Source organism: Peromyscus eremicus, chromosome 15 (assembly GCF_949786415.1).
Source record: "Peromyscus eremicus chromosome 15, PerEre_H2_v1, whole genome shotgun sequence".
Taxonomy (NCBI): domain Eukaryota; kingdom Metazoa; phylum Chordata; class Mammalia; order Rodentia; family Cricetidae; genus Peromyscus; species Peromyscus eremicus.
In genome coordinates this window covers 78818327-78962505 of record NC_081431.1, presented here as the reverse complement: position 1 = coordinate 78962505, position 144179 = coordinate 78818327, and positions in this window count along the sequence as shown.

Sequence of the window (144179 nt, the reverse complement as noted above, 5' to 3'; positions counted from 1 at the left end):
CGGCTTAGGGAACATTGTAGAGGAAGGTACAGAAAAATAGTGAGAGCTGGAGAACTCAGAGCAGCTATGGTTGCCTCCAGAAGATCAGGCCAGCTAACACTCAGCATGGATGGAGGGTAGACTCATGAGTCCCCATCCTTAACTAAGGAGTTATTGACAGTGAAGGCTTCTGGGGGAGGGAGAGTCCACTTCTTTCAGTGATGTGGCCCATGATACAATGTTCATTCTCCAGTGAATGACACTATACCTGTGCACACATAGGCAACACTAACAATTCAGTGGGGTTTTTTTTATTATTAAATACATCCCGTGATAATTTTATATCTCTAGATAGAACACATTCTAGTTACTCTCACTCCTTTGCCATCTCAGTGTGTTTTCTTAGAAAGGGGTATGGATGTTGGAAAGGAGTTCTGAGAGTAGTTGGAAGAATAAGGAGTTGATATGATCTAAACATACATTGTATAGATGTATGAAATTATCAAGGAACAAATACAAAGTAAATAATAAAGTGTGTGGTAATAGTGTACTAAATTATAATATGCCTCAGTTTTTCCATTAATCAAAATAAGGATAATAGCACCTACTTTTTAGGCTGTGAGAATTTAAATAAAATGCAAAGTCTATAACCCATCACACATGCTTGATAAATAATGGCAGATTTTGTAAGTTCAACTACAGGTCGGTGCATGTATAGCTGCTGTTCTCATTGCTGTGACCAAATACCTGACAAGAATCAGTTAAAGGAGGAAGAATTTATGCTGATTACAGTTCAAGTGGACCATTCCATGATGCTGGGGAAGGCAAGGAGCAGGAGCAGGAGGGAGCCAGTCATTCTGCATCTTCATTCAAGAAGAGAAGAGTTAATAGGAATGGGATCAGACTACAAACCCTCAAGGCCCACCACCATAATCCACTACTAAGCAAGGCACCATCTCTTGAAGTTCCCACAATATTCCCAAACAGCACATCAAGTATACAAATATATGAGCCTACTGGGGACATTTCACATTCAAACCTCAACAGAGTACATATGAGAATCAACGCTCAGGTAGAGATAGATTTCTACAACTCAGAAGCTATTCTGTAGCAAAGAGAATCAAGGCAAGGCACTCCCCACCACTCTGCCTTCACCAGCTCTCCATTTATCCAGATCACAATGCCTACAGCAAGGGTCTTCACATCACATAGTGTGATCTTCTCATGCTATGGGAGCCCTGTACACAGGAGGCAGAATCACAAAGCTGTTTGTTACTCAGAGCCATCCCCATTGGAAACCATCTGGTGCTGTCTAGGTGAGCAGAACCCTCTTGGCATACAGCCACCGCCCTTACCTGGGTAAAGAGCTCTCAACCTGTTAATAATGTGGGAAGAGCATTCAGAACATTTAAAGAGTAAAAAAGAAAAGATTATCAGGAGAGCTAGAGAGACAGCCCAGTCAGTGAGTGCTTGCTTATCATCTCAACAGTGAGGAGACAGAAACAGGCAAATCCCTACTGCTGCCTGGTCAGTAAGTGTGGTCTACCCAGAAGGTCCAGGCTACTGAAAGACTGTCTCAAAAAACAAGGTGAGTAGAATCTGAGGAATGACACTCAAGGTTGTCTTCTGGCCTGCACATGTACATGGACACATGTGCATGCATACCCACAGACACATACATAGGAACATGCATACACATGTACATAAACATATACACAAAAAAGAAAGAATTGTTCCCAAGAAATATCCAGCCGTGAAAGCTCCACAGTGAGCATTACTGTCTTGGGGTAAAAGCCCAGATTAAAAGGAACATCTGACTTTTGTCTCAGAAAGGACAAGTGATGAATGTCCTACTCACAGAAGAAAAGGTTGCCAAGGGAGGGATGGTGTTTCTCGGCATTTCAGGACACCCAGGAGTATAAAGTGGTTCATCTGAAATATAAGAGCCAGCCACTTGGAATGTCAAAAATTTGGCTTATAAATGAATGAGGAAAAGAAAGGTGTCCCCAGGAGGGAAGAAACATTCAAACAGAACTATAGACTTTCAAAGCAGGAAGGGACATTGGCAATCAATCATGCTCCAATAACTGAGCAGCAGAGCAAGGCCAGGGATGTAAAGTAACTTAACCAGAGAAATCCAACACAGAAGACAATGCCATAGGTTGTGTTTCCCAGAAAACAGGCATAAGTGTAGTGCAAATGTGGGGTAGAGTGAGGAGGGAGGGAGACAGAGAGAGAGAGAAGAGAGTGTGTGTTTTCAGTATGCAGGTGAATTATGTAGCCAGTGGTGACAAGAGGCAAGATCTGATGCATATGGTATTTGGGAAAACCTGAATCTGTGTTTGAGGGCCATGGTCACTCGTATTTGTCTCCAGAGTAAACTATCTCTTATTCTCTTTGAGGTGAGAGGCGTATTTTTGTCTAGACACTTCTGTGCACACTGGCTGAGCATATTTCGGAGACTCTACTACTGAAAGATCCTCAGGTCCCAAAAGTCAAGTTGGAAATGTACAGTTGAACATGGATGCTGTCCACAGAGAGGAATCCAAAGCCTGCAGATATTGTCTGCTAAACCCTGGCTGAACCTGGTGCTAACATCAAAATTAGGGCATTGAAGTGTGTTTCACAGATGAAAGACATTCAGTTGAATCCTCTACACTAAAGTATATTTTGAGGGGCACAGGGTAAAACAATGCCCCAGTTTCTGAAAGATTTATCTAACCACAGGCTTAAGACACTGACCAGCATCTCATTTACTTATTTATTGTCTTGAAGGCCAAAAATGTAGGGCTTCAACTCTACCCCAGGTTGCAAGGGATCTTTGAAGGGAGAGGTGTATATGTGTGTGTGTGGGGGGGTGTGGGTGTGTGTATGTGTGTACTGGGATTTTTGGAGGGGTGTATTTTCTTATTTTATTCATTCTTTGACAGTTTCATGTATGTGTATCATGAATTTTAGTTATTTTTACCCCATTATTCTCTCTCATCCCCCTGCCCTCTTCCACTGAAACCCTTTTTCTTCCTGAAAAGTTCCTTCCTACTCCAATTTTTATAGTTATTACACGTGTGACCCACTGAGTTTGCTTGACTTTGTGTGCTTGAGTAAGAAGTTATTTCCTGGGGTCTGGTTAACTTACCAGCAGTTACACCGCAGAAGAAAATGACTCTCCCTCACCCAGCAGTCATTAACTGTCCACAGTCCCTCAGGGAAGGGATGGAATGGGGCCTCACAAGTTCCTCCCCAATCCATGATGAAATGTTGATGGGCCTAGTCAGGAGCTGACCAGGCACAGCTGTATCAAGTTCTTGAGTGCAATATCACATCATGTCCAGGAGACCTTTTTTGACACAAAACTCCTCACCATCTTCCAGCTCTAAAGTTCTTCATGCCCTGTCCTCTGCAACATTCCCTGAGCCTTGATGGGGATAATACAGATATTCCATTTAGGGCCAAGAAGTCCACCATCGATTACTCCTGTCATTTTGACAAGTTCTGAGTCTCTGTACTAACCACTGCACACAGCAATAAGAAGCGTCTCTGATCAAGGCTAAGAGCAATACTAATCTATGGTACAAACATGAGTGTGTAGAAAGCAATTTGATAACATGTCCACTTAGCAAAACAGCAGTATTTTGAACCTCTCTGAGGTCTAAGACCTATGTAGCCATGGGATCTTGACCAAATTTATACTATCAGGCCCAGGCTCCCGCCTATGAAGCAGGCCCCAAATCAAATCAGAAAGATCATAATAATCTCACCACTACTGCATCAGAGAACACATCTTGTCTAGCAAGTCAGTGTTGTAGCTACTGGTATGACAGGGCAAGACAATGCAGCCATGACTCCATCTTGTAGTCTTCCTGAGGCCATTTCAGGTTTAACTAGAATTTGATCACCTTGATGGAGATCCCATGGAAAATTATCCAACTCTAGACTAGGAACCCAAGGTCAAGATGCCCCAGCTGACTTATCCTAATTCCTAATAAACTGCCTGCTTATGCACAACCCCCTCCATCTAACAGCTTATCTCAGCTTCTGTTAAACGGCTTGCTCCTGTGAAGCCTCCCAGTAGCCACTGAGCGAGACACCAGGACATGGTTTTGCCTTCAAAATCCCTGTGCTTTGGACAAATTGGGCCTACGCTTAGGTCCAAATGCCTGAGTGTGGTCCCAGCCAGCCGGAATAAAGCCTTTTAACTGGCTATAAACTATGTCTGAGCGGTCTCCCTGTGAGAGTGGTGGGTTCCTGTGACAGTGGGACAAGGCTTCATGGCTTTTCCCTACTAAAGACTGAAGAACACATTCCAGATCCATGAAAGGTCACCAGCAGGGAGGAAGCTTCCAGCTCAGTTCTAGCTTGATTCCTCTGTATTCTGTACCCAAAGGGCATGATGGTATCTGCAGAAACAGTGTCTTCCCATCAATGTCAGATGGGAAGCCAAGAGCAAAGTCAATAGCCTGCATTATTTGCGGGACTCTAAGGGCTCCCTGATGAAAAACTTTTAGCACTGGAGGTATCAGTTAATAGCCTATGATTTCTGAGAGGAGCAGTGTCACCTGTGCAGGATACCTCCATTCAAACTCTTATATTAATTATGCTTTAATGAGCTTATAAAGCAGATGGTTTCCAATGTTTCTTCCATACATCCTTAGTTTGAGTTATCCCCATCCCCATCCTATGCCCTGCCCTCCACCTTGCTTTTTTGAGACACGGTCTCTCACTGGTCTGGAACTTGCCAAGTAGACTAGGCTGCCAAGTAGACTAGTCCCAGGGATTCTTCTGTCCCAGCTTCCCCAGTACTGGGGTTACAAGCACATGTACACCCAGCTTTTCTGCTTGTGTTCTGGGGGCTTTTAACTCAGGTCCTCATGCTCAAAAGGCAAGCATGTGACTGATTGAGCTATCTTCCTAGAGCCCAGAGGGGAATTTTAAGTGCTGATGCTAACAGGAAGCTGAGCTCCTTAACATAGCAGACAATACCATGTCTTAGCAATATGTTGAGATGGAAATCCTTTACAGCTAAAGCACCCTTAAGCTGCCTTTAATGTCAATATGTAATAAAGGTCTGAAAGAAAACGAGTCAACTTTAAAGGAACATTTAAGTAGCAGACCTCAAGAGTCCAGAATCAATGCTGTCACCTTCCTGCCAAGCTGTTTCCACATTCCTACAGGAGGCTCCATTGGCAAATTAGGCACAAGACCGCTGAACTGTCTGGGAATGTCAAAAAAGTGGCAGGTGATAGCCAAAATGTGTCATTGTCTTTTGCAACCAGGTATATTAATAACCCAGGGGACCCTGGAGATCAATTTCATTGTTCTAGGCAGGCTGCCTGTGCAATGTCATGCTTCTCAGATGGAGACGGGCAGCCTCCTAAGGCATGCAGCTGGGTACCAGACATACTGAAAAATCACTCCATAAATACGCATCTATTCCAGGAGCATCCATTCTGCAGTAAGGTATCAGGGGGATCTATGTGAAAAGAGGTAGAACAGAATGCCAAGTTGATATTAATTTTTTAAGATAAAAGCTATAACTTTGAGGGCTTTCCATATTGGGATGGACAATTCAGGTAGTAGCCACTGGACCTCCCAGGGCTATGAATCCATTCACTCTCTTATACCCCGAGGGTCATTTTGAGGGAAAAGGTTTATATGTGTCAGTGAAAGAAGAGTTCTTTGCAGTCAGATGGACCTGGTCTCAGACCAGTCTCCCCAGTAGAGTTGCTGCGAATGGGTTCTATTTCTGAGGCTCAGTTTCCTAGTTAGTTGGTTTGAAGGCAGATGCGTGATCTCACACATGTTGTCATTCACTGGAACAGATACATGAGAAAACAAACAGAAGGCAGATTTCTTTTGGCTCCATGGTCATGTGACTCATTGTGTTGGGCCTGAATCAAGGCAGCACATCTTGGAAGTGGGAGTGTTTGACAGACTGCTCTCCTCCTAAAGCAGGAAGCAGGCAGCGTCATGAGAACCTGCCCCAGAGAAATACTTTCAGTGATGTACTTCTTGAACCCAGGCCCCAGCTCTTAGTAACCCACTCAGTAAGACCTCCTCAGGAGATTAACCCATCAAGGAGGTCAGCACCTCTGCTTGTGTTAACTTGACCCAAGCTAGAGTCATTTGGGAAGAGGGAAAAACAAATGTGAAAATGTCCCCATCACAGTGTCCTATGAGCAAGCCCGAGTGTGTTTTCTTGATTGGTGATTGATGTGGGAGGGACTAGCTCATGGTGAGCAGTGCCATCCCTGGCCAGTAGTACTGGGTACTGTAGGAGAGCAAGCTGAGTAAGCCAGGAGGGGCAAGCCAATGAGCAGTGTTCCTCCATGGCTTCTGCTTCTGTTCTTGCCTTGAACTCCCACCCTGACTTCCCTCAGAAATGGACTGTGACCTGAGAGTTGTAAGGTGAAATAAACCCTTTCCTGTCATGGTAGTTTATCACAGCTATCACAGTTAGAAACCCTAACTAAGACAGCACCCAGATGGAGACCATAACTGTAACATATGAGTCACTGGGAGACATTCAAGCCATGACAGTATTTAACTATGCCTATTTCATAGTTGGATTATTGGGAGAGTTAACTGGGCTAGTATCACAGAATGTGTAGTACGGAATTGATACATAAGGAGCAGTTGCCTCCATCCCCATTCATATAAGATAGTTACAAATGGGGACAGAACCATGAGAGATATGAACTATTGACAAAGACGGTAGCTAGGAGTCAGAGCGATAGCTTAATCAGTAAAGTGCTTGGTATGCAAGCATGAGGACCTAAGTTTGATGCCCACAACCCATGCAAGCAAAGCCAGTTGTGGCAGCCCAGGCTCACAATCCCAGTGCTGGGGAGGTAGAGACAGGCAGATCCATGTTCACTGGCTAGGGAGCCTAACTGAACTAGTGAGCTCCAGGTTCAGTGACACTGTCTCAAAAAGTAAGATGGACAATGCCTTAGGACTGACACCCAAGGTTGATATCTGATCTACACATACAGATAGGCATATATGCACATATGTGCACACACACACACACACAAACACACACACGAATACGTTAAATAACCAAGTGTGGTAATTATGAATGGCCCGGGTCATTCCCCTACCCACTTCCCACATATCCATCCATGCTGTATGATGTCAGTGCTCACCTCCTCGGATTCCACAAACGACCACATGATTAGCTCTAACATAAAGGATGAAGGTAAAGATGGTGTGAAAGGGTCTATGGACTGCACCTGGCCTGTTTAAGCTCCGCCATCACCTTGAAAAGGATGTAGTCGGGCTAATCTTCGGGAGACACACACAGGCTCAGGGACATGTCTTCCCAATTGTTCTAACCAGGGCCAGGCCACAAGAGTCTATACTCAGCCAGTACCTACCATGTAGGGGACCCAAACCCTGAGCCCTGATACCAGAACAAGCACCAGGTGAAGGAAAGGTTATTTGGTTGTTGTTGAATGTCATTTAGACATTCTTGACTATTTGTTACACACCAATATTGGGGAATGGGAGGTGACCTATTGCCATGGCCTGCCCTGTGCCCTCCAAACTTACTGTAGATACCCTAATCCCCAGAAATTTATGATAACGGGAGACAGGGCCCTCACAGAGGTGATTACATTCAAATGAGGCCATTAGGGTGGGCCCAGATCCAACCTGACTAAGGCAGGCAGTTTTCATGGATAACTTAGATACTGGGATTTCCTCCAACTCCCGACCTACTTCATACTATGCACACAACCTCTCTTCAAACACAGCAACTGGTTGCTACAACATTTATCTCATTAGCAACCTTCACAACACTCGCAGGTATGAGAAAGCACACCTGCACATACATGTGCACACATTCATTACCACACACACAAATAAATAACTAAAATAGGAATAGGCAAGTAGTAATTTCTCCAGGTGGGTTGCAATAAGCATTTGAAAACCATGTGGGTGAATTTTTGCACTCTGTTAAAATGAAAACTCACTAGTCTTCCTTCTACTTTAATTGATCTTTTGCCCTTGCATAATTTTCTTGTGTGTGATATTTAGAAAATATTGACTCATTATACTGTAGAGCTCTTCCAAGTATACATACATTCCATGCTAGTGTGTGTGTGTGTGTGTGTGTGTGTGTGTGTGTGTGTGTGTTTGTGTGTGCATGTGTATGTGGGTAGATGTGTGTGTATGTGTGTGAGGGGGGTTATGTGTACATGGGGAGTACATACACACGTACCTATGAGCACCTGTGCTGAGGCCAAGGGAAGACATGGTATGTCCTACTCTACCGCTCTCTGCCCTATTCCCTTGAGGCAAAGACTCCTTGAACCTTAAACTTGGCTGAAGCCAGCAAGCCGGGCAGCCTCCTGCCCCTGCCCCTGGCCCTCGCAGCACTGTGGTTTCCTTATGCCCAGCCAGCCAGGGCTTCAGACTCCCCGTGCTCAGACAGCAAGACATCTTGACCATTGAGCCATCCTACTACCTCTCTACTTGATCTTTAAATTATTGGCATCGCCATTTTGTCAGTAAAACAGTTTATCTTCTTTTGCACGTAATCTGTGGCGTCAACTGCTTTGGTGTCTTGCCTCAATTTGTGCTGAAATATAAGCAGTTTTACTTATAATTTTGCTTCCATGTGAAAATGTCAACAGCATAAAAATGAAAGCAACATCTTCCTGTTATTATGAAAGTGGGTTTATGCTCACAGTCCTCCCAAAAGGGTTTTAGGATTCCCTAATGTCTCCAACCTTTCCTTTGAAAACCATTGTGCCAGACAATGCTGAAAATATCCATAGTTATATCCTCACTTGTTTGCAGATTTTCAATCATTTTCCTTAGTATTTCTTTCACACAAATACACAGGATCATTCAAACCACATTGGGAGCAGGGGAGAAAGAAGAAAGGGAGGACAGCTAGACAGGGCCTTTGTGGCTGTCACTCCTTAGCGCATCATGCATGCGTCACACCACACCCAGGAAGGAGGGTGTCCCCCCAACTCCGCTCTCCAGAACAGAATGTATAATCAAAACTGACTATAAGTGAGGAAGCCTCCCTGAAAGGAGGCTGCTGCTTCTCTGAGTAGCTTACAGTCTTCGCGTCATCACCAAATGCCTTCTTACCATTCATCAACTAAGTTAATTAGCAGATAATCACTACCCCTTGAGCTGTATACTACTTCAAACTCTCAGCAGATGAGTTCATTTTTTAAAGCCAGCTCTTTAGAATGTGTGTGAACATGGGCTTTTGTCTCACAGGAGCAAGATTTCAAGGCACAAACCTTTGAGCAACACCTGCAAACCATATATACACCTCAACAGAGGCAAATAAGACCTTGAACGATTCAGCAAACCTTAGACAGTCAGTCCTGTGCGTGGATGTTCCTGGATGTGGGAAACTAAGAAAACTAGGATTTACGGAGCCCATGAGAGCTCATGTTTAAAAGGTCAAATACAGCCACCCTGGACGGCATGCTTCTGGGTGCTGTTGACTTACTCAGTTTAACATGACCACAGCAGTTTTCTATCAAGTGTAGTTGGGTTTTTCTTTGGGCCACCTAAGCATATTCAAACATACTGTATCAGTTTAGAGGTTTTCTCTGTCTGGATCTGGCTTTTTGCACAGCTGGACTGCTGCCACAGTGCTCTGGCAACTGGCCCCACCCCTCTAGGTTCCCTGAGAGTGGGAGCCATGTTTACCACCCAGCTGTGAGAAGTTGCTGAGCCCACTTTCGGGAGCTCCCACAAGTGGAGAGGCCCAGATGGCAACTGCGGTGGCACCAGCTGGCATGACTTCTCTGTTGGTATGGTCCGAGTCCCATGTTGGGTGCCATACGTAGTCAGACTTTTCTTTGGACTGCCAGCTTACAAATAACAACATGGAGACTTATTATTAATTACGAAAGCTTGGCCATTAGCTTAGGGTTGTCCCACTAGCTCTTGTAACTTAAATTAACCCATATTTTTATTAATCTATATTCTACCACATGACTTTATCTCTCTCTCATTCTGTGTGTCCAACTCATTCCACATCTTGATGGTATCTCTCCTCTTCCTCTCTCTGCCAGGAGGTCCCACCTATCTCTCCTGCCTAGCTATTGGCCATTAAGGTTTTTACTATACCAATCCCAGCAACACATCTTCACACAGTGTACAAATATTCTGCAATAATCAAGTTCTAAAAGAAAAGCTGTTAGGGCTCAAAGAAGAAGAGAAGCACAGGCCAAGCAACATCAAATATGAAGGTGTCAGGGAGTCCAAGAAGTGAAATAAAGGTTCCTGTGAGCCAAGATGTCACAGAGAACACAAGGCAGCCCAAGACAAAATGAATATGATTCATGTCAGTGAGAGGGAAAGAAAGCCCACAAGGGCTCCAATGGGGAGGGGATGGAAATGAGAAGAGTTCAACTACACAGGTGTCTAAGTTTCATTTCTATTGCTATGATGAAACACACTAAATAAATTTGATGAAACAAATTATCTATAAAAGGTTTGTTTTAGCCAGGCGGTGGTGGTGCATATCTTTAATCCCAACAACTGGGAGGCAGAGGAAGGCAGATCTCTGTGAGTTCAAGGCCAGCCTGGGCTACAGTGTGAGTTCCAGAAAAGGCACAAAGCTACCCTTGTCTCGAAAAAACTAAAAAAAAAAAAAAAAAAAAAAGTTTATTTTAGCTTAGAGTTTCAGATTGTAGTCCCTCACAATAGGAAAGTCACAAGTCACGTTGTAGCCAGAGTCAAGACACAGAAGGCAATGAATTCATTCATTCATTCATTCATTCATTTATGCCTGTGATCAGCATGCCTTGTTCATTCTCATACAGCTCAAGATTTCCTATATAGGGAATGGTGCCACCCACAGTGGATGAGTCTTCCTGTTTTAAATAATACAATCCAGATAATCTTCCACTGACATGCTCAAAAGTCCTTCTCCCAGGTGAGTCTAGGTTTTGTCAAGTTAACGATTAGCACTTACCATCACCATCAGAAAAACATAAATCAATACTACACTGAAGTTCCATCTCACCACAAAGTGACAGGCAATAAGAAACCATGTAACAACAAATGCTGGAGAGAATATGGACAGAACTCTAACCCTTACACGCTGACAGTGGGGATGTGACCTAATCCAGTCACTACAGACGTTAATGTGGAGATTTCTCAAAAAATAAAAGTAGATCTTCACTATGACACAGCTGCCCCTCTTCTGGGACTCCAAGTCAACACATCACAGAGATGCTTGCCCATCAGTGTTTCTTGCAGCACTGTTCATAGTCAAAAGATTGGATAAGTTAAATGTGGTGCACACAAAATGGAATGTCTTCAGCCATAAAGAACAAAGATATTTCATTTTAAAAAATGAATACAACTGGAGATAATCACATTAAGCAAATTAATCCAGTCTCAGAAAGATAAATATTGCATGTTTTCTCATTTGTGGTCTCTAGATTATATAGATACATAAAATTATATATGGGCGTATAACATACAATTAGATATAAACTGTCCAGGGAAATAGAGGAGACTATGGGAAGAGAGAAAGGATAAGAAAGGGGGGGTGTTATAAAGCAATGAGGAGAATGTGTTCAATGTACAGCATATCCATGGATAAGGCACAAAGAATAAATAATAAGCAGGACAAAAAAATCCAAAAGAAGAAATATAAATACACTAATACATAAGGAATTAAGTTGACATTACTAATCACCTAAGAAAGGCAAAATAAAACAGTAACATGGGATGTTTTAACTCAAAAGTAAAATCAGACATTGGTTTTGCCATGATGACATCCTGTGTACCAAAGACACAGGGAAATGGGTGCTCAGATATGCTGTTGAGCAACCATGCAACAGTACCCATGGAGCATACCTCTGCAATGTGTATTGAGGGAGGTAACTCTGGACACCACAAATGGTCCACAGTACTCATGGGAGATTGGGTCTAAGACCCACCTCTTTGGCTGTTCAAGTCCTTAGCATAATAGGGAAAGATTTGCATATAATCTACATATATCTTCCTTATACTTTAAATCCCTTCTAGATTACTTACAATACTCGATACAGTGTGAATGTGTATTATAATACATTGCTTAGAGAATAATCATGAGGAAACATACCTATACATGTTCAGTTCAGGTACAATTTTTCCAGGTGTTTTCCATCCACAGTTGGTTTAAGATGAAGATTCAGAAGCCCTGGATGCAGAAGGCACTTGTAATTCTTCTAGAAATGTGTCCTACGGAGATAATTAGTGATGCAGCATTTAGCCTCATGAATGGTTGCTACAGTACTGTGTTGTTGTTGTTGTGGGTTTATATTAAAAGTTGGAAATAACCTAAATCTCCGAAAGTGGTTAATAAATTATGTATACAATATGCATTTATGCAAGCACTAAATGCACTGTAAAATACATTTATTAACATAGGAAGATATGTTACAATATGTTAAGTACAAAAAAAAATGATTATAGGGGCCGGGGAGATGATCAACAAGAAGATCACTTACTGCTCTTGCAGAAGACCTGAGTTCTGTCCCCAGGACCCACATCACAGTCACATCCATCTGAACCTGCAGTTCCAGGGGATATGATCCCCTCCTCTGGCCCCCAAGGGCACATGGTGCTCATACATAATGCATGTCAGCAAACATTCATACACATAAAAGTAAAAGAAATAAGTCCTTTAAAAAAAAACTAGACTGTGTGGGGGCTGGATAAAGAGCTCTGTCAGTAAAGTGTCTGCCACACAAACATGAGTTCAAGGACCCACACAGAGCTAGGATGGTGGTGCACACCTGTAATTCCAGAGCTGGGAAGGCAAAGACTCCCAAGGCTCACAGGCCAGCCCGGACTGCCTGCTGAGCTCCCGGCCAGTGAGAGAATCCGTCTCAGAAAACAAGGTTGACAGTTTCTGGGGAATGATAGCTAATGTTCTCTGGTCTCCTCATGCACATGTACACACATGCGCACGAACCTGTGCATGTGCACATACACCTCTGCACGCGCACACACACACACACACACACACAAATATATACATATTATGGTCTGATTTTATAAGTGTAGGAGATGTCTTGTGTGTGTTTGTGTGGGGTGTGTGTGTGTGTGTGTGTGTGTGTGTGTGTATGTGTGTGTGTATCAGTGTGTCTGTGTAACATGATCTGGAAAGCAGTGTGTCATTGCATGGATAGAACTGTCTCTAGGTAAGTGTGGTATGAATAGTTTAAAGTTCTTTGCACCTGCCTGCATTTTCTGACTTCTCTGCAATAAGCCTTTGAAAGGCTCTGAAAGCATACTCTTGCCAGTGAGTGAGGCAGAGTATTCCAGGTGGGAAACAGATGAGCAAAGTCACAGAAGCTCAGAAGCGAAGGTTGAGTAACGGAGACAGAGTGAAAACCAGTTCGGTACAGAAGAGGGGCCTCGCAAGTCGGGCTTAGAAAGAGCACCAAAACCGCATGAAGGTGGAAGAACACCCTCAGCTGCAGAGGGCATTCTCAGTTCACACCTCTCGAGGGCAGAGGCTAGACCTACTTACAGCACAAAGCACCTTCAGCCCACTCCCCTGCTCTGTGCAGTGCTAGACTCTGGGTACCCAAGGCTAAATTGGGTGGTCAAGCAGCAGACGGTCACATGATTCTGTTGTGTGCTAGAGTCCTACAAAGGTGATATGATGGCTCAGCCCCCAGCAAAGTACTATGTGATGTGATCAATTCCTTTTGGGTTCAGGTTTGTGCGTGAGTGCGTGCGTGCGTGCGTGCGTGCGTGCGTGTGTGTGTGTGTGTGTGTATGTTAAACCTTGGGATCTCTCTCAGATTCAGTATGCCTTGTTTTTTGAGACAGGAACTGGATCTCACCTATTAGACTAGGCTACTTGGCTAGCAAGACCCAGGGGTCTGTCTGTCTCCACCTCTTTGAGCACTGGGATTCCAAGCAGGTATCATCATGGCAAGCTTGGAGGGGAGAGTGGGAATATGTGTGCATGTAAGGCCAGAGGTCATTGTAAGACTGTCAGGTATCTTCCAATTTTTCTCAATCTTATGTATTGAACTGTGGTCTCCTCACTCACCCCTATCTTGGTGTGGCCATGATGACATGAGGCATTGCTGAGGAAATGACTTTCTCAGGAGTAATGAAGGCACACAAACATGTATTCAGAAGAGTATTTATTGTAGTCATGGGTCCTTGCATCAGTTACACCCTCTCCTCAAGTCTCTGGCCTTCAGCAAGTCCAAAATGTCCCCAAGTAATGCCTCCACTAGCTTAGAAACCACATCTAAGAATCCCTGCCCCAGTGCTGACACTTCCAACAAAAGTAGAACGGGATGTGTGGTGGTCAGCAAACTACAGTATCCCTGGGAAGCTGTGTCCAGACAGCCCTGGAAATAAGAACAAGCTTTAAACAGTAGAGACAGGGAAGTGGGGAAGCATTTCTTGGCACTTAAAATGTGTCTGAGGAGCCAGGTGGTGGTGGTGCATGCTTTAATTCCAGCACTCAGGAAGAAGAGCCAGGTGGATCTCTGTGAATTCGAGGCCAGCCTGGTCTACAGAGTGAGTTCCAGGACAGCCACCAAAACTACAAAGAGAAACCCTATCTCAGAAAAAAAAAAAAGTGTCTGAGGGTCGGAGCAGTGACTGTCAGTACAGCACTGGCCCTACAAGAAGACCTGAGTTTGATCCTCAGAGTCCAAACAGAAATGGAGGAATAGTAGCACATGCTTGCAATCCCAGAGACAATTAATAAAGGGGAAAATTTTTCTTTTTAAATTGGCTATAATCTCCCCCTTACTGTTTATATTCAAATGAAGGCAATTATAGGGCAGAAGCCTGCGGAGAAATCTGACAATTTATATAAAATTAACATAACAAGCGCTCAGAACAAATGTATTTATAAAAGCAGCCAGCCATATAATGAAGTGAAGGAAGAGGCAGGAGGATTCCCGGAGCTGGCCAGTCTGGTCTACTTGATGAACTCCAGGCCAGTGAGAGATTCTGTCTCAAAATATAAGGCAGATAGTGTCTGAAGGATGATACCTGGAATGAGGAGAGTTGTCCTCTAGTCTGTGCACACACACACACACACACACACACACACGCACACACGTACACATATACACAGACACACAGAAACATATGCACACACATACATACACACACACACACATGCACACATATGCACACAGACACACAGGCACACAGAGACACATGAACACATATACATGCACACACATACACACAGACACATACGTGCACACACATACACACATATACACACACATATATACACATACAGACACACAGACATGTGCATTCACACACATACACACACACTCACACATACACACATGGTATACAAAATCCACATTTTAGCATCCATAGTTAAAGGTTTACTGATTCAGATCTTGCTCTTTGGCTGAAACTTAGCCTGTCACTTCCTTGGGGCCACTGTGGTAAGAATACACATGTTCAGAAGCCATACAGCCCACAAATACTTGTCATGTGGGTCTTCCCAGAAAAAGCTTTTTCTAAGGTAAGAGCTTCATGGGACCCTGAAGAGGAAAGGAAAACAGTCACCCAGAGTCTGGTTTCTACACCCTTAGACCTGTGCTCTGGGTCCATCTTCAGATGGGTGTTTTGCACGGAATGACAGTCTCAATGTTTAGTTATTAACAAAGGGAAAAGAGGAGATAGAGAGATGACTCAGAAGTTAAAAGCACTAACTGTTTTTTGCAGAGGACCCAGGTTTGGTTCCCAGAACCCACAGCAGGCAACTTACTGTCTGTCACTCCAGTCCCAGTGGTCCAATGCCCTCTGGCCTCCACAGGCATCTATACATATACAGTATACATAACCCAACTCTGGCACACACACATAAACATAAGGAAAAATAAATAAATCTTCACAAAATAAAAAAATTAAACAAAGGGAAAAGATACAGTTTATAAAATTGGTTGTAATCTCTCCCTTTCTGTCTGTATTCAAATGTAGGCAATTATAGGGCAGAAGCCCGCTACGAAGCATGACAATTTATACAAAATTAATGTAACAAGAGCTCTGAGAAAATGTATTTATGAAAGCAGCTACACAGACAGACAGTCACAAATAGGAAGCCATGGGTGGGGGGAGGCACCAAACCTGCAATTCTTAGTTGGTATTTCATTTTCATTTGCATTTAAATGATTATGCATCTTGGGGCAAATTACTTCATGCTTTTTCATACCAGGAAAAGGGGAGAAGAAAAATGCACACTTTGGAGGAAAATCTCTGTAAGAGCCACAAAGTGATAAACCCCCGAGCCTCTTTACAAATGCAGGGGACGAGACAGAATTTTAATGAACTGTGCCACATAATCTAGTGGTTAATGAGCTGGAAGAACCTTTGTCAATGGCAGTGATTGCAAACTAACTCTTTCAACTCCAAGATCAATATGAGCATCCACAGCCCCGAGTTACCCCAAAGGGCACTCTGGGGAGAGAAACAGTTGTCAGAGGTTGTATGCTCTGTAGATCACAGCTTCAAGGCCACTGCCTGCTCTGTGTTCCTGTTCTTATGTTTAAGTCCCAACTTCAAACAGAGGGAGCCCACCATAGTCTGGAGATCAAACCACTCAGCTCCCATGAAATGCTGGTACAAAAAGATTGAGTGGCTCTAAAGATCTCCCCCATTTTTTAGAAGCTATGTGGGTTTGCTTGCTGGTGTGAACCACTGGGGAGGTGCCTACATCCCAGACAGTCCTAATTCTTATTTCACAAAGATAATGGCCGTGGACTGTTAACTGTGGGGAATTTTACAGAGACTTGAGCACCCTATTAATTTTGCCTTCCATAATAACTCTTAAAACTCTCTCTCTCCCCCTCTCTCTCCCCCCTTGTGTGTGTGTGTGTGTGTGTGTGTGTGTGTGTGTGTGTGTGTGTGTGTATGTTTGTATGAGAGCACGAGCACACCCACTAAGGACAGACAACAGCATCAGATGTCAGTCTTCACATGCCACCTCATTTTGACACAATCTCTCTCTTGTTTTTTATACTTCATGTACCAGGTCAGCTGTCCCCCAGCCTTCCGGGTCTTCTCTGTCTCCACCTCCCACCTCCTTGCAGGAACACTGGAATTAACAGACCTGCTTTTTGTGTCCAGCTTTTCACGTGGGCTTCGGGGAGTTGAATTCAAATCCCCACTCTGTGCAGCAAGCACTTCTGCCAACTAAGCCCTTTCACCAGCCCCATAATAACTCTTTGCCTGCTCCTTTTAGTGTTCAGGCTCAAGACAGACACACTCTTCCTCTGAGGCCTGGGTTTTACAATTGCATTCTCTATCTCTATTACCCAGAGTGATCACTGAAGTTGTCACTGGTTGTCACTATGGTCCTAACACCATCAGACATAAGAGATCCCAAGTAGACAAGACCTGTCACTCAACAGCATTTGTTGAGCTCCTAATACATGGAGGGGAATCTTAGGAAAGGGGGAGATGAGCAAGACTTCAACCCATCCTTAGTGCTCCCAAACTCCTCCAAGACACAGAGCATTCATTGGATAACTAGTAGATGATTGGGTTGTAAACTGGCAGAGACTTTTAGAGGTGTTTATTTCAGGCTGGAGAGGTGGCTCAGTGGGCAAAGGGCTTGCCAAGCAAGTGTTAGGCCCTGACTTTCAGATCCCCAAGACCCATGTAAAGCCAGATGTGGAAGCATGTCTGTAATCCCAGCATTCCTGTGGAAAGATGGGGGACCCAGACAAGAGACTCCCCCAAAAGTTTCCTGGGCAGCTAGCCTGGCATACAGAGATACTGTCCCAAACAATGGGAAGGTGAAGATTAACAGCCGAGGCTGCCTCTGACCACCACATATACCCCACAGCACAGGTAAACCTACACAAACACACACACACACACACACACACACACACACACACACACACACACACCCCACATACACATATATTCATCACACACATACATCACACACATATACATCACAAAGAGAGGCAGAGGCAGAGAGAGAGATCTGAGATTTTTTTAAGGCTTTATTTCATATTAAGTGCCCAACAAATGTATTTCAGGTGAAGAGCAATAAGCTTGCATGCCACTTATCACTGATCCTTAAGTAGATGAAGAGATTTCCCCACACCATCCTCCCATACCCCGTCTTGGACTTTACCTGAAGCTATTTCTGCTGTACCTATATTTCACCAATTAAGTTTCTCTCTGATGTCAAGGTATGAGACTTTTGGCAAAAGCCACAATAAACCAGTTTTGGAGGAGAAAAATATCATAAAGCATGCAAAGTTTAAATCTGTCCTGAACATTGTGTTGAGGAAATCACTGTGGCCAATCCCATTCCATTGACAGAAAGTTCCAACTGACTGTCACCAAGACACGGGTAAAATATCGCCATGTGGCCCTGCAAAGAAAAGAGAGAGTGGGGTGGTCTTGGGAAACTGGGCTTCCTGAGGCTACCCAGCAATCCTTTTCATGTCTATTCACTTTTCTTGGATTATAAATACATCAATAAGTTCCCTCTTCTTAAAGAGTTCACAGTCTACCAAAGAGCCAGGCTTGTATGTACGTATTCAGGTTTAAAAACAAATCGGAGGAGCAGCAGGAAGGTAGGTAGCTTTAGGAAAGGAGCTGACAAAATTACCCTTCAGAAATGAACCTCATTGGGAGCGGGACCATGGAAGCCATGATTGGGGCCTTGAGGTAGAAGAACATTACAATACATTATACTATACATGCAAGAACGGAGCCTTAAAGGGAAATGGGGATTCTCCGCAAAGCCTGGGAATGAAAAGGATCCTTATTAAGAAAGACAGTTGAGAGAGAGAGAGAGAGAGAGAGAGAGAGAGAGAGAGAGAGAGAGAGAAAGAGAGAGAGCGAGCTGCTGTGGACAGGATGATAGGGGGCCAGAGGAGCCTTCAGAGAAATCCTCTGAACAGGAAAGGAAAGCAGCTGCTGTGGGTTCCACAGCTCAAGTTTAGTCTCGGGGTAGTTTATGTGACAAGATGCATGGAGGATCCAGGGCCTGGGTTAAAACATATGTTAGGGGCTGCAAAGCCACAGCATAGCATGGCTTCTGAACTCTCTATCCTACAAGGAGTAGGGATAGCCTGATTTATTCAAGCTTTGGGATCTGGCCCTTAGAGTGACCAGTGTCTTAAAGGGGCAGGCCACACCTTAACAGGAGGAAGGAATGGATTTCTACAAGCGGTGGTTGTGGTTCTGAGGCAGTCTGTCCCCAACACGTTCATGCGCTAGAGGCATATGGCTCAAATGAGGTGGTGTTAAGATGTGATGGACCTTTAAAAAGGGGGACAGTTTTTTTTTTCATTACATGACGCTGTCTTGCACTTTGCCCCAAAAGACATGGCAACTGGAGCACACTACTACAATAGTAGCCAAGTCTGTGGTGACAGTACTGGAGCTAATGACACTCCCTGATAGGTTGAGAGCTCCAGGGTCAGGAGGTGCTCACCTGAGAGTCCAGCTCTTCCTCTTCCCCCGGCTCAGCTGCAGGTGATCTTGGGAAATACTAGATATATAGAAAGAGGAAGATTAATGGAATGATGGCCTCTATGGTGCAGCTTCCAAGAGGATGTCATCCATGGGGAGCTGGGATTTTGTGGTGATGCAGCTGTTGGGGTCTCCCATGATGTAAAAAAGAGTTAATACACTCATTGGTCTCACTAAGTTGAACTCTAATGAAATTATACTTTGGACTGTCGTTGGTGCCTCTGTGGAGTGAATGAATGCTTACTGAATCTCTTCAGGAGAAGTCAATGCACTAAACTCAGGGGGTGATGGTTAAATCACTGTGGCAATGCCTTCTGAAGGAACTAATGCTGGTCTTTAGATGAATCCATTTTCATCAAACAGAGTTTGTATGAAGAGTGCTGTGTGGTTTGAATGAGAAATGTCTCCGGTCAAGTCATGCATTTGAACACTTGGTGCCCAGCTGGTAGTGCCATTTGAGGAGGTTATGGGACCTTTAGGAGGTGGAGCCTTGCTAGAGGAAATATGTCACTGGGGACAGGCTTTGAGGACTTACAGACTCTCCCCACTTCTGATTTGCTCTGTCTACTTCCTGTGTGCAGTGACAATGTGAGCTCTCAGTTTCCTGGCTCTGCCATCATGACACCTTGTTGCCATGCTGGCCTGCCATTATAAACTCTAACCCTCCGGAACCATAAGCCAAAATAAGCTTTCTCCATTAGGTTGCTTTTGGTCATGGTATTTTATCACAGCAACAGAAAAGTCACTAATACACAGAGTGAGCCTTGGGCTGAGGAGATGGCTCAGTGGATAAGAGCACTTGTTTGCTGCACAAGCCTGAGAACCTGAGCCTGGGGTTATGTGCATCTGTAACTCAGCACTGAGGAGGGCGGGAGCCACATACAAAAGGACCACTGGCTGGCAGCTTAGCCAAAAGGAGTGAGCCATGATTTCGAAAAGATACCCTGTATCCAGGGAAGAAAGGAAGGGAGTCATAGAAGAGGACTCCCAATGCCTATTGTCTCTGCATTTGGGTGCAATGGGTACATGTGCCCTCACACATGAATGTGTGTATACAGAGAGAGAGATAAACAGTGACCCTGGTCTCCTCACTCCCTTCTCCTCACCTCATCATGTCTTCCTGCTCTTTGCATATACTCCCCCATGATGCCCTCTGCCATGATGTGAGCTGGCCAAAGCAGCCTCATTAGAAGATCACCTCCTAATGGACTTTCCCTTTTTAAAACTGTAAACGAAATAAAGTACCCAACCTCAGATGTTGTATCATAGTAACACAAAGGACAGATTCAACAGTGTACAGGTGAATAACTCCCCAAAAAACGTTGAAGCACACCTCTACCTTTTGAAGATGTCACACACACCAGCAGCCCACCTGAATGAGAGAAAACCAAGAACCCAAAGAGTTCTGTGAAAAGAGGCTATGATGGATAGTTTTTTGTCAACTTGATACCAACCAGAGTCACCTGGAAAGAGAGACCCTCAATTGAGGAATTGCCTCCACCAGACTGGCCCGAAGGCAAGTCTGTGGGTTATTCTTTTTGACTGATAACTGCTGTGAGATGGTCCAGCCCACTGTGGACAGTACCATCTGTGGGCAGGTGGGCCTGGGCTACATAAAAGGCAGCTAGAGAGAGTAAGCCAGTAAGTGGTGTTCTCCATGGTCCCTGCTTTAGTTCCTGCCTCCAGGTTCCTACCTTGAGGAGTCTTCCCTCAACAATAGGCTGTGACCTGTAAGCCAATAAACTCTTCCCTTTCTAGGTTAATTTCAGCCACAGTGTTTACTACAGTAAACTACATGTAACAACATGGACATGGACTCTTCTTACATAGAGAACCTTGAAGCCATGGGCAGATCTGTATCTATGGTTACAACTCTCCATGGATTTAGGGGTAAGGGAAAGAAAGATTGCAAGTCCTGAAGCAAAGCTAGAAGAGTCAAAGGTTTAAGTTCAAAGGTTAAAAGAAAAATCAAATGAATAATCCAGACTACAAAGCATAATTACCTCAATTTCCTCTCCCTGAAGAGACACCTTCTCTGGACCTACGTGAGATCTTCATGCCGGGCACTCTGTTGGCATCACCATGGAGAAGTCCATGCAAGATGTTGCTCCCCTTCAGATCTGGATCCAAGATGAGATGCTTTGTGGAGAGCAGCTTTCTGCTAATTGATCCAGTCTGAGCTCTCCATGGAGCACTTCCTAGGGTCCCCAGGAAGATCTGCCGGCTCATAGAGCCAGAAGCTGCAGCTCCATCAAATAGCTCCATCACACTGCACACAACACAGCAGCCCATATAAAGACAGACAAAGCTGGAGGTGAGCAACAGAAGGCAAAGGCCATCTTCACTGTCAAGGTCTGAGCTAAAACCATATCAACAGAACTAACCCAAACTGAAGAGAAGATAGTGCTGCTCTCTGGGCCTCTCCCCCAACCCCCGTGTGTGTATGCACACACACGCATGCATGCACGCATGTGTGTGGGATGTGTGTTCTGTGCATGTGTATCTGTGTGTCTGTCTGTGTGTGTGTGTATTGGTACACTTGCATATGCAAGTGCACATGCATGTGTGTGCATGTGAGATCCAAAGACAACTTCAGGCATCATCCATCCTGAGGTATTTTTTTTTTTTAACTGGGGACTCAGAACTAACAGAAGAGCCCTGGGAATCTGTCTATCTCTGCCTTCCCAGTACTGGGATCATAGGTGTGCACCACCACACCTGGAAGTTTTTAATGTGGGTTCTGGGGATTGAACTCAGGTCCTCATGTTTGCAAAGCTCTACTGACTAAGACATCTCCAGCCCTATTTCAACATCTTTAAATGTGAGAAATGAAGGTATCTTACTCTCTACTTTAGATCCAGTTTAGAGCTCTCTCTGGCTTTTTAAGTCTCTAATTCCTTACCCTCCCCTGTCTACATCACTGCATAGCCAGCCTCTCACCAGGCCATTCCCAGAAACAACTGTCTCTTGATACCTGGGTGTGAAGTCCTCCACAGACAGGAAATGCAGTACATGGAAATGACCACTGTCTTCCGAGAACTCACCAGTGAGAGAACTGTGCGGGAAAGCAGAGGTTAGGCACACATGAGAAGCACAAAACACAAGCTGTGTACCCCAGACTGTGGACAAACGGCCTGAACTGTCAAAACTGTTCATGCCCGTCCACAGTTATTCCCTGCACATTGAAGCTATCTCTCCTGGAGGGAAGCAGGAAACTCACAAGACTCAGGAAGTAAACTAAACACATAAGGCCCCAGAAGTAAACACAACTTACAAGTCTCCCAAGCTCCTAAAATTTACTCTTTCAAAGGATCTCTCTCCAAGGTCACGAACATGGGAAGCAATCACTGCAGTGAGAGACTGTCTCTATAGAGCTGCCTACAGGTTGAGCAGAGGGCTGTAGGGATGAAGATCTGCCAATCACTGTCAGGGACAAGGATAGAATCTCTAGTTAGTGGAAAAATACAGACCCCCATAAGACAGGGAACTAGATCATCTTACAGTCAGGTTGCCTAGCAACAGGACATTGAGGCAGAGCCCTTGACCCTTTCACCCTGTAAACATCCTATGCAAATATCCTGTTAGCTTGCCCCACCTTATGCAGATGACAGCTTCTTGCTCCCCCCATCCTGCAGAAACTATATAAACCCTCTTGGAGAAAAATAAAGTTGCACCTTGATCAGAATCCAGACTTGGTGTGTTTCCTTGTATCTCCTGTCCCTATCATTCCGTCCTTAGGGTGGTCGAGAACCTGTTGAAGCCCTGCAGGCGGGGCAAATCATCACTCTCACACCCGCCTTTGAGACATCCACACTCCTTTTAGTTAACCCATAGCCTGTACCCCAGTAAACTCACTGGTTTGCTGAGCTAGAACTCAGCGGAATTGCTTCTTTGGTGTGGATAACTGGATGCTTGTTCATTAATACCTAGGTAAAGTCACACCACATCACAACACACTCGAAGAGCCACGTATACAATATAGAGGGAACAACAGTTCTGAGAACGGGCTAGAATGAGGTGAAGTGGCTGTTGAAGCAGGAGCCAGCCCGTGATGCATCTGCTGAGCCAAAAAAAGTCCGTCTTCCATAATGAAGTTGATCAAATCCCAGAAATGTATGTATATGAAACAATAATTAAAGAAACAGAGGCCATGAATTTGAAAGACAGTGTGTGGTGGGGATTGTTACATGGGAGAGTTTGGATGGAGGAAAGGAAATGGGGAAATAATGTAATTATAATCATGAAAATAAAAGTATTATTAAAAACAATAACGTAGTAAAGATTAATTAAGGTGAACATCTGACATCAGCCTGTGGCCCAGCAGTGTACGTGTACACACACACACACACACACACACACACACACACACACACACAGAGTTCTGGCTCCTTTGACTCAGTGGAGGAAGTCAAGCAGTTGCCCTGCTTACTATTAATTAAAAGTAAAGCCATTACTTAGCCAGCTCCATTCTAGCAAGCTGGCCTTTAAAGAACTGCAATTAAGCACCTAGATTTTAAAAGCAGATCCTGTTTAACTTGGAACAGGACAAGATACCGGCAACCAGCTCATTAGCTTAAAATGCCATGCTACCTTTGCACAAAAAGGAGTTTTTAAAAACCCAAGTGTCTTAAGAAAATTCAAACAACATCCAGGCAGCTTCCTATGTGCATACTAAACACCACCGAAATGTTACCACCACATATGCCCACACTTTCTGTAAAAATGCAGTTACCTTTCCAGGCTCCAAGCAGATGGGGATGGAGCAAATGGCAGCAGCTAGGAGCAAAGGCCCCTGGATCTGCTACTAATCTGTTATTGCCCCCCTCCAGTCCTGGCCAACCCATCTCACTGGCCTAAAGTCTCAGGGGCCACTGTCAAACTAGCTTCAGAAGAAATGCCTAGAAATATCTGCCTGTGATTATTGCTTTTAAATCCCTAATGTCCATCTAGTATTGTCTTTCTTGGGTCAAAATCATAAGAGGTACCTGCTGGACACTTCATTAAGGCTGATTTGAAGCCATTAGATACCTGCTAAATTGGAAGCAAAGCTATGTGTGTAAAAAGGACAGTAACCTGGTGCCAGCCATGAAGGGTCAGGGTGCTCCATGTGGCTGTTGTTGGACTCACCATCTAGGGGCTGAGGTTATGGTTCAAAGTTGAGTACTGTGGTGTGAGTTTTCTTTGTCAATCTGACAATCTAGAACCACCTGGGAAGGGATTCTCAGTGAGGAATTGTCTAGATGAGGTTGACCTGTTCACATGCCTATGAGAGATTTTCTTACCTGGGTGAATTGAGGTGACAATACCTACCCTAGGTGCTAGTAGCACCATGTGGTGGTTTGAATGTAATTGGGCCCCATAATCTCATTGGGAGTGGCACGATTAGGAAGTGTGGATTTCGTGGAGTAGCTGTGGTCTTGTTGGAGGATTTGTGTCACTGTGGAGGTGGGCATTGAGGTCTCATATGTGCTCAAGATACTGCCCACTGTCTCAGTCCACATCCTGTTGCCTTCTGATCAAGATGTAGCCAGCACCATGACTGCCTGAATGCCATGTTCCCTTCCATGATGATAATGGACTAAATCTCTGAAACTGTAAGCTGCCACCTCAATGGAATGTTTTCCTTTATAGGAGTTGCTGTGGTCATGGTGTGTCTTCACAGCAATAGAAACTTTAAGACACATCATTTCATGGGCTGAATGTAAGAAGAGAGGACAAGCTGCCAACATTAACATACTGCCACTTGCTCTCAACTGTGGATGTGATGTGACCAGTTCCTTCAAGGTCCCGGTGCCTTGACTTCCCCACAATGATGGACTGTGAGCTGGAATTAGAAACCAAATAAAGCTTTTCTGTCCTGATTGCTTTTGTCAGAGTATTTTATCACAACAGGAAATAAAACTAAGACAAATAGTGAATACCTCATCTTTATTTTTATCCCAAGAACCAATTCCCCTGGTAGATCTGTTCTTGATGATCTTTCATTAAATGAAGATGAAAATGACACTGGATGGAGCTGAAGGGTGACTTTTTAATGAGGTACTGGCTTATATCTACCATGGCACTAGCAGGAAATGCAGTACCAACTCTGATCTCACAAGTTCCGACCCACACTCTGCAAAGGAGTGCTCAAAAAAACTCTCTCCTACGGCTGTGATGAGTGTCCTTAAGGTCACCAGACTGTGGCACTATTGAGAGAAGGTGGAACTGTGAGGAGTTAGCAGAGAACAGGCATTCAGGGAAGAGGCAGGCGGGAAAGAGATAACACCCTACAAAGCAGCTGGACTGTAAAGAACCAACATTCCCACTTTTCAGCAGGTTTTCACTTCATGAGCTTGGTTCTCCCCCTGGGGCAACACCATGCCAACTAAAGAGAAGAAGTAATGGGATAGGGAAGTGAGGAGGGGGACTGAGGAAAAAAAAGAGTATCAAAAGCGTTGAGAGTCCCGAGGACCAAGAAAGACCATCCCAGAGTCCACTAGACAGTTGGCCAGCACTGGAGACCCCAGGCTTCCCAGCAGGCTCCTTTCTCCCTCACTAGATGCCTGTTTCCACTTCCTGAGTCTTCACTTCTCTGTCATTGCACATCCACTGTTCATCTCTGGGAGAACCAGACACCTGGCAGCTGGCCACTGAGCCAACACTGAGGTTACAGAAGCAGATGGCCAGGGCTTATGAAGGATACGAGGTCACTACAGAGGTACCTTTGAAAGGGATACCCCCAGCCTCATCCTCTCTCTCTTTCTTTGCTTCCTGGTCACTATAAAGTGAATTTGCCTGCTCTTCCACAGACTCCTGCCACAGTAATACCATAAGCCCAAAGGCATAGACCATGTGAACATGGACTAAAATGAAATCATGAAACAAAATAACCCTTTCCCCCTTTAAATTACTATCTCAAATATTGCATTACAGACGCGAAGAACTAACACAGAGACTGCTTGCTTAGTTTCCCTATTTTATGTATTTATTTATAAATTTCTTACATTATTTAAACATATTTTTATTAATTCTTGAGAATTTTATACATACTTTCTAAGTCTTCATCCCACTCCTCCTCTAAGCCCTCTCAGATCCACTCTCCCGACTCTCCACCTCCTCCCAACTTTGTGTCCTCTTTTTTCCATTTTTTAATTAAATTTTTTTCCACTTATTTTCCATCCTGACCTCAGTTTCCCTTCCCTGCTATCTGCCCATTCCTTCCTCCCACCTCCTATCCCTCTCCCCCAATCCATTCTTCCTCCATTTCTCTTCTGAAAGTCTCATGCCTCCCACGGGTGACAACAAAGCATGGCTTGTCAAGTTGAGGTAGAACTAAGCTCCTCCCCTTGGATTAAGACTGGATTAAGGCAACCCAGCATGAGGAATACGTTCCCAAATGCCAGCCCAAGCATTAGGGACAGGTCCTGCTCCCACTGCTAGTCCCTCAAGTAGACCCAGCTACACAACTGTCACACATATGTAGAGGGCCTGGGTCAGTCCCATGCAGATTCCCTGGCTGTCAGTCCAGTATCTTTGAGCTCCTATGATCCCTGGCTGGTTGTTTCTGTGGGTTTTCTTGTGATATCCTTGACCTCACTGGTTTCTTCAATCTTTCCTCCCTCTTCTGCAGGATTCCCAAAGCTCCACCTAACGTTTGGCTGTAGTTCTCTCCATCTGTTTCCATCAGTTACTGGACAAAGGCTCTCTGATGGCAATTGGGGTAGTCAGCAATCTATGAGTGTAGTAGAGTATTGTTAGGCTTCATTACATTGACTTTTTTTTCCAATCGTGTTTGATTCTTTAGGTCATTCAGTCTCTGGGTCCTTGCACTCCAGGCAGTATCAGGGGTAGGCTCACTCTTGTGGTGTGGATCTAAGGCTGAACCAGTCATTGGTTGGCCACTCCCACAATCTCCATGCCACTCTTACCCCCCCCCCCCCCACACACACACACACACACGTGCGCACGCGCACATGCTTTTCATAAGCAGTACAGACTGTAGCTCAAAGGTTGTTTGGCTGGCTGGAGTCCCAATTCCTCCAATGGAAATCCTGCCCAGTCACAGGAAATGGACAGTTCAGGCTATGCCTCCACCATTGTTAAGAGTCTTCACTGGGGTCATCCCTGTAGATTCCTGGGAGTTTCCCTTGCACCAGGTTCCTACATGACCTCAAAATACCCCCCCCCATTTCCAGTCATCTCTTTAAGTACTCTCTCCCTCCATCCACCCCCAAACCTGATCCCTCATATTCCCATCTCCATCCTCCCCCAGTCTATCCAAAGATAGATCTCTTCCATCTTTGCTGATTCTATTTTGTGCTACCCACATGCTAGCACTCAGGGGTGTGGGGACATCCCACTGGAGCACAGTTAGCCTAAGAGCCTCACCCCTAACAGGAAACGTTTTCTCCCTTAGAAGCTGCTAACTGCCAATAGAGCCTTATAAGGGTTGGGGTTCGTGTCCCCTCCATGATAGAGTGTAGACTGGCTTCCCAGCTGCTAGGAGCTCACAAGCATCGATCACCAGAACACATTGTCTCCCTCTGCCCCCTACCATTTAGTTTTGCCATCTTTCTGCCCCCTTTCATGCTGGTCCCTTGGCCTTGGATGAGGGGTGTGATGCAGATGTCCCACTTGTAGCTGCGCATCCACTGGCACAACATCCACTGACTCTTCCTTGCTCTTGGACCATTTGTAGGTCCTCCTTTTAATCTACTCTGATTGAAGAACTAAGCTGGAGAATTCATGAGAAACTAAATTTAACCAAGTTTTGCTTCTCTTTACAGCCTCTCTCTCTCTCTCTCTCTCTCTCTCTCTCTCTCTCTCTCTCTCTCTCTCTCTCTCATGCATTTGTGTGTTAACTACCTCATTTATTCCTGAAGCGCCTCATAAATGAAAAGCCATCAAAAGTAAAAATATTTCCATTGTTTTATCGGAATATTTTTCAATATTTACAAGTGGGAAAATTATCTCCGTTGAACCCTAGAAATAAGTTTAAGTGATAAAGAACTTGAAAATAAATCAATAAATACAGATGGACCGTGGTTACAGCAGTGACTAGAGGAAGTGAGGTCATGCATGGTATGAGCAGTGGGGAGGCTGTGGGTCACCAGCCTTCGAAGACAGCAGAGTCAGGTGAGCAACTTCTAGGAAGATATTCAAGATAAAGAGGAGGAAAGCAGGGTTAGCACGATGCTTGCCAACAAGACTGATAATCTGAGTTCAGTCCCAGAACCACATGGCAAAAGGAGAAAAACAGCTCACGTAGTTGTTCTCTGACCCCCACATGCTCTGTGACATGCATGTTTCCCTGACACACAAAAAAGGTTTTGGAAGTCTAGGGCTTTCCAAAGTGATAACTTTGTGATAGCTTAGCTGTATAACCAGGTGATAGCTTAGTTGTTAAAGTGTTTTGCCTTGCAAGCAAAGGAGCTGAGTTCAATCCCCCAGAATTCCTCTTTAAAAAAAAAAAAAAAAAAAAAGAATGCTGGGCATGGTGGCACGTACTGGTATTCCTAGCTCTGGGGAGACAGAGACAAGTGGATCACTCAGGCTCTCTGGACAGCTAGCCTAATCTACTTAGTGATTTTGTGACCAATAAGAGAGTCTATCTCATAAAATAAGGTAGATGGCTCCTGAGGAACAACACTCAAGGTTGCCTTCTGGCCTTTTCACTACACACACACACATACACACACACCTTCACATATATGAATGCACATATAAACATATATGCATACATATACAAAAATATCATACAATCCTTTCTTTTCCTTGAGTTTCAGAAACTAGAAGCTCCTGATGTGGAAGGTGTGTCTATAAGAAGAATCTCAGGTTGAATGGAGGAGGGAGCTTTAAAACATAAGGAAGTAAAACATGGACTCCACAGAGATGTAGAAAATCTACCTCTTTGTCATCTCACATAGCATCAACATGCACACACAGCAGTAGGTTCATTCATAACAGCACAAATTTAAATGTCTCCACATGGTATTCTCTGTGTCAACTGCTGCATTTCTGCCTGCAACTGGGATGCCAAAATACCACTTTGTGTTATTTATGTCATGTGTTTGGGGTGAAAAATCCATGCACTGGGGAAAGAGCTGTTAAGTGAAAAACAGTGTAATTTCCCAGAGCGAGCCACGTGGGAACACCATTAGCACCAGAGTTATAACATGAGGTAAGTGGTCCTGTGCAGAGATGCTGCCTGGCCCCAGCCCAGGGAACTGGCCATGGGCTGCCACATGACTCATTTAGGAACATAGCTGCTATTTTTCTGCCTCATCTCCTTGTATCTTTTTCTACTCCAAAGTGCTCGGAACTTTGCTAGTTCCTACAAAGTGCTTAAGTAATAGGATGTTGGGCTATAGAGGTGGTTCAATCCATTAAACACCCTCCTTACAAGCATGAAGACCTGACTTCAATTCTCAGATTACCATTAAAGTATTACCATTCTTTACCATTAAAGAAAAAAAAGCTCTGCTGGTTTAGGGTATTGCTCAGTGGGTAAAACACTTACCAAACAAGCATGAGAGTGTGAGTTTGGGTTGCTACAACTCATTTAAAAGCTGTACACAATAGCAAGAGTCTATAATCCCAGCAATCCAGCTATGAGATGGGAGGTGGACACAGGAGAATCCCCAGAAACTCATAAGTCAGGTAGCATGATATATGTAATGATATATGCAGCAAGAGAAACCCTGTCTCAAAGTAGAAGGTTATCTGAGGTTATCCCCTGGCCCTACAAGTGCAACATGACATGCACATGTCTTCACACACACACACACACACACACACACACACACACACACACACACAGAACTGGGCATTGTGAAGAATGCTTATAATCCTAGTTCTGGGGATTAAGAGACAAGTCTCCCTGGGGTTTACTGGCCAATCAGCCTAGATTCCTGGGTGAGTTCCAGGCCAGTGAGAGACCCTGTTACAAAAAAGATAGATGACATCTGAGTAATGATACCTAAGGCTGTCCTCTGGTCTGCATACATACACACACACACACACACACACACACACACCCTACATGCACAATCACATGTTGTTCTCTACTAAATATTTACATGTCTCTCAGTATAGAATTTACACACAGATTAAAACTCCCAAGGCAATGGATCCTAAAGTGTGGCTCTGGGCTGGAAACATGAAGCTCTGAGACCATGTTAGAAACTCAGGCATTGGGGAGTCTCTCAAGTCCTGGTGAAGCAGAAGTCCATGTTCTATCAGGTCTTCCAGGGAAAGGTCACTCATCATCTGTGACCCTCAACTCTAAGGACTCAGCAGACAACACTACATCCAAGTCCCCTTAGGGATCATAAGAGTTCAAGTTCACTTGAAGCTCACGGCAAATGACACTAGGTTACCTGCTGTGGATATCGCTCTATATAAATAAAGCACTGATTGGCCAGTGACCAGGCAGGAAGTATAGGTGGGACAAGGAGGGAGGAGAATTGAGGAAGGAGGAAGGAAAGAGGGACCGGCTGGAGCCACTGCCAAGACAAGGAAGTTGTAAAGTACCGGTAAGCCATAAGCCACGTGGCAAAGTAAAGATTAATAGAAATGGGCTGAATATAAGAGTGAGAGCTAGACAATGATAGGCCTGAGCTAATGGCCAAGCAGTTTAAATAATGTAAGAGTCTGTGTGTATATTTTATAAGTGGGCTCCGGGACTGGCAGGACTTGGCGGTGGGAGCTGGAGAAAAATTCTCCAGCTACAGTTACCAGCCCCAAATATCTTACTTACTTACTGGATTAAATAGTATCTCAAAGCTGTGGATTGTCCAGTACTTTCAGCTTAATGCCAAGGGCTAGTTAATGTGACAAGCAATATCCTCACTCTGTAATAAATTCTAATAATATCTAGAGAGCAGGGAAAGTGAGGCAACTTTATTTAACAATCCCCCAGAACTGGGAAAATGAATTAATGTGCTTATTTGGAAAAAGTGGTTTTTATATTTCTGGTTAAAATTCTCCATCTCCTTTACTCCCCATTGGCCAAGTACTTCAATCTCCCCAGAATCTAGTATAACCCCTCCCCCAAATTCCTGATCCTATTGGTTCAGGATGCAGAGCCTTATGTAATGTATACCCTGGGGTTTGAGATTCCCCTCCCCTACTGATGTGGGCTCACATCAGAGGGTAACCTTTAACCCCAAGATAAGCTGAAGTGCCTGGGCAAGCATTACCAGCTGCCCACTGAGGAAGACAGGGCCTCATTCTTCCTGCCTGGCTGTGATTCTTTGATGAGCTCTAAGTCTAACTAATGTGCCTCACAATGAAGACAGACCATAATGATTTATTTCTTGTGGTTAATAATTCCTCCCCAAGTTTTCTCAGGTCAGAGAAAACATAAAAGACTGAAAAATACCATTGAATTAAGGCAAACTCAACCAGTCTGCCTCCTGCCCTCACTGAATCCAAATTTCACTCAATAAGGGCATAAACCAGGCCATTTTCATCTCTGGATTTTAAAAGCACAGCAGAAAACCTGACCCAGTCATAAGGATTAGAGTTAGGTTAAGATCCCCAGAATCCAGGTAAATGCTGGATGGCTATAGCAGCTTACCTCTAATCTTAGCCACACTGGAGGTAGAGGAGACAGAATCCCACAAGCAAGTTGGCTAGAGAATTTAGTGATATTGTCATGCTCTGAGTTCAGTATACAAGGGAGAAGGGGGTTGGAAAGACCCTGACATCAACCTCTGTCCTGCACACATGCACATGCTGATGTGACCATATGCATGCACATATGCACACCACACTCATACACGTGTCAAAAAAAATAAGTTTCGAAACAATGAGACTAAGAGTTTAAAGCTGTGCTCACTAGTGACCTATCTCTGAACTTGTCCTGACATAGACCACTGACCATTGATTCCAGATCACTCTACAGTGAAATCTCAGTGGCACTAAGTGAAACATATGGCTCCTCTGTAATAATGTGACATTGTGTAGACATAACCTAAATTCAAAAGCCTCTTAAAATAGAAGCCTTGGTTCCATCTGTCTCTTAAGAAGGAAAAACTCATAATTGCTTGTAATCATGTTCATTTACCATTTTCTCAACTGCTTAACAGCTGGTAGGGGGTGGAGGACAGAAGGGCAGGAGGAGACACGAATAATTAATAAAAGTCACTCTCCTGCCTTGATTTCAAATGTTATCAGTGCTTAAAATGACAAAACTATGTCCCACGATCCTCTAGTGTCTAGCCTGTAACATGTCTAACTGAATCCAGCCCTCCCACACACCCTACACCCCATGTTCACCCCTGAAGGATTCCCAAGAATGAGCAAAGGAATCCTGACTACCTTCCTTTTGAATGCCAAAGGCTTGACAAGGGGAGAATCGTTGGCAGGGAGCATTCAACTGTTGGAGAACAATAGAAGACAAATATTTACATCTTAACATTCAGCTTTTCAAGCCTAGGCATCAAACCAGCCAGAAACTACCCATAACACATCTGTCTCTGGAGATGCGTGGCAGCCACTGAAGACGTGTATACCATAGAGCTGGAACACCTTTAAGGGAGAAGACGCTCAGTGGGTACATCTGCAGATGCCCACAGGGCACAAACCAACTTTGTTCAGGTGTATCTGACCCTGGCTACCAGTGTTTCTCGGACAAGGGTGTAAGAATGCACGATCGGAACACATGTGACATCATACCCAGGTGGTGCTGGGACAGCACCTCAGCCATTGCTTAGCTGGTTCTGACACAAGGCAGGGCTGTTTCCCTAGCTGCCCACCTCCGTCTTGAACCCAACAGTGAGGCAGATTCTCCTCTCCAGCCAGCTCTCTCCAGCCATAGTTAGAGGGAGTGTTAGACCACAAGTTTACAAGAGCAACACAGATTTGCTGGAGGCAGGCTCGGTAGTTAAAACACTTGCTGTACAAACAGGAGGACGTGAGTTGCCTTCCCCAGGACCCATGTTTCAAAAATCCAGGCACAATTGCACAAACTTGTAATGCTAGAATGTGGGAGGCAGAGACAGGAAGGTCTCTGGGGCTTTCTGGCCATCCACCCTAGCCAAGCCAGTGAGCTCCATACACAGACAGGGACCCTATCTCAAAAATCAAGTGAAGACTGACTGAGGAAGACAACTGACATCAACCTCTGGCCTCCATTACACATATAAGCATGTGTATATACACATCTGTACACACACTCACACACAATTTGTCAGAAATGACTGAACATACCATCTAGGATGAGGAATAGGCTGAAGGTTAATTCTATGTATGCTAGAGGGTAAATTCACCATGGTGGTAAAGGATGCTGAATGACTATCTCTGAGGTCCCTGGACAGCCTAGGGTTCTTCCTCTGCAGAGAACACTGAACATCTGCAGTCCAGGTAGCTAACTAAATCCTAATGTTCTAGCTTGGATGCTTCTGCTGCATCTGGAGTTCTGACACCTGACCTCCTGTGCCAGGATGCTCCACTGCAGCCTCTACCACTGCCTATCATGGAGGTTGACAGCTTCTTCATCTGCTCAGATCTTACCTCAGCCAACGGCACTGGAAAGTGACCTTCCCCTCTCCCCTCTGGTGCTCTGTAAATAATATACCCCAAGGGGGAGCATGCTTGCCCATGTGTTCTCAGGCCCATTCACCAGCCATCAGTCTGGAAGCTCCAAGATCCCCAGGCGGCAACCATTGGTACTGCATATGTGATATGTGATTTGGTCTTCTATCCTCCTGAATAAAGGCTTCTCTCTCTCTCTCTCTCTCTCTCTCTCTCTCTCTCTCTCTCTCTCTCTCTCTCTCTCTCTCTCTCTCTCTCTCGCTGCATTTGTCTGTGTGTGTGTGTGTGTGTGTGTGTGTGTATGTGTGTGTGTGTCTGCGTATGCAGATGTCTATGCATGTATGTGGAGGCCAGAGAATACTCAGGTGTCTTTCCACAGGTAGCAACTACATTCTTTTTTTATTTTCTTTGAGGAAAACAATTTTTTTCATATAATATATTCTGAGCATGGTTTCCTTTCCCTCATCTCCTCTCAGATTCTCCCATCTCCCTTCCCTTCCAACTCCATGCTTTCTCTCTCTCTCTTAATAAAACAAACAGGCAAATAAAAAAAAGAATAAAACAAAATGAACAAACCAACAAACAAAAAAGGAAACGAAATAAGTACAGAGCACACAAGAAAAAAGCATAAAAACACAAAACCAGAATCCATAATATACATGCAAAAGACCAGTAAGGTTTAAAAAAATTCCCAAACAATGTAATATGAGACAAAAAAATCTCCAAAAATTCCTTTGTGTTCATTTTGTGTTGTCCATCTGACGCTGGGCATGGGACCTGCCCTTCAGCATGGTTTGTACACCCAGTGAGATTCCTTCAGAGAAACCAAATTTTGTTTTGTTTGTAGTTATCAATTGGAGAAAGCTTCTTGGTGAAGAATGGGAATTCGTGTCTAATTCCCCAACTTGATGTGAGAACCTTGTCTGGTTTGGACCTGTGCAGGTCTTCTGCAGGCTGCCACAGTCTCTGTGAGTTCGTGTGCCTCAGTCACTTTATATCCAGAAGACACAGTTCCCATCCTCTCCGACTTGTACAATCTTTCTACTTCCTCTTCCACATTGTTCCCTGAGCTATAAAGGGAAGGGTTTGATGAAGACATTCACTTAGGACATTCCGTTTAGTCTCTCACTCTCAACCCATTGCCCAGTTGTGGATCTCTGTATTAGCTCTCATCTACTGTAGGAGGGAACTTCTCTGATGATAGATGAGTAAGACATTGATCTACAGATATAGCAGAAAGTCTTTAGGAGTAATTGTATTGCTGTGGTCCTTTAGCAGAAGAACAATGTTTGGTTTTCCCCTAGGTCTACGGTGTATCTAGTCTCAGGTTCTTGGAGACCTGAGAAGTGTCAGGCATGGGTTTCATCTCATGGAGTGGACCTTAAATCCAATTGGTTGTTTCCAAAACATTTGTGCCATTACTGTACCAGCATATCATTCAGCCAGGTCATCATGCTAGATCAAAGGTTTGTATCTAGCCATAAAGAGGCATCAGATCCCCGGTAACTGGAGTCACAGGCAGTTGTGAACCAACCAATATGGGAGCTAGGAACCAAACCCATGTCCTCTGAAGGAGCAGTAAGCATTCTTTACCCCTGAACAATCTCTACATTCCTGAGAGTTCTATGTTGTTGTTTAATTCAGGCAAATTGGTACATTCACCAATTTGGATGTCAAACGGCTAAATAGGTACAGCACTGTTGGAGAGCGAATTTTATCTAAACCTAAGGCAGATGACATTTTTACCCAGCAACTACCCTTCTAAATGTCTTCCTTTTGAACATCTTGCATATGTGGACAAAGGTCATATTTACAGTCCTCCATTCCAGCACCGTGTACAACAGCAAGGAGGTGGCAGCCACCAAACCTACTTGCAAAGTAATCATATAACTCATCCATGCTATGCTGAAGGTGAAGAAAATGGTGTCAGTCCAGACACTGATAGAAAGATCATAGAGGAAATTAAGTTGAAATAAGAGTCAGGAAACATTTATTATAAAATGGCCAGACACAGCCTGGTACATCAGCAAATGCCTGTAGTACCAACTATGGGGGAGGCTTCGGCAAGAAGAGGGCTGGAATCCAGAAAGTCAAGGCCAGCCTAGATAATAGACTAAGAACCCTTCTCTTTAAAAATAATGAGTGAATAAATGCTACAGGCAACATGTTCATAGAAAAGCATGGTTGTGTTTCAGTAAAGCTTGATTTAAACACCCACAGGCTTTGAGGTGAAAATATTCAAGAGTTTTCTTCTTTTTATTAAAGAACATGACCCTATTGTAATAACTATAAATATTCATAACATATATGTACATGCATTTCAAAGATCTTGAAAGACTAAAATGGAATCATTTGACCACCTTCAAACAGCTCGAAAACTTTTGACAGCTCTCTTTTTTCAGCCATCAGTTAGATAGCAACTCTAACACATTAGTCTTCTAAGAAAAGCATTAAGTAAGAATGTTTCACCCCTTCACAAAAGAACAATTGGCAGGCAACCAAATCTCCCAGCATCGCAAAGGCTGAGCCAGCCGAAACAGAGACCAAATGCAGCAAGAGCCCTGCCAAACCAGCGGCTTGGTAACTGGTTTGCTCCAAGACCACAAACAAGAAGATTTTTAAAGTATAAATTTTTTAAGTATTAGTTAAAATACAAGTTTCTTCAGGACGGCTTGTCTTTAAAGCATTTGTCCTATAGTTTCTGTAAATACAGAGTGTGTGGCAGGCTTCTGTTCAAGGAATCTGCATCCGTGAACATAGATGACTTCAGAAGAACCGAGGGCTGGGTACCAAAGCAGGCAGGGCAGCTTCAAAGAGGACATGGGGAGAAGTGGTTGGGAAACACAGCAAGCCTGCAGCTGGCTGCCTTGAGAGTGCGTGCTGGCTCTCTGGGGGAAGGTGCGGAATACAGCCTTTTTTTTTTTTTTTTTTTGGTTTTTCGAGACAGGGTTTCTCTGTGTAGCTTTGCGCCTCTCCTGGAACTCACTTGGTAGCCCAGGCTGGCCTCGAACTCACAGAGATCTGTCTGGCTCTGCATCCCGAGTGCTGGGATTAAAGGCATGCGCCACCACCGCCCGGCGGAATACAGCCTTTTGCAATCAGTGCATTTTCTGACCCTCCCTTCTTGGCTAGGGAAGGAGGGTCACTGGAGACACAGAAAGTTCAAAAATGGATGTTTCTCAGTATTGTTGGACCAAGCCTGAACAGAGGTGCTCTTGCTTCTCAAAGTCCCTCTTGGGCTGAGGAGACAGCTCATTCAGTAAAGGACCTATTCACAAAGTAAAGTTCACTCCCAGAATGCACATGTTAAAAAGCCAGGTACACAGCTGTGATGACAGAAACAGACAGAACCCCAGTGTTCACTGGCCAATCAGTCTAGCCTTCTCCATGAGTCCCAAGCTAGTGAAAGACCTTACTTAAAAAAAAAAAAATCACCTGAGTAACATCATCATCTATGAATGTCCTCTGCCTCCACATGCATGTGCACACATATGTACACATGCCCTACAAACAAAGTGCCTCTTGGCCAGTCCTTCCTGCAAGGGGTTCCAGTCTGCTTCCTTGGGAAACCTAGCTTCCCTGGCTCTTCCTCCAATTCCTAACTCCTCTATTCTGTGTTGTTCAAAGGAAGAATCCCCTTCCCAAGTCCTTCCTCACATTTGCCAGTTGTGGTCACTCAAGCAGAACCCACACTGTGGATGACAGTCTGTTTTACTACCTGGGCCTACGCCCCAAATGACCCATCAAACCTCCTTGTTAAACACAGTGTCACCCGACTAGGACAACATCAGATGAAAGAAGACACCCACCCCTCCGTCTTCCCTTTGTAACCTCCAGGTGAATGGTGAGGAGAAATAAACAAGACTAAACAGCCCTCTTTCCTGACGCTTGCTTCCAGGAGAATGTGGTAGGCCGAGTCAACTGTGCAAGCTTGTCTCCAACAAGGAGCTATATCCATCACTCATGTCTTCCTGGAGAAGGTTCCTGGGGCTTTAGGGAGGCAAGCTGCTCTTTTTGGTTTCTGAATGTCACCTGCTGTTTTCATAATGTCATTTCTTTGAGAAAGCCCATCAGTGCCACTCTGTCAACTAAGCCTCTTCGTGCTTAAAACTTTCTACAGAGGACCGTTTCAGTCCACTTGAACTGGTTTGATCAAAATGAGGCAGATGGGGGCGGGAGATGCGGCTCAGTTTATAGAGTGCTAGCCTACCATGCAAGAAGCCCCAGGTTGAAGCCCCAGACTATAAAAAACAAGGTTCAAGGATATGCACCTATGATTCCAGTACTTTTAGAGATGGAGGCAGAAGGATAAGTAGTTCAAGGTTATCCTCAGCGATGTAGCAAGTTTAGGGCCAGCCTGGGCTGCATGAGATCCTGTCTCAAAAAAAAAAAAATCAGTAATGAGAAAGAGACTGAGACTCCACACAGATGCAAGTCAGAAGGTGGCACCCTCAGCTCACATGGATAAGGTCCCATGACCTCTGAGATTCAGTGTCCTCCCATGTCAACGACTTTTGCTGATTCAATGAGGACTTTTTATGGACAGTACCTCCAAAGCCCCCACCCAGTGCAGTGCAGGGAACAGTGGACACTGTGAAAAGGATGCGCTGGTGGGAGCTGGCCTTCCATCCCCACTCACGCAGGTACATGCAGGTTTCTGGGCTTCAAAGCACTCCGCTGAGCAGTCTCCATCTCTCTTAAATAAAAGTTTATGGGCTGAGTCCTCCTCATTCCTGCCAGCTGCTCTTTCACTAAAGGTTTCTGTGCTGCAGCTGCTCAGCCTGGTTGGCTGTGAGGCACAGCCAAGGGCCATACCAAGCCACACGGAGCCACGCGCACTTGCCGGTGTGCCAAGACCTGGGATTAAGCACATGGCTGACCCTGGCAGCTGGTCAAGCTCTGAGGCTTATCTTTCACAAGAAAATCCAGCATATTCCCAACCCTCTGTACTACTGCAGTGCTTATAATTAAAATGTCTTTGATGGAGAAGGATTGTCACATGTTCTGAAGTTAGTTTGAGCCTGCATGTCCTCTACTAATGTTGAGATCTTCGTGTAATTCTTTAGGGTCTCTCTCTGCCAGCAGCACCTGGCCTCCTGCCCACACCTGGGGACCTAGATAGGTCACCTCTAAGGCTGGCATGTGCTCTGACAGGAAGCACCAGGGGCACTTTTGGCTTGTGTATGTATAGGGAAGTACATGTCTGAGCATGTAGCAGCCAGGGGTTAACATCTTCCTCTGTCACTCTCCACCTTATGTTTGGAGTCAGAGTCCCCTCCTGAACCTGACACCCATCAACTAACTCAGCTGGCCAGAGAGCCCTGGGTCACTGTCTCCACCTCCCAAATGCTGGGATGACAGATGTGAGCACCTTGCTGGCTTTTTTACATGGGTGTTGCAGATGAAACTCGGGTCTTCATGTCTGTGCAACAAGCGCTTTAATGACCAAGACCTGGTGTCACTTTCTGAACCTAGATCTGAGCTATACAATCGTTCTCTTTATTATTTCTCAGGCACGGGAGCTGGGTCCTACACAGCCCTTAAAGCATGAAATCTCAAACTCAATCTCTTCATCTGTGACATGGGGACAATACCACCCTGAGAACAGAGCTCAGTCACACAGCACGTTGAGCTGTGCTCCAACAACAATCTTACAAAGAAAGCTCTTTTCCTTTTATTTATTTCATTTTTTATTATTTCTTTGAGAATTTCATACAATGCATTTTTATTATATTCACTCTTTTCCCATCCCACCCCACCCACAATTTGGTGTCCTCTTCTTTTCAGCCAATCTAGTTCATTTGTGCTGTCCATGTCCTCCTGGGTGTGTGGCCTTCCCTGGAGCCACTCTTACCCTCCATGTTGGCAGTGAGAAAGTGGAGGCTGGGTGGGATCCTGTGTCCTGCTGGGACTCACATAGCTGCATGCACGTGAGCTGCATGCATGTGAGCTGCATGCACGTGAGCTGCATGCATGTGAGCTGCATGCACGTGAGCTGCAGTGGGCCTTCATCCCTTCCCTCCTTACCGTTATCACTGCAGGAACATCATCACAGCATCTCAGCATACATGCAGATGTGGGACAGAAACTGCACACTGGGACCAGAGGGCTTGGTGCCACCTTCTGCACACTGGGGGCCCAGTGTCGAGCTCACCCTTGGCTGCCACGTCGTGTCTCCAAAGCTCAGTGATATCAGAGCTCCCAGAAGGTGTGGACAGTCTCCAGTCTCACACTAGTCACTTCCTGTCACCATGACCTGTCACCTGTCACACTCCTGAGAAAACAATTTACAGGGAGGGAAGGTTTATTTGGGATCTGATTTCAAAAGTTCACTGTCTCCTGGCTCCTTGCTGTGACCCTGTGGCCAGGCAAATCATCCTGGCAGGGAATGTGACAGTGGAAAGCTGTTCACCTCATGAAGCAGGGGGAGAAAGACAGACAGACAGACAGACAGACAGACAGGCAGACAGACAGACAGACAGACAGAGACACAGAGAAAAAGGCAGGTTGCACCCTTCCAGGGCACAACTCCAGTGACTGTGTTTTCCAGCCAGGGCACATCAGCTGTTTCCAACACAACACAAACGCTGTAAGAATTATAAAGCCATAAATGGATTGACCCATTGATGACATCAGAGATCTCATGATCCAGTCATTTCCCAAACCCAGCCTCTAAATATCACTGGAGACCAAGCCTTCAACACACAAGCCTTTGGGGGGACATTTAAAATCCAAACCACAGCATATCAAAGGTCACTTGCACCCTGCAGAACAGCCCTAAACTCCTAAAGACCACACAGCTGGATAACCCACCTGACCTTGCTCACTTTCTTTTTCTTAAAGACAGGGTCTCAAATGTCCCCGGCTGGCCTTGGACTTTGTGTAGCTGAGGATCCTCCCACCTCCACCTCCTGAGCTCTAAGATTACAGGACCATGCCTGGTTTAGTGGTGCTGGGATGGAATCCAGGGCTTTGTGCTCTCTGCCCGAGAACTCTACAAACCGAGCCACATGCCCCAGCCTCCCTCTGTGTCTTCCATTACACTGAGCCTTCTCTGTTTGAAAGACTCATAACCTCTCCTTGTCCCATTTCACTCCCTGTCTATCCCCAGTTCCTCCCAGCATAGTAAGAAAGGCCAGGAGCCCCATCCTCTCCTCAGCACCCACAGCTTCCCAGTCTTTCAGGGACTGGGCTCCCCCTGTCCAGCACCAGCCTTACTGAGCCCACCATGATGCCTCCCATGGTCACCTGATCTCAACCTCACATGACAAGTCTCAACATCAGTGCTACTGTGACCTTGGCTCCTCCTTCGTCATAATCAAGACCCTGAGTCCAGCCTCAGACAAAACAGTCCTTGGCCCTCAGTGAGAGCATGTCCTGAGACTCCCATCTTGTGCATCACCCACTCTCAGGAAGCTCATGGTAACGCTGGAGGAACAATAGCAAACGTGTCACTGTCCCTGGAAAATGAAAGTGACCAGTCCCCGGGATAACCAATCTGTGTTACCCCAAAGCAGCTTCTTAGCTCCTCACCACCTGACATCTGCCTGAGATCGGGAGAGTAAAAGTTAGAGACTATGGGATGGGAAGAAGGCTCAGTACATAAAGTGCTTGTCATACAAACGTGAGGGCCTGAGTTCAAATCCCCAGCACCCATGAGAAGAAGGGAGAGGGGAGGAGGTTGAGGAGAAAGAGGCAGTATACACTAAAGTCTCAGCATTCAGGAGACAGAGGCAGGCCAATCCCTAGGACTCACTGGCCAGTCTAGCCAAACTGATGAGCTCCAGTTCAATGAGAGATCCTTTAGCAAAAAACAATATTGTTGAGAAGCAATTAAGGAAGATAATCATGTCATCTTCTGTCCTACACACACATGTTCACATGCACATACATGGATACACATAATCAGAGTCTGTCATTCCAGTCACTTCAGAGGCTGAAAACCACATTCTGAAACACTGAAAACACTCATCTTCCCTTTTCACAGCTCAGTCATTACAAAATTTCCATGAAATTGACTTTAGAGTCTCGTTTCTTTGGTGCTTATCTGATTTGAATTTCCATACAGAACAGAAGAAAACACGCAGAGAAAATGCAAATTTTTATTTGCAAAAAAGAACCTGATGACCTGTTGAGGGGGTATCACTGGCTTCCATATTTTCGTTCTCCATTTTGAGGTAACTCCCCGAGCCTGCACCTGAGGTCCCACCTCTGCTGATGCATTTTCTGGGTAAATCACCAGTCACTTGTCTGCAACATGAGTGTGACTTGGTTATCTGTCTTCTCAGTCTTCTCTAGCATCAGGCAGGGGACAGGGGACAGGAGGCACAATGCACAATGGAGAAAGGGGGAACACGGACAGACCCACAGCACATGGGGAACAGGTGCTGCAGGACACACACTGCCTCAGCCTCACCCCAAGCCTCCCAAGTCTCATGGCTTCCTCCACAGGACCTCCCACTACAACAGCTGGTCCATCAACTTGTCTTTAGTACCCGCCCATCCTCCGGCTCTACCTCCCACTGCACCCACCCTGTCACCTCTTGCTGGGTATCCTGATTATCTACCATTCATCTAGTTCTTTCTAGCTAAATGCATTCATAGTCCTTGCCTTAGCCACCCCTAAAATGTCCCATCATCCTTAGAATCAAAGTTTCTCTGTCTGTCTCTGCCTCTCTCTCTCTCTCTCTCTCTCTCTCTCTCTCTCTCTCTCTCTCTCTCTCTTTCTCCTCAGGAACCATCCACCTTGTTTTTTGAGGCAGGCTCTCTCACCTTCTTGGAACTCAGCAAGTAGGCAAGGTTTGCTGACCAGTAAGCCTCAGGAACCTTGTCTCTGCCTCTTCATTACTGGGATTATACATGTGCATCACATGTGAAATTTTACTTCTATAATGTGGTTCAGAGAATCAAACTTAGGTCTTTTTCCTTACAAGGCAAGCACTCTACAAACTGACCTATCTCTCCAACTTCCATACTGGATTAAAAAAGTTACACGTGGAGGCCAGAGGACAATGGGAAACTGCCCAGCGTTGGTTTTTGTCCTATCATATGAGTGTCAGGGGTCAAACTGAGGCTATCAGGCTTGGCAGCAAGTGCCTTTCCCCTCTGGGCCATCTTCCTGGCCCCCATACTTGTTTTTATAGCAGACCCATTTTTAAGCAAACTCATTAATCTATTAATTGAATGAACAGATTAATCCATTCAAGGAGAGAAAGCCTTAATTATCTCTTAAAGTTCCTAATATCCCATTATGTGAATTAAACTAAGATGAGAAGAAGAGTTGGGTAGGAGAGAAAGCACATTAAAGCTGTAGTAGGTCTTGAGTAGATGGAGGACTACTGAGCAGACACCCCCTTCACCCTCTTCAGTGAGCACTTATGCATCCATCAGTAACCAGAGCAACCAGCCCTCAGCCCTTCAGGGCCCCCTTCAGCAGTCAAGACCCCTTAATGTAAGGCCACAGCCTTCTTTGGCAGGCCCACATCCAGCAGCTGATCCAGGCCTAGAGACCTGACGTCCTTCCTTAGGATACCCCAGAAGGTCCATTGCAGCCCAGCACTTCCCTTGGTGCTGAGCTACCTTGTGGGCCTGCATCCTCGAGGCTCATCTCTCCACTGCTCTCCTAAACTGTGTAAAAGAAGGAAGTGAGTTGAGTACCAGCATCCATCTCTCCATGCTTCTGGACAGTGGATGCCTTGTGTCCTGCTGCCTCAGGCTCCCACCACCAGGCCATGCCTACCATAATTGGCTGTACCCTAAACTGTGAGCCAAATAAACCCTTCCTTCCTTAAGTTGCCCTTGCCAGGCATTTTGTCACAGCAACAAGATAGAAACTAATACTCTCCATTTTGCCAGGACCGTGTCCATCACCACTCTGCTGCACATCCATCACTCAATATTTAATCATGCAGAGAAGAGCCAAGTGCACCCGTCTGAGAGAGGCCAGCTCTATTTCCAAATTTCTGTCCCACAGACATTGTCTTCCTCTGACCTGAATACTTGCTGACCTCCTCTGATAATGAAATGTCACTGCAGTTAAGACTCCTAAAGGCCTGATATTTGCAAAGACTGGTGGCTTCTCAGAGAACAGACTTGGCCAACACCTAGGAAGGTATTGGTGGAGAAGGATCCATTTCAAACTCAGGTCTGGGTTTCTTTTTCTGTCTTCCTTTTTTAATTCATGTACTTATTTGTTTATCAACCCTTTCTATTTTGAGGAAAAGAAGACAGCAGGGGACCTTCAGCTTTGGGTTTTATTTTGTTAGTTGGCTATTCCTTGACATTTCCAAAAAGCTTTCAGGGTAACTGATATTTTATTCTAAAGGCATTTCCATCTACTCCAGCCCACTGGCTCAGGCTTAGCTAATTAAGCTCACAAAATGAGGAAGTATATAAAAGTTCATTGCAGACGTGTGGGCGGATGTGATTCTGCATGCTAAGTGAGCCTCCTGGCCCCAGGAGGCTAAGGGCAGACCACCAAAGCATATGCCCAGCATATCCCTGGGCAGTAGGTGAGGGGGCTTTATGGTGAAGTTCATGGGGGCAAAACTCTTGTCATTTGGAACATGATACCTCATGGCTTGCTTTTCCTGTGTGAGATATCTCCCTCTACTGTGTGTGAGGGGGCAGGTGTACAAAAGTATAGATGAGCATGCACATGTGTGTGCATGCATGTGGAATCCAGATGTTAACCTCAAGTATCGTTTCTCAGGAGTTGTCCATCTTGTTTATTAAGACAGATTCTCTCACTGGGACATGGAGCTCAGGTTGGCCAGAGAGGTCCAAGAATGAGCCCATCTCTGCCTGTTCAGCACCAGGATTACAAGCACGTGCCACCATGACCTGCTTTTTTACATGGGTAATGGGGATTGAACCCAGGTCCTAATGTTTGAATAGCATGTGCTTCCCCTGACTGAGCTAACAATATACCAAGCAAATGGCTGGAGGGGTCTCGGTAGCCCTGATCTGGCAGCACCTGTATTTAAATCAGCATTCACAGGTTGCAGAGAGGACTAGGTGTCAGGAGGACAATCCGTTTTATGAAATAAATGTGTGATGTGCTAAAGAACAAGGTTACCACTTAGCAGCCCTCTTGTACCACGTGCTGTTGAATGTTCTTTCTTCTCAAAATGGGTCTCAAAGGAGGCATTTTATCATGTGGCCCAGAGGAAGAAGCCAGTTCTGTAAGGTGAAAACCAGGGGTCGCAGAGGGAGAGAGGAACAGACTTGAGCTTGTCAGTCCCTGACTCTAGTGAATGCTCAGGCTTCTGAGGAAGACAAGAATGGGGACTCTGCCTGTCTGGGCTAAACCAGCACCTGTCTATGAGGCAGGGAGGGCCATGATGGCATTTCATCATTTGTTCTATGGTTGAAATTCTGCTACCACTGGCAATGTGGACAATATCAGCTTTTCTTGTCTTTGTTGGAAGGAGTGGACTTTTTTGTTCTGTTTATTTTATTTCCATGTGAGGTCTAATGTATGCCAGGCTGGCCTTCAACTCACTTTGTAGCTGAGAATGACTTTGAACATCAGATCCTCCTGCCTCTACCTTCTGAATGCTGAGATTGCAGGTGTGTACCAACACTCCCGGTTTACTCAGGGGATCAACCCCAGGGCCTGGTGTATACCAGGCAAGCACTCTACCAACTAAGCTACATCCCCATCCCCCTTTCCTGTTTTTAGGGGACAGATAATAGAGAACAGGAAGGATCATCCACCCTTTCCAACATCTAAGATCTTAGTCATATTCTTTCTGTTAGGGCATATGGCTAGAGTCATCCTAAAAGCTAGGGCAGAGGAGTGCCCACAATGAACTACTTTGAGCAGTCCTAGGATGAGGCCGGGTCTGCTGTTGTCTCCTCCCCAAAGCAAACTTGATTGTGTCCCTTCCTACATAAACCTCTGCTAAGGTGCTGAGCAGATGGGCCAGTTGGTAAAGCACTTGCCTCACAAGCACAAAGGCACAACTTGGCCACCAAAACCTTTTTGAAAAGCCAGGCAGCGGCACACACATGTAATTCCAGTGCTGGTGAGATGCTTAGAGGACACAGACCTCTGGAGCTCCCTGACTAGCCAGCCAGCCTGGTTTACTTGGGGAAATTCTTTAATGAGAGACCTTAAAGTTATCCTCTGATGTACACACACACACACACACACACATTCATACAAACACACACAACCTTTGGGAAGGTTTCCTGCCCCTCTTAATTTTGAAACGCTGGTTGTGTCCCTGTAGTCTGGCCCTGCACATTACTGTGCTGACTGGACCTCTCTTGGACAGGACCTCTGCACGTAGTAGGGAGATCTGCACATAGTAGGTTCACTCTCCCTGTGCGGCTCCCTCCTTTCTCTTTGCCTTTCCTCCTTGGCTAGTGATTATCCACTTTCCATTTCAGACAGAACCAACTCTTCGTCTCCACAGGGAGCTTGTCCTGGTTCCAGCCCATCCTTGATTGGCTCCATCTCAGCTGCTCACCAACTATCATGCATTACAGAACTCTTGAAGGTTGTGATTTTACATTTCCTTATGCGAATATTTAATTCACGTTTGTCTCCCCCATCTGCTCCATAAGCTCCCTTGGGAAAGAGTGTTCCCATTTGTCATTTACTTTTGTTTCCTTCTCCCTTCTGTTCCCAGAACCTAACACACAGTGTGTGACACATCACAGGTGCTCAATTAATATCTCTGAGTAACTGTACAGATGAAAACAATATTTTTCTTCTGTGAAGTTTGCAAGTATCAGAAGGATGCAGAAAGAAGCTGCTATTCTTATTTCTGTACAGCTAGAAAAAACATTGTGTGACTTCTCCTGGGAGTCATGAACAAATGTCTATTTACTCTATACAGGGCACTAACAACTGACCAAAAAGACGTCTGTCCAAGTCTCACGAAGCAAACCCATGGGTTTACTTAGAATGCCATAAGCATCCCCAGTAAGGGATCACTTGTAGAATTATGGGTTACTCAAGGCAGCTGCATGACTGAAAAGCCTATTATAGCATGGGTGGCAACTCATGAAAGCTATTTCCCTGGATCTCCTTGCATGACTTTCAAGCAGTTCATGCAGTCACAGAGACTCTTCTTCCCAGAAGTTGTTACTGCTATAACCTTGCAGATGGGCCTTTTGAATCTTGTAAGCTTGAAGAGCTTCCTGAGACTTGTGCGTTGTTTGCTTTGTGAATCTTAGGAGCTCCTCTCTTCCCTTCAGGAGGGGATATTTCCATTGGGAGGTGATAGCTGCACAACAGATGCAAGCTTGCATTGTACCAACGAGGATGAATTGATCCACAGCTGTAACTGTACATATGCACAAATACGTTTAGTGAAAATAGTGTTTGCAGCATTCTTTGAAATAGTAAAAGGCAAATGCAGTACACACCTTGCTCGTCAGAAAATAAGGTAGAAAAACCATTGTTCAACCACACAGTGGAAGGTCAGTGGTCATCATAGAGAACACAGCTGGTTTTTAAGCAGATTCAGGAAGATCCCCATAGTAGAATGCCTAGTGGAAAAGCAAGTCACAGAAGGATCTTCAGAGTGATTTGGAGCAAGGGGCATAGGATTTTTTCCAGGATCTTTTGTTTTGTTTTGTTTTGGGCTTTTTTTTGGGGGGGGGTTGTTTTGGTTTGTTGTTGTTGTTGTTGTTTCGAGACAGGGTTTCTCTGTGTAGCTTTGGAGTCTTTCCTGGAACTCACTTCATAGACCAGGTTGGCCTCGAACTCACAGAGATCTGCCTGCCTCTGCCTCCCAAATGCTGGGATTAAAGGCGTGTGCCACCACTGCCCGGCAGTTACAGGATCTGTCACATACTAAGCACAAGCCCTACCCCTGAGCTGTCCCTCCAGCCACTTACTTCTGATTATTTTGAAGAACTGACACAGATTCTCTCATTTGCGTGAGAAGTTTCTTGACATATAAATAGTAAGTGTGTGATTGTGAGAAGCTCAGGGGCAATGGGCTGGAGAAGAAGCCGTGGATGTTTCACCATGCAACCTTCTGAAAGTTTGGATTTTAAGGTGATTGGGCAATACATTTTTGTTAGCACAAGCTAGTTATTTTCAAAACTCAGTTGTATAAAATATATCCCAAAATAAGCTCATTATCACAGTGGTAGAGAGCGCCATTATTTCTAATTACTTTTCCTTCTCAATTATCTTGAAGTTCAGCAATTCTTATTTGGAAATCTGGCCCACATTCTCTATGCCCGATCACAGCATCATTAGTGAGTTTCCAGTAAAGGGGTTTCTGTTTAAAGGGGTGCTTCTGGGACTTGGGAGACAGCTTAGTAAATTGTTTATCGTACAAGAATGAGGACTTGAGTTCAGTTCTCAGAACCTGAAAAAGCTGGGCATTAGGCTGCTGAGATAGGTCAGCAAATAACAACATTAAGTGATGTGTCAGAGGACCAGAGTCCAGTTCCTAACACCTTTACAACAGTTCACAACCACCTGTTAATCTAGCTCTAGGAGATGTGACATCTTATTCAGGCTTCTGTGGATTCAGACACATGTGTAATACACATAAACTCGCACAAGTATAACACACACACACACACAAATAAATAAATAAATAAATAAATAAATAAGTAAGTAAGTAAATAAGTAAATAAGTAAACAAATAAATATTAAGCTGTACTTTGTGGTATATGCTTATAGTGTAAGCACTGGGGAATGAGAGACAAGCATAACCCTGGGCTCACTGACCAGCTACTCTAACCACATCAGCAAAGTCCAGCCCACTAAGAGACCCCATTATAAAAAGTAAGATGATCTTACACACACCCTTAAGTGCACACATACAGAGAGAGAGGAAGATATTCTCATAACACAAAAGCCCTCGAAAATGCAGATGAGCACTCCAATTACCCAGTATAATTAAACAGCACTGGTCTGCTTCTACACACCAAGGCTGGCCCATATAAAGTGAACAGGTATGTCCCTCCCATGAGCTTGCATCTCCAGAAGCAGAACCTATAAGAAAACAGGGCATGGAGTCAATGCTCCTCACACCTCTCCTTGGTGTATCAAATGAATTCCCAGGCTGAGTTGCCAAAAGCTAGTTACTCCAGAAATAAATACAGACCCAAGGTGTGACAAATCTCCCTGCAATAGCCATATGGAGTATACCCACACTGTGTTTGGGAGGAGACAGGAATTATGTAACAGCATCATGGTATAGTAGAACTTGATTCCATGAGTCCATAAATAACAAAACCACCCCAGGTGCTGCCTTAAGTGAGCTGTGACAGATATCCACTTCCTCCAGCTCTGTGGCTGTCCACCATCTGGCGCACCAACAGTAGGCAGAAGAACAGACGCTGCAAAGAGCCTCCTTCCCTGAATCTTTTTCCCTGTGTGCTCTTCACATTGTGTGCTGGTGAGGCAATGGTGTGGCCATTCTTAATTAGAATCTCTCCAAAAGCATGTTTTATCCTCTTCTCCCCTCTCCATTCAGCCACATTACCTTTGTGGGTATTTCCACAAATCTTTAAAGCAGATGGCAGTAAACATATTTATATCCTTAAGTCAAGCAAGTCCGGACTAGCAGCTCAGCTCGGAACCATATCTTGATGCCAAATAAGAGTTGATGGTGTGAACAAAAGACAGCTGCATGGAGAGGCTCTGAGTCTTCATGTTAGAAAACTTCACCTATAGCAGGGCATAGAGCAAAACCACAATGTAGCAATCTTCTCTGAAGCTCGGTAAGATGTAGGAAGTTCTAAGGAAAGGCTTGTTAAGACACAAAAAATAAGGGGAAGTGGAGAGAAGACTCAGAAATAAATAACTCAGGAAGCAAACAACTCAGAAGACTCAAGAAGTCTCTGAAACTGACCAGATATATTAGACCCTTCCCAACTTATATATAAGTCTTGTGGGCCACAAGAATATATTATAGAGTTTCAGCTGTGTACTAAAGCTATACTTTGACTAGCCAAGGGTCTGTCAAAAGGCAAGCCATTTATTATGGAATACTTGGTGTTATCCAGTTTTTAATACTTCAGCTGTCTTCCCCTATGAAATTCTTGTGTGCCCAAATACTATAGACCATTTGGCAAACAGCTAAGTTTCTCAGACACTGTTCCACTAGGTACTAACTCCCCCCACCCCCTCCAGGCTAAGAGACAAGCAGGCTCCTAGATGCATAGTTTTGTTTCTTGTGCAAATGAAGCTCAGACCATCCCCTTCCCTTAGGCTAGGAGCATGGCAGAGAGATTGACTGAGGACAATAGAGCTTTTTGCATAACCAGGTGCAATAAGGATGGGAGCAGAATTCTAGAGGCAGACACAGAGCCCAGTGGCCAGAGAGAGAAGAGGAAAACAGAGGTTCTGTAGAGGGTAAAGCAAATCTTGGGTAGAGTTTTCTGAGAGCCAGGAGTAAGGAGATAGGAAGGTGAGATAGAGGACAAAGGGGCAGAGGACATAGATCAGGTCAAAAGCATATGAGCTTTCCAAAACTATGAGGATAGAAAAACTGGGCACAGAGAGGAGCTGAATGTGAGGATGGGGCTGAAACTGGAAAGACAGAATTGACCCAGAAGAAAAAGTGAATTGACTAAAGAACTCAGTGTGCTTAGATTCATTTAATATTGCTCAGATTAGTATCCTTAGCTGCTTGTAGCATCTATTCTGGACCATGATAGAAATCTGCTCACGGTAGGCACTTGGGGGGAATTCATTATATAAGCAGTAAAGACAGCTAAGACAGATCAGCCAGGCAGCCTTGAAGAAGCAGTGGAGCCACTTAGAAGGCCCTCTGACCTGTTGAGTCATGCAGAGGGCTTCAGGTTTCCAGCTTCATGAGCTATCACCCGGGCTAGGCTGAGCACTCTGTGACTCCGCTGCTTTTGAGTCATTCCGAATGTTCCTATAAGTAACTCACCCACACTCTAGTAAATAACCCCAATAAATTCATTGACTCCCCAGGTTGGATTTTGGTGGCATTTTTACTGTGGTTCCCTGTCTGGCATTAATAAAATGCTTGTTCATGTCTTCATAACAAATACATAACAAAAACACAGCTGGGTCAGTGGCTCTTCCAGGCAAGGCCACAGTCCATAAAGTCCTTGACATATAAGCATAACCACTTGAGTTTACTCCCCAGCAGCCAGGAAAAGGAGTCTGGTGTGATGGTGCATGCTGGTAATCCCAGTGCTGGGGAGGAGGAGACAGGTGGCTTCCCTAGGACTGGCTGGCCAGCCAGCCTAGCTTACTCAGGGAGATTCACGCAAAGATGTGTTGCATTCTTTAATGTTGCATTTGTTTAACTCTGTAAAGCTGTGTTACTTCACCTGCCTAAAACACCTGATTGGTCAAATTAAGAGCTGAATGGCCAATAGCTAGGCAGGAGAGGGATAGGCAGGGTTGCCAGGCAGAGATAATAAATAGGAGGAGAAATCTAGAGTGAGAAAAGGAGGAGAGGAGGATGCCAGGTGCCAGCCACCCAGCCATACAGCCAGCCATGAAATAAGAAGGAAAGAAAGATATATAGAATAAAGAAAGGTAAAAAGCTCAGAGGCAAAATGTAGTTAAAGAGAAACAGGATAATTTAAATTACAAAAGCTGGCTACACACAAGCTAAGGTCAGACATTCAAAAGTAAGAATAAGTCTCCATGTATTTATTTGGGACCTGGATGGCAGGCCCCCAAAGAATTAAAAAAAAAATTACAAATACTGACACTGTACTTCTGAACCTCAAAAAGCAATGAGCTTAATCACCTTTCCTTAAAATAGAAAAAAAAATTAACCTATTTAGGATGTTTGCTTATAGTAATTAAAAAAAAAAAAAAAAAAACAGACTAATACAGAAACCTGCTTTGTTGATAAGTGCTAATAAGTCCAAACCAAGTGCTTATGTCATTGACTTGTTGGAGTCAGAGGCTGGGCCCAAGCAGCCATAAAAGGTCCTGGAAGCCCTAACAGACCAATTAAATAGGCAAGGAAGGGAGAAAAGCAGAGAAACGAGATTTATTCCATGTGGCCACACAGGAAAGAGAAGCAATTAAGAGGTCTAATGCTCCCCCAATCACACCATGGTGAGAACTATGCATCATTAAGCAGTCCTGGTCAAGGTGTGGTCCTGCCCATCACTAGCCCATCATTATCTCAGCTCCTGTCTCACCTGCAAGGTGCTCTGACAGGCTGTCAGAACTATTTGAAATCTCTTCCTGGGAGACAAGCTCCCACTCTGGCTGGTACTAGGGTTTCAGCTTTTGGCTTCCTTCAGCTTGATTCCTGGAAAAACGCCAATTTCTTGTGGTCGCCTACCTCAAAAGTGTGTTAACTAAAGCAAGGAGCACAAATGTCTCCACTTAGAATCTCTTTGCTCCTACCGGGATAGTTACAGAATGCGACCTGAAAACTCATTTGGAATCTGTAAGAAAGAGAAAAATGCAGGACTGTGTCACTGACATCCCCAGGCTGCAGAGCTGTCCTCGGTGTCCCGTGCTCCCCAGGGAGTGGCATCAGCCCAAATGGCATTGCAGGAAGCCACATCTGCCTCTCTCCCTCCTGCAGCTCAGGAGCTAAGTTCTACAGAGGTCCCAAGAGCTACACTGGAAAGAAGCCAGCTGGAGACATATGCCAGCATCCTGAGTGTGTCCCTAAGAGCATCCCTCCAGGAGGCTGGTAAACAAGTAACCACAGGTACTAGAAGACCTAGGCTAACTTCTCTTGAGACAGAGACAGGCTTTCAGAGCAGAGAACTCCACCCTCAACACCCTAACTCCCTACCCCATCCCACCCTGACAACCTCGGGTTTCAGCTGTGGCTTCCTGTGAGGGAAACCTGGTAGAATCCAGACTGCACTGCTGCTCGGTCCCCATATCTGCAGCCCCTTTCATAAGTACTGACAGGCCCCCTACTGAGAGAACTGTCCCTGGATCTCTAGCTAACAGGCTTCCTAGTGGCTGGGTTTCTTGTTTGGGGAAGTGAGTTTGTAAGTTTACAGGCTCAGACACATCGAAGGGGTGCTGCTGGTCACAATTCCTACTTCCCACCCCTCCTTACTACCTGCTGAGGAATCACCTGACAACAAGTCCCTTCTAGAACGTTCCTCAGAGAGCTGTAGGAAGAGACCCACAACTGTGCCATTGTGGCTCAGATTCTCTTCAGAGCCCCTACTATATGCAGTCTGTTTCTGGCCCTGGGGCCCGAACTCTCCTCAATGCCCCCACCAGGCTAGTTTGTCTGCCTGCCTGTCTGTCTCTCTGTCCATGGAGTTAATAAACCTTCTAAGAAACCCTTACCACCAACAATCCAGTCCAGTGCCTCCCTTGAGTCTCGCACCTAAGACCTTTGAAAATCTAAATAAGTGACAGGTGACAATTGGGTCATGACAAGCTGCTATATGGATGAAGTGCCCCTTGTTGATAGTTTAGAGACCTAGGGGACAGATGTAAGGAAGTCAATCCCATTTCTTTCTATTGCTGTGATAAAATGCTATGACCAAAGCATCAAACAGAAGAAAGTATTTAATTTGGGACTTATGGTTTCAGAGTGTTAGAGTCCGTGATAACAGAGCAAAGAGTTGGTGGCAGGAACAGCTGAGAGATTACATCTTGATCTGCAAGTTGGAGGCATAGGGAGCTAACTAGGAGTGGTGTAAGTCTTTTGAAACCTCAAAGCCCACCCCCAGTGACATACCTCCTCCAACAAGGCCACATCTCCTACTCCTTCCCAAACAGTTCCACCAACTATGAATTATGAATGTGTGGGAAACCCCTAGGTGGCTAGGACAGGGTATCCTACTCCTGCAGGGAACCATGCTGACATTCTTGGCAGATGCAGCAGCAAGCTGGTAGGCTACCCATTACATGCGGGCATGGTGGCAGGGGTAGCAGGTGGACATTCACAACCCAGATGCTACATCTGCATGGAAATGGTTTATTATACTAGAGAGACAAAGAGAAGATAGGAAAGAAAAGAGAGAGAGGAAAAGAGAGAGGAGGTTGAGGAGTGCATACCTTGTGGGAGTAGAGGGAGAGAGAGAAAAGTTTTTCTTTAAGAAGAGGCTTCTACATCAGGATACAAGGTGGCCCTAAGGGGTAGGTCAGAAAACTAACTCTAGGGACCAAATATTTAAAGATATTAGCCTATGGGGTCATTCTCAGAAATAGGTTCTACCACCAGAGAAGGAACGCCTCCACAGCAGGATAGATGAACTTGCCAGCAAGAGTGAGAGCAAGCAGGCAAAAAAGCAAAAGCTTTCTTTTTCCACATCCTTTCATGTAGGCTGCCACCAGAAGGTGTGGCCCTGATTTAAGGTGGGTCTTTTTACCTCAAATGATCCAGTCAGTAAAATGCTTCACAGGTATGCCCAGCCACTTGGATTTAAGTTGATTCCAGTTGTGGTTATGTTGACAACCAAGATTATCCATCACACCCACCCTGGACAAGCAGAAAGGCAGAAAGGCACCAGTAGCCAAGCCTAGAGCAGGGCACAGAGCAGCTTGAGGGGTTCCCATGTGTTAGCATTCAGACCCACCCCTTGAGGACCCACCCAGCATCCTGACTCATCCTACTGATCTTACATAAAGTCCTCTTTAAGAGAAAACCTCTCCCCCTTCTTTCTTTTCTTCCTTACTCTCTTTCTTTCTCTCTCTTACTATGATGTAGTGTGCACTTCCTCTCTTCCTTTCTTCCTTTTCTCTTCCTCTTCTTCTTCCTTCTCCCCTCCCCCTTTAATAATAAAACTTTCCACATGGATGTCATGTCTGCATAGTGTGAGTAACTTTCCACTGTGCCAGACTGCTGCCCACCCTTGTCTGCATGGCATGTCTCCCTCACCCACTGTGGGCATCTTATCTCAAACCCACCAAGGCCTCTTGTGTGCCATTTTACAAAACCATATCTGTCTAGAACTTCCTAATGGCTGACCCTATTACTCAGGGTGTCTTACACCACCCATTTAATGTCTGTATGAATCCTGCAGTGCACACTTCATGGCTTCCACAGTGTACCCTGATGTCTGATAAACACATCAGTGCTTCCGTCTCTGTGTAGTGACCTTGATAAGAATTAAAATATTCCAAATGGATACGTGTGCACCTTGCTTTGGCTATCAGACTGTTGATCTGGTTGAGACAATTGTCCCTACAGATTTGGAATTTCTCGAGACATAGAACTACCACCTATGAAGCAAGCCTCAAATCCAATGAGAAAGTATTTGGTTCCTCCTGTCCTAGGCTTCCATTACAACCCACATTTCTTTATTCAGACATTCTTTAACTACTATCTCCCCCAGTATTACATCATGCAAAGTCTTGGAGCCATTGAAAAAAATGAATGTGACCCATGCCTTCAGCAAACTCACCACGCAATGATAGGAAAAAATGCCCCTATGAGTGCCATCCCTTTACCATGTGAACCTGAGCAAGATGATAGGCCTGGCCCTGCCAGCCTGTCTTGTACCACAGGAGTCTGCATGCAAATTCCACTTCTTCCCCTGACTGCCTTTCTCTCCTCTCACTGTTCTTAACCTTGTGACTGGATGAGGTTAAACTCACCTCTAAGGACACACCCAGAGACATATTTCCATGACAACTGTAAATCCCATCAAGTTGACAATTATCGCATAAATAAGTCAACAAATTCCTTTATAAATGAAGCGAGGTGAAGTATTTCACGCCATCAGCCACCAAAGAAGCTCTAACTGATGTATTCCTTCATGGAGCACAGAACAAAGTAAGGGGAACTAACTGTTCTGAAGTCTATTGAGTTCTCCAATCGACCCCCAGGTAATGTGTGATAGGAAGCACTCAATGGCTGCCCAATAAACATTTTCATATCTTAGCACCTAATCATCCCTGCAGAGAAATTATCTCTGAGGGGCCTCTATGAACCAAAGGTTTCTTAAGAGCTTTGATCCATCCCCAGCAGCTACCATTGAAAACTAAAGACTGCCGGGCGGTGGTGGCGCACGCCTTTAATTCCAGCACTCGGGAGGCAGAGCCAGGTGGATCTCTGTGAGTTCGAGGCCAGCCTGGGCTACAGAGTGAGTTCCAGGAAAGGTGCAAAGCTACACAGAGAAACCCTGTCTCAGAAAAAAAAAAAGATTTAAAAAAGAAAACTAAAGACCACAGGAATCAGGAAACTCATAGCCATGGGCAGCCCTTGATTCACATGCTGCAAAGGTTTGTTCCTCGGACTAGAAGGGGGTGCTTATCTGCCCTGCCAGGAACAGGGCTGCAACCTCAAGCCGTTAGTTCTAGAAACTGAAAATAATCCACGACAAATGATCAGATCAAGGGAGAAACTGTCAGTAGAGGAGTTCAATTAGAGAAGCGGGAAAAGGCATGTCAGCCTTCCTGGTTCAGAGCTGCGTGAATGCACGCTCCTCAAGGCAACAGCCTTTTAAAGTTTACTCCCTCCACAAGTGCTGAAAGCTTCAAAACCAGTCTCCAAGCTGTAAAGTTGACCCTAGACTTATATTTCATATACTCAGGATAAGCCTGTACAGACATATTGATACTATCTCTGAGAGTGGCTGTTCCTGTGTTCAATCACACCTCCCCAGGGGTCTGCCTCCTGCTAGGATCCTTTCCAAGAACTGTTAAAAGCAAGATAGCATGGAGATACGGGCTCCAATCACACAATCCACATCCCAGGCACCTCAGGCTAGGCCAAGCATGTTACAGAGCATCCCTAGCACATTAGGCTCAACTACCCAGCCTCCATGGGCCTAACAGACAACAGTGACACTGAAAAGAGGAAAGGCAGGGTTATTCAGTGCAGCCATATAGGGAAGAAGAACAAAGAGGTCTAGTGACCCTCCTCCCCATGTCCCTACTCTGGGTCCTGATAGGATGTTCAAGTTTAAATGGAGGACAAGATGGTGTACATAGCTAAGCAGTCCTGGTCCAGTGTGGTCCTGACCATCACTGACCCATCATTGTCTTGGCTCCAGTCTTTCCTGCAAGGTGGTCCATCAAGTTGTCAGAATTCCATGAAGTCTCTTTCTGGAGGATAAACACACACACACACACACACACACACACACACACACACACACACACACACGGGGGGGGGGGGGGGGGGGCTTTTGTAGCACCAGGTTCCAGTCCTTTTCCTTCTGTTCCCTAGGATTTATTTTTTCAAAAATCTCATATTCAAAGGGAGGAGTAAAAGTGTACCATTAAAACCTCCTTATTCCTTCAGGACAGTTACATACAAGGCAGAAAAGACCTGGAGGACTCACGGGATCCAAAGTATGTCCCACATCAAGACCAGCAACTGTGAACTGGGCTCTTGTCTTGTGAACTAGGAGCCCTATTCTGAGTCTGCCCAGATATTCAGAATGGCTTGGACCAGGCGGGTGGTCTCCAAGTGGACCAGGTGGGTGGTCTCCGAGAACCTCTCTCTGTTTAGGCTACACCAGCCCACCAGACACAGCACTGGAACTCATCTCTTTCCCTTGGAATGTTAGTTTCTCCCTTTCCCTTAGCTCTGTCAAGACTACTCAACCTTGCGTTACCCTGGCACATAAACACATAAAGTCTACCCAGCAGAGCTCAGCCCATGAGCTGAGCCAAGCTCAAATTAATTTTAGCCATATCTACCCACTACAAAAGCAAGAGGAAGCTCTCAACTTCTAAGTTACTGGATTGTATTTTTCTAAATAACTTTTTTCTTTTTTTTTTTTTTTTGGAGAGTGTTTCTAGACTTCAGATGCAGGGAAGTTCAGAGCCAAATTTGTAACGAACTCTTGCGCCTGCTGAGAAGCCTAGTTTATTAGTTACTGTTCTCATTGTCAAGACAAAATAACTAACAAAAGCAACTTGGGCAAGTAAGGGTCTATTTTAGCTCACAATTGGAGGACACAGGTCATCACGGCATTGAAGTCATGCTAGCAAGAGCTTGAAGCAGCTGGTTGCATTATCCCCAGTCAGGAATCTGAAATCAAAGAATGATAGTACTCTGCCCACTTTCTCATAGGATGGTGCTGCCTGCCATTAGAACGGGTCTTCCCCCTGCAGCTCTCCCAGTCTAGAAAACCCATCACAGCCCAGCCATGGATGGAGGCAAGTCTCCTAGGTGATTCTAGACCCTGACGAGTTGACAGAATGAGCCACCTGTGTATCAGCTTCACCTCTTCAGCATTTACCTTATTGTAAGACTGTGACCTCAACTTCTTCAACCTAATTGAATCTGCATATTTATAATACATGTATCTATGATGAGAAGGAGAGAGACGGAGGGAGGAAGGGCGGGAGGGAGGGAGGGGAGAGCAGAGAGTGCAAAATGGCAAGTGTTATGAAGAGAAACTCCAAACATGCTCAGCTTCAGCAGGCTTTCCATTCAGATGCTGTGTTAATCTTTACCTTTCCCCATCTCAGAAATAACACTCTTTAGGTTGAGCAGTCTGAAAGTCACTTCCTGGGATGATTTGTAAACATGAGTGATTCCTGATTAAAATGAAGTCACACATTTCAGAGAAGCCAAATAAAAATTAGAGACTCGCTCAGAAAGTACTCGGAAGTGATCAGACAACCAAGGCGAAGGAAGTCTGTGAATAAGAAAAGGACATGCCTTCTGACTGTGTAATAATTAGCCCACCTTCAGACCAGGGACTATAGAATGGAGCCAAATGCTGTGCAGAATAATTTAATGACATCTGAACCAAGGTCATCCTTGGATGCTTCGTTCTTGGGCTTTAGACCAGTTCATAAATGGTAGTTAATGAACCATTCCAATGAGAACCTTGGCACACCCAATGTCTGTAGGTAACATTGTAGAATATGTGTCTATTTGTAGCTATATATACAAGGAAATCTATGACCAGGTACTTGTGATACAGCTAAAATTATACAGAACATTTATTCTTTTTGCTAAGTGTTTCTATGGACCTATTCCATGGTGATGATTATGTCCTCTCTCCTCTCTTCATATAACACCTGCTTCCAGAGCAGTGTAGGTTATCAAAGATCTTCTAGTACAAGAGAGACCTATAGTATAATATACCATAGATGGTACATTAGTTACTTTTCTTATTGCTACAATGAGAAATCTGATGAAAGCGACTTAGGGAAGGAGAGGTTTGCTTTGGTTCACATTCTGAGGGTAGAACCTATCTCAGCAAGGGAGGCATGGGGCAGGAGTGAGACGCACCTGGTCCCATTGCATCTGCAGTCAGGAAGCAGACAGAGATGTACATTGTGTTGAGACCACCTTCTTTCAATGCAGGCCAGGACCTGAGCCTGTGGGATGATGTAGCCCACAACTGGGGTGGGTCTTTCATCTCAATTAGCACAGTCTAAAAACTCCCTCACAGACAAGCCCAAAAGTATGCTTTCATGGTGATTCTGGGTCCTGTGTAGTTGACGATCAAGATTAACCCACACAGACAGCTATCTTGTTGGATTTCCTAGGAAGGCAAGCATTCTGTACAGTTCACAACTCTTGATTGTAGTCATTTCCAGATAGGCAACAAGACTAAGCTAGACCACACCTGGAAGGTTATCCAAAGGACAACCCATGTTCCCAAGGAAAGCATAAGCTACTTAGAGATATGAGGTCACTAATCCTCCCTTTTACCTTTCGGGTAACTGAAGCAAAGGGTCTCAGGACTTTGTTAGTGATAGAATCAGATATTGGATCCAGGCCTGAGCTTATGTAGGCTGTGGGCAAGGCTCCTAGTGCCATCTTTACATCATTCAAAGATCATTGTTTATGTGTTTCAAGTAGCCACCCACTACCAGTCTCCGCTCTCTGTGCCTGGAGGCTGTTTTTGCTACAATAAATGAGGGATCTTGAAGGTCATAAATACACTAATTACACGGTCTTCCAGCTGTTGTACAATGCGTAGATGTGTCAAAGCTTCACGTCTTGCCCCATTCATACAAGTATAATGAATGATTCTATAACCGTAACAAAAGAAATGTGTAAGGGCTCTGGCCCCAGCTTAGGGGCTCCAGACCTATCCTCTCTGTATATTCAGAGCAGTGTACGGGCTTAAGAAAACAGAATCAGACCTACTTGATGGCCTGAAAAGAACCAGGAGCTGATCTCAGAAGACAGATAGACTCACCAGATCTACAAGGGAGAGAGGTTTTAAAAAAGCCCAGCACGTTTGAGGAGTCACATAGGTTGATAGGCTAGAAAGCAGGTCCTGTGGAGGAAAGAAAGCTTCGAGAGAGCTCAGCAGTTGATGGCCTCCTCCAATTTGGCCCAAGGCACTGCATTACACACCACTTTAGTGACCCTGGAGAGGACCACAAGTCTCTGAGTTGAAGCATCTTAAATGAGAAGCCAGATGGTAAATTGAATCATAGTAAGCATGAGGTGTCTTCTGCAATAAGCCCACTGAGTTTGATGTATTATAACTGGACATTGCTCTGTGGAGGAAACAGTACAGATTTCCAGGTTGCTTCATCTCCATCAGAGAGCACTGCTGCATCCAATTCTTGAGAAATGTCCCAGGCAGGGGTAGGATCTGTGGTGGAAAGATGGATGACTGTGGCCATGGTTCCTTAATGGTGGCTCAAGATGTTGAATAGGAGAGTATGTTTCATTATGTGTCAAACAAATAGAGTCAATATCTTTTACTGAGCAACATAATGCTAAGATAAGAATCCATTAGTTCCTTTCCTGTCTCTATGTCACAACAGGTGACAGAAACAATGTAAAGGAGAAATAGTTTATTTTGGCTCATGGTTTTTGAGAGACATAGTCTACTATGGTGGTGTTATGAGACCCCTGATTCAAAACAAGGTGCAAAGAAGGAACAAACTCTCCCAGACTTCTTCTCTGGCCTTTACACATGTGCTGTGGCTTGTATAAACACAAACACACACACACACACACACACACACACACACACACACAAACACACATACCACATCACCACCACCACACCACCACCACCCAAATAAAAAAGGAAGGGAGGTCAAGACAGAGATAGAAGGAGAGAATTCTAGGTTCCACTAATACCCAAGAGATTAATTTCACAGGATTATGAACACCAGGAGGCAGGGACCACCATCCCTGAAGGTCAAATGCATTATGTTAAATGATGCCAGGCTCAAAGGTTATCTGCAATATGGATGCCAGCTTAGGATGCATCTTTGTGCTGACAGTAGCATAATTCCCTCAAGGACAAGCTCATTAGCGGAGCCCACACACATACCATGTACAATATATAAACAATCCACGTGGCAAAAAAAAAAAAAAAACCAACAACCTTGCCTAAGATGGACAACAAACAAGAGTCTCGGAGTTTAAGAATGTATAAACAGATAACCTTAGTTTGTTACATTATTTCATGAATGTAATATGAATTCAATCCTCTTTTTCTAAGTCAGCAAATTTTTCATGTTGTTTTGTTGTTTGTTAGTAGATATTTAGCATAAAGTAGTTTATTATATTAAGGAGGAAAATAGCAGTTAAGAATGCATGCTGTTCTTCCAGAGGACCTGAGTTTAGCTCCCAGTACCCATGTCAGATGGCTCACAAGTGCCCATAGCTCCAGTTTTAGAGGATCTGAAGCCTTCCTCTGGCCTCTGCTGACATCCACCCACACATTACATACATACACAGAAACATAAATAAATAAAAACAAATGAAGTAAAAATGAATCCAGTGAGAAGGAGAGGAGGGAAGGAACGATAGAAGGATAGAAGTATAAATACATATTTTACTAAGGAAGATTAAAAGAAAGAAATGCTTTTAAACTAAAGAATGACATCAAATGGTAAAATAATATTTTTGTCCTGAGATAAAATGACTGGGTTTTTTTTTTTTTCAAAAATGGAAAAGGGAAGATGAGGACAAACTCAGAAACTTCACACGTGTCACAGGAGGACCAGGTAAGTAGCAGAAGATGCATGGAAAAGGAGATGTAAAGACAGCATTTGCAAGATGGTGAAAATTACCAACATTCCTGAGGTGGCAATTAAGTCCACTGACAGAAAAGTCAAATACAGTCCTCTGTTTAAAGCAAAGAGGCTTCTCGGGCTGTGGATCTGATTTTGATAATAGTTGTAAAACTGACTGGAAGGTTTTGTTTCATCAAGATAATTACTCAAAGCTTTTTGCTAATCTGTCAAACTTCTAACTACTTGAGAAACTGAATCTTAACAAAATCGTGATTTATTCAAAAATCTTTTTGGTTTTCTCCAAGCTTTGTCTAAATGTCACGTGAAAGCTGATCTAAAACCCATTATATTTAAAACTTAGAAAACTGTCCTTCTGAGTGTTCAGCTACCAAAATGTGGAGGCTAAAACTCAGAAAATGCAAGAGGTGAAAGGATAGCCAGTATTTGAGCCCTTGCTCTCCATGGTCAGCTAAGACCAAGGGACAATGGGACCCCACACACACACTAAAAAGGTCATAAAACTCCAGTAAGTTGTATGTTCTCCTGACCATAGATATGCCAGAGGGTGTTGTATTATTTTAACCAATACACACAGCAAGTTTCTGACCCAGACAACAGTTGGCACAAGCATAGAGGGAATTACTCCAGTCCCTAAGAATAGCCCAGAAGTTGCATCACATCCCATAATAGTAAAACTGAAAAGATTAATTTTTGAGCTACCAACACGGCCTTAAATACTCAATAGGAAGCTATAATTGAAAAGTAAAGGCAATTGGTAATACAACAAAGCAAAATTCTTCCAGCCCATAGTCAAGATTCTCATCCTGACCAGGCTAAGGCAGAGGGCTGGATGCTCCTAAACACCCACAAAAATAGTCACTCAGTGACCAACTTCAACCTATGTCAAAAGGACCTTACCAGGTCTTAATAGGTAGTTCAATGTCAAACTCCAGCCAGTCTAAGACAAACTTCACACGTCCAAGATAAAATTGTGTTTTGCAGAAAGCACTCACCCTGCTAGAAGAATAAACCAAGGAGGACTTAGCTTCCTCTTCAAAAGAGACACCAAAGGTCAATTCCAGACAAGCAAAACTGTGGAGCCATAACCCGATCCACAGCTCCTCCATTGGGAATTCTCCAAATGGGTGTTTTTATTACACCGATGCTTACCCTTTACCACATCCCACCATTTAACATAAAAATCCTTCCGAGGTATGTCATTCTTCTACCCGAATTAATTTGTCTGGCTCTGAGTGAATAAAGCTCTAACTGGAGAGATAGCCTTGTGGATAGAGTGCTTGCTACGAAAGCATGAGAAACTGAGTTCCAATCCCCAACACTCAAATAAAAGCCCAGCCGTGGGTGCATGCATGCCTGTAATCCCAGCACTGGAGACTCAAGACATGAGGATCGTGGGACTTGCTGGCCAGTCAGTCGAGTCAAATTGGTGAACCTCAGGTTCAGTGAGAGACGCTGTCTGAAAAATACAAAGGGAAGAACATTTGAGGAAGATGACGACCTCTGGCCTATACACACAGGCATGCACATAGGTATGGGCACATGTACTTGTACACATGTGCATGCAGACATGAAGGCACACACAAAACCCACACAGATAAAACTAAACAAATAATAATTACCTGAGTTCCTGTCTCCTCTATTGTTGCTGGGGAAAATCTCCATTCACATATGTACCTGTCATACTCGTTGTCAGACTCAACCCGCGCTATCCGCACTTAACCTCCATCTTGGAACCACACCCCTTAACTCTTCAAGTCTCAAGCCATAGGGAACACACACACACACACACACACACACACACACACACACACACACACGAGGGGATCCCTGAGCAACGGGTACACACTAATTGATCACATCTAAGACTGTTTCTTGTCTCGATTCTCTCCTGCCTCATGAGGCCTTCCAGAAAAATAATAAAAGGAAGCCTTTGCCTCCCTGGCACAGCATGCTGTCCCCTGCTTGCTCTCTTCCCTAGTAGAGCATTCCTTCATACCAGACCTGCTGTTCTGCTTCTTGATGCCAGTTTTTCCAACCATCATTCACATGGGTAAAGCCACGGTTGGCCACTCTTACACTCCTTGCAAAATTTCTTTATGTGTGCACATATGGACATGTGTGCACAAGTGTGTAGAGGCCAGAGCTTGGCCACAGATGCTACCCCTCAGGTGCTGTCCACTGTGTTTTTTAAAACAGGGTCCCTCCTTGGTCTGGGGCTCAAAGAAGGCTAAATTGGCTGGCCAGAGAGCCTCAGTGATCCACCTATTTTCGCCTCCCCAATGCTTACAAGCATGTACCCAGAAACTTGGCATTTCTGTACATGGGTTCTGGGAGCCAAACTCAATTCTTCACATTTGCAAACAAGATTTTACCAACCAAGCCAAGTACCAAACACACCAGTACACTTCTTACATTGTTCTACATGGTCAATGCCTGTCTCCTTTAATGTCTACCTAGGATTCTTCCAGAGCTCAACAGATTATACTTCTGATGGTTACACAGCACAGGACCAGGTCCCCAAACACCATTCTCTATCACTGGATCCAGTTAGAGGAAAATGGAGCTTTCCAGTTAACAAAATCAGCTATTACTAACACCAACAAGCTCTCATCCTCAACCTAGCCAGCCTTCCATGCCCCACCAACACAAACAAGATGTCAAACTATAAAAGCCAACAATCCTGTCTACAGATGATAATCTGAGAGGGGTTCTAACACCTCCCTTGAGCCTCCACATGTCAGTCCCTTGGAATGGGCTATCACTTTTGGGCCACCACTTTCCAGCCCCGGTCTACCTAGAATCTGTGAATCTCTACCATGTAGATAATAATAGGTAGGTCCTGCATGTCATCCTTGCAAAGCTCAAAAAAGCTGCTGAATAAAGACAGTTTCACACAGATGTCAAAGATTTAACATTGCTCCTGTGTCAAGAGAGAATTGTGTGGGGCAGATGATTCTCCTGAGCAAGTCTGACTGAGGGCAAGACTGCCATTAGACCAGTTAAGCAACTTAAGTTCCAATTGTAATTGTTGCAGAGCATCATAACGAAGAAGCACAGCCTAGCTGCCTGCATAGTAACCTGCCCCCATATTAGCAGCCCTTTGGGACTGGGGTAAAGGCTCACCCAGTAAAGTACTTGTAGCACAAGCATGAGAACCTGGGTTTAATATCCAAAACCCACATCAAACAGGCAGGTATTTTAGCACATGCATGTAAACCCAGCATTGCGGAGGCAGAGACAGGTGGATCCCTTGGGTTCACTGGCCAGCCAGCCTAGCTTGATTGCTGTGCTCTGAGCAGGTGAGAGACTGTCTCAAAGAACGAAGTGGATAGCATTTGAGGAATGACATTTGAGGTTAGTCTCTGGGCGCCACACATATGCACTTACATGTGCTTGGGCACACACATGAAAAGCAGCACTTTAAAAGGCTCTGTACAGACAGCACCTCTCCTCTGTCTTACCCTCTGTGGTTGTTATCACCAGGAGTCTAATGAACTCTCTACTTGGCCCCTTTTCTGCCATGTTTCTGTCTGCACCGCCATTCTCACACTTGGTCATTTTTGCAAGGACAAAGCCAAGGAGTCATCAAATGGGACAGTGTTTGGCAGGACTGGAATGGGATCGACTGTGGCAGTTTAGAATTCTGGGTCCTCATAGTGATTGTTCAACCATATGTTTTTAAAGTTGTCAAAACTATAACTTTTTATTTTTATAATATTTAGATATTTAATGTTCTCTTTTTTTGTTGTTGTTGTTGTTCTGTTTTGTTTTTTGAGACAGGGTTTTTCTATGTAGCCCTGGCTCTCCTGGATCTCACTCTGTAGACCAGGCTGGCCTCGAACTCACAGAGATACACCTGCCTCTGCCTCCTGAGTGCTGGGATTGAAGGTGTGCACTACCACCACCCGGTTGTTTTCTGCTCCCCACCCCCAATCCAAGTCACTGTCCTTCAAGTTTGCTCTGGATCCCACTCATCCCACCAGCTCATGTGACCCAGAAAGTTTAGTCACCCCTATTAAATTCTTAAAACTAGGTATTTAATTCTTAAAATCTTGCAGTTATTACAGAAGTAAAAGCATAACACAAAAGACAGATGAATGGATACAAAAATTGAATTACAAAGGAAATAAGAGATTTGAATAAAGCAAGAGACTTAGTTTGATGTACCACACAGTAGTAGAGTCAGGGGAAATAACATGCAAATGATACCAGGGTAATCAGGGTCCCTATGGACATTCTTAGTCGCGTTAATAAAAATGAGTTAAAAGCAGACTCAAACAGAAGCTCGGGGGCAATTTTATTCAAGTTTAAAAGAAAAACCCCCAGGTCAGGCAAGCTGTAAATCTCAGCAGCTGCCTAGAAAAGAATGAAAGAGAGAGAGGGGAAGCCCTGCTGCTTGTGTTGAATGGCATGGAGCTAGGCCACATGGCAGCAGGCAGCCATGGTGGGGAGGGGACCTCAGAGGAAGAGCGGGCAAGCCCAACACATTAAGGAAAGCAACTTAGAGGAGAGAGAAAGAGGAACATGGAAAGGTGTGAACTCGTCCAGCTGGATGAACTCTTAGGGGAGAAGACAACGGCGTGTCTCCACCTAGAGGAGATCCTATTCTTGACTTTAAACTGTCAGCTCTGACAAAGTAGCCCTAAAATCATTTAGGAGGTGGGCTGAAATTGGAGAACAGACATAAGGGATTTTCATCATGAAAACCTAGAGGTCCAATTTCAAAGCTGTTCACCAAAAGGGATCAACATCCAGACTGATATTCTAGTCTCCACCCTCAGCCGTTAGGCAGGAGTAAAACCATAACATGTAAGAGACTGGGGAGATGGCTGTCAGGAAAACGTGAGGACCTGAGTTCAGATCCCCAGCATCCACATAAAAAGCCAGGCACAGCACCGCATGTATGCAATCCTTATGCTGGGAAGCAGAGACAGGAGGTCCCTGGAGCTTGTCGGTCAGCCGGTCTAGCTGAATTGATGAGCTCCAGGTTCAGTGAGAGACCATGTCCCCAAAGAGAAATAATAATTAGATGAACGATTATTAAAGAAAATACCCAACACTGACCTCCAGCTTCTACGCACATATACATAGGCATGTGTACACCTCTACCCCACCACAGAAATATGTACACATACAAAAGCAAATAAATAAGGGCAAATTTTACTTGTTTTAAAATAACTATGTGTACCGTTGGGGAAGAAAAGTGTAAGGTGGAGACCTGGCACCATGTGGCAAAGCCTGTTCTAATGCTTGTTTTTTATGGTTGTTGTTGGTGTTTTGTTTTTAATACTTATTTTGTTTTTAAATGTGTGTGTGTATGTGTGTCAGCTTGCACACCTGAATGCAGGTACCTGTGGAGGCCAGAAGAGGCTACGGGTCCCCAGGATCTGGAGTCAAAAGGAGTTGGAGCCATCTGATGTAAGGACTGGGAATAAACCCTGGTCCTCTGCAGGAACAGTGCTCTAACAGATGAGCCTTCCCTCCAGGCTCCGGTTCTGACTCTTTACCAAGCTTATGCTGAGCCCTTAACTGTACACCTTGTGAATCGCCAGGGCTCTCTCGAGCACCCGGGATGCTCTTCCTGGTAGACACAGAGGGCCTGCCTCCCAAGGCAGCACAGCTTTTGCAGCAGCTTCGTCCTCCTAACTTGAGACAAATGGTTTCATCACTCAGCTTCCAAGAATGTGTTTGCTTACGACCCAACAGGAGACCTAAATGAGAGCTCTCCAGCGCAATTTTATCCTTTGGTTTTAAGAACAATTTTGCAATCCCTTTATAGAGCCAGCATGAGACTAAAGATGCACACAATCTCAGTAATAGAAAAGCAGAGTGGCTGAAGCCACATGGTTTCCTGTCTTCCCATCGAAGGATTACTTTGGGTCAGGCCCACGCTAGCCCAAGTGCTTTTCTTCCTGCTCCCAACCAAATAAGCATATCAGGCCCGTGCTGGAAAACAGGCCAGCACTTCTCCAACATTGCAGTTTCTACCCAGGGATCTTTCTGACACAGTGTGTCAAGCAAATTAGTTTGTCAAGCAAATTAAAAGCAGCTGCTAAAAATGCAACCTTGAGCTGAGGTATTCCTGGAAGTCCGAGTGGTCCCATCTCTTCTGCCTGCACTGACCTTAAGGGGAAGCCCCCTTCTCTCGACCTCCAGTGCCCAGGAAAGCTCCTGGCACACATCAAATTGCTAAAATTATATATTGAATGGACCAATCAGTCAATGAGTAAATCTGTTCACATATCTGTATGTAGAGGGGGGTGCATATTTGTGTGTGTGTGTGTGTGTGTGTGTGTGTGTGTGTGTGTGTACATGTAGAGGCCAGAGGTCAACCTAAGGTGTCATTTCTCAAAAGCCATGCACACCTTGTTTTTTGAAACAGGGTCTCTCATTGGCCTAAAGTACACCAAGTAGGCTAGACAGGCTGGCCAGTGAGCCCCAGGAATCCACCTATCTCTGCCTCCCAGGAGCTGGGATAAAAGGACATGCCACCATAGCTTGGTTTTTCTTGTTGTTTCATCTTGTTTTTTTTTTTTTTTTTACATGTGGTCTGAAGATCCAATTCAAGTTCTCATGCTTGCATGGCAATCACTTTACCCACTGAGCTCTTGTCCCAGTCCACCACTCGCTTATTTAGATAGCTTTCTATCAAATTGCCAAATGTACTGCTTAAATGCATAGGAGACAATAAGAAAAAAAAACAACTCTTCCCTTAGGGTAAGTCAGGGATGTGAACATTTTTTTAGTGAATATATGTATACATATATATACACGTGTGTGTGTGTGTGTGTGTGTGTGTGTGTGTGTGTGTGTGTGTGTATGTGTGTGTGTGTGTTCCTGAGAACCATGAAGACTTCTAAATGGCCTTCTCCCACACGCTGTCTTGTCTCTGTTACTCAGATAACTACAAGAGCATCTTGACATCTAGCTAAATGTGAGTGAAACTGATTACTCTCAGAAATTAAGAGCCTTCACCAAGAGGTTGCAGAGCCCTGAAAGGCTCAACTGACATGGCCCTGCAGCATCCAGGCTCTCCTCCACGTCCACCAACTCTGTTCTGTGCCATGTCAGCCTATTTGGGCCTCTCTCCTACACACACACACGCCCTTGGCACACTATACACTACGAAAACTTTCATACCAAACATCAGCCATAAGGTAATTCACCAAACAAAAAAAAGAGTGTCCGTGGAGCCAGAGCCAACAATTTATCACTCTATGGAACTCTGACTATGTGCCAAGCACCCACATGTCCTCTTAAGGGCCCTGTGTTACTCAGACTTTTAATTGATGAGATGAAAAGTTTGACAGAAACAGCTCGTGGAAAGGCTTCTTTTGGTTCACTTTCAAGGACTTCAGTCTGTAGACCTCGGCTCCATTGATTCTGGACCTGTGATGAGGTGGAACAATATCACAGAGTGAGGACATGTGGCAGGCAGGAATCACAGAAATAAAATACAGGGAGGGACCAAGGCAAGATACAGTCCCCAAGGACACCTCCACATTCCTCCACCTACCCCACCCCAGCTTTCCATTGTCTCCCAGCAATGTCTTCATATCAGGAGTTGTCACAGTACTGAGGCTCGTGGCAGCTAAGCCCCCAATACACAAGTCTGTGGGGTCTATCTTATATGCAAACACTCCTGGGGCAATGTCCTCCCCCAACAGCTCCTGCACACTCTAGATACTTGGATTCCCCCCATTTTGGAAGGCTGGGGAGTGTTGGGGCAGGGTAAGAAGTTGGTTGTCTTCTGTAATCCCCCATCTTATTTTGTAAGACAGGGTTTTTCACTGAAACTAGAGTCACCATACAGAGGTCTTGCACAGGTTCATTCTCTCTGCCAACTAAAAAATTACAAGGCAGTGATAGGTAGCAAACGTTAAAGAGGGGATAGGGATAAAAAGAGAGAGAACAAGGAGCACACACAAAGTCTCTGCAGAACAGAGAGGGGCTCAAAACTGCAAAGGTGTAGAGAGCCAACTCCACAAAGTTGTCCTCTGACCTCAACATGCACACATGTTGCTTGTGCCCCCAACTCTCTCTCTCTCTCTCTCTCTCTCTCTCTCTCTCTCTCTCTCTCTCTCTCTCTCTCTCTCTCTCTCTCTCTCTCTCTCTCTCTCTCTCACACACACACACACACACACACACACACACACACACACAATTTTTTTAAGTAAAGCAACTGCAAAGCAGGAAGAAACTTGTGTAAGAGCTAAAACAAGCCCCACAGGGTAAAAGGGGCTGAACTACAAGCCGCCAACCAGACACCAAACAGTGGCCTGTGAGACCCAGGCAGTTCGACCACCAACAGTGAACACTTTCAGGACCTGGGTGGGCCTTCCAGGCACTTCACTTCCGTTTCTTGGAATTGCCCTAATAGACAAGCTTTGTTAGGTCAAGATGCTTTACTGCCATCTGCTGGAAATTTACGGTAATTAACACCCTGCCTTCCTGTGCCTGTACATTGAAAGGACGAGGACTCCCTTTCTGTTTCCATGACCTCCCAAAACAGCATCACCATCACAGGAACAAGCATCAAGTCATGAGCTATGGGGAAAGTTCATATTCAAATCATAATAGAATGATTCTAACAAAGCCCCCGTCATATAATCTGAAACCTGTGCTCTTGGGCTCCCACAGACTTCCATGCCCCAACTGTCAGCTGGAAAGAGACAGAGAACCTAGAACCCACTTTGTGTGTATGTGTATGTGTGTGTGTGTGGGGGGGGGTGAGGGTCGGTTTGAAAACTCAGCTGTAAGATTATAGTTGTCCACCAAAATCTCTCCTGTCCTCAGGGACTCTTCAGAGTCCGTCCCGAAGGCCTTTCAGATCCTCTCACACGATCTGACTTCGCCTCCTTCTGGATGACTGTGCTCGGCTCCTCTCCTCTGGGGCTTCCTTCCTTGAGACTCTGGTTACTCTGTGTGAGCATCCATCTCTCCGGCTCCTTCCACACTCCTCTGGGCACACTCTAAGTCTTTCCTTAGCTTGTGGCAGAAGATCAACTCAGTCCCACTCACAACCCACCAAACCAAACTGAGGGACCTATACAACCTTTTCTGCTGGGACAGCAGGTACAAGGGGGGAAATCAGTCAAGGTCCCTCTGTATTTAGACCTGGGGGGAGGTCAGAGTCTCTGTACCAGGAACTGAGTTTGACCACCCATTCTCAATAATCCTTAAAGCAGCCAAGTTAATATTGAAAAGCAGAAAAGTGAGAGTCATTCAATGTGGCCACACTGGAAAGAGGGACACCCAGACACACAGGCCTATCTTCAGGGTTCGGCAGTGATGTAAGATCTTTAACGGCCAGAGAGATGCATCTCTATACAGCCCCAGTCCAATGCTGCCTGCCCATCACCGGCCATCATCATCTCAACTATAATGTCCAACAGGCTGGAATCTTCCCTGGAGGAAAATTTCCACTCTGGCTGTCCCAAGCTTTCTCTCCTCTCAGCATGAGATTCCAGGGGAAATTCCAACTTCCTGAGTTCATCTGTATTAATAGTCTGGTAGCCACACTGAGAGGCACAAGTATCTCTGTAAAATATCCTTATTCCAAATATGACCAAAATATATTATATGAAATTCTCGAAGAATTAATAAAAGCATGATTTTTTATTTTAGATTTGTAGTAAAACTAGAGTGTATTAACCTTAAAATACATAACTTGATGTATGTTTTCCTTCATCATTAAACTGATAATGAACAAATATTCAAACTTAATAAAAACAACCTTCATTCCTGCAGGCCTGTTAGACCTCTGCATCAGGACTGAAGATTTCATAGACTCTGTGGGTGTCAGAGACGGTTGACTAGAAGAGAGCTCTGTGGCGTGTGTGGTTTGCCTAACGAGAATTTTCTTCAACAATAAAGGTGAACGTGGGACTGAAGTGATGGCTCAGTGGTTAAGAGAACATACTATTATTGCAGAGAACCCAGTTCAGATCCCAGAACCCATGTCTGATGACCCACAACCTCTGTAACTCCAGCTCCAGAGAATCTGATGCCCTCTTCTAGACTCCACAAGCACCCTCACTTGAGTGTACACACACACACACACACACACACACACACACACACACACACACACACACAATTTAAAACATAAAAAATGAATCTTTTAAGATGTCAATGTTCTCAGGTACTTTCTAGCATGCCACAGTCCCTGCCACTCCTCAGTATCTGAGACCTTCCCTGCGTCTAGCCTGTCTGGCACCAGCTGTGGCAGGAGCACTGGTGGTCATCATGGAGACTGCTGAGCTCCTTCCCTTGGAGGACAAAGAACTGAACATCCAGGAAAGACAGAAGACCAAGCCGCAGAGAAAGGGAAGGTGACAGCCTAAGGCTAGGGTTCGCTGGGTGGACATTTGCTTGGGTATTTTTTAGGGTTCCAGGGTTCTCCCCCTTCCCTTACTGGTCCTGTTGAGATACCAGCTCCATGCCCCGGTGATTTCCCATCACAGTGTCTTCCAAGAACAAAGCAGCTGCCATCTCAGGGAGCCCATTTCCACTGTTCTTGTCTACCTAGCTCCCTCTAACTCTCAGCCTCAGAGTTTATGACTCTCACAAGTTGTGTTGAGTTTGGGAAAAGCAGCTTTTTATGTCTGATGGGCTGCCACTTTACACTAACTTCTGAAGTCCTTGTCATTGACACCTGTTCCCTGGAGGTCCCCGTGATGGAACTAAGGTCATGGGAACATCTGAGATGCTTTTCTTCTCTGATACCCCTTCGCAGGAAGACACAGTAGACAGCCAGTATGTCCCCATGTCAAATTCTATAAAGAGGGCTGGGAGATGGCTCGGTGGTTAAGAGCACTGGCTGCTCTTCCGGGAGACCAGAGTTCAATTCCCAGCATCCACGTGGTAGATTACAACCATTTGTAACTCCAGTTCCAGAGAAATCAGTACCTTCTTCTGGCCTCTAAGAGCACCAGGCATGCAAGTGGTCCACAGGCATACATGCACATAACAAACACACACACATAAAATAAAAAATAAATAAATCTAGAGGGGAAATCTTTAAAAAATAGTAGAAAGAGGAGCTCTAGCCAGAGGGTTCTTGCAGGTCTTCTGAGTTCCTCCAAAAGCCTCTGGCTGGGACCTCACAATGTGTGTGTGGAGGGCAGAGGACGACCTTGTTCCTCAGGCATCATTCACCTTTCATTTTTTAAGACACAGTGTCTCACTGGCATAGAAGTTGCCAAGTAGGCTAGGCTGCTTGGACATGGAGCCCCAAGGATATATCCAACTACACTTCCCCAGCATGGAAATTACAAGTGCACACAAGAACACTTGACTTTTGAAAAATTGGTCCTGAGAATCAGTCTCCTCTCTACCCATGCAAAGCAAGCATTTTACCCACTGGGCTATCTTGCCAGCCTAAGCTCACAACTTTACAGAGCTGGGGCAGCTGGTTCTGGCTCCCACCACACAGTGGGCACAGCTTAGGCAAAGAATGGCGCCAGCAACACTCTAAGTGGGCCGGCCAGGGACAGTATCCAGGGGATGGGTGCGTGGGGAAGCTGCAGCATAAATCAGGTATATTTCTGATTCAAATTTTTCAGCCCTGAGCAAGAACTGGAACGGAAGCCATCACTGGGGTGAGAGGAGGAAGTGAGGTTACAGTGTACTTCCTGCCCCGATCTCTAAATGAGAGAAGCCCAAGGGTCCTCAGCAATCATTTTTTCTTGGGCTCCTCTTACCTCTTAGGACTGACTGGCCGCAGCCAGGGATCATGGGGAACTGCAGGACCCCACCTCAGGCCAGAAAGTCTAGGCAGAGCCCATTAACTGTTCCTCACATTTCTCCTGAGTGATTCAAATGTACTGGAAGATTTCAGAAGCCCTGCAGCAAAGAGGAGCAAACAATAATCTTCAGATGGCTTCATTCGGGTCTGTCTTTGATGTTTTTAATTCAAGTTCTGTACAGTTTGGGCTGGAGAAATGGCTTCATAGGAAAAGCATTTCCTATACAAGTCTGAGGACTTGAGTTCTAGCCCAGAACCTGTATAAAAGCTGGGCGTGGTGGTGTGCACCTGCAACCTAGTCCTGGAGGCCAGAAACAGGTGGGGCTTGGGGACTTGTTGGTCAGCCAGTGAAGCCAAAATGGCAAGATTCAGGCTCAATGAGAGATCCTGTCTCAAAGAATAAGGCAGAGAAAACGATTGAACAAGGCATTCTGATGTTGACCTCTGACCTCCGTGTGCAGGTGGGGAGGAAAGTCTTACGAAGTTTGGCATAACTTTGTCCAGGGCCCCCAGGACTGCAGGACATAGCTATCCACAATGCTTTCACTGTTGTGCCTTGCCCTATGCTCCATCAGAGAGAGAAAAATGAATAAGACACAGTGGCTGGCCCAGGAGAATATGTAGTCACTACAGACAGACAATATCAGAGCACAGAAGACCTGTTCTCAAAGGAGGAGTGTCACCAGCAAAAGCAGCTACCTGGGCAGGACAAGGAAGGGTTCATGAGGGAATATAAAAATCTGCTTTTTTCATTATATACATATGTATGTATATATGAGTGTTTGTATGTATGTATGTATTTATGTATGTATGCATGTATGTATTGAGATGATACAGAGATGGGATCAGGAAGATCTCTTGTAGGCCAGGCTGGTTTTAGCTCACTCTGTGGCAGAGGATGACCTTGACCTTCTGATCTTCCTGTCTCACCTCCTAAGTGCTGGCGTTACAGATGTGGGTCACCATGCTTGTCGTATGCAGTGCTGGGTGGGACCCAGGACTTCATACATGCTAGGCAAGCCTCTGCCCACCATGCCACATCCTCTGCTTCTGCTTTTTCCATTTCAGTCTTAATTCAGGAGTTATTTTTGTAGTCAGTGGGAGTCTGGAATCTGATTTTCCTGTTTCCATTGGAAGCAGCAAATGTCCCAACAAAAAATATTGAGTGCTCTTTCTTTTTCTTTTTGACTTGCAAAGCTACCTGGATCAATTGTTCCCAAATTGCCTCTGAAAAGAACCAGGTCCTGAAAAGTCTGACAGATCGCCCACCTCTAGGCTGTGCCTGCCATCCCAGGGGTCCAAAAGGGAAGGGCAAGTAGTCTCTGCCGGCCTGGTCTTGTCTTTTGTCTTTCCTTTCTTAAACTTTCTTCTCTGTGTGCACAAGCATGTATGGGGGCTTTACAAGTGTGTGAGGGTGTGAACACCCATATAGGCATGCTCATCCACAAAGAGCTGTGTGGAGGCCAGAGACTGACCTTGGGAGGTTTTCCTCAATCACTCATGAGTCAAAGTCTCTCACTGAACATAGAGAGGAGGTGGCTGGTTATCAAGCTTCTGGAAGTCACCTGTATCCTCCTCCACAGCACTAAGATTATAGGTGTGTGCTTCAGATTTTTACAGGGCCATTGGTGATCCAAATCCAGGTCATCATGCTTGTGTGGGCATATATATATATTTATATATATATACATATATATATTCTCTTGGAGAATAGCTGGATTTTGATGAGTAGCCATCTCCCCAGCCACTCTGTTAACCATGTAGTTTTTTCCTTTCCTCCCTTCCCCCTTCCCTCTCCTTACCCTGTCTGCGCTCCCCACTCCTCTCTTCTTGCCTTTCCTGCCCTCTTTCCTGCCTTTCTTTTTCTCCCTTGTCCCAGGTGGGTATAGACTTAGCTTTGAGGCCTGTTTTGATGCATAACACACTCATCAAAATCCAGCTATTCTCCAAGAGAATATATATATGTATATATATATAAATATATATATATACATATATATATATGGCTGCCTCTGTCACATTTCTTTCCCTGATCAGGGTGGGCTGGTCTGACCTCTGTTCCATTTATCAGAGACAGAGAATCGCAGAGAGTCGGGACTATTAAAATCTACAGTGCCTTGCTTGGCTCTGGGTGATTCATGGCCACTAATCCCTGTGGATATATTTTTATTTTCTTGGATATATTGGATGTGCAAGTGGTATATATTGGAAAAGCCTGTTGTTTATTGACACGAGCCCAGTAAAGACTCTGATTAATCTTAAAAATAAATAGAGCAAAGTGGAAGGTCACACTCTGGATCAAGAGCTCCGATTATATCCAGGATCGCTAAGTTATTTATTTCCAGCTGAGAGAAATCCTCCCCGTGGAGGTACCAGGAGATGGATGGAGATTAACAACACACGAAGTGTGTGCAGGGCTCTGCTTCCTCCATTTTGGAATCCTGTGTTGTCCTTGACAAAGACTGCTTAGTTATGCATACCGCTGCCCTGCTATTTAAACCCAAACACTCTGAAGACAGACTTGGGGACAGGGAGAGAGGCATGATGGTTAGTATTAAATGTCAACTTGACACAATCTGGAGTTGCCCATAAAGAGAACTTCAACTGAGAAATTGTCTAAATCAAGTTGGACTGTGGGCATGTCTATGGAGGACTGTCTTGATTGTTAATTGGGGTTGGAAGACCTACCCTGAATATGGCACCACATTCCCTGGCTTTAGGTTCTGAATAGCAGATGCATTTTAAAAAAAAAATGCTAGCTGAGAGCAAAATACAAACAATCAGTAGGCTTGTACTTTGCTCTGCTCCCGACTGTGAATGTGAGGTACTAGCTGCTTGAGTTTCTGCCTTGACTTCCCCAAAATGGTGGACTGTGAGCTCAAAGTGTAAGCTGAATAAACCCTTTCCTTTCCCAAAGTGGCTTTGGTAAGGGTATTTTATCACAGCAACAGAAACGACACTAGAACAAGGGGTCACTGAGACCCTTTGTCCCTCTTTCCAATGTGGTCACACTGAATAAGTCTCCTGTCTCCACTTTTCTCTGTTACTTGTCTGTTTAACTGGCATGTTGAAGAGTGGTAGCTAAGCCTGGCTTGTTAGGGTGGCAGCGCTCAGACTCTGACCCTAACAACTCCAGTACTAAGGTGAGACATAAAGGGACTGCCAAAGGACCACAGAGTTATACAGTGCCAGGGTGTATTTACTTAGTACCTGTCCCATTTCTCAGAATGGCTGAGCTTTGAGATCTAACACGACTACTTACTCAAGTTGAGAAATGGGCCATTATTTGTTGTCTCTTGTCTATTTCTTCCTGAATTCTTTAAAATAGTCATGGTGATATTTTTTCAAAGTAAGTAGCCCTCTTCATCCAGCTTAGAGATGGATTAATTGAGAAACAATTAATAAATTAAAACAGTACATATTCTGGGAGCCTGAGGCTGCAGTTCAATGGTAGAGCACTTAACTAGCAGGCAAAAGGCCAAGAATCCCATCCCCTGCAGGAGGTAAAGCAGATATTCCAGGCATGAAATGTGACAGTTTGATATAGGTATACCTTGATTGATTACCGCAATAAAATTAGCATATCTCTCCCACAGTTCCCGTGTGTGCATATGTTTGTTTACATAGAACTCTTAAAATCTGTTCTCCTGGAGTAATTTCAGTAAACAACAGAAAATTATACACAGTCACCATGAAAGGTTGTGTTTTAATCAGCTTTCCTCAAAGTAGTTCAATTAGGACGCTGTTACTGTACTGAGGACACAGTTTAGTCACTAAAGTACTTACTGTACAAGTTTGAGCCATAGAACCCACATCAGGCACAATGGTTCACACTCATAATCCCAGCACCGGGGAGGCGGAGATGGGAAGATCCCTGGCACTCACTGGCCAGCCAGTCTAGCCTAATCGGTGAGTTCCAGGTCCATAAGAGGCCTTGCCTTAAAGGAAGGGGATGAAGTTTCTGAGCCAACACAAGAGGGTATCCCCAGACCTCCAAATGCTTCAAGTATCCTCTCAAAAAGATTCCATAAGCAGAAATATTGGAGAAATATTACTATCAAAATCCCCACTCTAAGGATTCATATACACAAGAACCATGTAAGGGCTTGAAGAAGTCTCATAATAAAGAAACCTAATGGACTTTGTGGATGACCCTTTCTTAAAGATATAAATGCAGAACTCTTAGTTTGTCACCTCACTGACCCAGGGTCCTCAGAAACACTGGGAAATGATAGGCTAAGACTACTGACAGTTTGTGTTTCTGTGAGTGACAAAGGACTGTAACAGTCTAGAACCTAAACCATGCCAGCCAATCAAATGGGTAAAACCAAGAGAAACAGAAGCAAATCCTAGGAGAAGGGTCCAGCCACCACAGCTGCAGTATGCTGCAGGGAAGGGTGAATCACGCCCCAACAAGCTCAGCATCATAAATGTTCCCATTGGGTTCACCTCATACTTCTTCACCCATCCTCCAAACTGCCTCTTCTGCTTTGAGCCCCACTTCAGTTAGTGACACTTCCAAGCCTTGTAGCCCTGTGTGTCCCCCTCCTCGAAGTAGTCCCTATACTTGCCTGTCCCTGGTCCTTACATGTGGCTTAGCGCCCTCCTCACTCACTAGTCTTAGCCGGCATCAGTCACTATCACATGCAAGCTGGAGGCAAGTCGCAGGCCCCCAGCCACCCTCCCGACTCTCACATCTGTCCTTCCCACCCTTCAACCAGGCCACAGTTCTTTGTTCCTAGGGCTGGAGGGATGGCTCAGCCGTAAAGGGCAATCACTGTTCTTCAAGAGGACCTGAGTTTGGTTTCCAGCACCCAAGTGAGTCAGTTTACAACCACATGAAACTCCAGCTGTAGGAGATATGATGCTGTCTTCTGGACTCTGGGAACAACTGTACTCATGCACATACCTCCCCACAGACACACGAGGACACACATAATCTAAAAACAAAAATAACTTCGAAAAGAATGATTGTGAGGGCCTTGGGAGATGGCTCAGTCAGCAGGCATGAGGCCCTCAGTTTGAAGGCCACGAACCCACAGAAAAACCCAGGTGCAGTGGCACATGCCTGTAATCCCAGCCCTGGAAAGACAGAAATGGGGGTCCCTGAGGCTTCCTGGCCAGGTTCAGTGAGAGACCCTAGCTCAAAAAGTTAGATGGACAGCAATTGAAGAAGGCAACTGACGTTGGCCTCTGGCCTCTACATACATTCATACGTGCACACACTCACGAGAATATATACATGCATCAGATACACAAAAGAGGGAAGAAAAATGACCAGTTATCATGAGACCATATGTTAAGGGTCTTTAGAGTGCTTTGCAATAAATAATTTAAAATAGAAGTATTAAGATGCCTGACACTAAGGGCTTAAGGCCCTCCTGTCTCCAAAATTCATTTTGGTTCTTTATTTCTTAATTTTCTGAGAAAGTTCTCACTATGTCACTCAGAATGGCATTGAACTTGTGGTTCTGCTGTCTCTGTCCCCTGAGTCCTGGGACACAGGTGTCCATCCCCATGCCTGCTTCCAAAATTAATTTGTATTTCTTTCTGCGGCCTTAAAAGAAAAACAATTCAAGTTAAGGCAGTAAATGCCCATAACTTTAATAATGTACCTCAGGAAAATACTAAACATAGCCTCAAAATGAAATCGGAACAGCAGCTGCTGGACTCCTGTGCCTCTCACAAAATTATCAAAGTAACTCAACTTTCACCCAAATCATTTGTGTTTCCTTCATCAACGATGAAGTTTACCATCTTATTTCCCTCTCTGCCCTCAAATCTATCTCTATTGTTCTGTTAGTAAAGTTTGGTGTGGGGAGAAAATGCAGCCTTCAAATATTGAGTTTGAGATCCACAAATAGAGTAGTAATGGAAAAGTCAAATGGAAAACCTTTGTAATAATAGACATGGGCAAACAGAAAGCCCAGAAATCAGCCAGAATAATGAAGTCCAAATTGTTTATGGAATCCGTTATGCTCTGTGAGCTTCAGGGCCCTGTAGCCTCTCCTCTGTATGGATGGGGATTGTCTGTTTTTGCTTTTGTTTTGTTTGTTTGTTTTTTTTTTTTTGAATTTGTGTGTGTGTGTGTGTGTGTGTGTGTGTGTGTGCGTGCGCGCGCGCGTGCGCGCGTGCACGTGCATGATTGTGTGGGTGGGTTGGAAGACTTTCCCCATGTTTACTAGCCCACTGGACTCTCAAATCATCCCAAAGTCATGGAAGTTTTGGAGAATTCCTCAGTGAGTCTACACACGATGCTACAAAATTGAACCAGGTAAGAGCTGGTGAAATGCTCATTGGTAAAGGTGCCTAGTTGCAAACCTGACACCTGAGTTCAGTCCCCAGAACCTGCATGGTGGAAGGAAAGAACAGACTCCCCAAATTGTCTTTTCATCTCCATATCCTCTCTCTCTCTCTCTCTCTCTCTCTCTCTCTCTCTCTCTCTCTCTCTCACACACACACACACACACACACACACACACACACACACAAATAATTGTACCAAGGAAATCTTGTAATCCTTCAGCTTCAGAGGACATGGGTTCTACCTGTCTCTGATGCACTGGGATTCTGAAGGAGAGGTCATCATTGTTTTCGGTGGGTACCCCTGGTGAGTTCGCCCTGCCCCCAGAAATAGCTCCAAACCCCAGTCACACAGATGGCAGCTGTCAAACTTTGTGGGCCACAAAACAAAAATAAACACCATGAATGCAGGAAAATGACTTGTAGGGAAGGGGGTTGACAAGGGTGGGAGGGAGATCTAGAAGGTGGGAGAGCAATCAGAATGCATTGTGTGCGTGGATGAAATGGTCACAGAACAAGATGAATTCATTGTAAAAATCTCAGAACCCTTCTTGCCCCTCAACTACTGAGAGGTTAGATGTGTAAGATGGAGCTTCTGGTATTTTCAATTTATGTTGAGTTTATTGGAGCGTAATCCCACTGTAACTCAAGGAGCATCTGTATATGTAAAGAACTCAGCAGGGAGCATGCCAGTTGCAAAGATACTATTTCATCAATCAATAAAAACTATTGTATGCAAAGTCAAAACAAGAGTCCTGCCCTCTGTAGACTTAGAGTTGTGGAGGTGGAGAACAAGTAAACCAGCTAAGGATGCAGGCATGTTCTGCCTTTGGACACTGTGACAATACAAAACATGGCCATCATCCTGGGAACCGTGAAACAGAGGTGTTGTTGTTGCTGCTGTTGTTGTTGTTATTGTTGTTGTTGTTAATCTCATAATGCTTTAAGAAAGTCCATAATTTTGTGTTGAGCCTCATTCTTAGGCATCCTGGGGCACATGGAAGGTGACAATGTCCTGTTCAGAAATCAAGAAGGTGCTGCTGGGGAGACAGCTCAGGGAATCAAGTGCTTGCCCCACAGAGATGAAGATGGGAGTCTGGACCTTGGATCATCAGAACCTCATAAAAGCTAAGCAGGCACAGCAGCCTGCCTGTATTCATGGCACTCCTAGGCTAGAGACAGGCAATCCCGAGGTAAGCTGGCTAGCTTGGCTAGCTGAAATTAGTGAGCTCTGGGTTCAGAGAGAGAGCCTGCCTCAATATGTAAAGTAGAGAGCAGTCAAGGAAGACATGTGACATCAACTTCAAGACTCCACACGCATGTATACATGTACATGCACATTTCCACTCACGTGTGACATATAAATACATACATGCACATTTCCACTCACGTGTGACATATAAATACATATACATGACACAGAGAGAAAGAATCAAAGAGGCATTTCTGCCCCTCCCAGGCTGCCATTGCAATCTGAGGGTGAATTCCTGGGCCTGTCCCCTATTTTACCATTTTCTTACTGTCGCACTTTGAACATCTGACACAATGGGACAGTAGTGGCACTCGTGCAAGGAAGACCAGGCTGCTAACCTGGAAGTAAAAGAGTCAATTCCATCTCGGTAACTCAGACCACACACACACACACACACACACACACACACACACACACACACACACCACTCTGGTGTGTCACTCAGGAGCATACAGGGCAAATAATAATTGAATCACCCAGTGAGGTCCAAGTAGTCAGGGCTTGAAACAGGCATTGCATGGAATCGGTTCCAAGGGAATTCCCACAGTTTCTTTCTCTTCCACTCTGACAACATTGTGATTAATGGCTTTACTGTTGAAGTTTCTGGATCACTGAGTAAATTTTAGGGTCATCAGCACATTTTCAATCTGTTTGTCTTCAGAATATTTGTTCACTCTGTGCTCTCCATTGATGTCAAGTTCCACATGAGCATCCCTGGCTAGGGTCATGACTCCATTTGGGTGGCACAGTCACCACAGACCCAGAGACAAGGCACTGATCACCCAGCCATCACTCACTCTGTCCACCCACACAGGATACCATCGCCCTCCTGGGCTCCTCTGTCCCCACAAAATCTTCCTCCTGAGCGGGGAGACAGTTTGGTGCATAAGGCACTTGGTGGCACAAGCTTCAGGCTCAGGACCCCTGCACCTATGGAAAGGCTGAGTGGGTGTGGTGGCCTACATGCAACCCCAGCACTCAGACAGCACGAAGTCCCAGGAACAAGCTGGTTTGCTTGACTAGCCGGCTCTCCAGCTCTGGGTTCAATTGAGAGACCCTGCATCAGTCAATAAAGTGAACTGCAGTCAAGGAACACACCCAAAGTCAACCTCAGGCCTCCATACATATGTGTCCCCTCATGCACAGGTGTACCCACACACAAGCAAAACACACATATACACATATGCACACCACACACGCATACACATAGTAAAAAAAAAAAATTAAAAACCCTCTTCAGAAATCTATTCCCACACCTGCTGAGAAGCCAAAAATCAAACTAAAGGATTCTAATCTCCAGCCACAGGTTAAACCTGGATCTAGTACCAGACACGAGGTTGGGCCCAAATCCAGCCACTGGCAGGCAAGCAGCCAAACATGTGTACTCTCTACCTAGATTCTGAAGGGAGAGACACAGCTCAGTATGTCAGTGTGAGCAGGGAACTATCATCAAGTAGCAACCACTCAGGCTGGGCTGACGGCTTCTTGAAAGTGTGCAAATGAAGGTGCCTACAGAAGCCAAGATGGGAGCTGTCTTTCCAAAGTAGGAGGCAGAGAGAGGGACCACAGGCATGCTATCCACTATCTAGAACAGATATTTCTGTGGACTAACTCCGTCTCGTACATAGAAACACTGAGCCTAGGGGAAATAAAAAATTGACCAGGCTACCCAGTGTGTCTGTGATCATTTTACACTAGACATTCACCTTGAGTAGGCCGTAGTGCCCAGCTGTTTGTGAAAACATGAGTGTAGATGTTGCTTTTTAGATATCATTACCACTGAAGTCAGAGCAGCCTTCTTATCTATGTGTAGACTCTTTAATCTGCTAAAGGCCTCAAGTGGGAATTACAGACTTTCCAAAGAAAGAGCCCATCCTCAAGACTGCCTCACAGAAGCCCTATGTTGTATACATTTCTAGGCCACTGGCACACTCTATGGGTCTCAAACTCAAAACTGCAACAGGTACACTTACCTGAGAGTCTAGGCTGTTCTGTAGACCTCAGACTTGCTCATTGAGCACAGCACTCCAACTTCTAAACCAACACCAGTCACCTGAGCCAGTTCCTCCAAACAGCCAGGTGTTCAAACATGTGATCAGCAGGAGTGAGGGTCCCAAACAGTGAGATGTCAAGGGGGAGGGTCAGGGATGAGAAATCAAGAAGAGATGAACTGCTGACTTACTTACCCAGGACTTGTGGTTCTAGAAATAGCAGGAAGCAAGACCAGGTGAAATATCTAGAGACAGATAAGGAGAGAGAGGAAAGGGAGATTATAGAAAATAGTAAATTTAAACAAATATATATAAAAATGCCATAAGGAAATCTGTGATAGCAAAATACCTGAGTCTTTATTTAGCAAAGTTTTGAAGGTTAGAAGTCTAAGATTAGTGGTCCCATCTATGCTGCCTCTAGTGACAGCCACATCACCATATGGCAGACAGTATTTTGACAGGAGGATGTGCAAAGGAGACATTTTTTTTAATCCTGAGAACATAAAGTGAGAGACATGGAAAAAAATGTTTCCCTGGAACCGAACAGTGCCTAGAGCTGTGGTGGTCCCTACAGGCTTGTGTATTGTACACTTGGTCCTCTGCCTGTGGCGCTGTTTGGGGTTCGTAAATGTAGTGAATTGAATGAGAGGTGTCCCCCTCAAGGTCATACATTTGAACATTCCCTATCCAGGTAGTGGTGCTTCTTCGGAGGGTGTGAGAACTCTAGGAAGCAGAGCCCTGCTGGAGGCAGTACATCACTGCGGTCAGGCTTTGGGGTTGGTAGCCTCACCCTACTTCCTGTTCATGCTTCCTGGTTCCTGTGTGGGTGTGAAAAGCAGGCAATTTCCTGCCCTGCCCTCTGCTGCTGCTGCGCTTCCCCTCTTGTCTGCTGGCACCAGAACAAACCCTTTCTGCCCTAAGTCGCCACTGCTTGTGGCATTTTATCACAACAACAGAAAAGTAACGAGTGTATAAGGGAGCAGTGAGCCAGTACGAAGCTCCGAGGGACAGAAGCACCCATGTGTTCCCAAATACATGTATTTTGTCTTCTGATGATCCAGGCTCTCTAAAGCCGGGAGAATAAAAGACAACTAAGTCAAAAGATTAGGAAGGCCCTGCAAACTTTAGAGATAGATGGAGGCTGTTTTAAAAGGAAAATGGAGAATTTGAGTTTCAGAAGCATCCAGGTAAAGGAAATATAAGCTAATTAAGTTGTCAGATTTGCCTTGAAGAAAGACTAATTAGATTGTCAAATGTTGTCAGAATGCACAGCTACAGTAGAGTCCTACAAAGCATCATTTTCTACCCATGCAAATATCCATTGCCTTCCTGTTTTCACTTCGGAGCTGGAAGCACGGGTTGAGCATCTCTAACCTGAAAATCAAAAATCCGGAGAGGATTAATGCAGTTCTTCCAAAGCTCTGCCAGTTCCCACAGAGTGTGCCTGGCCCCAGAATCTTTTCCACACTCTGCTTGATTGTCCTTCTCTCATGATACAATCTCCCATGCTGTGATGCAGCCATATCACAGAACAGAGACAGAAGAGAAACACAAACATGCGCACACATGTGTGCAAAACAATGCACCCCTTCACCAAGAGGTAATTAGAGAGATACCAAAAAAAAAAACAAGAAACCAGTACAATGCTTGCCATTCAAGAATGAGGACCTGGGGTACATTTCCACACACACATACACCATACACATAGAAGCACCTGAATACTTACTTACATACACACACACCCAGAGAGAGAGAGAGAGAGAGAGAGAGAGAGAGAGAGAGAGAGAGAGAGAATAGCCCCTACCTTTGGAACTATTGAGACTATAGTGTTGGTAAGAAAACCATTACAGTTGTCCTCATAACTACGAGTTCATGTATTAGTTACCTTTCTGCACTGTGCTAAAACTCTGACAAAAGCCACTTAGGAAAGAAAGGGTGTGTTCAGACTCACAATTGGTTTTCATTAATTACGGTGGCTGTGCCTTAAACAACTGCCATCCTAATCTACAGCTACCAGCCACAGGAATTCTGTTACCTCAGGAATCAGCTCTCTCAAAGCCACTAAAGGAAACTTTATCTAAATCTCTGTCCCTCTATAGAACTCAAGATTCAAAGGCTGAGGTAGAATTCTGCTCACTCAGAGAGGCTGAGTGGCAAGTAGCTCACCTTCTCTCCGCCCACACACGGTTCCTCCCTATCCCTTCCTGTCAGCTAATTGCTGGCTCAGTTGCCTGACCATGGGTTAATTTTATTTAATCAAACGAATGCGACACGTCTTTGCATCATTAAACAGATATTCCACAGCATAAACAAATGTAACACATCTTGAATTAATATTCCACAACAGACAGTTCCAGAAGGACAGAGGCTGTCACCACTCTAGAGGCTGCAGCCCCTGGAAGAATGGAACCAATAAATGAGGCAGACTAAAGTCTCCTGCAACAGCCAATTTTATTCGGAGCATTAGACAACTTATATTCTGAGGGTTAAGAGGAGTCACATGATTAAAGAGTATAGTCACAAGGGCAAGATGCACATGGCCGATTAGCCACACTCGGCAAAGGAGACATATAAACAAATAACAACAGCCAATTGTAATGAATAATCCAAAGTAAACTCACACCTATCTGCTATACATGGAGAAGCATGAAAACACATCCCAAGAAAAATTCTGGGTTTTGGAGAAGCTGAAGTCACAAGGGTCTGGTGTTGTTTTCTTCAAGCTTACTCATAAGCACTCGGAAATCTTCTCAAACAACTCCATTTTTGGACTATGTTCTGACAAGATGCTGAATCTCTCGGCTAGCCAACAGTTGGGGAAAGCATGGTGGAGGAGCAGGAAGCTGGCTGAAGACATTTTCATCCACACAGGACGTGGAAAGAAGCAGGAAGTGGTGCCAGGCTGTAAAACTTCAAAGTATGCTCCCAGTGACCTGCTCCCGCTGACGAGGCTCTGCCTTCTACAGGTTCCAAGATCTTCCCAAATAGCACCGCCAAGTGGGGGCCAGTGTGCAAACATATGACCTCAAGGGGGACATCTCTCCTGCAAACTACGACAGTCTGTTGCCAGGAATTCCCTAATGATAAAAAAAAAAAAGTACAAAGAAGCAAAAACTGTAGATTATTTTCCGTGGGACCATTTGTGATCCTGTTGAGAAGACTTTAAAATATAAGATAATTTTTAAAGAGCATGAGACAGTATGTGACACTATTCAGTCAAATGGTAAGTTTTTTATGACCTCAGCTGGGACAGGAGGCTGGAGCAGTCTTAGCATTGGTAACTGAAAGACAAATGTAAGAGGATCCTGAGAAAGGAAAGTGAGGAGGGGTGGAGGGAAGGGAAGAAAGGAAGAACTTGCTGGAGTTGAAATGACAACAGAAAGGGAAATTTAGAGGAGGTCAATTTACCTCAAAAACATCTACTTTTGCCTCACTGGGCAAGAGTGCTTGATGTGCGAGCATGAGGATCTTTGCTCAATTATCCAGCACCCAAGTGAAAACCCAGACATGCTGCACATGCCTTTAACTCAGCTCTGGGGGCAGAGACAAGTAAGTTGCCAGAGTTCCGCTGCTAGGCAGCCTAGCCACAGGACAGGTTTCTAGTTCAGTGAGAAAGTTGAGGCTAAAGGCATCGAGGTGCAGAGCAATAGAGGAGGACATGTGGTGTCCTGTTCTGGCCTCTGCTTGCATTTCCACCCACATACTCACGAGCAAGACACATACATTCACACACACACACACACACACACACACACACACACACACACACACAAACACACACAGAGATGAGGATGGAGGAGGAAGGAATCTAATAGAGCAGGATGACTACCCCTTCTCATTAGTTTCAGGGAGTAGTTTTCCCAGAATTCAAGGCTGAGGTCCTGCCCTTTTTATGTTAAATGATGCTGCTTTGAGGAAGTGGAGGGTCCTGGTGGAGAAGAAACAATCACTATAGCAATTGTCGATCCATACAGAACCTTCAGTTAACCCAAGCTTTGACATACCCCCTTCTTGCTCATTCCTGTCTGATGATGCTGGAGTTGTTCACCGCAGCTCCTGGTGTCAGAAGCATCCTTACATTAGCATTCTGGCCATTACTCACCATTAATGCAGTGAGCACTCTATCGACATGCCAGTTATTAACCATCTGCTGCCTCCCACCACCTCTACAGCTATTTACTGCTGGCACTTACCCAGGTTAATGTGGTCGTGTAGACTGCCAGGTTTCACACATCTCCAAAGCCCCTCACAGGGAGAACAGTTTGTCACTCACTGCTAAGTGTTCAGCCCCACCTCTTCGTTTTCCGTGTCTGTAACCTCTCTCTGAAAAATGGCTACTTGTTCCAAGGCAGAAGGAAGCAAGGCAAAAAGGTCTTTTTTAGATGACAACTGGTTGAAAAATCAAACATTGTGTAGAGAAAGAATTTGCTGAGTGCCTTTAGGACAGTAGTTCTCAACCTGGGGGTCTCAACCCCTTTGTAGGTCAAATGACCCTTTTACAGGGTCACCTAAGACCATTGGAAAACACAGATAGTTACATTATGATTGATAACAGTAGCAAAATTACAGTTAGGAAGTAGCAATAAAAATAATTTTATGGTTGGGGGTCAGCACATGAGGAGCTGTAGTAAAGGGTCACAGCATTAGGTTGAGAACCACTGCTTGAGAATCTACTTGAGGAACCAAGGGCCAGGATCAGGACTCTGTCTTAGCCGTGTCTACACAGGAGGGAAAGCCAGTGGAAAGGGAAGGAAAGCCCACCTCACTGGTCCAGGGAGTCATCAGAGGAGGAGGCAGCTAGGCAGTGATGGGGCAGAAGGACATTGTTAACTGATTGGCTGTGCTGACTCTGCCTGAGGAACTTCGAAGGAGCCGCTTCAAACACCTTTCCAGGAATCCCCTCTTCTTCCTGGGACTGGGCATGCAGCTCAGCCCCACATGCAAGAAACCCGAGGTCCCATCTCCATCACTGCATAAGCCATGAACCAAGCTGGCTGTGCACACCTGCAAACCCAACACTCAGGCAGGATGAGGAGCAGTTCACGGTCAGCATTGGCTACACAGTGAGCAAAGACAGCCTGAGATATATGAGCCTTTGTCTCAAAAAAATAATAAGTAAACCCACAGGCTATTAGATGTCATCCTGGAGACATGGGAGGTCGAAAAGATGGAAGCAAAAACGCCTGGCTAGGCTTTTTCTGAAATATTTCAGTACATCATCTATGAATTCACTATGTTGACTTTAAGGATCCTAGGTTACTGACGACCTAGAAGAATAATACTTTAGCCATGAGTAAATACACAACATTCGACATGCAGTGTATTTTGTCTATTCCAATTTTCTTCACTTATTGACAATCCAGGTATATCAAATCAATGCCTCCATCTCAGGACAAAACAACTTACTGGGCTCATCTTATAGAGTAAATCAAATTATAGGAGCAGTATTTACCCACTTCAGAGAATAAAATGATTAAACATCTTAGGAGCACAATTTGCCCACAAAGAATGTAATTTCAGCTAAAGAAGCAGGTTATGATGCGCTGGCCAGTGTTTGATATGCTAATTATGCCAGTCGTCTAATATGAATTTATTATTAATGTCAGCTAACATTTACTGAACCTTTATTATGGCTAGCCAATGTGCTAAGCACTGACATTAGCCGCAGCCCTGTGAGGGAGGCAATTATCCACCTTCATAAACAAGGACCAGGGCCAGAGGAAATCCCGCTGTGTTTATTAAAGTTAATGTACAAAATCATTGCCTTCTATAGAGATGTCCCTGGCAGTCAAGGGAGTCAAATCCATGTCATAACAAAGGGCATGTGACGGGCTGGGGAAGGTGCTCAGGTGGGAAAGGGCTTGCATTACAGAGCAGGAAAACCACCAAAGCCTACATAAAGAATCTGTGCATGAGAGCACATGCTCACAGTGCCAGGCCTGAGGGAGCAACACAGGTGGACCCCAGAGCTGGCCAGCCAATCACTCTATTCAAATCAATGTGCTCCTGGTGAAGCAAGAGACCCTATCTCAGAAAACAAGATGGACAACCCCTGAAGGTTGGCAACTGAAACAGCCTTCTGGCCAACACATGTGCACACAAAGCTTTTTTGTATTTTGTAGCAAAGGCAGTCAAACATGCTGTAACAAGGGACCTATAATGGAATTAAAGAGTGCCAGCAGAGCTTGTTTGGAGAATAAAATGATCATAGGAGCACTTTTTGGATTAATAACTTAAAAACTGTGACATCAGGTCTCCCATTGTTGAAATTTCTGATTACCACATATTACCTGTATGATTCTGAGTTTTAGTTACCTTTGTCAATGTACTGGAAGGAAAGAGAGAGCCGGGAAGGATGGCTCACACCTGTAATCCAGTGCTCAAGACCCAGAGATCAGAGGATTACAAGCAATACCTTCCCTTAAAGAAAGAAAAGGAAACACAATAAGATGAAGGTAATAAAAACTAAGTCACTGTGTTGCCATGACGATTGTGTAACCATCCCTGTAGAAATGAAGTGATTCGAAAGAGACATTTGTACCCCTCCTTTTGGCTATCCAACTTTTGCAACAATGGACCCCCCAAAACTGGAATTTTCCCAGGATTCCTCTACTGGCAGTAGGAAATGCTGAAGCTGGTACCAGCCAAGAGAGCTTGTCTCCTGGAGAGAAATCCCATGCAGTTCTGATAAGTCCAACCACCCCCTTGAGTCTGAAGCTGAGACAAGGCATTGATGGGAGGACCACCTCAGGCCAGGATCGTTTGATTTTACATGTCTCTTGCCTTTAATTAACACTAAACTTCATGTCAGAACACTGAAGACTGTCTTATTGGGGCCACTAGATTCCTTTGTCCCTGTTCCCAATGTAGCCATGTTGAATAAACCTCTTTTTTTTTTCTGTTAATTTGTCCCTTTGACTTACCGAGGATGGGTGGCCGAGCTGGGCTTCTCTAGGCTGCAGAGTCCAGACTCTTACCCTAATAACTCTGATAATAGTTATGTGCACAAATGCATGTAAAGCCCTTGGCAGGCACCTGGCTCCTGCTGAGCAGTCAGGACTCATCACTGTTTTTTCCTGTTACAAGTAATCACTCCTTAAGTAAAACCAGTTGCTGCGCCAAATGCTCGTCTAAACACCGGTCCCACGGGAATAATCTGGCATGGCCAACTTCTCCTTGACTTTCACGCTAAAAGACTCAGAGTAAGACAATCCTCTTTAAAGCCTCATACTGATGGGTGGTGGATCAATTTGCTCGGGTCTGTTCTTAAGACAGAATGGTAGAAAATGGATCTGGTAACTTAAGGAGAAATACAATACCGTGTCTCACCCCAGGTAAAATGGCAAGAGGCCTCAGCAAAGAGGCCTCTCCACAGTGCCTCCTCAGCTTGGGGACAAAGCTGACTGAAGGATTTAGCCATCAGGAAATCATACCAACTCTGCTGTTGGTTTGTTGGTTTTGTAACTTTTTTGTTCAATATTAACAAATTTACTATATGAAACTAACTTTTTAAGTTACAATAAAAATATTTCTAAAAATCCACTGTGCTGGAGAGATGACTCTGTGGTTAAGAGCACTGGGTGCTCTTCTAGAGGACCGGAGTTCAGTTCCCAGCACCCACATGATGGCTCACAGCCATCCGTAACTTCTAGTTCAGAAAATTGGATACTCTCTTCTGGTCTCCATGGCACCAAGCAAGAACATGATGTACATATAGAACATGGTGTGCATACATACACACTTGCAAGCAAAATACTGATACAAATAAAAATAAGCAAATCTAAAACCAAAACAAAACCATTAACAATCCCAGAAGTTCAACTATTGACACTAGTGTATTAGCTAATCATGATTCTGTCTTCACAGTTCTTGGTTTTCCTTTAGACAAAAAAATCCCTCAAAAGTTTTCCTTTGTGTATTGTCTGCAAGTTCTTGAGCTTGCGCGTGCATGCATGCATGCACACGTGCTCACATGTAAAGTGTCCTCAGAAGCCGGAACAGGACATCAAAACCCCTAAGTGTGGAGTTACAGGTGGTTGTGAGCCTGCTTGTGTGGATGCAGGGAACTGAACTCTTGGTCCTCCAGAAGAGCAGAAGAGCACGTAACTGCAGATCATCTCTGCAGCCCGTCTCCACCTTCTGGTGGGTAGTCAGCATCCCTTCAGTCACTTCCTTCCCCACTGTCGTTACCATCAGGCAAGTCACCAAACGGCCTCCTGCCGAGATTCTCTGTGGCCTCCACATTTCTCACTCTGAGCACAGATTTCTGGGGCTTCTTCTGAACTTCCGCACCACATGACTTCTGTTCGTGTGTGTTTGTGTAGACACGGATATAAATGTGTAGAGGCCAGAAGACAACCTCAGAGGTTGTTCCTTGGGCACCGTCCACCTTCTATTTGAAACAGGGTCTCTAATCTGCATGGAATTCACTAGGTAGACTAGACTGGATGGCCAGTGAGCCCAGGGATCCCTTGCCTCCTTCACCTCAGCACTGAGATTGCAGTCATGAACAACTATGCCCAGTTCTCTCTCTCTCTCTCTCTCTCTCTCTCTCTCTCTCTCTCTCTCTCTCTCTCTCTTGCTTGCTGCTTTTGAAGTGGCCAGCCCCACAGAAAGTACAGAGCCCATAAACAAACTCACTGAGTCCCAGGAGTTTCCTCAGGAATCCCCTTCCTCCCTCTTAGTCCATAATGAGATCATTCTGAATCTGCATTGTATGCTCAAGGGGCAAACAGCAAGGGTAACTCAAGTGGTGATTTGTAACAATAACTGGCAGCTCCTTGTAGGGGACTCCAGCCAGGACCTCCCTGGACCTTCACACCTGATCCACAGCAGCCAGACATCCATTTGTGCCAATTCTTAAGAGAATAATAGCTAGGAAAAGGCGATCTCTGCAGGATTCTTGAACTTGGGTGCAAGCCCACCTTAACCTTCCCCAGGACTAACTACCAGGGTCCACCACCTCAATGGTTCTTAGAAAAAAACTGAAACACAAATGCAGTACTCATCATGATTTGCTGATTCTACTCCAAATATGTGTAAAGGGAGCACCTGCAGCTGAGGGTAGAAAACAAAAAAGGCAGGATTTAGGGCATCTTTCAAAAGTCATTAATGGGGCTTGGGGGGTGGGGCTTTAGAGTTTTTTATGTTGTTGTTGTTTTTTGAGGAGGTGGCTTTTTCTGTGAAGACACATATTTTCTTTTTTCCTAAATCATTAAACCATCACACACAACTAGGTTACTGAATCAAGTTCCAGGTAACAACACCTTTGTGGTGGTTTGAATGAGAAATGTCCCCACAGGCTCAGGCACTTGATCTCTTGACCCCCAGTAGGTGGCGCTGTTGTGAAAAGTTTAGGAAGTGCAGCCTTGCTGGAGAAAGTACACCGCTGGGGACAGGCTTTAAGAGTCTAAATCCTCAAGCCACTTTCAGCCAGCCCTCTCTGCTTAGTGCTTACAATAGAGATGCTGTCTCTCTGCATCCCGCTGGAGTCACTCTGCCTGCTGCTTTCTGTTGTGTGCCATCGTGGACTCTTATCCCTCTGGAACTGTAAACCCTTATAAACTTTCTTCCACAAGCTGCTTTGGGGCATGGTGTTCTATCACTTACTTCTCCAAGTAATTAATACAGTCTCCTAGCTGGAAAATTGCTAATATCAAAGAGGAACGCAGCAAAGAAAAACCTTGCATGGGGGCCAGGAAGAGGGCTCAGCTGGTGAAGTGTTTGTCATCTAAGCATTAGGGCTGGAGCTCAATCCCGAAAACCCATATAATAAAAACCAGATGTGGTGACAGACCCCTGTAATCCCAACACTGGGGAGATGGAACCTGGAGGGTACTTCGATCTTACTGGCCTAAGAGAATAGCCTAGCTGGGAAGATTCAGGGCAGTGAAAGACCCTGTCTCAAGAAACCCAAGGTGGACAGTACCTGAGGAGTGACTTCCAAGGTTAACCTCTGACCTCCACATGTAGACACACATGCATATGCACCTGCAGACACAGTGCATATACACATGCACACACAAACACAAAGAGAAACAAAAAGAAGCCAAGACAACTTATGGAAGGAGGGGTTTATTTGCGGCTTCCAGTTCTAGAGGAACAGGAGTTCATCACCATCAGTGGGGCACCCGGAAGAACATGGCTTCTGGAGCAGCAGCTGAGAGCCAACGTCTCAATCTGCCAACAGAATGCAGAGAGAGTGCAATGGAAGTGGAGCATGGCATTTGAAACCTCAAAGCCCACTCCCAGTGACATCCTTCTGGAAAGATCACACCCTCTGAGCCTTCCCCAACAGCACCACCTAGGTAGGGACCAAGTTCTTAAATGGAGAGATTATGGAGGCCATGTTGCTCAAACCACCACACAAGTGCGCATCATTGAATCCACAGGTGTTATTGATTGTGTGTCAGAACACTTTTAAAGGCTTGAAAGTTGTAGCACTTGAATTTTTCTGGCTTCTTGCATGGGTTTGGGGACCCAGACTCTGATCCTTAGCCTTGCATTGCAAGTGCTTTCAACTACTGAGCCGTCTCTCTGGACCTCACTGTTTTCATTTGCTTACACAGTTTCTGAACAGTAATGGTGGAAGGTGGAAAGGGGAAGAGAGCCATTTGCCCGGGAGAAGGTAGAGCATTCAGATGACAAGCTACCACAGAGCAGCTGCTGCTCCTAGCAGGATGCGGAGTTGTCCTTTCATTGTCTTTTAAACCTCCCCCTCCTACTTGTCTGTGGGAAATTAGAAGATCATTATTATTGGCAAGACACCTGCTCCACATAAAGAGCCTGGGGTTTGCAGCGATCAGCAAGGAGAGGAGCCTTGTAATTGGCTCATAAGAATGGCAAGGTGTAGAAAGCAGTTAAGGCCTTTTCAATTCGCATGTGCCATTAGTGGGAACTCATTAAAGATATGAGCAAAGTAAAGTGTAAATAAAGAGTCCCATTCTTTGTAATTACAACCATACATCTACTGCGTGCTTCCAGGGTTCAGCTGAAAATCTCCCTGTACCAAGGCCACTTAGTCTATGCTCTGTGTCCTTATTTATGTGGGTTCTCAGAGTATCTCGTGTCCATAAACCTGAAGATGTGGCCCATGGACAGATCACGGTGGTTGACACTCCTTAAATGTCAATGGGTCCCAGCCAAGGTTACCCTGAACATGCTTGCACAGTGTTAGAGAATTGGGCCCCTGAGGCCTCTTGGATGTATGATTCCTGCTGTGTGACATGGAGCTAGGATCCTTGTAGGTTATTTTTCCTATGATACCAACACTAAGGGGGAAACAGAGAGACCATCAGGGCCTGACAGATGCCAGAACTGTCAAAACAAAGGCACTTAAAGATCAAGGAAATACTCTATATCAAGGAATGAGGTGGACACTGACACCCTTCTCTGACCTCTGCATGTACAGCACGCAAATGCATGTAGTATACACACATTGAGACACACACACCAAAAAGAACAGAAAAGAAAAAGATATTCTACATTTTTGCACTAATTCTTTCTGGCAAGAAACCAACAACAAAGGTCTCTTCAGGCAGATAAGGCACCAATGAGAGAGCAAAGTATGATTCCACGAAAGTCTAGCATGGCAAACCAGTGAGCTTACTAGGCTTACTAATACATAACATGAGTAAGAGGTTACTTACAGGACCCTCAAACACTAAATCACCACAAAATCTTACCCCAACACAGATGACCTCATGAAGTCCCGTTTACAGTTAACCTTCTGCATCTTACATATGCTAGCATCTCTCAAGATCACCTGAAGCTGAGAGAAGGCGTGAGTGTAAAGACTAGACTCTTTGGTGGGGGTCCTGTGGCCTTCCCCCTCCTCTTCTCACTGTGGAGTGGCAATAGCTCCGTCGCCATTATCACAGACCTGGCTATCACTGTGTTGTTCTGCTCATTGGTTACCATGGCTGCTGGGCCAAGGGAGTCTGGACTGTAATGGTGTAAACATGCTGTGCCAAAAAAGGGGACACAGTAGAACACATACTCTCAAGGGACATGGAGAGGAGGAAACGAACCCTATCGCTCCTCTTCCGAGCATTTCCTACAGACTCTCACTTCTCTTTGCTCAGTTCTCGTATCGGTTGCATGCCTCATTGCCAAAATATCTGACAAGAAGCAACGTAAAGGGGACAAAGGGTTGATTTTGGCCCCCTTAAGGGTGCATTGTGTCGGGGAAGGCATGGCAATGGGGACGTGAGGGAATTGTGCACACAGTACCCGCAGTCAGCAAGCAGAGCAAGAGGAATGTCGGTGCTCAGCTGACGTCCTGCTTCTATTTCAGTCCAGGACCACAGACAGTAGAACGGTGCCCCCCACATTTGGGGCGGGTCTTTATACCTCAGCCTGTTGAATGTGACAGTTCTTCAGGCACGCCCAAAGGCATGTTTCCTAGGTGATTTTAGATCCTGTCAATTTGACAATATTAATTATCACAAACTTTATCTCAGTTTTAAAAGGTTGGATAATTGCTCCCATTTTACAGAGAAAAAAACAGTGTATAACAGGTCCCCAGACCTTAGCACAACTGAAGCCGTGTTAGTGGCACCATTCTGACCTTAACACCCAGCATGTAGGCTCCAACATCCAACAAAATGGGAACAAAGACCTATTCCATCAACAGTCTAGTCCATAGTTCTGGAAAGTCACTAACTGTACTAACCTTACTTTTGGGCTTCTACAGTTCTACTTCTTGCTAACTGAAGTGTGACAACCAAGATGTGGGTTTTGAGCATAAAGACAAAGAGCTCTGTAACTCTCAGGGCTGCCTGATTTGGACAAGCTCCCCATGAAGCTGCAGACCAGCAATAAAGACTTTCTTTTCAGCTTTAAGAGTGTCCACATGGTGGTCTCTGGTGGGTTCACTTTGCATTGTTCTGGAGGTGCCAGTGAGGTCTACCAAAGACTGAGATGATGCAGGGCCACAGGATCCCCTCCAGGAAGGTAGCACAGAAAACAGACAGTTCCTAAGGGATATACACCCTGAGATGTCCCAGAGCCCCACAAACTCTTGCCTCTAGCCCTGCACTCCAGAAGCTCCCTACACCTCCATTCTAAAACAGGAAATTACAGAAAGTCACCTGAATCTGTAGCCTCTGGGGATAAGTCTGTTTATGGCACCTTCTGAATAGGATACTTAGGAAAGACTAGACATGGCCCTAATTCCAGTGTCCAGGATCCGCATGAGATGTCACTGGACCCCCTCCCTGGTTTAAGCCTGTGTAGCAACCACCTCTGATTGTTATTACTGTCTGTCTGTCTATGTGTCTCTCTGTGTTTCTGTCAGTTCTGTAGGTTGGAGAAACAGGTCTCAAATGGGTGGATGAGTGACCAGTCTCAAGACTGCTGCCACTAACACCACCTCTGCCCACAAGGTAGCCCACAACGTCCCATGAGCCCGCCTCTGGTGGGGAACAGAGGTGCTACATGGTGAAGGCTGGCTGGGCATAGCACAGCCCAAGGAGGGTTTTGTAGACAAGGATGAATATGGTATCTGTTTCTCACCCAGAAAACTCCAGACCTGAGAAAACAATTGGCCTTCCTTTGGAGTCAGGTGGCCCAGTGAAAAATCTGTGGACCCTCAGAGAGCTCAGGCCAGCTGGAAAGTGATGACTGGGACCCCAGCCACCCTGACTAGTTGCCCTATATTGACCAGTGATTTTCTCTGGTGCAAGACCCACCTCCCTCGCTTAAGACCTGTGCCCTCCTGTTGTGGACCCAAATCCCCTTGGTTTAGCCAGGGCCAGAGGAATCCAAACCTCAGCCTGTTCTCTGAGTCCAGCCTGAAGTTGACTTTCCCCCTCTATGGTGGTTTGAATGAAGATGGTTCCCATAGGCTCACAGGGAGTGGCACAAAATAGGAGGTGTGGGCTTGTTGGAATAGATGTGGCCTTATTGGAGGAAGGATGTCACTCGGGGTGGGCTTTGAGGTTTCAGAAGCTCAAGCCAGACCCAGTGGCTCACCCTCTTTTCCTGATGTCTACAGATCCAGATGCAGAACTCTAGGCTACCTCTCCAGCACTATGTCTACCTGCACCCCATCATGCTTCCCAACAGGATGATAATGAACTAAGCCTCTGAACTGTGAGCTAGCTCCAATTAAATGCTTCCCTTTATAAGAATTGCTGTCATCATGGTGTCTCACCCTCAAAGTTCTGATCTACTTTCAGGCTCTACCACACAATGATGCCTGCAATTCTAAATAACCAATCACATCATCTCCTCCACGCATGCATCTTATTACTCAGCTAAGTGTGTCTCTTGGGAAGAAGACCACATTTTGTCTGTCTCTACACCCAACCCAACACACAAGACCCTGGATAGTTTTGGAGCAGAGACCTGATTTCAATGTCCCACTCAACCCCATCCCTGGGGACCTAAAAAGCACTTAACACCTTACCTTCATAGTTGCTGCTTCCCCTCAGATGCCCCTCCCCAATCTCCACATAGAACAATTAGAGTATCTGCTACAAGGTCAGGCACAGTTTTTTCTGATACTCTGTCCTGCATGAGGTCCTTGGAGGATGTCTGTTCTGAGAACAAAGCCCCTAGGCAAGCCCTTAGGAAAGATTTTCTTTATTTTGTATTTGCTAAGGGAAAGTTCTGGAAATGGAGAGGAAAACTGGAGGATTTATTGTGACGAGTGAATATTGGAGGTCTCCAGGACATTGGAAGTCTACAGGATATCTGTCTATCTCAGCTCACTCAGAGGAGGCTAGGGCTTTGCTTCCTGTCCAGTGTAATCAGACAGCTTGTCCAGCTCCATTCTGAAAGGGATCCTTGTTTGAAAAATTAGTTCTACCAACATTTTATCACTGTTCTTAAAGAGCTGATGATCTATTCCCAGGGAGACATGAACAAACACCTTTCCACTTTAGATAAGTAACTGTCACAGACCAAATAACAGGAACACCAAAGTCTGACTTGGTAACACAATGAGTTTATTGGGAATCTATAGGAGCATGGACAGCTCAAAGGCAACCACCTCACTGAAGGCCCACCTCAACATGGTTGATGACTCATGAAAACAGTAATCCTGGAACACTCTGCATGACTTGCAGGCACTCAGGCAGGTCAGAAAGTTCCATTGCCTCAGCAGTCTTACTGCCCATGTTACTTTAGGAGGAAGGAGCTTTGTGCACCTCATAAGTTTCAGGGACTTTCTGAGACTTCTGTTATTTCTATGAGTCTTGACTAGCCACCTTTAGAATTTTCTGAGTCTTAATTAGACTCCATTTAATTGAAACATTCAGGGTGGAATACTTCAATTGGGAAGAAACTGCAACACAGCAGCTGGTAAGAACACAAGTCTAGGACCTAAAATCAAATAATTCAGAGCTTCAGGGTAGCAGAAAGAGATGACTCTCTGGGATCATTGGCAAAGCAGAAGTTTAAGCAGGTGGTCTCTGTGCTCTGGACCCTGTGTTCTCTGCGTCTTTAAAAGTAAATGTAAGACAAACTGCCTTGCTCAATTATTGTCCACAAGCCAAAAGGGCCATTTCCTGAAGTGACTGGCTGCTCCCAGCCTGCTAGTGCAAGCCACAGGCTTGAAAAGGGCTTTCCTGTTGTATCGCCAATGCATCGAGGAGTAAGGCACATTCATCGTTGGATTTCCTTTCCCCAGCATCCCTCCCTTTGTACAGGCTGTAAATTAAAGAATAGAAAGAATGATGGCGAAGAGGAATAAAGGCTGCAGTTTACCAGACCCAAGTCACACCCTCCCCACTTAGAACATGTTTTTCAACAGAGCTATTTAAAGTACATACACACACAGCTCAGCTCTGCCGGCCCACAGCTTTGTTATAATGGTCAAATTGTCCCTCAGCAAGGCATTTGCCAATCCTGAATGTTAGGGAGTGGGCCCAGCATGAGATCAAAAGTTGAGGGAAGGCCAGGAAAGACAGTCTAGTCCATTCCTGCTTGCTGTGCAGGAATCAGGACCCAAGTTGGACAGAGCTGGGAAAGGCAAGAAGCTCAATGAATGGTTTCTGGCCACCAGAGTCATGACAAGCTATGGGTCATTTACATAACACCCACCTTCTCCCGTATTTGTATGTCACAGAGTTTTCTCACACATGTTCTGACCCTTATGTGTAACTCTAGTAGGGATCTGTCTACAGTCTTTCTATAAAACATCTTCTGGAGAGTGACAGGAGACACTATTAATGATTATTTCAGAACAGACATGGCTGTCCTGGACAGAACAGGATGAATGGTAACCTAAGAGACAATGTACACAGCTGTATATTGATAGACAACATTTGGTAACACATGTGAAAGTCTATAACATAGAGAATAAGTCAAGGGAAGGAATTCCTTTTCAAAGATTGAGCATTTATTTTAAAAAAAGAAAAAGAAAACATTAAAACTTTCAAACGAATATGGGAATAGCAAAAGGTGTGTGGCAACCATCATTTTAAACATTTAATAACCTATCCAGTTCAATTAGTCATCGTGCTTTCTCTTTTGTCCTTGGTGAAGGGCCTCTTCAGCCCTCAAGGAGAAAAGGAGATATTTCCTCCCATCAATGGTATGAATATTTTAAGTAGACAAAGTAAAAAATATCTTTCAAAGCTTCAATAAAAGAGCTACTCAACTAACCAGGCTCCCTCTATATCCTGGTCATCATTAAAAATTAATCTACTAATTTCACCTTGCAAATAATATTAGAGAAAGCATTATCCTTCTGTACAAAAAATATAAATACATCTTTGTAAAAACAAGATTGAACTCGACCAGGACTTCTAAATTAAAAGAACATAAGCATCTGGGAAATAACTCAGTTGGTAAAGTACTTGCCACTCAAACATGTGAGCCTGGATTCAATTCCCAGAACGCATGTAAAAAGCCAGGCATGGTAGCACATGCTGAATACCCAGTGCTGGAGAGGCAGAGATATGTGGATCCCTGACCTTACAAGCCAGACAGCCTAGCTTAACTAGTAAGCTCTGGGTCACAAGGAGACCTTGCCTCAAAAACAAAGGTGACGCGGGGTGGGAGAGGTGGATAGCGAAAAGGAACAACACCTGAGATTGACCTCTAACCTCCCACAAGCTCCCCCCCCAACACATGCATACACACATATACATATGTGTACACACATACACAGAATACAAGTTTTCAACAATGAGAAAGAGTTCAGTGCAACCAGATACTTTATACAAGAGACAAATGGTGCAACCATGAAAACTGATCTTCCAGAGTTACATTGACACAGAAAGATGCAGGCTGGAGAGATAGCTCAGTGGTTAAGGGAATTAGCTGCTCTTCCAGAGGACCTGAGTTCAATTCCCAGCAACCACATGGTAGCTCCTAACTGTCAGTAACTCCAGTTCCAGGGGATCTGACACCTTCACACCAATGCACATAAATAGAATTTTTTAAAAAACACAGAAAGATGCTAATGTGATGTTTAAAAGCAAGGCAGCAACAAGCACTGTATTATGTCAAATATATTTATAGTGGGGGAAAAGCATTCTTCATTTTCAGAAGGAATCAACCACTGTACTGAAAACCAGGACATAAAAAATCAAGCATTTATGCTTCATTCTCGTTCAAGTTATGCCTCCATGTACACAAAAGTGATTAAGGGAAATTTATTTTTAAAGAAACATTCTAGGTGACATTTTACAGAAATATCTATATAATAAATAAAATACATATGATAATTTAGCATATAGCCATTGTATACCTTTTTTTCATTTTATACCTTTTTTTTTTTTTTTGGTTTTTTGAGACAGGATTTCTCTGCGTAGCTTTGTGCCTTTCCTAGAACTTGCTCTGTAGACCAAGCTAGCCTTGAACTCACAAAGATCCGCCTGCCTCTGCCTCCCGAGTGCTGGGATTAAAGGCGTGAGCCACCACCACCCGGCGTCATTTTATACCTTTTTAATGACTTTATTTTTAATTATGTTTGTAGGGGCATGCACATGCAAATGCAGATGTTTGGGGGGGTTACACATGTGAATGCAGATGTTTGGGGGTTGCACATCCGAATGCAGATGTTTTGGGGGGTTGCACATGTGAATGAAGATGTTTAGGGGATACGCACATGTGAATGCAGGTGCTGGAAGAGGCCAGAACAAGGCACCGGATCCCTGGAGCTGTTGTTACAGGAGATTGTGAGCTGCTTTGATATGGGTGCTGGAAACAAACTCAAGTCCTTGACAAGAGCAGCCGGTACTCTTAACCTCTCAGTGATCTCTCTAGACCCCATTTTGTATCTCATGATGGAAAATAAATGTAGAATGTATATTTTACATAAAAGAAACTAGACACTTGGGGTCCCTTGGGAGTGAAGACACTGCCATTTATAACATAGACTTGATAGAGGAAACAGAACCTGAATATCATCAAGCTTTTAGACCTAAACAATTTACAAGGACTACAGGACAGAGGGACATTATAAACTGCTCCAGGGAAGCAATCAACAGGCCAAGCCAAGACACACTATAGAACAGACCACTGAATTTCAACAAATAAACCCTAAGGGGGTAAAATGCAGAGATCAGAACAAAATAAGAGCCATGTTAGCCAAAGGAACCAGTTAGGGGTATGATTCCATCTGGACATAAGTAAAATAATAACAATGACCACAGGATGATCTGAGCAGCTTTAACAGTGGTTATGTGAGGAAGTAAGACAGACTGGTATCAGAAGAACCCTGTCATTGTTAAAGGTCTTTCTGTAGAGATCCACTGCCCTGGTCAGCTTTAATTGTCAACTTAACACAGTCTAGAGTCACTGAGAGGAAAGTCTGATTGAAGGGTTGCCCACATCAGATTGGCTGACCTCTGGTCATCCCATAGGGGACAGTCTTAACTGTTCATTGATGTGGGAGGGCCCAGCCCATGGTGAGCCATGCAGGTTCCTAGGCAATCAGTCCTCACCAGAGAAGAAAGCTAACTGAGCATGAGAGAGCAAACCAGCCCACATCTTCCCTCCATGGCTTCTACTTCAAGCCACTGCTTGAGTTCCTGCCCCGACTTCTCTCAGTGACGAACTGTGGCCTGGAAGAGTAAGCCATATCGGTCCCCACCCCCAAAGTTGCTCTTGGTCAGTGTTTTATCACAGCAACAGAAACCAAACCAGAACATACATTGAGATGATAATTCCTAATAAAATATCCGAATCGTAGGATTCACTTTAAACTAATCTCAGCTGAAGGTACATTGGGGTACAAACGTACCATGAGTGGCCACAAAACATAGTTCAGTATAGGACTTAGTTTATTTCACTGTCAGTCTACACTTTTTAGGATCAGCAGAGTTTTTAAAGTGAAGCTGCAGGAACTGGACAGGACATATCTAAAATAATCCCACCATGGAAGAAAGCAAAGGACACATCCACCTTCATGTGAGGCAGCTTGGGAAGAAAATAAAATAGTAACTCACTGAAATTTCTGGGTAGTATAAATAGGGATGTTTTCTCTATCCACCCTTCTTCCCTGCTCACAGTTTTTAACAAGCAGGTATTTTCAGGAAAAGTGAGGCAAAGGCTGACACTTGAGGGTCAAACACTTCCTAGCATGCACATACACAAGAAGGACAAATAAGCTACTCAATCCTTTTTTGAGACAGTGTCTCTCTACATAGTTCTGTCTGTCCTAGGATGCTCACTATGTAGACCAGGCTGGCCAGATCCGCCTACCTCCACATTAAAAGCATGAACCACCATGCCCAGCTACTCCTGATTCTTTATACAATTGTTACCCCAGGGATGCTTGTGAACAGAATTGTAGAGTTAAGTGGGTGGGTAAAGGCTTAATTGCTTTGTTAATCTTTTCCTGGGGTTTGGAACTGTAAGCCACCTTCCCTGGAATAACATAACATCTGAGATCTTGTCTCAAAAATTTTTAAATAAGGAAAGTGGCATGTTTCACAGGTGTGACAGAAAAAGCATAATAGGACCGATTAAATATGAAGCATGAGAATTCCAAAGGTTACTGAATAAATAATGTTGTCTAACAAAGTGAAACTAGAGTACGAGGCAACTGAAATTAGTCAGTCAGACTGAAATCCCTTCTGGAATCCCATCCCCAGCTCACTCTGAGCCAGTGGAGCTGTCCCTGCAACCAGGCTTTAGGCCCTGAGCTCAGCTTCACCAAAGAGAAGAGTGCAGATAACAGGCTGAGTATCTCCTACTGCGCATGTGCTCCAAGGCGCTTCAAGGGGTTGGGCTTAACGTTGGAGTCTGGTGGAGAACTTTGGAAATAAAAAATACAAGGGATTTCTGGTTTAACTTTGGGGGAGAATGAAGCTTTTTTGATGGCTCTTATTTTTATGTTTTTAATTGATTTTTTTTTAGGTTAGCACAAGAAATGATGGGTTACATCATGGCATCTTTATACAAATCTGTCGTTAAATCTTGTTCTTATTGGTTCCTCTTCCCCACTGTCCCTCTCCTAACTTCCTCCTCCCTTCTACCCCATCATTTCCCCCCAATGTCCCTCTCCTGACTTCCTCACCCCTCTATCTGGATCCCTTTCTTCCTATTAGTCTAAACTTTTCTTTTCTCAGTACACAAATTCTATCACCCTGTGTCTCAACCTTGTTATGATCTCTTCCTCCTTCTGATGATCCCCTTTCTAGTTCCATGACCTCCACACACACATACACATATATTCACACACATACACATCATTTCAAATCTAGGTTCCATGTATGAGAGAAAATGTGGCATTTGTCTTCCAGCTTCACTTAACATGATGATTTCCAGTTACTTCTACTTTTCTTTAAATGTCATGTTTTAATCTTTCTTTAGGGCTCATAAAATTCCTTTATGACCTACCACATTTCTTTATCAGTTCATCCTTAGCTTGATGGACAGCTAAGCTGGTTCCATCACCTGGCTATTAAAGAGCAGAAATGAACATGGTCTTAGTTATATTTCTATTGCTATGCTAAGACCAAGGCAATGTAGAAGAAGGTACTTAATGAAGGCTTACAGTTTCAGAGGGTGAGTTCATGACCATCATGGAGGACAGCAGACAGTCACTGTTCTGGAGCAGTAGATGAGAGCTCACATCTGATCCACAACCACAAGACAGAGAGAAAGAGCTAACCGGGACTGGCATGGGCTTTTAAAACCTCAAAGCCCACCCCTAGTGAAATACCTCCTCCAACAAGGTCGCTCCTCTTAATCCTTCCGAAATAGTTCCACCAACTTGGGACAAAGTGTTCAAATATATGAGCCTATGGGAGGAATTCTGTAGATGTAACTGACTATCTTATTAAATAAGAAACACAGAACCAATGCAAAGAAGAAAGCCAAGAGATCAGAGCTAAGAGCCTTACCTGCCTGCTGCAGCTAGCCTCTTCAGCCAAGTGACCTCTCCGAAAGAGAGCTAATTTCTGTCTGTTTGTCTTTATATAGACTTTCTGTTCTGCCTTCTCATTGGTTGTAAACCCAACCACGTGGCTGCCTCATCTCTGCCTGTCTGTACAGACCTCCAGACACACATTGGAGCGTGTGTCTCCAATGCTGGCTGTATCCTTGAACACACAGAGATCTACCTAGCTCTGCCTACCAAGTGCTGGGATTAAAAGCGTGCACCATGAACGCCCAGTTCTGCTATGGCTTGCTATTAGCTCTGACCCCCGGCAACTTTATTTATAAACATACAATTAAAATCACATTTCAGTACAAATAAAATACCACCATAGAATTCTCATTCAAACTACCATAAACACAGATGAGCAAATATCTCTGTGGTATTCTAACTTAAAGTCTTTCCGTTATATGCACAAGAGTATGCGTGAATGACTGGGTCATATAGAACTTCACAAATTTCCACTTCTAAGTTTATATTCTCACTAGAATATAAACTCATCAGATAGTAATCTAGTTGAGAGCTCTCTCTCAATCTGTCTCTCTCTCTCTCTCTCTCTCTCTCTCTCTCTCTCTCTCTCTCTCATTTCATTTCTGACAAAAAGCAACTTAGGAGAGAAAGGGGATCACTTCCACTTACATGTCTAGGTTACACTCATCATTGTATAAAGTCAAGGCAGGAACTTCATGTAGTCACATCATATGGTCAAGAGCATAGAGAAAAGATTTACACATCACTTACTTGATTGTGCTCAGTTCAATTTCTCTGGCCTTTACAGGTCAGAATCACCTGCTGAGGAATTGATGCCCACACTGGACTGAGTCTTCCCACATCAGTTAAGTTAATTAAGACAATGCCACAGACATGCCCACAGGCCAACCTAGTGTAAACAGTCCCTCAATGATGGTGCTGGAGTTTGGGGGAATCCTTTCAAGGTTTCCAGGTGATAGTGGTGATATGGGGGTTCCGTCTTGGAGTTCTTAGTCTCATTAGCAAGACAATTTAAAGATTTAAACTCTGGTTCTCCTGGTGGGCTGTAAGCAAAACAATCTTGGAAGCTGAGCTTAAAAATCTCATTGTTTTGGATTAGGAGGATGAGGCAATTGCAAAATTTGTACTGCCTTGGAAACCAGGTCCTCTGTGTCTACCAGGAAAAGCATATTAGCTGATAAAGACAGAGCCCAGGAAATCCACAAGGTATATCGTTAAGGACTCAGCAAAGGTTTTGGGAAAAAACAGACCTGGAAACTGGAGAGATGGCTCAGCAATTAAGAGCATGCTGCTCTTGTAGAGGCAGCCTCACACAAGGCAGCCAGATGAGGAGGCTTAGACAAAAGAAAAAAAGTTAGGGAAAAGCATCCGTAGAACAGAAACAGAAAACAACCCTACTCTTTTCCGAGTAATTCAGAAAAGCAGGCAGCCTCACACAGCTGTGAGGCTGTGGTCCTGCAAGTTATTGTACTAGGGGCAGTGATTCTGCAAAGGAAAAGTATGGCATCTCATTAAAGGGATAATTATTCCACCTATGTCTAACTCAGCTTAAGGTGACCTGTCTTCTTAGAGTGGTCTCTCGACTAGGTGATTGACCTAGTTGACTGAAACGTTAGGTTCCTACCCAGGCTAGAGATTCTATTCTCTTGACTGATTTTTCCTTTATCTGCCTTTACTGTGGTTCTAACATTGAGTCTCTCTGCCATATCCTTCCCACTGCCCCCCTCGATCTGACAAAGCCCATTAATCCATCGATGACACAGACAGAAAGCAGCCATCTTCAAACCAGGAAGAGGCTCCTAGTGAATCTCAGTCTCAGACTTTGAATGGACAGAACAGTGAGAAAACATGTGTCTATTGTTTGAGTCATCCAGTCTTCACTCCCCATTATCACAGCTTATTCAGGCTGTCACCCGAATGCATGCTTCTGCATGTCTTCTCAGAAAGCCCTTCACATTCCTGTCTGCTTCACACAGCTCCTGTGTCTTCACCTACCAGAGTCAAAGAAACGCCCTTTGCATCCCTTCAGCCATTCTTGGGGTGCCCTTCCAATCATGCTGTAGCCAGGAACGTTACCACTAGGAACCAAGCAAGACAAATGGAACCTTCGTGTGGTTCGGGTTCTGCATGCACTGAGGAAGCACAGTCGAGCATGCGCACAGAGCCTTGGTGGTCACCACTAACTGTTGGCCCTTCCCCTGCGCACTCACCCCACACCAGGGCTCACAACTGGCTCACCAGAGTCTGCTGCCGCACTGAGCTCGGTGTCTTTGTACACAGCCATATGAGGGCCTGGCCAACCTATTGCACGATCTGTGTCTTTCTGTAGTCCAGGACTGCATCTAAAGGAGAAGGTGGTGGAACAGATACAAGGATTGTCCTCTGCCTCCTGAAGTTCCTCCTCATGGATTCCACCATGTTCCCAACCACAGGCTATACTGCATGTTCACTGTTCACTCCAGGACCTCAGCTTGGTCTAAGTCTAAGATTACTGGGACTGTCACCTCGTGTCTGGTCATCATTCCTTATCGGGCTGAAAAGAAATTGACTTAAGGTCTCCAGGAGACATCTTTTGTGTCACCCATTGCCTGACCACTGCTGGGAGAGACTCTCAAAGGAGGTAGGTAAGGGGGAGGAAATTTGTCTCTCAACTCTCCAGCATGCCCACAAGGCTGGAGCCTCTCAGTCCAAGCAAGACCCTAACAGCTCTTCCCACCTACTGCTAACTTTCATTTGAAACACTTTCTCATGTAAAAACAAATTAAAGAATGTCTCAGTTCAGAATTTTAACATTAATTACTAGTTGTACAATTGTACAGGATATTATGTGATGATGCTGTTGATATATGCAGTACATAATATTCAAGTCAAAGTAGTTAATATTCTAGTCTCCTTTTTAAAATTTTTATTAACACATAGGAATTATATGTATTTCTTGGGTAGAAAGTGTTTTTTCATTAACGTATTTTGTGTGTATTAGGTACATAGGATGGGTGGGTTCACATTCATGTTTGTATGTGTACATGTGGAAGCCAGAGGTCAATGTTAAGTGTCTTCTTTTTATGTTCTCGGAAAAATTCTATGTGATTCTGGAGCTCTGAGAATTGGGGAAAGCAAGACTCTGTCTTAGTCTTTCCAACTGTGGGATTACAGGTACACACCACCGTGTCCAATCTCCCCATGGTTGCTGGGGACTGTACTCCAGCCCTCCTGCTGTTCAGTGAGCACATCCCTATCTCCCTAGCCCAACAATAATGAGTTTTTATAGAATAAAAATTCAGCCATTCTGTCAAGGGGGAAGGAGTGGCAGTCTGCATGGTCTCTCCTGGTGCTGTCCACCAGCAGCTCCTGCTCAGCCCTTCTCCCCAGACACCACATCTGAGGGCCAAGGATGAGGAGGACACACTTTCCTTTTCATTGGACCAGGGGATCAGCATTTCATCAGGGGACAGGTACACCCAAAGCTTGGTGTGGTTTGTAAGGCAGCTTTGTGAAACACCTTCCACTGTGACAGGCCTCTCTCTCTGGGCTTTTCACGGTGTCTCACGATAATACACTGGCTCTGAACTATTGTCTGGCTTCGGCACCTATAGGATGCTGGCTAGCCATGAAGTGAGTCATACAGTGGGAGAAAAATAAGATTATGGGTACAAGAGTTTGAAAATAAAATCCAATTTTTTTAGTAGATTTATCTAGATTGTGACCAAAGTTTTGTAATTTCTTAACTGATGGAAGCAAGAGTTGGATGGAATTTGGAGTCTGAGGGACTGAGTGTGGTCCCTCATCTCACTCTCAACAGCAGGGTGAGTGAGTGTCAGGACACAGAGACCTCAGGTGTACTGTGCAAGAGGAAGAACACTACTCTGCAGGGATGCTGTGGCCCTTTTGAAATGTAATTTTTTCAGGGAGCAATGACACTGAGAGCCCTTGCTATCATCCAGCATGGGACAATGACTACAAAGCCAGGCCCTGGGGACAGATTTGGGGATTTGAATCCTGACGAGTGACCTTGAGGAGGCCAACTATCCTATTCTTGAGTCTCTTTCCTAGCTGAGAAATGCGGACATCACAGTACTTCGCTCACAGGTTTGCTGGATGTGTTGGGGGAAGTAATGTGAGCAGGGTGGTGGTGCACGCCTTTAATACCAGCACTCGGGAGGCAGAGGCAGGTGGATCACTGAGTTTGAGACCAGCTTAGTCTACAGAGCGAGTTCTAGGACAGCCAGAGCTACACAGAGAAACCCTGTCTCAAAAAACCAAAAAGCAAGAAACCAATGGGTGAGGTGATATGTAAGTCGGGTAACACAGTGACTATTACGTGGTCAGCAATGGATAAATGTCAGCATAACTGTAAGTATAGCTCAGCTGGTAGAGTGCTTGCCTGAAAACCACAAGACAAAAGAGGTTTGAGCCCCAGTGTTGCATAAACCAAGTGTAGTGGCACATGTCTGTAATCCTAGCACTTCAGGGGTAGAAGCAGGAGGATCAGAAGTTCAAGGTCATCCTTGGCTACATTAGCTTCAGTCCAGCCTGAACTTCTTGAGACTTTGCCTCAAAAACTGAAAATAAATGTTAGCTAATATTAATCTATAATGCCTATGTATAAGTTAGTCAATTGGCTCTGATATGAGTTTAATTATGGTTATTTCTATTTAAACTTAATTTCAGCTTCTTCTAATTGCTGCCTGTCTGTTCTCTAATGTTAATGTCCACTTTCCTCATATCAAGGGCAGCTGCAATGGTAGTTTCACACTGCCACCACATCCCTCCTCTTCCTGGGACGCCTGCATCCCACACATACAATGAGGAGGCTTTGCTTGGGACACCTGCATCCCACATACACAGTAAAGAGGCTTTGCTTGGTCCTAAGTTTAGCTGGGGACCTGCTCTTCGTTTTGACTGGAAACCAATATGGGAAGTTGCTGGACACTCAAGTCCACGGCACTCTGCAGAGGGCACAGTGAATAGAGCTGGAATCCTGTCCCTTTCTAGTGGCTGTAAATTTGATATGGTCAAAAAAAAAAGAAAAAGAAAAGAAGTGGTTAAAGATTTAATGGAAGCTTGTCTCCAGCGTGGAAAGAAGAGTAAAAAGAGAGAGCTTATTGACATTTTTACTGCCTCTCAAGAGATGCATGTCTGGCCCAAGGGAGTGAATCGGGGAATCTATCAGCATTGGAAAATGGATGAGGTACGGATCAACCTCTCTCCCTGGAAAGTGGAGCTGGGCAGCCTCCCCGCTCAAGATGTTTGCGAGCGAAAGCCAGCCCTTCTCCAGGACCTACAGAGCCAATAAGGGCTCAGCTGGGCTGGCATTTGATTGAAAATCTATAAAAAGCACAAGCTTTTTATATTCCATCCCCTCAGACACGGCCAGCTTTGGAGACTTGAGGGCGAGTCTCCCCAACACAGAGTGAGTGAATTGAATGGCTGCTTCTCTGCAAACTGTGTGAAAAGAGCAGGAATCTCACCCCTCTGAAACGCTTCCTCCACCATCAAAGAGTAGTTACTTGAGTTCTCCTCAGGCTGTCTACCTTCTGATTTTTCTTTTTAAAATTTAAATATGGTGAAAATGATAGTGAAAAGAAATTATACAGTCATGATTGGCAAGGGGTCAAATGGCTTCTCTAATCCCTGAGCCCTTAGGGTGAATGAAAGTGTGTCAGCAGCCTGGGGAGGTGGTTTGCAGAAGCATTTGCTTTGCAAGTGTGAGAATCTGAGTTTGGATCCCCAGAACCCACGTGCAGTCAGGTTTGGTAGCATATATTTGTAATTCTAGTGTTCCTACCATGAAAAGGGAAATAAAGGTGGGAGAATCCCGGAAGCTCATGGGACAGCCAAGCTGGTATACACAGCAGCAAACAGTAAAGAGACTGTCTCAAAAAATGTAAAAAGAAATGACGTCTGAGGCTGTTCTCTGACCTCTACACACCACTGTGATATGTTCACACCCATACTCACATACATGAGTGCTTGCACACACACACACATACACATACATGTACACATGTCATAAGCACAAACAAAAAATGTATTAAATTTTGATATTGAAGAAGAGATGTGGTATCAAACAGATTGAAGAGATGGTCAAAGTCTATACTTCCACCTACAACATCAAGCTGTGGCTGAGGGGCCAGCCAGAGACTACATTTCCCAGCCTCCCTTGCATGTGGGTAGAGTTCTGCATTTTGCCAGCAGAATGTAGGTAAAGGTGGTAGATGCTCCTCCACTCCCATGTGGTAAATTACTAGGTGAACACTCCTCCACACTCTGTCCCCACCTGCCAGCTGGGTGGCACCACGTTGATCTTGTATAACAAAATGGCAGAGCCACATTGAAAGCTTCTTGGGCACTTTGGAAGAGAACGTCCTCAAACAGGATGGACTGGGAGGGTAAACTCACCAAGAGGAATACACTGATCTGCAATGGTGTCGTCCCAGCTACAGCTGTGAGGAGTAAGGGCTCAGACTGGGAGTCTGGAGGTAGTTCAGTAAAGTGCCTCCTTTGATAAAATGAGGACCAGATTTTTTTCTTTTTTTTTCTTTTTTTTTTTTTTGACACAGAACCTATGTCTAAAGCCAAGCATGGGGATGCACACTTGCAATCTCAGCAGTGGCGAGGCAGAGGCAGGAGGATTCTAGGGCCTTGATGACTTGCCAGTCTGATTGGTAAGCTCCAGGCCAATGAGAGATCCTACCCCAAATGAAGTGATCAGCATTCCTGAAGATGACACCTAAGGTTTTCCTGCATCCACAACATGTATGTACACACGTCCACATGCATCTACATACATACAATGATGCACACATACACACAAAAATATGAAAAAGGAATATTCATAGAACATCCATCCCAGTTAAGTCATGTGAAGCCATGTGGCAGCATAAAGAACAGAAATCCACTGTTCCAAATAGGACTTATTTTACCAAAAACCTTTTTTCCATATTGGTTAAAAGTGATGGATTCTCCTAATTTTTTATTTGGTTTTCACTGAACATGAAAACCATACCAGATCCAGTAGATGGCTTAGTGGGTTAAAGTATCTGCTGCCAAGCCTGATGACATCAGTTGGAAACCCAGGACCCACATGTTAGGAGTGACCCAACTCCTACAAGTTGTCCTCTAACTTCTGTTGTGAAATATTATTTTAACTGTTCAAAGATGTGTTATATTTGTTTATGCTGCAGAATATTAGTTTAACTGTGTAAAGGTGTGTTACTTTTGTTTATGCTACATTTGTTCAATGATGTAAGGATGTGTGTTTAATTGTGTAAAGATGTGCTGCACTTTGCCTATCTAAGGCACCTGATTGTTCTAATAAAGAGCTGAATGGCCAGTAGCTAGGCAGAGAAAGGATAGGTGGGGCTGGCATGCAGAAATAATAACTAGGAGGGGAATCTAGGCTCAAGAGAAGGAAGAATGAGAGAGAAGGAGGAGGAGAGAATGAGGGAATGCTGGGGGCAAGAAGCCAGGCAGCCTCCAGCCAGTCAGACACAGAAGTAGTGAAAGTAAGTCATACAGAAAGAAAAAGTAAAAAGCCTCGAGGCAAAAGGTAGATAAGGAGAAGCAGTTTAAGTTAAAAGATGTAGCCAGAAGCGTGCCTAAGCTAGGCCAAGCATTCATAACTAATAAGAAGTCTCCCTGTCATGATTTGGGAGCTAGTTGGTGGCCCAAAAGAAAATGCCTTGTACAGGCTTCTACCCACAAACTGTAGCACAAGAATTTAAACAAAAAATAAAAACAACCATTACAAATAATATGCAGTTTATCCTAAAATTTCTTTGCAAGTTTGGACATACAATTCCACTAAAAATTTATCCTAATCCACACTCATACCAATACACTCATTTTAGCAGTTTATAAACCTCTGACGTGGATTTAAATCAGGAAGTGTGATGGTTAGTATGAATGTCTACTTGACAGTATCTAGAATCACCTTGGAGACAAATCACTGGGTATGTCTGTGAGGGAATTTCAAGATTAGGTGAATTAAAGTGGGAAAACCCACCCCAAATGTGGGTGACACTATTCCATGGACTGAAGTCCCTTCCTGATCATGGACACCGTGGCACTTGCTGCCTCATACTCCTGGGGCCAAGCCTTTCTGCCATGATGGACTATATCTCCTGGAACTGTGTGAGCAGAATAAACCCTTCCTTCCTAAGATGCTCTTGCAGGTCACAGCAACAAGACAGGTGACTAAGATCAATAGGAAAGTGAAATCAGAGGGCCCATGAGGTCATTATCCCGTGCCTGGGTCTACTGCCCCCTGGTGCACAATGTGGTCCACTCACATCATACCCTCTGTTGAATAAAGAAATGAAATGTTTGTCAAAGTTATTCACCCTCTATGTCAATCTATCAGTCTATCTTCCAAGTAACTTCCATACAAGCAGGATTCCCTCACTGCCATTCTCTGTAAACACATGGGAACAGGTGTCTGGGTGTACACCAGCTTAAATAAAATTCTCTTTCATCAGAGTTTGATTTAAGAGTTAGTCCTCACTGAGAGGCAGGCATAGACACACTGTGTCCACAGTTAGGAAGCAAAGAGAGATGAGTTTCATGCACAGCTAACTTTCTCTCTTTTTTTGAAGTCTGGGACTCTGGCCTGTGGCATAGTGCCTCTCACATTTAGGGTAATTCTTCCTATCTTAAATGAACCTAATCTAGAAAATCCCTCATAGCTGTGCCCACAGATTGTCCAGAGTGATTCATGATCCTTTCATGTTGACAGAATGTATTAACCATCACAAATATGCTGAATGGAATTCAAACATACACACATGTGTTATATTGTATTAAACATCTATAATCTGTGTTCTTGGAGGAAATAACTCTAGCTCACTTAGGCAGAAATAAACTTACTCATAATACATTAGCTGGCTCATGGAATCAACAGGAGCTCTCAGAATCAGGCTTAGAAGAGAGAGAAGCTAAGAGAAAGGGGGCACTGAAAGACTGTTCCATGAAAGGATTCCTCTTAACACACTGTCCACAATATCAATTGTCACTGGACTCTTGTCCCTATCTCAGCCACAGAGAATTATCTCAGCAGCTCCTGGCCTACGAGTTACTTTTCTGCTGCTATGCTAAACCACTATGACCAAGACAACTTATAAAAGAAAGAGTTTATTTGGGCATATAGTTCCAGAGGAACAATTCAAGGGGATGTTCTTATGTGGTGTGTAGCCCAAGAGCCCTACCATAGTGAGTTAAAACAGACTGTTTTCTGGTTAGAGAGAAAGAACAGTGTGTTGGTCAGTCTTGGGCTCTATCTAGAGCAGGACTGCTCACACTCAGAGACAGCTCACTATTCCTACAAGACCCTCAGCAGATTACATCTGATCTCTGTGAGTTTCCCATATGTAACCTAGAGATAAAAAGAGCTATCGAGGCAGCTCAGTGGGAAGGTGGCTGCTGAGCAAGTCTGGAGGCCTGAGTCAGACCCCTGGGGCCCAGGTAAAGATGGAATGAGAGAAGTGACTGCATGAAGTTGTCCTCTGATCTTCACACATGTACCATGGCATGTGCACCTACACACACACACCCCATACACATGCACTCACATGCACATATGCACACACACACATTTAATAATGACAATAATAAGTAAATATATTTTAAAAGTTCTCCTCCCTCATGGGTTATCATGAGATATTGATGAATTATATGTATGTATATAATAGATGTAGAATAGAGCTAGGGAGAAAGTTCACTTAGTAAAGTGCTTACCTTGCAAGCATGAGGACCTGAGTTAAATCCCCCAGAGCCAACACACAACACCAAGGCTGGGCATGGCGATGCCCATTTGCAATCCCATTGCTGGGGAGACAGACCAGCAGATCACAGGGTCACTGGCCAGGCAACCTAGCCTCCTCATCTGGTTCCAGGCCAGCGAAAGGCGCTGTCCCCAAAAATAGTGGATAACGTGGGTGACCTCTGAGGAAAGGCACCCAATGTCAGCCTCTGGCTTTCACATGCGTGTGCACAAATATGTGTGCACACCTGCACACACATAATGCAGAGACAGAGACAGAAGAGCCTTAAATCAAGTTTGCTGTTGTTATCCAAGAGCCACAGATTCTCCAGCAGAGAACACAGCATGTTCTAATGACAGATATTTCAGGCATCGACAGAAAGTCCAGAGGATGGAAGAGATGGCCAGAGCTAGATTCCTCCATCAGCTAGTCCTCCTGTCAAACCAAACTCACACCATCCCCAGGCATCTCCTCTCTAGAACTCAAGGTACCTTGAGACAGATGACAAGGAGAGAAGTTTGGTTTTGTATCCTGATCTGGGATGTTAGGGTCGCCTCTGGTACCCAACGATGCCCCACGTGTCTCTCACTCCATTTAGCTTATAATAGCAGGTATGAAAATTTCATCTGATGTTCTGTTTTACTCTTTTGAAATATTAAACATCAATAAATTATTAAACCCAATGGAAAATACTGCAAATGTTCTCAGGTTTTATTAAGTGGCTCTTGAGCAATGGGTCATTTAAGGACTGTTTCGGGGCATCACCCTCCTATAGAAGCTTCTTTTCATTTTCTCACGTTACCTGACCTCCTGTTCTGGGATTCCAGCTGCAGATAAATGCACAAAGAAGCAGTTCTACATGGGCAACTGCTTTAGAGATGAGCATGAGCTGGATATAGAACCTGCCTATTACAGGAAATACGAGACCTGGACAAAACGGGGCCCAAACTTGGCAAGAACGCCAACTGTAGGAGATGTCCCCAAAGTGACCTTTTCTCTTGACATGGAAACAGAGATGCTGTTGGACCTGGGTTGTGGCCCCGGAAGCTAGCTGATGGCTAGGAAGAGATGTCTGAAGAATTTCAGAGTCACTGAGACAGGTCTGTTTTCACAGGAAGCTGGGGGGATGCCTGAGGGGTCAAACTGCAGAAAGATCCCAGCTCCAGGGCAGATCTCCCTGAATACAGCTCCCACTGAGAACACACACATTGTCTCAGAACACCCTCCTACTCCAGCTGTTGGCTATACATCCAGACAGGAAAACAGACTGATCCAAGATGTCCTGGAAAGTCAAGAGGACATCTTACGGCTTTGTCTGAAATCCCTACACAGCTCAGTACAGGAGCACAGTTGGCCTCAGGTATTTGGTCACAGCAACAGAGGTAACTATTACAGCTGCCACGTATGCCCCTCTTCTCTCTTGTCCCCTCCTACCTGTGGGTCCTCACGGGGAGGAACCCCCTGTGCTGATGAAAGCTGTGGTCTCACCATCCTCAGGGATGCAGGAGGCAGAGGCTTCTGGGGTGGCACCAGGAGCCAAGAATAGAGTGTGCCAATAATGAGCCCAGGAAGCACTTGTGAGCCCAGCCACCCACTAGCCTCTCCTCACTGGCCCAGCTGACATGCCCAGCCTCACCAATGCAGGCTGATACTCTCACACAAATCAAAAATACTCCCCTTCTTGGACACTTTATTTGAGACTGATTATTTTCTAAGTTACTGTGATGGGAAACTTGACTTCTACTTTTCATAATGGTCAGACTAAAGTTTTAAGTCTGTGGAGTCTGTGGTCCCTCTGACAGCATAGTGTGACACCCTTGGGCAGTGCAGCCTGTTTGACTGTCCACTGAGACCCTGCACAGCCTTCTGTCTACTGAGGCTTGAGTGGCATCCAGAAGCTAAGTCTCTTTCCTCAGTTTCCGTGTGTGTGTGTGCATGTGTGTGTGTGTGTGTGTGTGTGTGTGTGTGTGTGTGTGTGTGTGTGTGTTTGTGTGCAGACTCACAGGTGTATAGGTGTAAATGCACATGTGTGTCATGCACGTGGAGGTCAGCGGTCAACCTCAAATGTCACTCCTCAGAAGACATCCACCTTCTTCCTAAGACAGGTTTTCCACAGACCTGAGCACACCAAGTAGTCTGGACAGGCTCTCCAAAGAGCCCCAGGGACCCTCCTGTCTCTGCTGCCCCAGCTCTAGGCTAAAGGCATCTTTCTAATCATCGCCAGAGCCAACGGAGAGAGAGAGCTACATTCTAGATGCATTAACTCAGCTAGCCAGCCTCAGAGGCTCTCTACCTGGAAGGCAGGCCTTTTAAGTTCGGGATTACACCAAGTCTGCCAAAGCTGGCCCTGAAATGGATGGCTTGTCCGACAACAAAAATGCTTGTTTCACCCTGTGTGCTCTTGGTGTGACACACAGTGAGCCCAGGACTAGGGAAGCAAAGTGCAAAGACTTTCTTTCTCAAACACATAGGGGGCCAAAGACGCATGAACGGGTCTCAGTTCTGGAGACCATTTTAAATATGGTGGTATGCAGAGAGGGACCTAGAGTCCTAAGGTGAGTGCCTGTTTCTCTGTGTCTTATGTATCCTCTTTGCTAAGGAAAGTGACTCAGTCCAGATTTTGTTATTCCTCTTAGCTCTGTCTGCAAGGACTCAGAAAGCATCCGTCTTCCCTAGGGAATAGAAGCTAATGGATGTCTAATTCAATAGCTCTCATGTTGTAAAGTGCTGGCTAATAAAAAGCAATTATAGAAGATTCAGTGGAGACCTTTCCATCCACACTCCCCTGATAAAAGCTCAATCCATCCCAAATGCTACACATTCACGTGGGCCTGTGGGTCTGTGGGTCAGAGTGGCCGGCTGGGCTCTGATCCAGACTCAGTACCCAGAGTGCCCACACTCCATCAAGTGTCCTTCCGCAAGCTCCAGTCTGGCTGGTTTCTTCCTCTTGATGCCCTTGATGACAGTAAGCCATTCACCATATCCTGGCACACCCTCAGGGGTGGACACTGTATTTTTCATTTTGTTTCCAGTCTCTGTACAGAGAGAACCCTTGCTGCATCTGGTCAGTGTGTACTTAGATCTGAGTCAAGTGTACAACCTGTCTGTGCTGGTGACAGATTAGGAGACGAGCCTCTGGGCCTGTCAGGGAGAGAGTTTCTAGGTTGGGTTAGTTGAGGCAAGAGCCCAACCTAAATGTAGGTAGCATGATCTTATGGGCTGGGGTCATGGGTTGAATTTAAAGCAGTGAGATTAAAAGTCTGGTACTCAGCCGGACGGTGGTGGCACACACCTTTACTCCCAGCACTTGGGAGGCAGAGTCAGGTGGATCTCTGTGAGTTCGAGGCCAACCTGGTCTACAGAGCGAGATCCAGGGAAGGCAACAAAACTATATATAAAAACCCTGTCGTGAAAAATAAAAAAAAAAAAGTCTGGCACTCACCCTCACTCTACCTCCTGACTGTGCATGCAATATGGCCGGCTGCCTCACACTGCTGTTACTATGCCTTGCCCACCAGGATGGGCTGTAACATGGAACTGTGTGCTTTATCAGGTCTTTGTTACAGTAATGAGAAGCGTAACTAAGATAATAAGTTACTCAGTGTTCTGTTCTTAGGGAGTGATTTCCGTTGCCATAATCAGAACAACTAAGGCTTTTGTTGCTAAAGCTACGTGTCCAAAGTCCCACAGATCCTGGTTTCAAAGTCTGTGCTCTCGAACAACATGTTTGTATCCAATGTGTGAACTGTTCTGACTTGGTGACTTGCCTCAGCTCTCCCTCCTTCTAAGCAGTCCCACCCCCACCCCACCCTTTCACCTTCTGCTTCTCCTTCACAGAGGAGTTTCACAGTTATTTCCCCAAGCCTAAGACTGAGGTGCCCCAGTCAAAGAACCCTGTGCATCCCTAGAGAAAGAAAGTACTTTAGTTGCATGCCCCTTGGGAAGACTTGGCAGCCGTGGCACACTCCAGTAATGGACACGTTCAGACACATCCAGTGACAGGATAGACCACTGTCCCCTCCCACCACTCCTACATCTGCTTCTGCCCCAGACATCCAAGGTGGAGACCAGCTACCTTCCCAAGTTCCCAGAAAATAGTCAGCATGGGGCAGTGGGGGGGGGGGGTGAGTGCATGGAGAAAGAGTTGGAGGAGCGAATAAGGAAATTGGGGTTCAAGGGCTGGTTTTGATTTTCCCAAAGCTTCAGAATTACCGTAGACAGATTTTCCGAGGCATTCATTATTTTTCTCATCACTCCAAGCAAATACCTGGCAAGAACCAAGAGCAACTCAAGGAAGAACGTTTTATTTAGGCTCACAGAGTCCAGCATGGCAGGTGTAGTAGTTAGTGTTTGTCAGTTTGCCATCAGCTGAGGAAATCACAACTGAGGGACTGTCAAGATCAAGTTGGCCTATGGGCCTGTCTAGGGCTTTGCCTTATTAATCGCAATGGGAATGTGGGAACTGCCAGTTCACAGACTGGACCCTGGGTAGTATAAGAATTAAGGAAGCCAGCTGGGCAGCAAGCAAGCAAGGATCCACGCATTTCTTCCCTCTTCCTGCTCTTGGCTGTGGGTGTGTGGCTTTGAGTTCCTCCCTTGACTTCCCCTCGATAACAGACTGAAACCTGGAATTGTAAGATGAAGAAGCATCTACCCTAAGATGTTTTCTGTTGAGATGTTTTATCACAGTAACAAAGGAAAGGAAGACAGCAGGGAAGGCATGGTGAGGGACAGCACCCAGCCCTGGCAGCAGAAGTTTGCTCAGGTCAGGAGTCCTGGGCAGATCGGGAAGCAGAAAACAGCACAGGAAGCAAGATCCAGCTGTGACCCTCCAGGGCAGGATCCTGGCGGTGCCTCTGCCCCTCATTATCCAACCCTGGCATTGTGTTTAGAGTTTCCTGTTAGTGGAGTGGAAGTACCCTCCATTTCCTGGCACACAGCAGGCCTGGGTTTCTTGTTAGTGGATAAATGCCTCTGGGACTGAGAAATCCATGCTTCTTTCCACGGTTTCATGTTGTCATGGGTGGATGGGGGTTCGGAAGCCCCTGAATTTGCAGTTGGAGTTTGTCTGTATTATCCCAAATGCATCTGTTGAGACCTAACCTACAGAATGATAGTTGCAGGGGGTGAGGCCTGCGGGATATGAGGGCAGCCAGTGGGACCTTCTCCTCTCTCTCCTCTCCTCTCCTCTTCCTTTCTCTTCCTCTCTCCCCCACTCTTCCTCTCTCTCTTGTTCTTCTCTCTCCTCCTTTTCCTCTCCTCCTCCTCTGTCCATACTTTCTCCTCCCCTCTAGACTGTCTCTCTCCCATTAGCTCCTGGAAAGTCTGGAGGCATCAGACTCTGAGGAGTACCTAGGCTTGTAGGCTGGCTCCCTGAAGGCTCTGTGGCTGAAGGCCTGACAGGGTTGGATTTTTGATTAGGTAAAGCCAGTGAGGTGAAGATAAATCCTAGCTGTCCCAATAGCCCCCTCAGAAGCATTCCCTTCAGCACACAACCTGGGTTAAGTAACTTCGTTTTTATTTAATCCATGCTGGAAAGGCATTGTCTGAATCAGTGTCTTGTCCAATTAAGGAAAAGCAGTCTATGGCAAAGCTTTCCAGCCAGGCTTTCAGGAGGCCAACGGGACACAGGCTTTGTGTGAACACAAGTTGATGGTGCTGACATTTCAATTAGCTGCATTTTATTTGGGGGAATTTATACCTTTCAGTGGCCACATAATCACATGCACAATTGAGCTTGTCTCTCAAGTCCTCTGGCCCTTGAAAGTCACTCCCTGGATTCATTTCCTCCTGCACAGGCAGGCTTGTCCAATCTACAGCACATAGGCCACACAGAGCCCAGGATAGCTAGGAGTGCTGCCCAACACAGCTGTGGTGGCTTGAATGGCAAAGTCCCCCATAGGCTCATAGGGAGTGGCACTATTAGGAAGTGTGGCCTTGCTGGAGGAGGTGTGGCCTTGCTGGAGGAGGTGTGGCCTTGTTGGAGGAGGTGTGGCCTTGCTGGAGGAGGAGTGGCCTTACTGGAGGAAGTGTGGCCTTGCTGGAGGAGGTGTGGCCTTGTTGGAGGAAGTGAGTCACTGGAGGTGGGCTTGAAGTTTCAGAAGGTCAAGCTAGGCCCAGTGTCACTTTCTCTTCCTTCAGCCTGCCGTCCAGGTGTAGATCTCTCAGCTACCTCTCTAGCACCATGCCTGCCTGCATTACACCATGCTTCCTGCTATGATGATAATGGACTAAACCTCTGAACTGTAAGCTGCCCAATTAAATGTTTTTCTTTGTAAGAGTTGCCGTGGTCATCGTGTCTCATCACAGCAACAAAACACCCAAAGACATAAACTTACATTGCTGGCATTTTAATGCCAGGAGGTTGGGCACACTTGGTGACAGGATTCAGTCCCCACACCCCTCATTCAGGCCCCTCATCTAGCAGCCCCAAGGTCTCACTCTACTGCCTTCCTGTGTTTTTTCCCTGTCTTGAAAACCACTGTGGGAGCCTCAGTTACAGTTTCTCTGTGGTCCCCAGGGCCTCTGGGACAAGCCCACTCTCTACTCATGTGTTCGTGTGGATCTGTGGGCAGAAGCAATCCTCTCTCTACTCATGTGTTCACGTGGATCTGTGGGCAGAAGCAATCCTCTCTCTACTCATGGGCAGAAGCAATCCCAGCTCCTGTCTTCAGTGTGCAGGGGTTACTGAAGCAGGAGGACCTCATCTAGGAGCAGATGCTGAGGGTTCCTAGCACCCCAGCCTCGGCTCAGGCTTTCCATCCCACTGAGAAGCAGGAGGACTGATCCCGAAGCAGACAAGTGACTCCACACCTTGTTACCCATCTGAACCACATTACCTGAGTAAGGACCCCAATTGTGACCACTGCATAGAGAACCATCCCTGTGTAAGAAGGTATCTCTGTGAGAAAGCGAACAAATTCTTTCAACCTCCAAACCGTTACAACTCAGTCCCCATGAGACCCCAACTTGCAATCACAGCCCTTTAGACAATGCAAGTATTTGGATATAATTCTCCCATGAAATAGAGAGGAAACAAATGACACTCACAACTATGTTAATACAACATTGAGATGAAAACTAAATTATTCATCGGCATAAAAATAACATGAAGGTGCTAATGCTTTAATCACAGGCAGTAATGCTTCCTTCTGCATTGATGAAACATCTGTGGAGGCCTTAAATGCCAGATTACTGGGTAAGAGAGGGAACGCAGTGCGGCCATGCAAGTGTTTCTTCCTGGGGGAAAGGAATACAGTCTCTGGGCTCCAAAGGGCTCCTCTTCTGCAGCTGCTGAGGGGAGTCCAGCAGTGTGCGCTTTCTTCCTTGGCTGCCTACCAGTCTCTCAAGAAGGTTTTCTTAACTTCAACAGGACCGGGAGGTTCTGTTGCCCATCGCTCCCCTTTCCTCCATCCTCTGAAAACCTCTTCGTTCCTTCCCTGTTCCTCTTGCTGCCCAGCTCCCTCCATCCTTCCCTTTCTACCTCCTCTATTCCTCACACTCTCCCTCTTTGCTGCCATTAGCTGGGATGGGTGATGTTGCAAGTGAAACTAATGTTAAAGTTAAAAGAGCGAGGGGCTGGGGCTGGAAGGGGTGGCTCAGGGCTTAAGAGTTCCTATTTCTTTTACCAAGGACCCAAGTTAGGTTCCCAGCACCCCTGTTGGATGGCTGACAATGACGTGCAACTTCAGCTCCAGGGGATCAGAAGCCTTCTTCTGGCCTCCGTGGACACCTGCACACACACACACACACACACACACACACACACACACACACACACACACGGAATACTGGAGAAGATAAACATGAAGGCATGGAGCTAACTAGATAAGAGGGAAGATGGGGATGTGGAAAACCACAAGCCAGCCAACTCCACGGTAGACCCTTCCCTCCCCTGTGAGCACAGACAAGGCACCACTGCCCTTACTCCCAGTAAATGTCTCAACTTTTTTGGGAAGTTTTACCTTTATACACATCTCTGCATCTAATATGTGTCAATGCAACAGACTGAATTGTAAATAAAGACAGCTTTTAAGATATTCTCTGCCTATTCCAGGAAGGAGAATACTTCAGGAGTATAAAGAAGAGGAGAAATAGTAGGCCAAAAGTTGTACTATACTACATTATAATTATAGTCTATTGTAAATTCATTACAGTATAAGGTAATATATTATAGTATACTATAGTACATTACATGTACACTATGTATTACATTATTATTATTACTATTATTATTATTATTTTCTGGAGTACTAATATACTCCAGATTCCAGAGACAGGCACTCGCCATGACTGCTCAATGGGTCCACTCTGCACTCTTTACAGTGTGATTTCCACTTTACTGTCACACCTGTGCTAAAAATTAACCTTGACTGCTTGCTCACTCCACCTGTGCCTGGTGTGAATTGTTCTCCATACTCTGGGTGGGAGCAGAGGAAACTTGGGAGGAGATATTTCCTATCCGTCACAGGAGGGACGTGGGGACCACACAAAGGAAATGTGGGGTTGAGGAGGAGAGCACCTGCAGGTGGCCCGCCCCACAGCCTGCAGGGAGCAAGTGCTGCTGAGAGAACAGCCCAGTGAGGAAGTCTGTTTCTTGGATCCAGGCATTATGCAGCTGGGTGTTCTGGCCAGGTCCTGTGCTACAGAGAGACAGAGCAGTCGAGGAAGAAGGACCAGCTCCTCTAGTGGCTGTTCATGTGGCCACCTCTCCGCAAAGGATGTCCAGAAGCTGCCAGAGCACAGCAAGGGCATGTGCCCCACCAGTGTGCTGTGGATATCGCTCTGTATAAATAAACACTGATTGACCAGTGGCCAGGCAGGAAGTATAGGCGGGACTAAGGGAGAGGAGAAAAGAGGAAACAGGAAGGAAGAGGGGACTGCCTGGAGCCTCCGCAAGGACAAGGAAGATGTAAAGTGCCGGTAAGCCATGAACCACATGGCAAAGTAAAGATTAATAAAAATGGGCTAAGTATAAGAGTAAGAGCTAGACAATGATAAGCTTGAGCTAATGGCCAAACAGTTTAAATAATATAAAAGTCTATGTGTTTATTTTATAAGTGGGGTCCGGGACTGGCAGGACTTAGAGGGAGCTGGAGAAAAATTCTCCAGCTACAAATGGCGCCCGACGACTAGAGTTTCCACCTTAAACCTGAGAATATTTAATAACCAATTCTAAACAGAGCCAAAACCAGGTTCCTGCTTCATGTCTCATAGGGGCAGCTAGACACGCAAAACACGGGTTTGTGCTACTGGCGGGTTCCTAACATTTGTGCTTGACCACTGTGTGGTAGATTTAGTCTTCACTAGTACAAAAAAAAAAAAAAAAGGAGAGGTTTCTGGGCTACACGCTGCTTTGATAGAAGCATAGACCTGCGGAAAATGTACCACTGCCATGTTAAAAAGCTAAAGTGGGCGGAGCCAGCAGCCACAGCACGGTTTCAGTCTTAAAAGGCTACAGTTTAAAACAATAGGTTCACAATAAGACTGACTCAGATAAAATAGTTTATAATGTATGTAAAAATGTATGTAGGCTTAAAAGACAAAAAAAAGGACTATGTACCATTATATAAACAAATAGTTTTTAAAAATAAAGTCTTAAAAAAAACAATAAAGATAGTAAGCCACGTAAAGATGGCTATCACACAGAGAATCTGGATTATGTTGTCTTTGATATTCGTAACTGAAGAAAAACATTTGATTGTAAAAGCTGTTAAATTATGCCAAAATGTAAATCTTAAAGGTACCTTGACTTCAAAATTTGGATATAAGGATATGTTGCTTTGGAAAAGAGTCTCTGCTTTTGTTTCCACAGAAAGCCAGAGGCTACAGATTTGTTCCATATTAAGATACATCAGGTTTGACCAGCCAAGACCCCCTGAAAGGTCTCCAATGACACCATGGCCCAGATAATCCAACATCCAAAACTGTTTCAAGGCAACTGGCTCAGATGATACACCCTCATGGACTACTCCATAATCCTAAAGTTTTCTTTGTGTCCCCATAAGATACAGTGCCCCCCTCCAGCAGGAAGTAGTAAAAAAGCTACGCCCAAATTCCCAAATATACCAAGCTGGCTTTAAAGTTGGAATTGGCTCACTCCTCCCTCTAAACCCAGACATATTGCTTAAAAAAAAAATGGTTAAGAGATTCTTGTGTCCCAAATCAGAAGAGCCCTCTGGTGTGGGACAGAGAAAAACCAATATTTTTATTTAAAGCAGGTTGATTATGAATACAATCTCTTTCTAAAGAAAAAAAGGGGATAGTTTAGATATGATAGGATAAAAGGGTAGATTAAAGAACCTACTTTTAAAGAGTAACAACTTGTTTAAAATGTTTTACATTGCTATAGATTTTAGTTTATTGATACAAGTTTAAACTTAATTTTGTTATACTGTATATATATGTGTATATATATATATATATATATATATATATATATATATATATATATATATATATTTTCTATTCTTGTTTGAGGTATTATGTTTATGTAACTCATTTAAAATTGTAATGGATAATTAAAAAATAGATTAATAATTAGCCATTTATGATAATCATACTTGTAGCCATGTTAGTTAAGTCTTCTAGGTATACATAGATATATTTCAGGTAGATAGGTAGTCTTCAAACACTTCAAAGACCTACAGGCTATGGCATTTAAAATGTTTTAAAAATTTAGACTTTCTGGACAGTGAGACATGTCTGCTCCTGACAGCACCGATTTACTTCAGAGAGGAGGATGGGCATCGAAGACACTCCATATGGAGTTTATCTTCACCTTGGCAAAAATAGCCATTTGGGCAAGAAACTGTTCTTGCCTGGACTGCTTGATCAACTGGACATACAGGACCCATATAGGAAGGTGACCACTGAACTTTGCTTGACAAAATGATCCTTCAGGTTCCTGCTTTGCAGAGGAAACTGCCAGACATTCTACAAGACACAGAAAAAAGTGACTGAGAGACTCTAGGCCTGTGGGCTGAAGACAGATGCCCCAACTTTACAAGAGAACTTTGGATGACTGTCCAGGCTGTCAGCTGTCTCTGTCTACCCTGCAAGACTCCCGAAAGTTGCTTACATCCTTCTCCCATTTCTCAGGTAGTATTATATCCTTCTGAGGTCTTTGATGTGGTTAAAGACTAGATACTTACAATTTTCCTTAGTTATAATAAAAGATAAGTTAGATAGTTTGTTATATGTAATTTTACTATGTTAAAGTTAAAACCTTCCTTTTGGAAAAGAAAAAAGGGGGAAGTGCTGTGGATATCACTCTGTATAAATAAACATTGATTGACCAGTGGCTAGGCAGGAAGTATAGGTGGGACTAAGGGAGAGGAGAAAAGAGGAAACAGGAAGGAAGAGGGGACTGCCTGGAGCCTCCGCCAGAACAAGGAAGATGTAAAGTGCCGTAAGCCACGAGCCACGTAGCAAAGTAAAGATTAATAAAAATGGGCTAAATATAAGAGTAAAAGCTAGACAGTGATAAGCCTGAGCTAATGGCCAAACAGTTTAAATAATGTAAGAGTCTATGTGTTTATTTTCTAAGTGAGCTCTGGGACTGGCAGGACTCAGAGGGAGCTGGAGAAAAATTCTCCAGCTACATCGGTGTGTCAAATATATTAATTATAATAATAATAATAATAAATAGAAACAAAGATTTTGAAATCTGTGCTTACCTTAATGCTGTCTTGTGAATCTGTCTGTCCCTGTCTCTGTGTCTGTGTGTTCCCAACAAAAGGCTTTGCACTCTTACTGGACAGCACAGGAAGCATCACATGGGGAAGGAATGAAGCCTGATTTGCAGAAAACTTTAATACGGTTTTACAAGGGATTAAGTCATTGATTCCAACTGACAAAGATAACGAACCATTGCTACCAAGCTGTATGTTTTATGTTTCATCCAACATTTATGGTGAGTATTCATTTTATAAGGCCACTCTCCAGCAAATGACTGTCATCACACACATACAAACAAACATTCATTACTCTTAGATCAGGAGAATGGAAGAATACATAACTTAAGATCAATGCATGCATTAGCTTAGTTGTAAATGTGATGGCATGGGAAATCCAAGGTAAGCAAGGATGGCTGTTCTCTTAAAAGCAGGTTAAACAAAAGGCCCACTACACAGCAGGATAGCACTCTTAAGTCTATATTTTTGTTTGTTTGTTTTTATGAACCTTTTTTATTGAAAATAGATTCTTCTCTAACACAATTCATCCCATCACAGTTTCCCCTCCCTCCACTTCTCCTACCCCTCCCCACCTCTCTTCTCACCCAGATTCACTCCCCTTCCTTTTCCTCATCAGAAAAGAGCAGGCTTCCAAGAGACAATAGCCAAACAGGACAAAACAAGACACAATAAGACAGGGCAAAAGCCCTCCTATCGAGGCTGGATGAGGCAACCCAACAGGAGGAAAAGAGTCCCAAGAGCAGGAATAAGAGTCAGAGACACACACACACTCCCACTGTTAGGAGTCTTACAAGAACACCAAGCTAAGAGCCATTACATAATCTCATAGGACCTGGTGCAGACCCACACAGGCCCTGTGCTTGCTATTTCAGTCTGTGAGCCCATGTGAGGCCTGCTCTATTGATTCAGTGGGCCACATTCTCCTGGTGTCCTCCAGCCCCTCTGACTCCTACAGTCTTTCATCCCCCTCTTCCATGGGATTCCCCAAGCTCTGAGGGGAGGGACTCAATGGAGAACTCCAATTTAGACTCTCTCTCCCGCATAACACAATGTCTGGCTGTGTGTCTCTGCACCAGCTCCCACTGGCTGCCAGAGGAAGCCTCTATGATGATGTCCAGACAAGCACAGATCTATGAGTATAGAGCACTCTTAAGTCTTAAGTGACCTCAAGCTGTATTGCTAACTCTGCCTTGAAGTCCAGCAAATGTCCCACTCTCTTAACATGTAATATGCCACTGCCTTGGTGCTTTTGTTAGTGTCTCAAGTCTGATATCAAGGGGATGGCATCAGCACGGCCATTTGAGCCAGAAACTAGCAGCCAGGACGCTTCTAATATCCAGGTCTCTCTCCATGCATCCCTGTTCTAAATGTGAAAGTGAGTAAAATATGCAAACTTGGAAATCACACACATGGGAAGATTTCATTTGCATCACAAAGTGTTTACTTTCTGAAGAAATTCCTTAAAATAAGAGCCATTTATTATGTTTTGAGGTTTCATGTTTCCAAGATTTTACTTACTTGTCACAATAAAAGCAAGGAAGGTAGAGAATCTGAAAATTAAATAAATTGATTAAAACAGTAAATATTTAAGGAGTTAAGTAGCAGTAAAGTGAAAATAGAAGCAGCTGTGTGCTAAGTACACAAAAAGGAAGGGAATTCTAATCTCAGACAAGAAAGCTGAGCACTGCCTACTGAAAATACATATGGTAAAAATGAAGTGTGGATGGTTAATTGGTTAAATCTAAAACTGATACAAGCTGATAAAAATCACAAACAAAAGTAAACAGTGTAGAAAGGGGAATTGTAATTAATGAATAAACATAGGAAAGTATTCAGTTCTGCTGAGAATAAAATAAATACAAATTAAAAACCAAGAAAACACACATATGTTTAGCTTTAGTGTTGGAAGACTGTAACACTGTATGTATGTATGTGTGTGTGTGTGTGTGTGTATATGTGTGTGTGTGTATATATGCATATATATATATATATGCTGAAAGAGGAAGACCTTAATCAAGAAAAGACTACAGCAGTGGAGTCTATCTATGGGAAGGGAACCTGGCTGCACTCCTAACACGACAAGACGAAGCAGGGATTCCTAGCAAGGCATAGGGCAGGACCTGTGGGCAGAGCACCACTAAGAGGAAACGCTTGGGTAGCAGGAACTCTGGCCAAAGCAACTGCACATAATTCTTGTTGAAGACAGGCTAGGGAGGTCAGATAGCCATGGTAGAGTCTTCTCAAATAACTGCTCAGCAATGTCCTTGCTAAAACCTGATTAGACAGGCCAAGGACAAAGGACAATGTCAGGGCTAGGTGAGACAGGAGCCTGGCTGAAATTTAGTAAAGGAGAGTCTTTATCTAAGCATATATGCAGGTCTATATGATGGCTCTGTACAACACACATTCACAGAACATATACAGGTCTATGTGATAGCTCTTTGCAGCACACATACATCCACAACACATATACAGGTCTATATAATAACTCTATGTAGCACACATATATCCATATCACATATACACGTCTATATAATAACTCTATGTGGCCCACATACATCCACAGCACATATAGAGGTCTATATGATAACTCTATGCTACACACATACATCCACAGCACTTACACAGGTCTATATAACTCTATGCTGCACATATACATTCATAGCACATATATAGGTCTATATAACTCTATGATACACACATACATCCACAGCACATATGCAGGTCTATATGATAACTCTATGTTGCACGCATACATCCACAGCACTTATACACCCATACCTGCTGCTACTTTTCTCATTGTGATGATCAAATATCTGACCATAAGAATGTAAGAAAGGAAGAGTTTATTTTGGCTGCAAGTTCAAGGGTGCTATCCATCACAGTGGGGAAATCACAGTGGCAGGAGTGTGAGGCAGCAGGTTATACTGCTCCCACAGTCAGAAAGAAGAGACAGACAAATGCTGCTTCCCAGTTGTTTTCTCCTTTTCCTTCATCCTGGGACCCCAGTCTGTGGCATGGTACCACCAACAGTTAAAGTGCACCTTTCCTCTGCAATCAACCTAATCTAGAAAATGCTTCAGACACCCAGAGGCTTGTCTCTCCTGTGATTCTAGGTCCTTCCAAGCTGACAAAGAATATCAGCCAACACACCTGGATGTAGATGGAGTTTTCCTGCCTGGCCCACAGTCAGGACAAATCTCTCTCACCTGCTAGTCCCACAGCCGCTCAGACCCAACCAAGTAAACACAGAGACTTACATTGGTTACAAACTGTATGGCCGTGGCAGGCTTCTTGCTAACTGTTCTTACAGCTTAAATTAATCCATTTCCATTAATCTATACCTTGCCATATGGCTCGTGGCTTACCAGGATCTTCACATGCGGCTTGTCATGGTGGCGGCTGGCAGTGTCTCTCTGACTCAGCCTTCCACTTCCCAGCTTTATTCTCCTCCTTGTCCCGCCTATACTTCCTGCCTAGCCAATGGCCAATCAGTGTTTTATTTATTGACTAATTAGCAACACATTTGCCATACAGAACATCCCATAGCACCCGGATACATATGTATGTGAATATGTATGCCTGTGTAGCTATAATATATGCATTGTACATTATTCTAACATGTGCTGTGTTATATAAAATGTGCTTTAGTGTGTATATGATATAGATATAAATACACGCCATACAGAGTAAAAGATTTACCAAAGACGAGAGCTTCTCCTCCACACTGACTCATGGACACATCTTCTGCAGTGACATTTCACATGCTGGTGAAAGAAAGAACAGCAGCCTCTGTTTCTCTGGCAGAACCTGAAGATGACCTCTTCAACTCACACCTTGTGAGCCTGCACCAGAATCACCTGAAACACTGGTCCAGACATCCTTGTAAGCCCTGCCTCCAACATGAGGCATGTCTGCCCTTGGTGACTTTTCTGAACATATGTGAACAGATGTGTGTTAAGGTTAAGCAAGTCACCAACAGCAGACCAAAGTAACAACTCTACCCAAGTCTAGCTTAATGAAACAATGTTTGTGGGGCTACAGGAGTATAGCAAGGGGCTAGTTACCAGAGTGTGGACATCTCAAAGGCAGCTATAACACTGAAAAGCCCAGGCCAGCATGAGTGACACCTCACAGGAGCTGCATCCCCAGAGCTCCCTGCACCATTTACAGGCAGCTCAGCTGGTCAGAATGTCTCTTTACTCCAGCAACTGTTACTGCTTGGAGAGCCTGGGGAAGGAGCCTTGTGAGCCTTGTGAGCGTTTGTTCAGGAGCTTCCTGAGATTTTGAGTTTTTTTATTTTCTGAACCTTGTAAGTTTCATTTGCTTCTTGAGTATTAAGTCACCTCCCTCCACAACAGTGAGGACCTGAGTTCAAATCCCTAGGACCCACATATAAAGCTGAATGTGAAGTACAATCATCTGTAATCCAGTGCTCCTCCAGGGAGTGATGGGATGAAGATAGAGGAATCCCCAGAGGCTCATGGCCCAGCTAGCTGGGCACACATGGCTGGGAAAACAACAGAGATACTGTCGTGAACAAGATGGAAGTCAAGAACCAACATTCAATGTCATCCTCTGATATCTCCATGCACTCAGTCTCACACACACACACACACACACACACACACACACAAATAAAAAATAAATAAACAAATAAATAAATAGATTACAAATAAATAAAATAAAAAACATATACACCCCCAAAATAAAATGGTTTTATTTAACAGCCTTAAGCATGTACTGATCTACCTGTGTAGTAGACATTTAAACATTAGGAAGTGTTTAAACCATTGGGTTTTCAGATGTTCCTATAACTGTAAATTTTCTGAGCACCACCATGATTCTTCATCTCACAGTGATAACTAGGTCCCTGGCAATGGTAATGGACTGATACCTAGTGAGAGCCCCCTGGATATCTATGAATCTGACTATAAAGGTAAGGCTGTCCCTCAGGCTACATGCCATCAGCTAGCATGGTTACCATGTCCTGCAGACATGATATTCAGGCATGGAGTGATTGTGTGATTTTTTTTTTATTTTATTTTTAAATTGACACATAAAATTATACACGTGTCTTTCTTAGGGTGTCTATTGCTGTATTAAAATACCATGACCAAAATAACTTGGAGAGGAAGGGTTTACTTCATCTTACAACTCTCAGGTCACACTTCACCTCGAGGGAACTTAGAGCAGGAACTCAAGGCAGGAACCTGGAGGCAGGAGCTGATGCAGAGGCCACAGAAGAACATTGCTCACTGACTTTCTCCTCATGGCTTGGTCATCCTGCGTTCTTACAGAATCCAGGACCAGCAGCTGAGGGGTGGCACCATTCACAGTGAGCTGGTCCCTCCCACACCAATCTTCATTCAAGTAAATGCATTATAGGCTTGCCTAAAGGCCAGTCTGGGGCATTTTCTCAATTGAGGCTTTCTCTTCCAAAATGACTCCAGCTTGTGTCAAGTTGACATACAACTAACCAGCATAACAAATATAGGATGTGTTGCATTAATTTTTCCTACGGTGATAAAAACAAGTATCTACTCACTCCAGATAGGACAATGATGACAGACCAAAGTAACCATTTCACCAAATTCCACCTTGCACACTCATGACTTTATAGGGTTTGTTTATGGAGCATGTATGAAGGAAAAATAGGCTCAACACTGCCAAGTCCCGACTTCATGGAAACTGCACCATAGAGTCCCACTTTCAATTAACCTTCCACTTCCTGCATACTCTAACATCCTCCCAAGATCACTTGAAGCTAGGGGAAGGCAGGAGGGAGTAAGAACTTAGGTGAGGGTCCTCTGACCCTTCTCTCCCTCCTTCCATTAGAGAGTGTCACTAGCTCCATCACCATGACCATGGACCTAGTCATCACTGTACTGTTCTGCTCAATTAGTTGTCATTGGCTACAAGGCCAACAAATCCTCTACTCCAAAATGGCAATGGGATGACCATGCTAGGCTTGGAAGAGAACAGCTATAGCACCACAGGGTACCATATAATGTTTTCATGCATGCATATATTATGCAGTGTTCAAATCATAGTGAACACAACCATCTCCTGTAATGGTCATCATTTCAATGTGATAAAAATATCCCATACTCCTCTTTCTGCTTTCTGCAGACACATAATACACCATGTTCATCTGTAGTCACCTACTATACAATAGAACCTCCAAGCCCAATATTGCTACCTCTGAGCATCTGTTGACTACCTATTTCCAATCTTTTTTTCTCCTCTCCCCAGCTGATGATGATTGCTAGAACCTGCCCTCCCCCTTTGAGAAACCAGTCACTCTAAGAAGCCAGATTCCACAGCCTAAGCTGACACAAGCTAGAGTCACTGGAGAAGAGGAAGCCTCAGTTGAGAAAATGCCTCCATTAGATCAGGCTGTAGGCAAGCCTGTAGGGCATTTTCTTAGTGATTGATTGTTGCTGGCTGCAAGAATATATTATAGAGATTCAGCTGTGTATTAAAGCTACCCCTTGACCAGACAAGGGTCCTGTCAAGAGGCAAGCCATTTATTATGAATATTTGGTGATATCCAGCCTTTAATATTTCAGCTATCTTCTGCTATGGAGTCCTTACGTGCCCAGATCAATTGGCAAACAGTTGAGCTCCCCAGACCTGCTGAACTACTAAGTTACTAACTCCCCTGCTGAGCTTAGGAGACCAGCTGGTGGGAGACGCATAGCTTTGTTTCTTGTGCTAATGAAGCTCAGACCATTCCCTTGCCTTAAGGAGGCCAAGCGGTTCTCCAGAGCAATTGATTGAAAATAAAAGAGGTTTTCACATATCAAGGAGGGAAGAAAAACAACGTTCCTGAAGAGGCAGAGAACCAACCGGGTGCCCAGGGAAAGAAAGGGCAGGCATTTTCTGTGGTCAAAGACAGAACAGCATGGCCAGAGAGAAGAGAGGACTACGGAGGTTCCATACAGAGTAAGTGGATCTCGGTTAGAGTTTTCTGAGTGCCAGGAGTAGACAGTAGCAGAGATGGAGAAAGAGGATGCAGAGGATGAAGATTAGGCTGGAAGCAAAGGAGTTTAGTTGTTAGCAGGGCTGTGAGCTAGGGAACTAGATGGAACTGAAGCTAAGGAGGCAGGATTGCATCCCAGAGAAGTAAAGTAGATGAATAAAGAGCTTGGTATGTCTAGAGTTATTCCTGCCTTGAATGCCTGGTGGAGCTATAGCTGAATTGATAGAATTTTGTCTTAGAGGAATAAAGTTAACAGACATAAGAACATAGTGTACGTAGATTTTTTTTTCCCTCAGATATCCCACGCTGGACGTAGTTAAGCCCCTTGACCCTGGGTACTCCATAATTGATGTGGAAGGGCCCAGCCCATTGTGGGTGGGGCCACCCATGGCCTGGTGGTCCTGAGCACGCTGGGGAAGCCATAAAGAGCAAGCCGGTAAACAGCACCCCTTCATGGCCCCTTCATCAGCTCCTGCCTTCAGGTTCCTGTTTTGTTTGAGTTCCTGTTCTGACTTCCTCTGATGATGAACTATGATGTGGAAGCATAAGCCAAATAAACCCTTTACTCCCCAACTTGCTTTTGGTCATGGTGCTTCAGCACAGTAACAGAAACACTAAGACAAACAGTTAAGAAACGCTCTGCTGTGACTTGACAGTCCTAAATATATCATGCTGGCTCTTCCATTCTCTTTGACAAGTGTGCTAAAACACATGACACTAAACTCCCTACCTCCCCATGAAAGGGGTACTTCTCTCTGTTTTCGTTCATTTGTTTGTTTTTCAAGACAGATTTTTCTCTGTATAGTCCTGGCTGTCCTGGAACTCACTCAGTAGACCAGGCTGGACTCGCCTCACAGAGATCTGCCTGACTCTGCCTTCCAAGTGCTGGGAAAAAGACATACACCATCACCACGTGGCTTAGAGTGAAAGGGAAAAATCAGTAGCCATCTTGAGAGATGCTTCCCCCTCCCCTCCTCCAAAGGTATTTGCTGACCAGCAGTTTTAGAAGTGACCAAAAATTGAACTTATAAGGTTGGAATAATAAATCTATGTATCTTGGACTTGGCAAAACAAGATATGGGGAGTAATGGGCTCAACTGACCAGAAGTTGACCTTAGAGGAAAGTAGGACTGCAACAATAAATCTGAATGTATCAACAAAGCAGGACATAAGGTGTGAGACCAAAATGAGCCATCTTAGAAATAAGACCAAAATGCTTTCACCCTAAAATTAAGGCCTAAGATTTTTCCTTTTGGGAATAGGCCATTAGTTACTGAAACCAGTCAGTTCAGATTCCAGAAACCAGGAAGTGTAAAAGTACAGAGTCACAAGATAGTCACGAGGTAATGCCTGCCAGACTATGGAATGTCCTCTCCCTGGTTTCCAGGGTAACTGACCATAAAAATGCCCTCACCTGAGGGCAGCCAATGAGAAATGGTGGTGGGCAACCACTCCCTTAGAAGTAATTTTTAGAAGCCCCTAGAAGCGAGCCAATCAGAATTGTACCCGTACTAGCACCCCTAAACGATGTAACCTTGTGACTTTTCCCTTTAAAAGCTGAGCTTGCAGATAGGCGGGCGCTTCCTCCAGCTTCCACTGCGTTGGATGTATTGGACGAAGTCCCTGCCTAGGCTTGTATTGCTTTTGGATATCCAGAATTAAACCATGCTTTTGCATTCCGGCATGCTCGTCTTTGGTGGTCTCTCTGGGGGTCACGATCTGGGCACAACATTTGGGGGTTCTCCGGGATCCCCAGAGACCCCCCGCCGGGACCCCTAAGAGCTCCGGAGGTCCATCTGCACCGATGGGTAAGAGCGCTCCATTTTCTTGTCTTTGCTTTCCTTTTACTTTCATTTTCTTATCCGAAGCTGGCGGTTGAATCTGAAAGGCTCTCACCTTGGCGGACGCGCCTGTAAGGTGACCCTGGAGGAGTTGGGAGACGTTCCAACCCCTCATCAGGACGCGGGGGTCCCCACAGGGCCCTCCCGTCATAGGATGCCAGAGAGGGATCCGTCTGTTAGGACGCCCATGAGGGGTCCGTCTGTTTGGACGCCCGTGAGGGGTCCGTCTGGGGATCGGGAGACTCTGTTGAGTTGTCCCTGTCCCATCCGTATGGTCTTTGGCATAATGGAGGCTCCCTCTCTGGACTCTCATCTGCCTAGACCATCTGTAGGGCCCTTGTTCTTCCTTTTTTTTTTTCTGCCTATCTTGTTTGTCAGTGTGATTTGTTATACCTATATAAATGTATAAATGTGTGAGAACTGTGGCCACATGTGTGAGTGTTTTATGCCTGAGCTTGTGTATGTGTTGGGACTTGTGGGCCAGATTGCCAGCTGAAGGGATGGAGACCCCTTCGGTGGTTGAACTGGCACAGACTAACCTAACATTGCTTCCTTGCTCTCTCTGACCAGAGTGCAGGCAGCAGCCCAGGGTGCCGCTGAGAGAGCTAGGTGGCTTGTGAACATCATGGGGGCCTAAATGCGGCAGGTTCGGGGCCCCAGCTCGCTCAGAGAGCTTTGGAGTAGAGACTTTACAGCATGGTGCAAGTGGTGGCCAGATTGGCCCAGATGCCGCATGGGAACTAGGCATGGCTGGTGCTTGAGGGCAGGCTATGAGCTCTGTGGGGCCCAGATACGGCCGGCAGGTTCTGGTTGGGCTCCTGTGTGAACAAGGGGCAGAGCTGGCAGGAGCCAGCAGGAGCCTCAAGGAGCTCAGTGTGGGGGCTGGTGGAGAAGTAACTGCCAGGGTCACAGCTGTGGAGTGGCCTACAAGTCTGTGGGCCCAGCCAGGGCATGGAGTCACTTCCAGTCTGCCATTCTCGTGTTCTTGAAAAATCTGAGGTTAACAGCAATCTTTTTGTCCCCATGGTGCTTGCTTTCCCTGTCCTCTTCCTCTTCCATGCTGTTGGGTGGGGCTCCCAAGACCTGCCCTGGGGCTAAAACCTGATCAAGGTCTGGCTCCAAGAATGGAATGTCACTACCTCTGTGAGACTAACCAACTGTTTCTTGTCTGTGGTACAGTGCTGATACAAATTGAGAGTTATTCTTGTTATGGTATATGCATGTATTTCTGTTCTTGTTTAAAATATTGTAACTTTACAATATATTCTATTTAATGAGGGAAATCACAAGAAAGACTTTGGTAAGAGTTTCTGTTTTAAAAGAAAAGAAAAAGTGGAATTTGTCTAGAGTAAATGTCTGAGGGATCAAAGGAATGGACTGAGGGTACATGAAGGTTGTAGAAGGTCAGAGGGGATGTGATGTAAACTGTTAAGGTTTCTTATACTTGCAAATACTGAATTTAAAAGTTAATTCTTGTTGGTTTTCATCTTAAGAATGGTTAATGATTCTGCAAACCGCTTATGTGTGTGTATGTGGACAGGTATGTGACTTGAAAATGTAAGCAAGCTTTAACTGTATGTATGTATGTATGTAACTTGGATCCAACTGTGTGTATGTGTACAAGCAATTATTGTTTAGAAAAATGAGCTTTAAACAGCAACCACGTGGCTCCCTCCATCTTGGCTGGTGACCTCATGGGCAGCCATGTCGCTGACAGTCATCTTTTACTAAGGTGATAAAGATCTACTCAGGTTAACACCTGAGTACTTATGTCTTTACCAAGTGTTCAACAGCAAGTTTCTAGAAAATTTAAATAGATGGCAACTTATGTTTAATAAATAAGATACTTAGTAAATATTAAAGCTGCACATCAGTGCTTTTATACACAGGAATATACCTTGCTCTGGCACCTATGGTGCCATGTTTTCTCCCCCTTAAAGTAAAAAAGATACTTTATTGTTGATATTACAGAAGACATTTGAGAGATCTTAATCTTTTAAGAACAGTTTTTATAGTTAAAAACCAATGTCTTAAAAAAATGTTTCTCCTTAACCAAGGTACGTTCAGGCTTAAGAATGTTGTATATTGATATTTTGTTTTGGTTTCTTTACTGAACCTGTATTTGATGCTAGATGAGCTTCAACTTAAAAGCATTGTTTTTAGGCTACTTATTGTAGGCTGTTAGAGAACATAAATAGTCAGTCATAAGTAATCAAGTTTTTTTTTTTAAATTGTAGTCAGGATAAGTAAGTACTGATGTAATATTACAGGGATAAGTTTACTCATTTACTCAGTCCCTTGCATATGTTTTCAGGGTTGAGCTTGAAACAAGTAATTAAAAACAAAGTTTGTCTATTCAGATATACCTGGACAGTCCTCATACTTCAGAAATCTGCAGAATATGGCATTTAAATGTTGATCTAAAAGCTTATTATATCAGACAGGCTTCCAGATCCTAGCAGTGACCCAAGGTCTCCGAAGAAGATTCTGTACGAGGCACCACAACGTCTCTGCCTGAAATATGACAACACTGACCACAGGGCAAGATGCCCCAATGCAACGCCTACCACAAGGACCCAGCCAGACTGTGGACAAGCAGTAGGACACTGGAATTGATTGCACCCTTTTGCCTGGTCAAAGTCAGTCTTCCGTGTCCCTATCCCACAGGAAAAATACTCTGCCTTATGGACCTATGGCAGAAGAAGATTGATGCTGTTCTGACTGGTGCCTCCAACGCCATGGGGACCTGGGTAGGGATTGGTCCCTGTAATTTATAGGATTGGAAGCTTCTTGGTCTGCACTCAGATATAGTTTATCCTTCTCAGATCTCTGATAGTACTGATGGCTAGGCTAGCTCTAACTTTGTCAGAGTGGCAGCATCAGACAACCAGATCCTTCTGCAAGGCTATAGCTAGCTTGTTAGCTCACTTTTAGGAAAATGTTCTAAGATATAAAAGTTTAAGTCATAAAGGTTCAGATGTGAGTCTAAAATGAGGTATGTTTCAGATTGCTCTCCTGTTCTATGGTTCAGAGCTTAACATTTAGGAGCCCTGATGAACTGGTAGAACAATGACTACTTACTGTTCAGTCACAAGCTCAACATTTTGGATTTGTTTTAGATGTCATCTAAATATGTCAAATGTAAACCTAAATGTGCTTCTCATCAGGCCAAAAATCTCTGCCCAAATTATACCTGGCTTTCTAGACAGAAGAAAAATGCACAAGCTTTTAATCCAAATCTGTAGTATTTGTTGGGACTCAAAGGTATGAGTCCACTTCTGCTGTTTTACAGATACCCATTATCTGCTCTCTCTACAATATGGATTTCAGTACAGATTGGTAATACTAATGTATCTAACTTTCATGTCATTTTATAAGTAGGCCTCAAAAGATCAAAAGAGTCATAAAAACCTAGACCTACTTCACAGAGGTCGAAAGGACCCCAGATAAGTATTCCTAAAGATGGTATTTTTCCTCTCTCCTGGTCTTGGGACCACTGCTTTTCCCATTACTAAGGGTATGGACCTAAGGCTTCCAAATAAGTTCATAAATTTTAACTTCTGTTTCTAGTTTAAATTTGTCTCAACAGATTTCCACTTGGTTGGCAGTCACCTCCAAGTTTCAGTCACTGACTCCACTGCTCCAGACTGTGAGCTCTGGACTTGCTAAAAGCTGACGTGGACCAGCCCAGCTAACATGGTTCTTCCCTGTCCCTATGGGGTCAGGCAGCTACATGCTTCTGACAAATGCCACCTTTCCCAGTCTTTGACTAGCTTTTCAGCCTTTTGGGGGCCCCTGACAACGACGCCCCAATGCCAGCTCGAAGCAGTTTCAGAAGAGAATACATCACCCATGTTCCCTGTTCAGAAAAGGCTGAAATGCTAGGTCAAAATGAAACTCCCTGACATAGAGACAAGATGGCTAACTATACAAGGCCATTATTAGAAAGGGATACTTACGAGCTAACTGTCCAAAACCCATGATTGGGTTCCATTAGGCACATGAAAAGGGGGAAATGTGAGACCAAAATGAGCCATCTTAGAAATAAGACCAAAATGCTTTCACCCTAAAATTAAGGCCTAAGATTTTTCCTTTTGGGAATAGGCCATTAGTTACTGAAACCAGTCAGTTCAGATTCCAGAAACCAGGAAGTGTAAAAGTACAGAGTCACAAGATAGTCACGAGGTAATGCCTGCCAGACTATGGAATGTCCTCTCCCTGGTTTCCAGGGTAACTGACCATAAAAATGCCCTCACCTGAGGGCAGCCAATGAGAAATGGTGGCGGGCAACCACTCCCTTAGAAGTAATTTTTAGAAGCCCCTAGAAGCGAGCCAATCAGAATTGTACCCGTACTAGCACCCCTAAATGATGTAACCTTGTGACTTTTCCCTTTAAAAGCTGAGCTTGCAGATAGGCGGGCGCTTCCTCCAGCTTCCACTGCGTTGGATGTATTGGACGAAGTCCCTGCCTAGGCTTGTATTGCTTTTGGATATCCAGAATTAAACCATGCTTTTGCATTCCGGCATGCTCGTCTTTGGTGGTCTCTCTGGGGGTCACGATCTGGGCACAACAAAGGAATAAAATTTTATGTCTCTATAGATACCCTGAATCCTGTTAGCAATTAGTAACCTTATGCTTACCTCACCCCTAGCCCCCTCATCCAATCCTAAACTGCATGTAAACTTTTCCTATATAAACCCCTTAAAGTGAGTGCTCGGGCCATTCTCCTCCACCTGCTGCGTCGGATGCTGGACACTGGACCAAGCTTGCTTGTTTTGTCAATAAAAACCTCTGTGTGCTTACATCGGATAATGGCTCTGTGGTGGTCTTGCTTGGGGGTCTTGCGACCTGGATATAACAGGAGCACTTCTCTAAAGAAGTCCTCTGCCTCCCACCAGCGCCATCATCCTTCTTGTGGGAACTGTCCCTCTTCTTCTCTTATTCTCTTTAGAAAAAGAAAATATGCATGTGTGGGAAGTATATGCTTGTGAATGCAATGCAAGCAATGGCCAGAAGAGGGTGTCAGAGTGGCAGCACATCATGACTGAGTGATCTCCTCGGCCCTGCTGGGTGTTTTAAACCTTGTTCTCTCACTGATCTTGTTTATTGTCAGATGTTAGTGTCTTTTCATGTAATTGCAAGTGTTACTTTACCAAAAAACACAAGGAAGCCTCGAATGAGAAAGAAAGAAGCCTCAAGGCAAAGGTGCTTATTTGTGTTGGGCAAAACCACACTATTTTATAAAGCTCACATTTTGGTTAAATTTGTTTTCCACAACTAAAGCAACCATTTGTCTAGATTCTTGCTGATGATTTTTTAGCCGCACTCCTACCCCCAAGGATAAGTCACAAAACACGACTGAATCCACTAACAAGAGTTTTATGAAGACAAAGAGAAAGGGATAGATATGACCAGGCCTGTGGAAGGACACCTCTAAGAAGCGCATAGATCATGTGGTCACATCCGAGCATGATCACGCAGCCATGGGGGATAGGTTATACAGGACATATGACCGGAAATGACTAGGCAGAGATGACTAAGTGTCCTGGGGGGGCATGCACGACCATGGGGGCGTGGTTGAAATTTCTATCACTTGCCCTCACCACTTCCTAGCTATCTCTCAAGCACAAGAACAGAGCTGCTACCAAGAACCCACGTGACAATACTAGGCATGGCAATAGGTGCTTACAGTCCCAGCATGTGGAGGCAGAGGCAGACACATCCCTGGGCTCACTGCCCAGCCAGCCTAAACTAATTGCTGAGTTCCAGGCCAATGAGAGATGTTGGGGACCGATTCCGGACAGCGGTGTCCTTACTTTATCAAGCCTTACAAAAGTAGGAAGTTCCTGGCCTAACCGCAGGCTGTACAACTTCCTGGAGTACCTGCTAATCAGCCAGCTGCAGGGGCCTGGGACCAAAACAACCTCACCCTCCCTTAGGAATTTTCCATTCTTCTCTCTGGCTTCCCCTGCTCCCCTACCCTGCCTGAAGCCCTGTTTATAAGCCTCAACACCCAGTCAATAAACGAGACCTGATGCAACTCAGACTGACTCTGTCTTCCTTTATGCGCCTGGTCTCCTTTCTCTCTCTCCCCCATTGATCTTTCAGGAGGTGCCTCCTCGGGTCTCATCAAATAACCTGGCTCGCGGGACGGGGCAGAGAGACCCTGTTTCAAAGGAGGTGGGTGCTATTCCTGAGAAGAGCATGCAAAGTTGTCCTCTGGAATCCATATGCACCCACACACATGCATGCATTTGCATTTACACACATGTGCATTTAAAACACCTCAACAATTTCCTTGGAAATAAAATAAATGAACGATGGTGAATGAACTGTAGCTACAGAACAAGCCTTGATCTGTGTGAGGCTTGAGTCTGCCTGTGAACAAGCAGTGCTCACTGCCCTGGGCTCAGCCTCCACTCCCAAGTGCAGGGGGCATTTAGACCTGCCCCCTCAAGGGTGGAAGGGCCATAAAATAGCAATATTTGGGCTGGCAAGATGGCCTGGTCAGTAAAGGCACTTCCTGCCAAGCCTGACAATCTGAGTTCAATCCCTGGGATCTACATGATGGAAGGAGAGAACCAGCAATCACAAATTGTTCTCTGACCACCACACACCTGCTGTAGTGAACATTCACACACGTATGCGTATGCCTATAAATCATAGATACATGGATAGATAGTTAGATACATACATACATACATACATACATACATACATAGATGATAGGTGATATATAATAGATAGATACATAGATACATAGATACATAAATATATAGATGATAGGTGATATATAATAAATAGATAGATAGATAGATAGATAGATAGATAGATAGATAGATAGATGATAGATAGGTAGACGATAGATAGATGGCAGACAGATATGGATGGGTGGGTAGTTGGATGGATAGATGGATTGATAAGACGTATCAGAATTGAATATCCAGGGTGTTTCTCCAACTTTCCTCTTCAGCTCTGGTCAATAGGTCCCAAGCAGAGAGGGTATCAGAGGCCCTCTGGCAGCTACTGTGGTCATGGAACATGAGCAAGCAATAAAGCTTGTGAGTGTGATGTTTGTCACTGTGGGGATTTCTTTTCCAGCTACCTTGCCTCTGTGAACACATCACCAACCATCTGAGAATATATATATATGTGTGTGTGTGTGTGTGTGTGTGTGTGTGTGTGTGTGTGTGTGTCTATTGTTAAAGGTATGTATCAGTGATTTAATTGAACTCACAGAAAATGGGGTCATTTTACGTCTTAAACCAGCAAAGCCAATTTCCCCTGACCAATGTGGCTTTTTAACTTAAATGAACAAATAACAATTTTCTTTAACAAACTGGGTTCTGGAGCCTATGGAACTAAATCATTAGTTTTACCTGCCTGACTTCTTCTTATTAACTGCAGTGACATGGGGTCTTTCTCACTGAAAAGCCTCTTGTCCCCACCCCAACTTCCAATATTTAATAGGAACTGCAACATGAGCATCTCCCTGTTCTCCTGAGGGGGGGAAAAAAACACTATGCAACAGCCGAAGTCCACACATCCCCTTCTTAAATGGAATTCAATAACTAACATCCATCTATGAAAACAAACCCTGGAACATCCAATTTCCACACTAATGCGATTGTAAAGGCTTTTTAAAACTCTGTGCATTGAGGAAAGAAAAGCCAAAGGGGAATTCACTCAATTATTAACAGTTACCTCTACATTGTGGGAAGATCGGTGATCTTTCTCGCTTCAATTTCTCCTTTTCTGTACTTTCAAAGTGTACAAGTACATATGACTTGTCGGTTTGCTTGTTCACTCATTTGCTTTTAAGGCAGGGTCTCACACAGACCAGCCTGTCCTTGAACTCACTGAGTAGGTAAGAATGACCTTGAGTCCTGATCCTCTTCCCAAATGTTAGGACTATAGATAAATTCTGCCACATCCTGCATATGGGAAATTTTCCCTTTTCTTCCCCAAAGTGTTGGTGATTGGACCCAACTTTGTTCATGCTAGGCAAGCACTTTACCACTGAGCACATCTCTATCTTAGTATTATCTTTATATGAGGATGTAAAACCTAGAATGACTTCAACTATAAAAGAAGTACATTCATCTAAAAAATGTATTTTTCTACCCATTTATCTTAGTCAATGTTCCATTGCTGTGAAGAGACACCATGACCACAGCAACTCTTATAAAAAAAAGACATTTAATTGGGGTGGTTTACAGTTTCAGAGGTTTTGTCCATTTTCCTCATGGTGGAAAGCATGATGGCATGCAGGCAGAAATGGTGCTGGAGAGGTAGCTGAAAGTTCTACATGCAGACCACAAGCAACAGGAAGAGAAAGAGCATCACTGGGTCTGACTTGGGTATTTGAAACCCCAAATCCCATCCCCAGTGACACAATTTCTCCAACAAGGCCACACCTACTCCAACAAGGCCACACCTCCTATAATCCCTGTGAAGTAGTACCATTCCCTCATGACCAAGCATTCAAATCTATGAGCCTATGGGGCCATTCCTATTCAAACTACCACACCAATATACACAGTCTGAATCATGTTATATAGTGAAGTAAATTGGGCTTTAGAAATGCTAGGCCCCTGGGCTGGAGAGATGGCTCAGCAGCTAAGAGCCCTTGCTGCTCTTGCAGAGGACATGTTTGGTTCCCAGCACCCAAATCAGGGCACTTCACAAACATCTTTAACTCAAGCTCCAGGGAATCCAATGCCTATCCTGGTCTCCACAGCCACCACACACACCCATACACATAAACAGTAGTAAGTAAAAGACAAATTTCTTTAAAACAAGAAATTCTAGGTGCATGAAGGACTGCAAAACTTGTATAGAAGTGGAGTAAGAATAAAGAGCAAAAAAAAAAAAAAAAAAACCACTCATTAAAAGGGAAGACTATAGAACTGGGAATATATCTGCTGGTAAAGTATGAAACTATGGGGGCCTGAGATTCGATCTTCCGACACATGTAACAAATGTCTGGTGTGGTTGCACGCACTTGTGATCCCAGCACTGAGGAGAAGACAGGAGGACCCCTGGGGCTCACTGACCAGTCCAGCCTAACTGGTGAGGTCCAGACCAATGAGAGCCTGCCTAAGAGTGACACAGAGTTTTTCTCCTGCCTATACACACTCCTACACACATGTGCGCAAACACACATCACAAAGACAAGGCTTGGACCTCAGACTGTCAGAGACAACATGGGAGAATTACTAAGGAGCTGGCTGACGCTCAAATTCCTGGGGCTGATATCCACAGGCTGTGATAAAGTTACTGGAGAGTAAGACCCCAGGACTGTTGGGGACCGATTCCGGACAGTGGTGTCCTTACTTTATCAAACCTTACAAAAGTAGGAAGTTCCTGGCCTAACCTCGGGCTGTACAACTTCCTGGAGTACCTGCTAATCAGCCAGCTGCAGGGGCCTGGGACCAAAGTGACCTCACCCTCCCTTAGGAA